At 47.8% G+C, this 132,956-nt stretch overlaps 17 protein-coding genes across 23 annotated transcripts; 8 read left to right on the top strand and 9 right to left on the bottom strand.

The window, feature by feature from the left end:
- The first annotated feature begins 9,192 nt into the window (after positions 1–9,192).
- Positions 9,193–23,516, top strand: slc38a10 (solute carrier family 38 member 10). Of its 2 annotated transcripts, none has more exons than XM_067244899.1 (17): positions 9,193–9,343; positions 9,571–9,860; positions 10,125–10,242; positions 10,447–10,492; positions 10,611–10,704; positions 10,916–11,059; positions 11,709–11,833; positions 15,726–15,828; positions 16,099–16,281; positions 16,479–16,590; positions 17,621–17,727; positions 17,812–17,959; positions 19,076–19,255; positions 19,452–19,922; positions 20,052–20,141; positions 21,037–21,174; positions 21,271–23,516. In XM_067244899.1, exons 2-17 carry the CDS (start codon positions 9,765–9,767, stop codon positions 22,452–22,454), a joined length of 3,339 nt encoding a protein of 1,112 aa, XP_067101000.1. In that variant the 5' UTR covers positions 9,193–9,343; positions 9,571–9,764; the 3' UTR covers positions 22,455–23,516. The 2 variants fall into 2 exon arrangements, with proteins under 2 accessions (XP_067101000.1, XP_067101001.1); XM_067244900.1 differs by lacking the exon at positions 11,709–11,833 and adding an exon at positions 12,602–12,726.
- A 3-nt stretch (positions 23,517–23,519) lies between these two features.
- On the bottom strand, positions 23,520–24,726 carry ndufaf8 (NADH:ubiquinone oxidoreductase complex assembly factor 8). The gene is made up of 3 exons (XM_067244901.1): positions 24,441–24,726; positions 24,069–24,182; positions 23,520–23,978 (listed from the first exon to the last, which is right to left on the bottom strand). Exons 1-3 carry the CDS (start codon positions 24,519–24,521, stop codon positions 23,958–23,960), a joined length of 216 nt encoding a protein of 71 aa, XP_067101002.1. The 5' UTR covers positions 24,522–24,726; the 3' UTR covers positions 23,520–23,957.
- A 217-nt stretch (positions 24,727–24,943) lies between these two features.
- On the top strand, positions 24,944–30,050 carry tepsin (TEPSIN adaptor related protein complex 4 accessory protein). The gene is made up of 13 exons (XM_067244655.1): positions 24,944–25,016; positions 25,385–25,457; positions 25,551–25,642; positions 25,825–25,918; positions 26,007–26,074; positions 26,155–26,236; positions 26,670–26,741; positions 26,862–27,050; positions 27,217–27,403; positions 27,503–27,616; positions 27,902–27,980; positions 28,063–28,197; positions 28,348–30,050. The coding sequence occupies exons 1-13, from the start codon at positions 24,978–24,980 to the stop codon at positions 29,011–29,013; spliced, it is 1,890 nt and encodes a 629-aa protein (XP_067100756.1). The 5' UTR covers positions 24,944–24,977; the 3' UTR covers positions 29,014–30,050.
- Positions 30,051–30,132: 82 nt separating this feature from the next.
- Positions 30,133–32,793, bottom strand: si:dkey-21c1.1 (uncharacterized protein LOC100150256 homolog). The gene is made up of 3 exons (XM_067244662.1): positions 32,188–32,793; positions 31,767–31,893; positions 30,133–31,593 (listed from the first exon to the last, which is right to left on the bottom strand). The coding sequence occupies exons 1-3, from the start codon at positions 32,202–32,204 to the stop codon at positions 31,345–31,347; spliced, it is 393 nt and encodes a 130-aa protein (XP_067100763.1). The 5' UTR covers positions 32,205–32,793; the 3' UTR covers positions 30,133–31,344.
- Positions 32,794–33,089: 296 nt separating this feature from the next.
- On the top strand, positions 33,090–34,965 carry LOC136950360 (archaemetzincin-2). The gene is given in 9 exon segments (XM_067244663.1): positions 33,090–33,124; positions 33,126–33,169; positions 33,172–33,375; positions 33,442–33,606; positions 33,729–33,857; positions 34,146–34,275; positions 34,277–34,286; positions 34,509–34,685; positions 34,758–34,965. Coding segments are annotated over 9 exon segments (1,086 nt in total). The 3' UTR covers positions 34,950–34,965.
- A 326-nt stretch (positions 34,966–35,291) lies between these two features.
- Positions 35,292–39,741, bottom strand: LOC136950353 (monocarboxylate transporter 7-like). Of its 2 annotated transcripts, XM_067244657.1 has the most exons (6): positions 39,683–39,741; positions 38,070–38,300; positions 37,634–37,777; positions 37,427–37,555; positions 36,271–37,308; positions 35,292–36,042 (listed from the first exon to the last, which is right to left on the bottom strand). In XM_067244657.1, the coding sequence occupies exons 2-6, from the start codon at positions 38,272–38,274 to the stop codon at positions 35,768–35,770; spliced, it is 1,791 nt and encodes a 596-aa protein (XP_067100758.1). In that variant the 5' UTR covers positions 38,275–38,300; positions 39,683–39,741; the 3' UTR covers positions 35,292–35,767. The 2 variants fall into 2 exon arrangements, with proteins under 2 accessions (XP_067100758.1, XP_067100757.1); XM_067244656.1 differs by lacking the exon at positions 39,683–39,741 and having other exon boundaries at positions 38,070–38,518.
- Positions 38,494–44,083, top strand: arsg (arylsulfatase G). 2 transcript variants are annotated; one of them, XM_067244658.1, is made up of 11 exons: positions 38,494–38,563; positions 40,177–40,398; positions 40,623–40,858; positions 41,139–41,250; positions 41,807–41,953; positions 42,419–42,615; positions 42,703–42,783; positions 42,873–42,981; positions 43,190–43,310; positions 43,550–43,640; positions 43,752–44,083. In XM_067244658.1, exons 2-11 carry the CDS (start codon positions 40,190–40,192, stop codon positions 44,030–44,032), a joined length of 1,584 nt encoding a protein of 527 aa, XP_067100759.1. In that variant the 5' UTR covers positions 38,494–38,563; positions 40,177–40,189; the 3' UTR covers positions 44,033–44,083. The 2 variants fall into 2 exon arrangements, with proteins under 2 accessions (XP_067100759.1, XP_067100760.1); XM_067244659.1 differs by lacking the exon at positions 41,807–41,953.
- A 391-nt stretch (positions 44,084–44,474) lies between these two features.
- LOC136950355 (WD repeat domain phosphoinositide-interacting protein 1-like) lies at positions 44,475–50,555 on the bottom strand. The gene is made up of 12 exons (XM_067244660.1): positions 50,214–50,555; positions 48,882–48,964; positions 48,122–48,291; positions 47,734–47,830; positions 47,560–47,657; positions 47,284–47,376; positions 47,101–47,171; positions 46,897–47,004; positions 46,595–46,759; positions 46,390–46,497; positions 46,177–46,316; positions 44,475–46,038 (listed from the first exon to the last, which is right to left on the bottom strand). The coding sequence occupies exons 1-12, from the start codon at positions 50,288–50,290 to the stop codon at positions 45,917–45,919; spliced, it is 1,332 nt and encodes a 443-aa protein (XP_067100761.1). The 5' UTR covers positions 50,291–50,555; the 3' UTR covers positions 44,475–45,916.
- Positions 50,556–51,265: 710 nt separating this feature from the next.
- Positions 51,266–58,286, top strand: prkar1ab (protein kinase, cAMP-dependent, regulatory, type I, alpha (tissue specific extinguisher 1) b). The gene is made up of 11 exons (XM_067244661.1): positions 51,266–51,391; positions 52,355–52,560; positions 52,797–52,967; positions 53,138–53,229; positions 53,347–53,408; positions 53,537–53,583; positions 53,972–54,130; positions 54,322–54,382; positions 54,571–54,692; positions 54,936–55,017; positions 55,132–58,286. The coding sequence occupies exons 2-11, from the start codon at positions 52,387–52,389 to the stop codon at positions 55,302–55,304; spliced, it is 1,143 nt and encodes a 380-aa protein (XP_067100762.1). The 5' UTR covers positions 51,266–51,391; positions 52,355–52,386; the 3' UTR covers positions 55,305–58,286.
- Positions 58,287–59,836: 1,550 nt separating this feature from the next.
- On the bottom strand, positions 59,837–67,941 carry fam20a (FAM20A golgi associated secretory pathway pseudokinase). The gene is made up of 12 exons (XM_067244677.1): positions 67,803–67,941; positions 67,259–67,630; positions 65,194–65,432; positions 64,901–64,951; positions 63,423–63,501; positions 63,158–63,250; positions 61,961–62,076; positions 61,683–61,863; positions 61,446–61,555; positions 61,276–61,354; positions 61,129–61,188; positions 59,837–60,836 (listed from the first exon to the last, which is right to left on the bottom strand). The coding sequence occupies exons 2-12, from the start codon at positions 67,624–67,626 to the stop codon at positions 60,542–60,544; spliced, it is 1,671 nt and encodes a 556-aa protein (XP_067100778.1). The 5' UTR covers positions 67,627–67,630; positions 67,803–67,941; the 3' UTR covers positions 59,837–60,541.
- Positions 67,942–72,569: 4,628 nt separating this feature from the next.
- Positions 72,570–81,926, bottom strand: LOC136950742 (cilia- and flagella-associated protein 337). The gene is made up of 16 exons (XM_067245188.1): positions 81,840–81,926; positions 81,495–81,641; positions 81,109–81,231; positions 80,398–80,535; positions 80,056–80,244; positions 78,835–79,026; positions 78,199–78,681; positions 77,908–78,057; positions 77,591–77,775; positions 77,301–77,440; positions 75,996–76,138; positions 75,621–75,835; positions 74,898–75,049; positions 74,164–74,249; positions 73,786–73,932; positions 72,570–72,862 (listed from the first exon to the last, which is right to left on the bottom strand). Exons 1-16 carry the CDS (start codon positions 81,924–81,926, stop codon positions 72,716–72,718), a joined length of 2,724 nt encoding a protein of 907 aa, XP_067101289.1. The 3' UTR covers positions 72,570–72,715.
- Positions 81,927–84,211: 2,285 nt separating this feature from the next.
- Positions 84,212–90,726, top strand: lrrc45 (leucine rich repeat containing 45). Of its 3 annotated transcripts, none has more exons than XM_067244628.1 (18): positions 84,212–84,299; positions 85,176–85,629; positions 85,745–85,806; positions 85,926–85,996; positions 86,103–86,281; positions 86,412–86,540; positions 86,623–86,735; positions 86,811–86,875; positions 87,122–87,199; positions 87,621–87,756; positions 87,847–87,924; positions 88,049–88,160; positions 88,344–88,414; positions 88,534–88,626; positions 88,766–88,858; positions 89,203–89,376; positions 89,541–89,688; positions 89,833–90,726. In XM_067244628.1, exons 2-18 carry the CDS (start codon positions 85,398–85,400, stop codon positions 90,024–90,026), a joined length of 2,028 nt encoding a protein of 675 aa, XP_067100729.1. In that variant the 5' UTR covers positions 84,212–84,299; positions 85,176–85,397; the 3' UTR covers positions 90,027–90,726. The 3 variants fall into 3 exon arrangements, with proteins under 3 accessions (XP_067100729.1, XP_067100731.1, XP_067100730.1); XM_067244630.1 differs by having other exon boundaries at positions 86,811–86,869; XM_067244629.1 differs by having other exon boundaries at positions 84,222–84,299; positions 85,171–85,629.
- A 197-nt stretch (positions 90,727–90,923) lies between these two features.
- Positions 90,924–95,511, top strand: rac3b (Rac family small GTPase 3b). Its single transcript, XM_067244202.1, has 6 exons — positions 90,924–91,050; positions 92,197–92,268; positions 92,436–92,553; positions 92,741–92,803; positions 93,389–93,548; positions 93,713–95,511. Exons 1-6 carry the CDS (start codon positions 91,016–91,018, stop codon positions 93,841–93,843), a joined length of 579 nt encoding a protein of 192 aa, XP_067100303.1. The 5' UTR covers positions 90,924–91,015; the 3' UTR covers positions 93,844–95,511.
- Positions 95,512–95,620: 109 nt separating this feature from the next.
- Positions 95,621–98,667, bottom strand: dcxr (dicarbonyl/L-xylulose reductase). Its single transcript, XM_067245240.1, has 9 exons — positions 98,555–98,667; positions 98,290–98,367; positions 97,876–97,973; positions 97,459–97,613; positions 97,265–97,307; positions 96,985–97,084; positions 96,578–96,642; positions 96,252–96,369; positions 95,621–95,870 (listed from the first exon to the last, which is right to left on the bottom strand). Exons 2-9 carry the CDS (start codon positions 98,339–98,341, stop codon positions 95,767–95,769), a joined length of 735 nt encoding a protein of 244 aa, XP_067101341.1. The 5' UTR covers positions 98,342–98,367; positions 98,555–98,667; the 3' UTR covers positions 95,621–95,766.
- Positions 98,668–98,856: 189 nt separating this feature from the next.
- rfng (RFNG O-fucosylpeptide 3-beta-N-acetylglucosaminyltransferase) lies at positions 98,857–108,619 on the bottom strand. 2 transcript variants are annotated; one of them, XM_067244464.1, is made up of 10 exons: positions 108,259–108,619; positions 107,595–107,720; positions 106,613–107,240; positions 101,782–101,827; positions 101,531–101,633; positions 100,979–101,132; positions 100,684–100,769; positions 100,312–100,477; positions 100,042–100,127; positions 98,857–99,930 (listed from the first exon to the last, which is right to left on the bottom strand). In XM_067244464.1, the coding sequence occupies exons 3-10, from the start codon at positions 107,132–107,134 to the stop codon at positions 99,861–99,863; spliced, it is 1,233 nt and encodes a 410-aa protein (XP_067100565.1). In that variant the 5' UTR covers positions 107,135–107,240; positions 107,595–107,720; positions 108,259–108,619; the 3' UTR covers positions 98,857–99,860. The 2 variants fall into 2 exon arrangements, with proteins under 2 accessions (XP_067100565.1, XP_067100564.1); XM_067244463.1 differs by lacking the exon at positions 107,595–107,720.
- A 546-nt stretch (positions 108,620–109,165) lies between these two features.
- On the top strand, positions 109,166–117,412 carry LOC136950553 (COP9 signalosome complex subunit 1). Its single transcript, XM_067244961.1, has 14 exons — positions 109,166–109,228; positions 109,907–109,999; positions 110,246–110,427; positions 110,557–110,724; positions 110,808–110,943; positions 111,516–111,593; positions 111,699–111,759; positions 112,286–112,371; positions 113,265–113,359; positions 113,615–113,720; positions 113,835–113,915; positions 114,723–114,860; positions 115,079–115,213; positions 116,706–117,412. The coding sequence occupies exons 1-14, from the start codon at positions 109,196–109,198 to the stop codon at positions 116,778–116,780; spliced, it is 1,467 nt and encodes a 488-aa protein (XP_067101062.1). The 5' UTR covers positions 109,166–109,195; the 3' UTR covers positions 116,781–117,412.
- Positions 117,413–120,798: 3,386 nt separating this feature from the next.
- On the bottom strand, positions 120,799–122,387 carry LOC136950744 (galanin receptor 2a). The gene has a single exon (XM_067245189.1). It carries the CDS (start codon positions 122,385–122,387, stop codon positions 121,086–121,088), a length of 1,302 nt encoding a protein of 433 aa, XP_067101290.1. The 3' UTR covers positions 120,799–121,085.
- Positions 122,388–132,956: the final 10,569 nt, after the last annotated feature.

Raw genomic sequence — 132,956 nt, forward strand, 5'->3', positions numbered from 1 at the left:
TCTGTGAGAACCCTATTGTTGACTTAATTTTTATGCACACACACTCTCACCCACATACACTTTCACTGAGGCTGGTACTGTGAAGGTTTGGGTAGGTTGAGGTGGGTGAAAGAACTATAGATTCCTACCTAACCTTGGCAGGAGCTAGCTGGGGTGGAGCTTGCCAGGACAGACGGGCATATATGGCCGGGGGGAAGGGGTGTGTGGGAGCAGGGCAGATGAGGGGGGCAGGTGTGTTGGCTTCCCTAAGGAAGGAAGGAGACAGGGAGGTCACTGGGGGTCAGCAGAGGGAAGGGGAGAGGAAAGGAAAGACAGAGTGAAGGAGAGACGTTGAAAGAGCTGATAAAGGGTAAGGAGAGAGAAGTAAAGAAAGAGAAGGCCTTGGAAAAATGAAGAGAAAGAGTGAAGTGGGAAAGATTGAGAGAGAGACAGGCACAGGGTAGTGGGGAAGGGCGGGGATCTCTCTCCTAACGTGTGTTTCCGGCATGGGATAGCCCATTCATCATTTTCACGTGCTGCGTTTAGCTAGGAAGAGTGGAGACCATAGCAGTACGAGGAGAATTAATGTGTGTGTGTGTGTGCGTGAATGGGGGGAGGGGCACGTCAGTTGAGAGTGGAAAGGATGACCAAACCAGATGTGTGTGTGTGGGGGGTTGGGGGGGTGTTAGAGGTGGGGGTGTCATTGGGGTCAGATCTACCCCTCTTTCACATCCCAGGCTGACATACGTGTCATACACAACACCCCTCCCCCCTGCCTCCCGTCCATACTTATTGATGAAATGGATAAAGAGAATCACTCTCACATACTGAGGGTTTATGAACAGGAACCCTCACCTTCCCCCCCCCCCCCCCCCCCCCCCCCCCCCCATTTATGCACACACTCAAACACACACTTACAGCACAACACCATGACATCATATGGAGGCACTAACAACTAGATCACACAAAAGAGACCCGCCCCAATGCGATAAAAGCTTACAACTAAGTGGACACACACACACACGCACACACACACACACATATCAAAATGACTTCATCCACAAAGATCACTGTCCACCGTGTTTCAGATCGTTGTCTTCTCACTTGTTCTGTTGGCTCAATGGAGTTAAAGGTGGTGCTGTTTGGTATGACGTGAGCCTGAAAGCCTGAGTGTGTGCATGTGTGTGCGTTCAGAGTTCAGAATGGGGGCAGGTGACATAACGGATGATCCCGTCAGGTTCTCAAACAAACCCTGGCCGCCATGGCAACAGGCAGAGAGATGCACGAGGTAGAGAGAAAAGAGAGAAAAGAGATGAGAAGAGAGGACGAAAAGCAGGTTGTGGAAGAGAGAGGAGGGTGAAGACGGAGGAAAGGAGGTGACAAGAGCAGAGAGGACAGTCAAGGAGAAAGGTGAAAGAGACCATCTGAGGGGGAGGTCAGTGGGCAGGACACACATCACTAACCTCAGACTAAACTACAGACTACGATATCTCACACACACACACACATCTCCTTCTCCCTTTGTCTCTCCCTTTCATTTCTACCTTTCTGTCCTGATAGGCATTACCATTGTCTGACCACAGATCTAGGATCATAGCCCACCCCTCCTCCTCCCCATTCAATAACTTTCCAAACATAAATCTGCCCCAGGAACCCCATCTGTGGCTAACTTCCTCCAGGTTGAGGGAAATCACCTTTCAGAACCTGTGACTGGATTGGATGACCCAGGGCACCCCCTACTGGCCACAGCACATACCACATGTTGATGAGAAGACAAAACCTGTCCGCGAGAGCTGTCCACAAGGGCGTTTCATATGCAGGTATTTCCTGTGGAAGAGGGTTTGGATGGGGGACAGGGTACGCATGGCTATGGAAGGTCACATCAGTAAATGCTAACACCTGTGGGGAACGGTATATGGCTCGTCATGACATAGACATGCAAGTCAAACCAAACGGGCAGATTGCAGGAGGCCTGCACACGTGCACGCAGGCTACACATTCTGCACACGGTCATGCACAGGAGGCACACGCAGATACACAGATGCGCCCAGGCACACAGATGCACACACACACACACACACACACAGGCATTCACAGGAGGCGAACATCTGTAAGGGATTTGTACAGTGAGATGATACCCAATAATAAATAATGCGAACATTTGAAACTCATTTGGGTCCCCCTCTGTGTGACCCCAGACAAGGTCAGAGGTGTGTGTTCGTGTGTGTACGTGTGTGTGTGGTTTTAGAATGCTGTGAAACACAGAATTACTGGGGGCTGGGCGTAGGTGGGTGGTTGATTGGTGGGGTGTGTTTACGTGCGTGTGAGAGGTGGAAGTCTCTGAGTGACTTGAAGAGAAATGAAGGATGATCTTTATGTGGCAGCTATTTGTTGGTGAATGCTGGAAGCCGTGCCTCCTTTAGCCATAGAGAGGGGTGGGTGTTGGAGGGGTGAGTGGTGGTGGCGGTGGGGGGAGGAAGAGGGGGTGATGTCTGCTAACCCATACTTTACTTTCATCACCAGGAGGGCAGGAACTGTGCTGTCGGTCACAGAGAACATACACGGGAGCACAGCGGTATAAGTACAGAGGAAAGATATGACCAAACAGAAGTGCTGAAGATAAAGACAAACAGTGAACCACATCAGACCATCCAGGCTAGAGGGCCCAACCAAGGACTGGATCATTCGTGTGATACATTTTTTTACAACATAAATATAGGCCTACAATAAAATGGTACAAAGTACAAAGAATAAAGGTGTCTTGTCAGGTTTTATATTGAACAACAGTTCATTGTTAGGCTCATGTTTCTCAGTTAGAGGTTGATAGTGGTAGCTAAAACAGGCTGGTAGAAGTATCTAGCAGAGGCTGGTAGGGGTATCTAGTAAAGGCTGCAGGGAGTAAATAGTAGAGGCTGGTAGAGGTATCTAGTAGAGGCTAGTGGGGAAAGCTGATAGAGGCTGGTAGGGGTAACTAGTAGAGGCTGGTTGAGGAAGCTAGAAGAGGCTGGTAGAGGTAACTAGTAGAGGCTGGAAGAGGTAACTAGTAGAAGCTGGAAAAGGTAACTAGTAGAGGCTGGAAGAGGTAACTAATAGAGGATAGTAGGGGTAGCTAGTAGAATACGGTTGTGGTAGAAAGTGGAGGCTAGGGGTAGCCAGTAGAGGCTGGTAGTGGTAGTTTGGCCCAGTCAGGTCTCACACGAGTGACCTGGCCTTAGGAAAAGGTTTTGATGGGGTCAGTTTGATCAAGGCCAGTGACAGTTATGACCTTTCAAATCAAGGATGTGTGTGTGTGTGTGTATCCTGGGGAAGGCCAAATGAGTCAGGGTCGCATATAAATGCGTCCACATGTTGGGGGGTATACATATCTCTGTGCCCTATGGGGATATCCCCCTGTGTTGAAGGGGTGGGGGCTTAGTGGTTTGTGTAGTCCGTTTCTTCTTCTCTCTGCATCTCTTACATGCACGCACGCGCGCGCACACACACACACACCCACACAGTACTGGGATGCTGTACTTTGTATAACACAGAGGCTTTCTGCTTTTGGCCCCGAGTAAAGGGAAGCGCGTCCTTGGCAGGGGCTAAATGGATGAAAGTAAATTAAAGTCTCAATTATGTGTGTGTGTGAGAGAGAGAGAGAGAGAGAGAGAGAGAGAGAGAGAGAGAGAGAGAGAGAGCGGGAAAGAGTTTGGTGTGTGGTAAATAAAAGTCACCATTATGTAGCTCTTCAATAAATAGCTGCTCCCTTGTCCCCCACGCTCCAGAAAGAGAGGCGGAAGATAGAATCACAAAGAGCACCCGTGCCTTTTCATCTAGGACTACAGACAGCGCGACCACTTTGCTCTTCCTTTCCCTCTTTCTGCTCTACATCCCTATCTACCCTTCTCCCCCTTGCCCCCCTGATCCATCCTTCCTCCCCTCTCCTCGCTACCCCTTTCCATACCACCTCCCCCTTCTCTCCCCCCTCTGTCCCCTGACTATAGAACCTGCTCTGTGAGAGAGCGAAAGAGAGGGAGAGAACAGAGAAGGGTAGGGGTGCATCCTCAGAGAAAGAAAAGAAAGAAGAAAGAACAGGGAAACAGAAGAAGCAAGTAAGAGAAGAGACGTCTAGTTTGCCAGTGAGAGGTACTTATTGGGTACTACATAAGTTATGTGTGTGTGTGTGTGTGTGTGTGTGTGTGTGTGTGTGTGTGAGTGTGTGAATGATGGCCGGAGGCTTCACACACAGGACACGTGTCTTCTCTCCGAGTTCTGCATGCTCACCAGCCAGACTTGGTCGAGGAAGCTGGACGGCCGTGCGAGGCTGCTTATGGGTCTTAAAGAGTTATTTCCTGTTTATCAGGAAGCTTAATGTGTTTCTTTCTCCCACAACCCATAATCCCCTGCTTCTCAGTCAGCAGCTGCTGTGTGGCCATCCTCGCAGACACATACCTGAGTGACAGGACAGAGGGAGGAGAGGAAGAGAGGCATAGAGGGAGGGTGGTAGAGGAAGAGAAAGAGACAGAGGGAGGGAGGGAGGGGATAGAGACAGACAGAGGGAGGAGATAGAACGAGAAAGAGAGAAGAGAGAGACTCTGGAGAAGGAGCTTCTCAGCAAAGCAGGCAAGGCGGGATCGAGAAGGGAAGGAGTGAAGGGGTGGAAGAAGAGAGGGAGGGAGGGAAAAGTGGAGGGATGGAGATGGATATATACAGCTAGGCTGTTACACCTGACCCCTGTATGGAGTTCTAGGGACGTCAATTAAAGGAGATATACGACTGAGTGAGCTTACGCTACTTCACTGGGTCAGCTCAGTCAGGCTGATAGACTGTGTGACCTCCTCTGGATCTCTGCCTCTCCGCACTTAAGACTCCACGGAGAATGAGACACTAGCGTCTCAGCCAAAGCCTGCAGGAATTCCCTTCCTACTCTGTGCCAAACTAAGCTGACCAGCACACACGTGTGCACATACACGCACACACACACACACACACACATACGTGTATGTTCATACCCCTTTCCCCTCTGGAGCCATATATTAGAAGAAGAGGTAGATGTTTCAGTGTATGCTTACGCTCCCTCTCTCCCTCTCTCCCTCTACCTCTCTCTCTCACACACACACAGAGGCTGTAGATCATGATTGTGGGCAGGGGTGTCAGCACTCATACACACAGTGTTCCTTATAGCAGGGTTTAATAGAGGAGACCCAGCATGAATCCACACAGACACTCTGTTCCATTCAAACACACAGGTAACAGTCTCCACCATTCACACTGTACTCTCTCCCTGGAGGGGAATATACAGACTGTGTGTGTGTGTTAGTGTGGGTGTGCACGCACGTGCATGTATTTGTGTGTTTGTGCTTGAGAATATTCTAACTTGAATCGTGTGCACTCATAATTGTATAAGTGTACTTGTGAGGCTATGTGTTTGTGTGTTTGTGTGTGTTTATGTGTGTGTACGTGTGTGTTGGTGTGTGTGTGTTGGTGTATGTGTCTGTGTGTTGGTGTGTGTGTGTGTACGTGTTGGAGAGTCGAGAGGACGGGAGCCATACTGACCCATCAGTACTACTCTGTCACCTCTCCTCTTTATAGGTCTGGCCTTTTAAAAACACTGACGATTTATGGTCAGTTTAGGCAGTAATTCAGACTGTGTGTGAGTGTGTGTGTGTGTGTGTCAGACTTGGATTGGTTAATGTGTTTATTTCTGCAAAAGGGGGGGGGGGGTCTAATTGAGCCCTACCTTCAAAGTGAGATTAGGTGTGTGTGTGTGTGTGTGTGCTTGGGGCATCATCAGTCCCAGGCTTCTAGGACTACAGCTGCTGAATGGTATTTGATAAGCTCAGAATCTCTCCACCCGTCCTCCCTAAAATGATTTAAGAAAATCTAGCTCAACTACAAGCCAACTTCTGTCTACCTATAAGCCTGACCTTGTCCTGGCTGTGAGCTGGCCCACCCACACAGCCAATCTTTGGAATTTGAGTGGTTGGGAATGTCCATCTATAACCAACATGATTAGGCCACACATCCTTTCTCTTTGTAATCTGCCAACTGAAATCAGATTGAAGTTATCCATAATACGGTCAGATAGGAAGGTAGGGCCTGTAGGCATCACTATCATGAATTATGACTATGTCGTTTATGAATATGACTTCTCTGGATGGTAGGTAAAACGTTCTTAAAGACATTTTCCTAAAACCTTTTGAGGTTGACTGAACAGGTCAGGCTTACTCAAAAAACTAAACTGAATGAAGTTAGATGGTCGTGAAAACATAAAGATCTATAGGGTCCTAAATGTCCTGCTATGAAAACATGGCAACATTCACTTGACAGTTGTGTCGATGTTGAATGAGTTTGGATCTACTGTAGCTTGCCAAAGCCTTTTTTCATGGATCATCAGGCCCACAGCCATGACACAGCCCTCAACTGCAAATTATATTTAATTGGGGCTCAGCCCCAACTGTGCAAAATCCTACCCCTGGTTTGTGTGTGTGTGTGTGTGTGCGTGTGTGCAATCCAGGCCTAAAATAGGTGACTGAGAGAGATACCCCCAGACCGTTCTATGTGAAGGATTGAGTTATCATGATCCCAAGAATGTTATACTGACACTTTCACAATCTGTCAATCACACACACACACCCACACACACGCACATACACACAAACACCCACACACACACACACAATTCTATAGATGGTTGCTAGACCTTGAGCCACTATCCAGTTTGTTAACAGCTTGTTCTGTTCTCTTACACACCCTCAGTCACAGACTAGCAAATGTAAGCGTATCAGCACTATCATTTCAGTAAACACTATGAAAGATACAATCAGACACTATCCTGTCTGTGCTTTCACAAGAAAACGCTGTCTACACACATTTTTAGCACATAATTACCCTTTTTTTATCGTTACATTATTGACAGGTATTGTTGCTACAGTCTTAGGAACAGGAGATGAGTACAACTGGAGGCTTCCCTGTCGTTCTTCACAGACTCTCCACTGATTCTAAAAGAACCATTTACTCCCGCGATGGCCGATGCTGACCATTCAGCCAAGAAAACAGCTTTTGTCCTGTTCTTCTATCTCTAGTATTAGCCCGTGGTCGTTAGCCCAGGGACCCCAGAGTATTGCGGATGGTCAAATGACAAAGTCGGAGTAGAATGCAGTGAAGCCCGGGGACAAAGGTAGGCTATGTTCAGTTAGACACAGCCAGGCTCTCTCTCTCTCTTGCTCTTCTCTTTTAGAGGCGGGTCTGAAAACCCCATTCATGGGCAGCAGCAGCCTAATGCCGCGCTGTAATTAAATGTGATTACTGAAGCTGAGGGGTTTTTATCCTCCTCCTCCTCCTCCAGCAGGCCACACAGGAACATACTGCCGTTCATTAGGGTAACTCAGACAGCAGCACAGAATAACAATGCACTGTCACATCGATTTTGAAGGTGGACACTGTCTCATTCTTTCTTACTTTCTTTTTTTCGGTGGTTCTCTATCTCCTCTTTCACACACGTGCACACATACACACTCATCCCTCCTCTCATTCTCCTTTCTATGGTCCTTCAAACATTCACACACATACCATACATACACATGATCCTTCCAAAACACACATACACACACACATATACACACACAGTCCGGTCCAACACATACAGTTGGTCCCGACACACACACTCCGTCTCCCCTCCAGTTTCCTGGGCAGACTCCGGCCCCTGGTGCTCATGGGAAATAGCGAGCATGCCTGGCCCCACAAAGACGTCCTTTCAGCCGCCCGCATGCTTGACCTCTCCGAGGTCACCGCTCTGCTTTGTGCCCCGCAACCCCTCCCTGACCTGAGGTCACCCAGAGAGGAAAGGGGTCAAATCCAGATGCCTGTGTCTAATTTCACCCCGACTGGGTTATCCTCCAAATCTGCCCTGAAATTTGCCCCTCAAAACCCACTACTGCATAGTAAGGATCAGTGGTGCCCGTGTTCTACTACCCTGCTAGCCCACAGATCTGCCCCCCCCTGCGACCAAGACCCCCAAACCCCTCCCCCCATCCACACACATATGCACACATGCACACTGAAACTGCCCTAATACCACAGCCCTACCTTAAGGGATTAGGTGTGGAGAGACATGTAGCCACACACACACACACACACAAACACACAAAAACACACACCAGCTGTGGGTCTACCTTGAGGGATTAGGTGTGGACAGACAGGACCCTCCAGCCAATCAACCGCTCTGTCACATAGATTTTGAGGGGTCAGTGGAGCACAATGGCCTGGATTTTCTTGTCTTAACCTCTACTATACCTCCCCCTTTACACAACACACAATCACACACAGACACACATGCCTCCTCTACATTACATGTCACACACACATGCATACACCACTGTGCCCTCAACTATCTTGTCTCCTCCCTCCCTTTATTGCTCATCCACCTCCAGAAGCTCCATCACGTGTATTTCAGATCTTCTCTCCCAACAGAGAGCATGCCTGGTTGGTGAGAAGTGGTCCACTATGCCCCCCTTTCTGGTCCACCCTTAGCCAACACATTAGTCATCTCTCGGAGTGGCAGGTCTGGGATCCACTTAGCCTTTCGAGACAAAATAACTTGAGATGTAAAAACTGACTAGATCAGTGTTTCATAATAATAGTAGTAATAATAATATTATATTAATTTAGCAGATACTGTCATCCAACAGATCACACATCAGGGATTCTAACCTCCAACCTTTTGATCAATAGCAATTTGCTCTACCACTGATCTACACCCAGAGTTCTCTTCTAGTCTTGTTCCCAGCTAGGATCCCATTCCAGATTCCATAAAGCCTACCACCATTCCTGCTTCCGTTTCAAGACAAAATCTCAGTGGGGTTTATGAAAACAGAAATCGTGCATGTCTCTCTTATTTTAGTTTTGAGGCTGTTAAATGTTGCAGCCAATTTCGTCTGAGAAGATCTATAATTTGTCAGTGAGTTTTACTTAATGTCGAGCAACTCTGAGGGCTTCACATGGTAAATCTGACAGATGAGTAGTCTAATCTGTATAATATTTCAATTTGAATTAAAAAGCACCATAGCCTCTTGTAATTCGTAGCTCGTGCAAAAGCCTTCAACCGTTGTAGTTCTGCCTAGCCCCTAGAGGGCAGGCAAGTTTTAAATACAAATTGAATCTAGTACCTCTTTTGTCCAATCGAGAGTTCTTGACTTGAATTCTCACTTCCTGGTTACGCGTTAAGGAAGTAGAATGGTAGCAAGCTGAAATTGTAGTTTACTTTATTATTACCATGAAAATAATACAATATCGTATTACATGACCGTAATGTCGAGATAACGGTCACATTTAAACGTACATGAAAGACGTAGAAGAGTCACAAAACCTACTGCCAGCCGTGGATATTGTGAGTTGCCTCAAACAAGTCTGCTACAGTACTGTACTGTAGCGACTAATTTCCTTGAATTAAACAGTTCCATCTGTTGATCGCTAGTAGTGTACTGTACCAAGCAGTCTAATGCCTTCATGTTGTTTTACATTGTAATTACCTACGCGCCGTAAACGGATAGTAGATGGATTGATAAAGCAGTCTACCTGTCTCTCTGATAACAGTACGTTTTATTTTTGTTATAGAGTGCCACGTCATTTACTTGCAAGACTGAGTGGGGCACACCCCTATAAAAGAAAAGCATTGGTTGGATTCGGGGAAAAAAAACTGAACTTCGCAACGTGGACTTTCACAAGTCCGTGGACGTTCCCTTCCTTCGTCATCTTACATCTTCTCAACAGTTTTTCTAATTCGGAGAAAAAAAGACTACCTGTCAAAGATGACAGCGGCGGCTTCAAACTGGGGGCTGATCATGAACGTGGTCAACAGTATTGTGGGAGTTAGCGTGCTCACCATGCCGTTCTGCTTTAAACAGGTAACTAACAGTTTCTGTTATGTTATCTCACACCTGTCACACTTTAAATACGGTCCATGATATGATAATATGTGACCTCTGTGAACCCAAACGTCAGCAGTAGAACATATGACTGTGTAATAATATTTCCCCTGCTCATGGCATGCCTACAAACGTCAATGCTGTGTTTGGCAGACAATATATTTTGATGCCCATAATTGTGAAGATTAAAGTCCCCCCTTTAATATTTCCCTCTTTCTTTTTTGTCTCCCTCCCATCCTCCAGTGTGGAATAGTGCTGGGAACTCTGCTCTTGTTCTTCTGCTCCTGGATGACTCACCAGTCCTGCATGTTCCTGGTCCACACAGCCAGCAACACCAAGCGCAGGACCTATGCTGGACTCGGTCAGTCCACACATCACAGGGCATCTCAATACTGACGCGCTGTCGTTTATCAATTCCACTAATTCCATTGTACAGTGATACATGTGATCCTGTCACTTTTTGGAGAGAGACAAGCACTTTGAGAGGGGCGTTACACTGTCCACCTTGGTGGGATGACTGTAGCCAAATGTCATACTAATATCCCTTTTATGCTTCTATCTGCAGCCTTCCATGCATACGGCAAACCAGGCAAAGCGCTGGTGGAGACCAGGTAAGCCTGACACTGTTCAGGTTGTCTCTTTACCTGAAGCCTCTGGCTAAACTCTGCATTATCGGAACCCAACTAAAGTGTGTGTGTGTATGTAATATGTGTATGTGTTTCTCTCCAGTATGATCGGTCTGATGTTGGGGACCTGTATAGCCTTCTATGTTGTCATCGCAGACCTGGGCTCCAACTTCTTTGCTCAGTTGATGGGCCTGCAGGTCAGACACAGCTGGCAGACTTACCACAGTCTAACCCTGACAACCTCAGCTTAATCATTTCCTCACATAAACCTCATGACAGACTCAAACATCACTTCCTCCTTGTAACCAATAAGCACCCTAGTCACACTCTTAACATTCACTTCCCGGGGGATGTCTCTCAGTTTGGATGTCCGACTTGATTGGTTAGAGCTCTCTTCCTGTCTCCTAGGTGACGTTTGGGTTCCGCGTGCTGCTGCTGGTGGCGGTGTCCCTGTTCATCGTGCTGCCCCTCAGCCTGCAGAGGAACATGATGTCATCCATCCAGTCCTTCTCTGCCATGGCTCTCATCTTCTACACGTTCTTCATGTTCACGGTGAGCCCGGCCTGTACACACACACGCTCTTTCCTGATATTCAAACACAGAGCTGTTTTTTCTGCTTTTGCAATGTTCAGTGCATCAGTTTTGTGTTTCTTGCATCGCTGCTGTAGCGTTAAATACGTGCTACTTTCATGGAGCTTGTAGTTGTGTTAGTCTATGTTAGTGTCCCTGCTCCAGGGTATGTCTGACCTCTGGTCTCATAGCCAGAGCAGGAGAGGGAGCTGTGGGGTGAGTCTGGCTCTAAGCCTGATCCAGTCCTGACCCAGACCAGACCAGTCCACACCACTAACCCTCTAACAGTGATATGTCTGCCTTCCCTCCCTCCCTGTTCTTTTCCTCTCCTCCCCTGTTCATCATGATTCTTTCCCTTGCTCCTCATCCACCTATTACATCCCTCCCTTATTTGTTCCTCCCTCTGTGTCCCTTGGGGCCTCTTTCTGCTCCTCTTTCCACCTTGTTCGGCCTCTCATTTCCTCCTCTGTGTCGTCCTTTCCTCTCATTTCCTCCTCCGTGTCTTCCTTTCCTCTCATTTCCTCCTCCGTGTCTTCCTTTCCTCTCATTTCCTCCTCCATGTCTTCCTTTCCTCTCATTTCCTCCTCCGTGTCGTCCTTTCTTCTTCCTCCTGCTGCTCCTGCTGCTGTAGATAGTCTTGTCTTCTCTACGTTATGGCCTAATCTCAGGCTCCTGGCTGGAGCGTGTACACCTGTGGCGTCTCAAGGGCGTCATTCAGTGCCTGCCAATTATCGCCACCACCTTCTGCTGTCACCCGTAAGTAACCATGGCAACCACAGCGACCTCTCCCAACCTCAAGGAAACTTGGATGCTGAAGGGGAGGGGGGGGGTCTGAAATGTTCACCTCTTGTCGCATATCAGGCCCCTCTGTCCTTCTCTACTCATCTCCACACTAGGATTTCATCCCATTAGTTTATGTTTCCAGGTGTGTGTGTGCGTGCGTGTGTGAGACAGTGGTGGCTAGAGTACTGGGACAGAGGGCTGCTGAAACAAATCTGTACCCTACCCTCATCTGATCTGCTCAACCATTCAACCACCCCCCTTTAACCTACACCCCACATCCAGGATAGGTTATCTGAACCTGGGAAGGAGAGACCTGGAGGGGTAGGGGTGCTGCTGGAGGACTGTGGCTGAGATTCTAGGATTGAGAAACCTAAAGACAGGGAATACCATGCTGACCAAAGAACCGTGATAGTACTGGTAGTTTTCCCCTTGTTCAGTCATCCACGGCCTGAACAGAAAGCGCTCCTATAGATTCATTGACTTCTATGAGGCTTATAGGTGTCTGTCAGCTTGGGATTTCCTGTGTTGTGTTTTTCCTCAACTGTATGGGCACGATTTCTCCTCTTTCCGTATCCCCTCCTCTTATTCTCTCATTCACAACCAGCCCTCGGCATGGGCTCCTCTCTTCCTCCTCCTCCTCCTCCTCCTCCTCTTCCACTCCCCCCCTCCCTACCCCCAACCCTTTTCTTGGTACATGCCGTAACCATTCCCCCTGTCCCTGCTCTTCCCCCCCTCCCCCAGATGGTGCTGTCCTCGTTCAAACACGGGCTGCTGGGCGGCCATTGGCTAGGGCGGGTCAGTTTGGTGCGCTGGGAGGGGGTGTTTCGCTGCCTGCCCATCTGTGGCATGGCCTTCGCCTGTCAGTCGTAAGTACCAACTCCACGGCTACGCCCCCCCCCCCCCCCTCCCCCCTCCCTCTCTGCCCAAGAAGAAACCGCGGAACCACAGTTCTTAGAACCGTACCAACATTCTAAGAACTGTAGGCTGGTAGAATTTAGGGGCAGATTGGGCTTTGCTCTCGGATCCAGGGGTCATGACGGGCCTAGCTGATGTTGCATGAGCAAGTGTGCTGCATGAGGGCTTGACCCTGTAGACTAAACCTGAGTGTCCAGGCTAGTGACTTGTTGTCATTACACCCCTCTCACACCCAGAACCAGTGTTCTACCTACTATATTTGAAGTGGACTGAATTCATGTCCCTTTCATTCTAAATGCAAGTAATGACCATGTTACCTCCGTTTATAGCAAAGACCAGTTTGGAAAACGAGAATTACTGTTCTAACATCGCTAAAAGCCTGACAGCAGAGAAGTTTAGGATCTTGCCAGCTCTCTTTTTCCACATGCTTCTTGTTTGGGCTGTGTAACGGTTATATTACGTCATGAGGAGGAATTGCTATGAGTATTATCCCGGGCTCCTTGTCTTCAGTATTTAGTAATGGAGCAGGGTTTGACACAAGCTTTATTGCATGTTTGACCTGAATACCCCTCCACACCCACTAGTGAACATGTACCCGTTCAGACCAGTAACCAGCCTGTGGTATCTGGGTTGGTACTGTAGGTCACTGAAAGGGGTAGAACAATGTGGAAAGGGAGGAGGAATTTGGAGATGTATTCCTGAAAAGGATGGGGGGATTAAGGTTGGGGTGGGGTTAAGGATAAGCTTCTTGCACTTTCTTGCCTAACCAATCAGCTTTTGCATCCCTGCCTGGTAGTTGACAGATACCTCAGCTGGATTTAACTACTTCCTGTCACCTGACATTTTACAGGCTCAAAGCCAGGTCCAATATCAAGCAATAACAAGTCAAGTTCTCTGTGCTAGTGTTTTGAGTATGGCCTTAGTATTGTTTTAATTTATAATCAGCATATGGACGGATACCTCTGCCCCCTACCCCACCCTCCACCCTAATATTTATGGCCTAATCCCCTCCCCGTCACTCTCTTTCTCCATCCATCCATCCCTCCATCTTCACGTCCATCTGCATGCTCTATTGCTGCTTCCTCTGTCCTCTCATCGCCATGGCGCCTGGGCTGGGGGTGGGTTCTAAAGGATGGAGGTGTTTGGGTGTATGGGTTTATGCTATATTCAAGCATGTAATGGTGTTGGTGGGGGCGGTTTGGGGCCAGATGTTTGGTGGGGGGGGGGGGGGTTTGGGTGTTGGTGGGAGTTTGAGGATGAGGTGCAGACTGGTTGGTTGTGTGTGTTTTGTGTGTGAGGTAGGTGTTGGGTGAGAGTGACTGTGGTGCTGGGCCTGGAACGAGACTTTAATTACTCTTAACTGCTCTGAGGCAACACTATGTAACTGTAGGGGCGTGTGTGTGAGAAACGGTGTGTGTTGTGTGTGTTATGTAAGTGTGTGTGTGTCCCACAAGTGATGAGTGATATTTGGCAGAGTGTGTTGTTGGCCTGTGGTCAGCCAGAGCAGGACTCAACGCTGCTTTAGCCAAACCACCAATCAACCGCCTGGACGGCAGCCATCTTGAGACAGGCTGGTGTATTCACATGCTGATTAAGCAGCTTTCAACACATTCGATTTTTATTACATTTATTAAAAGTGTTTACTTTCAGTTAAAAGGAGACCTAACATCACTATTACGAAAGATGGTGTGGTGGTTTCTCAAGGGGGTGTGGAGAGAAGAGAACGGGAGAGGTGAGGCGAGGCGAGGGGATAGGAAAGAAAGAGTGAGTTGAGAAACGAGAGTAGGGATACAAGAAAATGGGTGATGAGGGGAGGTGGGTAAAGCGGAAGTTAGAGGTGTTACACAGACAGTCCTAAAGAACCAGTCTCACCTCTCTCCTATACTAAATGGCCTTGAAGGACCAATGACATGCAGTTGTCTTTGTGACACACACATTTTTTTTTTAAAGAGCGAACGTGCTCCTGTTGGCTCTTAGTTTGCTATGCTGGAAGTGTGACAAGGACGGTGTGAGTTGCACTGGTCTTTCAAGACCACGTAAACCAGGGGACAGGAAGCAGCAGCAGCGGAGCGGGGCTGCTGAGGGCATGTTGAGTGTTTCAGCTCGCTCCTTGCAGTGTTGTTTTATTTGACCTCAGCTTGAGAGATTTACTGGTGCTCAGGTTTAAACAGCCTTGAAGAAAAGCACTGTGGGACAGGGTTAACTCATGAGAATAGGATAGAGGGAGGAAATGGAGGATGGAGGAAGAGGTGAGTGAGAGAGAATGAGAGAGAATGAGAGAGAGTGAGAGAGAGTGAGAGAGAGTGAGAGAGAGTGAGAGAGAGGGAGAGAGAGGGAGAGAGAGGGAGAGAGAGGGAGAGAGAGAGAGAGAGAGTTCTCTCTTGCTCTTTTTTTTCTTCACTTCATGTGTAAGAGTGCAAAAGCACTGCAGAGAAAGTTTATAATGCTCTAAAAAACCCTGACAATGGCGGTGGCTGTAAATCCACAGTTTAATATGCTACTGGCCTTTCCCTCTGCTCAACAGACAGATACAAATACAAGCATGTAGACACACAAACAGACAGAAAGATGGATAGATAGAAATACAGGCATGTATTTCATGAACACACTCTGTTCCCTCTTGCCAAACACACATACACTCAACCCCAAACCACACACCAACATCCGCTAAGACACTTTCACACCTCCCAAAATAATACCTTAGAATTATTACATGAATTCCTTAAAACTGTTTAGTACCACTGCCTTTTAATGTTAAAATTGATCATCATAGAAAATGAATGTTGATCTGATTCAATGGAATTATCTGTAATGTTAGTTTATTTATTCTCTGAGACTCTTAAATATCTAATTACCAGTTAATTTGTCTTCAATATCTAAACCTTATCTATTTAGTCCTGTCTGATGTGGCATCTGGAGTGTGTGTGTGTGTGTCTTCATGGTCTCACAGGCAGGTACTGCCCACCTACGACCAGCTGGATGAGCCCTCTGTCAAGCGCATGTCCACCATCTTCACCTCCTCTCTGAACGTGGTCACCACCTTCTACATTACGGTGAGCACTGCGCACCGATGACCTCACTTCCTGTAGCTGGCACCAGTCTGACTGTGTTGAGAGTGAGAGTGAGTGAGTGAGTGAGTGAGAGTGAGAGAGAGAGTGAGAGAGAGAGTGAGAGAGAGAGTGAGAGTGAGAGAGAGAGAGAGAGAATATGCATCTGGATTTTAGAGGTTCATCTCTGCGTCCGTCTCTCCTCTCCCTCTCACCACCCTTTCTTCTCTTCCTCCTGCTGCCTCGCACGCCCCCCCCCCCCCCCCTCCTCCGCAGGTGGGCTTCTTTGGCTACGTCAGTTTCACGGAGGACATAGCCGGGAACGTGCTGATGAACTTCCCCTCCAACCTGGTGACGGAGATGATCCGGGTGGGCTTCATGATGTCTGTGGCCGTGGGCTTCCCCATGATGATCCTGCCCTGCCGACAGGCCATCAACACCATGCTCTTCGAACAGCAGGTACACTCCACAGGCACACACACACACACACATTCTCTTTCTCTCCGTTTACCCCATATGCACTCACTCATGCGCACACACACACACCCAAACGCAGAATGTATCCTAAAGCCCTAAGCTCCCCAGAACTGATGCTACTAAATGTAACTGGACCCCCCCCATATCTATCTCTCTGTCTCTCTCTCTCTATGTACTAGCAGAAGGATGGGACGTTTGCTGCTGGGGGCTATATGCCTCCTGTGCGCTTCAAGTTGATCACCCTCTGCATCGTCTTTGGCACCATGCTGGGGGGCATCCTCATCCCCAACGGTTTGTGTGTTTGTTTGTGTGTGTGTGTGTGTGTGTGTGTTTGACTGGTCCTTTACTTTGGCACAGGGAGTGTATCCAATATGCTGTGAAGAGTATGGCCGGCAAGGGAGGGGTGTGTGTGTGTGTGTGTGTGTGTGTGTGTGTGTGTGTGTGTGTGTGTGTGTGTGTGTGTGTGTGTGTGTGTGTGTGTGTGTGTGTGTGTGTGTGTGTGTGTGTGTGTGTGTGTGTGTGTGTGTGTGTGTGTGTGTGTGTGTGTACTAGGTGTTTGTGTGACTAAGGTCTTTGAGGTGCATGTGTTCTTTTATGTGGGCTGCATAGCTGAAGCTCTTTACGACGTGTATGAATATGACTTTACAGCCCAGTGACTGTCACACTCCAACACAGTCCCTAAATCAGAACCCTGGACCCACAGACAGCGAGATGGGGCTATTATTCTCCCAGACACGTCCACACACACTTTTAGACACACACACACACACAGCCTGATGGCTTCTTTACACTTTCTTTTTCTGGATTTTGCACACATACTCACGTGCACACACCTGCTCACCGCGAGTGGGGATGTAGGTGTGAAGGTTAGTGTTAGTTTGTATGTTTTATTCATACCGTAGAGGGAAACACACACACACACTCCTGTGCTGGTGTTTGGCCATGCTGTGTGTGTCTAATCAGCCTAATAGAGCAAGGACAAGGAGGGAGGGACTCAGGGACGACAACAGACACTAAATCCGAGAGACAATATGGTGTCCGTTCTCTGGATGAGGGATGGGCCCGGGCCCTGCGCCCAGCCCAGGGGAGGGGGGTGGAGATGGGGCAGACTGCCCAGGGGAGAGCGGTGGAGATGGGGCAGACTGCCCAGGGGAGAGTGGTGGAGATGGGGCAGACTGCCCAGGGGAGGGAGGGGGTGGGAGGGAGGGAGGGGGTTTGGTAGCTCCAAGGTTGGTACACCCAGGGGACAGGGAGGTTAGGCTGGATTTGGTGTAGGATAGAGTTGGTCGTTTTCATTTGTTCTTCTTCCTCTCCCTCTCAGTTGAGACCATCCTGGGTCTGACTGGAGCCACCATGGGCAGTCTTATCTGCTTCATCTGCCCGGCACTCATCTACAGAAAGATCCAGAAGAACGGCCTCACTGCACAGGTAACACACACACACACACACATCTATACACAGTAATTCAGCCAAACAAACGGGCTCTGACTAATGCACCCCCTCCTCTTCTAGCTGGTGCTGTGGGTGGGCCTAGGGATTCTCCTGATCAGCACCTTCACCACGCTGTCAATCTCATCTGAGCCCGCCCCCCGCCGCATCCAACCTCCGCCTCCACCCGCCCCAAACAGGGATTACCTCCAGCACAACATTAAACTGCCCGGTACAGAAGACACACACACACACAAACAATGCTTAGCACACGCACACATCCTAGACACAGTACGGACAGACCCCATGCATGTTTTGTTTTGGAGAAAGGGGTGGATGGAGAGCATGAGTTAAAAGGTGATAAGAAGATGGAAAACAGGAACGGGGGGGAGGGGGGGGGAAGGAGTGTTCTTTGTTTCTCAGAGGAAACGGAGAGGAAGGAGACAAAGTGAGATGGAGACTGACAGACAGGGGTAGCCTGCTAGATAACCTCTTGATAATATCTAAGAGAAGCACTGTTTGATGGGAAGAGATTGATGCCCTTCAAACTCCACTGGTTTCTCATTTCCCAATAAACCGTTCCTTTCTCCCTACGCTCCTCTCCCCTCTCCCTCCTTCTCTTGTCTTCCCTCGCCTCTCGCTCTCCCTTTTCCCCCGCCTCTCCTCCTTGCCCCTCACACCCTGTACACAACCTGCACCCCAACCTCTTCCCCCCTCCGCTGTGGCAGCTGGGAGATGCTTACTATCTGTCTGCAACTGACAGAGAGATGAGATGGGGGAGACGTAGAGGGAGGGATGGTTCAGGGTTGCAGAGGAGAGGAAGACAGAGATGAGGTGTGTGTGCGTGTTGGGACCGGGGGGGGGGGGGGGGGGGGGGGGGGGGGGGGGGGGCAGACATCTATTTTCCACCTAGTGCATCTCGAGAGCGAGAGTCCCAAAGCAGAACAAGGACCTCGTCCTCTCTCCTAATCTCTCCTCATCCACCCATGCCTTCTCTTTTTCCTCTTCTTTTTTTCCCCCCAGCCTTTCTCTCCTCTGTCTTTGTCCCCCTCCCCCTGTGACTGAAGTCTACCGTGGCCATCCTCCACACCTGTTTCCTTTTCCTGTTTATTGCTGCGGAAGTGTGATTCCGTCTCTCGCTCTCTTATTGTTTCCCCTTTCAGCTGGCTTCTCTTTGTGCCCCCCCACACCCCCCGCTCGCTCACTCTGTCTCTCAACATCTCTATCATCCGTGTCAGAAGCTTGGCTCTCTGCTGCCACCTAGTGTAACTTCCATTCCGGCCCGCTGTTCTCCCAGTCGGTGTGTCTGCAGTTGGACTGGGCTACATTGTGTTTGGTCTCTCTACAGAGAAGCCCCTGGTGAAGAAGCCCGCTGAGGGGGTGGAGCGGCCCAAGCCCCCTGCAGATGGTGGGGCGGGTGTTGTCCGACAGGAGGAGAGGAACAAGCCAGAGCCCCCCCAGATCAAAGGACCGGTAGAACCAGAGCGGAAGAAGGAGGCGGAGGTGCAGCTGGACAGACCTGAAGCTGGTAAGAAACCTTGGAGAACCCTTATGAAACCAGGGGTAGAACCCTCAACGCTGGAGAACTGAGGATACAACCTAGTCCAGGTTGATGGTACCTAGATCTCTACAAACCATCAAGCAAGAGTGGAGTGCAGTTTGGGCTTCATTGAAACGATGCTGAAGGAAATGTGTCCCATAGTGTGTCTTGTCTGTGTGTCTAGGTGTGGCAGTGCCAGAGAAGGAAGCCCACAGACACGAACCGCCCATCCCTCATGATGAGGTTCTGATAGACGAGAGGAAGAACGCAGCCGAGCTGGCGGAGGAGAAGAATCCTGTTCCAGGAGGAGGGAAAGAGGAGGAGGAGGAGGAGGAGTCTCAGGGGGATGTGGAGCCAGGGGCGGGGCTTTCACAGGAAGTCGACGACAAGAAGAAGAAGAAGGAGGAAGAAGAAAAGGAGGAGGAGAAACCGAAGCCTGTGGTGGTAAAGAAGAAGGAAGTGGAGGCGGGCGTGGTGGAGTCCAATGAGGTGCTGGAGAAACCTGAAGCGGGGAAAAAGCAGGAAGTACCCCGAATGAAAGACGAGGATAGAGCTGCCCCTGTGAAAGAGGTGCATGCTGGGAATGATCCTGTGGCCGTTGCTGCTGTGGCGCAGGCTGATGATGCGGACAAGGCCGCAGAGGCTGCTAGGAAAGGTGATCTTAAAGTTCAATCTGAAGTTGAATCAGACATTGTCTTAAAACCACCTCCATCTGTCATCTGTCCTTAACCGTGGTCGTAGTGTTGACATTGTCCCCTGACCCCTCTGACCCTGTGCCATCTAGGTGGTGAAGTGCCACCTGCTGAAGCAGAGCATCGTGGGCCACCAGAGGGGGCAGATGGGAAGGAGGGAGGGGCGGAGGACAAGATGGAAGGTGAGTGAACAGAGGAGGATAGGCAGTGCTATATAACTATAGAGTCGGTCAAAAGAACAGGCCTGGACCTTTTAGACCTGGGAGACGTGGATGTGTGCATGATCTCAACAGCCTCTCTCTGATCTCCCTGTGGCTCTGTATGTCTGGGATGTATGCTCTCCTCTCTGATCTCCCTGTGGCTCTGTATGTCTGGGATGTATGCTCTCCTCTCTCTGATCTCCCTGTGGCTCTGTATGTCTGGGATGTATGCTCTCCTCTCTCTTATCTCCCTGTGGCTCTGTATGGCTGATGTACGCCTGTCTGAGACGGGGTGCTCATTCGGTCAGGGCTCTGCCATCTGAAGATAGTCAACCAAGAAGCTGTGGAGGATAGAATGAAGAAGGGATTGTTCTAGCATGTCCTTTCTCACCCTGGCTTGGCCTCGGCTTGATACACTGAGCAGCACTGTGGTTTCTATTCTTTTAACTTACCTTTTTGCTTTTTTTCTCTTTGTCTATCTGTCCCTTTTCTTCTCTGCCGGGCTACTGTCACAGTGATAAAAAATCTGGTTGCAGGTATGACCTCGTCCTCTCCTTTATTTCCCTCCTTTTTCACCTCCCTCCTTTCAATGTCGCTGTCTCTCTGTTTTCTTGCGCACTGTCAATTCAGCCTCTCCCAGGCGTAGGAGGAAGTAACAAGCATCTTAGCACCCGTGTTGAAATCTTTGTCCCTGCATCTTTTATCTATCTATATAATCTATCTATCTTGTGTCCTGTGAGACTACCCATAGCTAGACCTCTCCCTCCCCTGGCCCTATAGAGTCTGGCCTTATCAAACTAATACTTTAACCAGTTTGACACCACCCCTCTCAATATCGATAATGATATGTTCTAACCCATGTTCTGCTTCACCGTAGAAGGTCAGTTGGACCATGCCATGCTGCTGCAGGTGATCAAGCAACAGCAGGAACAGCAGAAGAGGCTGCTAGACCAGCAGGAGAAACTACTGGCTGTCATACAGGAACAGCACAAGGAGATTCATCAGAAACAACCAGGTACTCACACACACACACACACACACACACTCAGACAAACACCTGTGCATACAGATGACCTCACATACAGTTATTCACTCGTGTGTGTGTTGTCAGATGGTGCAGAGGCAGAGGTGGCAGAAGGAGTAGCAGCCAAGATCAAAGACTCATCCCAGGTTGGGGACCCCGCCGGAGCTGGAGATCCACCTGCTGGAGTGCTCGAGACGAACGTCCTGCCCGAGAATGAAGTACAGCCGGGGGCAGGAAAGGTAGAGGACCCAAAACAGGCTGTGGTGTCAGCAGTGGAGGCCCAGAAGGAGAGAGAGGTGGGTGCCCGGGGGGTGCCACTGGGGGGGCCGAGGGAAGACCCAGTCCAGGCCAAGCCCAAGGACCAGCTAGGCCAGCTTGGAGAGGGAGACACAGCCCTGGATCGGGAGAAGGAGAAGCTGGAGAGGGAGAAGCTGGAGAGGGAGAAGCTGGAGAATGCCATGGCAGAGGGAGAAAGGATCAAGAAGGAAGTGAAAGCCAGGGTGGAGAAGGAGCGTGTGGAGAGAGAGAAAAGAGAGAAGCTGGAAAAGGAGCAGGAGATGGAGAAGATGAGGCTGGAGAAGGAGAGAGCGGAGAAGGAGAGAGCGGAGAAGGAGAGAGCGGAGAAGGAGAGAGCGGAGAAGGAGAGAGCGGAGAAGGAGAGAGCGGAGAAGGAGAGAGAGGAGAAAGAAAATCTGGATAGGGAGAGAGCGAAGAAGGAAAAACTGGAAAGGGAGAGAGAGGAGTTGGAGGAGCAGAAGGCAAAACAGGCTGAGGTGGAAAGGGTTGTTCAGGCCAAGGAGGCTGCTGAGGCTGAGGTCGTGGCTGGGGCTGAGCAGGGAGCAGAACCACCACCTGCCAAGAAGGGGGGTCGTGACCTGAAGGAGAGAGCAGCCCGAGAGAGTGACTCTAGAGGAGTTTCAGAGGAGGGCCCCAAACCTCCCCGCCCCCAGGAAAATGCTAGAGACCAGGCAGACACGGACCTGAGGAGGAGACGCAGGGCGCTGGGAGCTGAAGGAGCTGCTGGGGAGGCTCGGGTGTCCAGAGGAGGGGGGCTGGAGCCCCTGCTAGACTTGGGGGGGTCGGACCTCCATGCAGCCCTGGAGGGGCAGCTCCTGAGGGGAGCTCTGGTACACACACGCCAGATCAAACAGACTTCAGACCCAGAGTATGAAGAGGGTCTGGTGGGGCTGGTCCTGCACACCCTTCCAGCCTCTCTGCCGGTCTCCATGACCCATCCTGAGACACAGTCAGACCAAATGGACCCTCTGTGAGACTGGGCTGAGCTTCTTCTAGGTGACAGGGACTAGGCTGTCCCTTCCTCTTGCGTTCTGTCACTTCCTCTTTTCTGGTATTATTCTTATTCTTCAACCGTGTCTTTCATAGTGCTTTAATTAGAAGATAATGCAAGGTAATCTATGGATATTTCAGGAATTATATAATATTAAAGATTTGGCTATTAATGTATATTATTCTACCTTACATACAAAGTCTATTTGAATATATATTTGAATGTAAATATTAACTTATTAATAAGAGAGAGGGGGGGGTGGAGTTCAAGGCTTGAATGCTGAATTGTTTATTGCTATGCAAAGACCATTTTTGGTTTGTGGATGCTGTGTACCTCCTACAAGCTGACTGACTGTATTGCAGTCACTTTATTTCCCATGGTGTTTCTCAGTTTTCTGCTTTCATGTTTTCATTTTACAAATATTGTAATTATTTTCTATCCTCTAAAGATTGTGTTTTATATCAATTGTATCATGTTTGTAAAATGTGAATTCCTATGTAAAACAGCATATCTTGAGAATTGTACATTGCCTTTCTGTTCATTTAAAATCTAAATGTATTAAGTTCAAGGCAAAAACAAGATACTTTCTCCTGCTGTAGCTGTATATTCTAGCCCCATCTTACGCACACTGCATTGCAATGTCCCTTTAGAAAGTTCTGATTAAGATACTGAGTTCCATACCAAACGTTACTCTCCACTGGTGCCTTACCTTTATGCTGCAGAAGTGATGTTGACAACAGTATTTAAATGTGGTCAAAGTTTGCAAATGTTTGGTCTTTCTGCCTGTGCATAGGCCTCTCCTTGTTAGTAGAGGGATTATTCAATGTCAAAATACTGTGTGTATTGGTTTGCTTGATAAAGTTGCTATACTTTTTGTATAATTTTGGAACACATGCTCTGTTGTAGGATTAGTTTTCTTTGCTTGTGGCTTTTCCCTTGTGTTACAGATGATACTGAAGAAAGGGGAAATTGAACTAAGGGTACTGCTTTGAACTGCTTTATTTCTAAAGACAGTTTTTTTATGTTGGAAATAAAGGTTTACAATGAGTTGAAATTGTAATCTTGATTTGTTTACACTAACACAATAAAAATAGGAATTTATTAAAAACTAGTACATTACAAAAATGCCACATTGGTGAACAAGCGCGCTGCATACTGACTGAAATAAGGGGACAATGTATGCAAGACAATAATGTGTCAGAAGCAGATGGTTGATAAGTCACCACTGTCTCAGTCCTTGCCAAGGTTTGAATGCCCATCTCCCCACTGGACAGACAGTGGTGCACCCAACATGTCACAGCAGAAAGAACCAGGCTTCTCTGCCCTTCCATTGTGAACTTCTGATTTATGAGACTTGACAAGAAACGGAGCAGCCATCTTGGCTCCTGACTGGTGATGATAATTGCGACAACCCCTTCATATGGGACTGGAACACAGTTGCAACTCAATGTTTCTACACAAGATTCAAGGTAGGACACTGGAGCAGCTACTTCACCCCCTTCTTTGCCTGTAAAACAATGAAATAAATGGTGTATGGACGAAAAACTGCAACATTCACATGACAGTTCAAACTGTAACGTAAACCAGTCGTACTTACGGCAGATATGAAACATGTCTTTAGTGCCTCAAACTCCTTCACACACATATCCTTCCTGAGTTCTTGTCTGCCTGCTGTGGTCGTGGAGGATACACACTTCCCATAGACTGCTGCCTGTATAACAAGGTGATGTCAAGGGTCAGTTATTTATGGGGGTCTTAGGTCAATGCTCAAACTAGAAAACTACACAACAGATGTTCACTGTGCAAGAAATAAGAAGCTCATACTCTAGACACTATTCTTTAACACAAGTTGCTAATTGGATTGTTTGCCTAACGTCGACTCGATTAAGGAATGTTCTCCTGCTTCTCAGTGAATCTTACATAAATAAACGTAACGTATCCAACTCGAGCGGTATACTGTCTATCTTACTTCTGCTGCACACTGAGCAAACAGCTCAGGGAACCTTCGCATTCTGTCACGACTCCGGGTCCATACGTTTGTCCCCGACATGACTACAACGAGTATCTCGTTATTCAAAGAGATGTTAGTAAATACGTGACGTTATCAAGAAGTGATATCTATACCGATGTAGCAAGCAATTGGCGAAGACTAGTTAATGAACTGTAAACATGACAAAACTAGCATAAACTTAAAGACAGTTGTTTATGAAAGACCACGGTATGCATCCTCCAGGACAGCGCCATGTTGTTGACCCTGTATCAGGAAGTGCCATGCTTCATGTTTGATTTTAACTAATATAAATGGCTCAACCCTACATCAATCAAGCTACGTATTCAATTGTAAGTCTTTTTATTGGTAGATAATATTATTTACGCATACAGATGGACAAATGAATCCATGTTGGTTTTGACGTATGGCTTCCAATTGGCTAGCTGTCACCGAGGGCTCCGCCTTCTGTCTATCCCGAGGAAGCGATGAGTAGCCTGAAGTCGAGAGTGCAACATCATGGCAACATTTATGGAGCGTCTGGCTTTTCTTCAAAACGTAGGTACCATTTTCTAAGGCGGTTAACTTAAGATACTATTTTGACATAACGTGAAAGTGTCCCAAACTATAAATAGTGTTTTAAATGTCTATACGCGCTGATTACAGTAGGCTGCGATCTAGGCTAGCTAGCTCGCCGCCAGCTTAACACACAGCGCCAGACTGTACACTCCCTATTTGTAAGATCATACGTGACATCCATCTGAGATCTTACAGAACGTTTTTTTTGGATAAATAGACTAAGAATGTAGGCGCCACAGACATGCACCTTTTTGCTGAGGATGGTGATAAGATGATCTCAAGCTAATTTCTAGCCAGATAGCTACCCAGTCCTCCAACTCATCATCACCTTACCTTCCCACTCCCAGGTGCCTACTCTGATGAAGGCCACGGCAGACGATGAGAACCCTTGTCCTGGCTACCTCTTCCAGGAAATAGGAAGTATCCTTCTTCCAGCCTCAGATATATCCATCCATCTATCCATGTATCTACCTATGTTCAGGTGATGTTGCCTTGACCCCATCTGACCTACAGAGATATCCCAGGAGTCACCAGGCTGTGGCCAGTGTCTGCTGGAGTATCTACTAGAGAGGCTGCAGGTGGACTCCTGCCACGTCAAACTGAAGGTGAACACAGTCTGGCTGGCCCCTGAATGCACTCAAATACCGCAGCTCATCTCACATATTAAATACAATTGTCATGTTATGAAGAGCGATATGGATTGTCATGGTCAAGGCAGCTTCATAGTGATATGCTACCGTCACGTCAAACCAAGCCCTCGCTGATTCCCAGCTTCTTTGACTCTCAGGTCCTGAAGCTCTTTGTCCACCTTTGTGGTCATGGATCTCAACCCTTCCTCACAGAGCTCAGACGAAACTCCACCTTCATCCAGCAGGCGGCTGGTGAGAGGACACTTGTTTACTACTCAGACAAAGACCTCCGGAGCTAGTCTTTGATATAGTTGCTTACTCTTTACGTGGTTTTCTTTAGTTTACAGTGGTCCTCCTGATCCTATCCATGGTACTGCTCTGTACCAGAAAGTAAGAACTACAGCACAGGTAAGCTATCGATCCCATCCATCACACACACACATACACACACACACACACACGCTGAGTTTGACTTCATCTGTCTCCAGGAGTTGGCCTCGTTGCTCTTCACAGATACAGGCTCCTCCCAGAACTGCCTTTCTCCATGCACACCAGCTACTCCCACCATGGGTGAGTCACATGATGATAATTATGATGATTAGAGCAATAATGTTGGCGATTGTGGTGATGAGGAAGAGACAAATGAGAGCTATAATGATGATAATGATAAAGGTGAAAGTGCTAAAAGTTATAATGATTCGTTTGGACATGTTAGTTAGGTTAAAAGTACCATATTACATGTGGTTGTCTGATGTAAGGTAGAAAGTTGTTGGCCAGTGCACAGTATCCTGGTGCACTACTGCTAATGACAGGCATCTGGCCACTGAACTATTCAACGTGACTTTAGTTGACTTAGCTCAGCAAGCCTCCTTATTGGTAAAAGGGGAGGAGGGTGACAGGTCTAAGAGGCAGATAGACAGTCAGAAACATGAATCCTTTTGATGACAGGAGGTTTGTGAGGATGAGTGCTTTTAGGAAGTCTGCTTCCTCTCTCTGTGTGAAGGTATGGGGTCAGAGTCGAGCCACAGGTCGGGGATGCAAGGTTTTGGCTACAGTCCCGGTAAGAGGGTGACAGGTGAGCAGCCACAGACACTTCCTGTATTATCTCTTACCTGTGCCATTGCAGTGTAACAACATCAGAATGTCAGATTAGCTGATTGGTCAAGCTTTGTGTGTGTGTGTGTGTTGCTGCCAGGCAGTGACACAATATTGGACAAGATCCAGAAAGCAGCAGAGGTGGTGGCGAGTGCTGTCCTGCCCCCCACCGAGCATCAGGGCATCCGTCTCCATGACAACCACTATCGGGCGGTGGCGGCGCCCGCTGCTCCCATCGAGGTGGCAGTGCCAGCCTGTGCCTACACCATGCCCCCCCATAAACCCAAAGGTATGACATCCTGAAGGTGTTTTGTTATAATCACTATAGTTACTGCCCCCTGTCTTACCTTCTTTGCAATTCTCTTTCGTCTCGATTCTCCTCTACCTTTTCATCTCCTCATTTCATCAATCTTCTCTTTCCCTCTCTCTTCCCCCATGCCCCTTCTTCTCCTCAGCATCCAAACGCTGTCCAGGGCAGGTGGGTGGGGGCTGGGAGGAGATTGACAGTGGCCACAGCTCCTCCCACAACTCTTCCCAGGAGAATGCAGCCAATAGTAGGGTTTCAGGAGGCGGGAGCAGCAAATCAGGTGGCACAGATAGCCAATCAGGAGCCAGTAGGGAGAGCGGGGACCTGTCAGAGCGGTAAGTCACACATTCCAAGTCTCTACAGTACCATGTCCTAATCCCCTTTATTTCAAGACTCTTTCTGACACTCTCCTCTCTCTCCCCTTCCCTCCCCAGGGTGGAGGCTATGCAGCTGGGGGACTGTGGCCAGGAGGTGGCACTGATAAGCAGACTGGTGGAGGGCTCCAGAGTCTTCCTGTCCAGAGAGGAGAGCCAGCACTTCATCAAGGAGTCAGTCTATACACATAATCATACTCTTACTTCAACAGCATTGTTTTATGGAGTCTGTACGTAGACTTTACTGTACTACAGTTACACCAAAAGACTGATGTACAGTAAAACCCTAAACCCACAAGTCCCCTTGATATCTTCCAAACGTGAACTTTGGAGGAAAATACGCTTCTACTGTCATTAGATGGTTGTAGAAGTTTCCAATACAGTGGATGTTAAGTCAGCAATGTTTTTGAGGGACTGCCATTGCTATGCGTTCAACTGTTTCTGTCTGTTTGTCTGCAGGTGCTCCATCCTGAACTGTGAGGTGGTGGTAGAGCTTCTCTCTCGCAGACTGCAAGATCCCTCAAACACAGTCCAGATGGTATGTCCCAGGAAACACTCCTGTACGCCTGTGTGATACACCTGCGTTTGTGTAACAGAACTTTAACCCTCCTCCCCTCCAGAGGGCACTCTGTGCTGTGGCTTGCCTCATGACCTCTGACCTCCTGTCTCTGGAGCAAATCCTCGGTGCGACCCAGCGGAGGTTGGCCCAGCTCAGCGAAGGATCCCCAGGACCAGTGGCCAACAAGGCCACCAAGGTATGGAGAGAGAGCAAATAAATTGTAAACATTGTATGAGAATTGTGAACTGTATTAGAAAAGTGAGAGTTAGATTTAGAGAAAAGAGGGGAGAAGACGCAAGTTACCCAGTCCGTCCCTGATGTTTTTCCTCTTCTCCACCCGCTACAGATCCTGCGGCAGTTTGAGGCGCTGATGGGCGGGGCTAAGTCTGCTGCCAGACGAGATGCAGCACCCGATAGTGTTCCTCCCTCTGCACCCTCATACTCCGCCCCCTTACTGCTAACACACCCTGTTGACTTCACCACCTCCCACCTGGAGAGTGACCCTCAGTCCAAACCTCCACCCCTGTTAACCCCCCCCCCTCCCATGCCTTGCCCTGAGGGGGACTACGGGAGGTCCCTCTACGATGACGAGGAGGACGAGGAGGAGGAAACACTCACTCCTCAGAATGACTATCCCCTGGAGGGGCCGACTGGCTCGAGGACTATGGAGCCACAACTCCCAGGTTTCCAGAATGAGAGGGGCGCTCTCCCGTTCCTCGAGCACCAGCCACAGCAGCCCTGCGTAGGCAGACTCTCTCTGTTCACTGGCATGGAGCTGGTGACCAGGCCCGGGTGTACCTTAGAGAGAGAGGGTGATCTGTGGACCAGAAGAGACAGGGTGGGGGTTGCGCAGAGGGACTCCAGGCAAAATTCAGGCTTTGCCTCAACCAACACAATGAACTCGCCACTCCTCTCTCCGGACGAAACTAGCGATGGCCCTCCCCTGCCCATGTGTGACATCCCACCCAGCAACATCCAATCAGTGTCTGCCTTCTCTTTCCTCAACCTTTGACCTAAGGTCCAGCAGAGGTTAAAGTGAGGATATTATCTTAGATATGTGTTATTGTGACCTCTCGCTCTTTATAGCAATATGGCGGACGGATGCAGAACTGCTTTTGCCTGTCCTGTCTCTTCCACAAGAGAAGGAGAAGTTGTCTGGCTTGATGGCTAGTTGTATGATGTGACAGTTCAGCTCCTGGGTCGGTTTACGTTTTTTGAGCTTCAGGTTACAGATGCTTTGACTCAGGACTCGTTTAAAGCCTGGGTCACACAGCCAATCTGAGAAGACATGGTCTCTTCTCATCCTATCGCTTATCATTTAATCTCAACTGGAATTAGTTGTAGTTTGGGTTCCAGGATTCAAAGGGCCTCTCTGGGCCATGTCAGAGACCTTGCTTGAATCTTCTGTGCTTATCTTGTCACACAAACGCCTCATATCCAGTTGAGATGAGTCCAGATCTTCTCAGATTTACAGCGTGACCCGTAGTTAAACTAACCCACTGTCACTATGCCTAGTCTACTCTACCATACACCCTTAACTTTTGTTTTGTATTTTGCACTACAATTAATATTTTGGCCTTGATTTATATAAATGTGTGTAGTACACGTGATTTATGAAAGACCTCCACTAACAGTGTAAACAGTACATGACATAATGATTTATGACTGTAATGGCTCCTTCTATTGATCCAGTGGCTGGGACTGGATTTAGAGCATGTGTCACAGATAGGTATCGGAGGAATGGATTCAGGTAGAGTTTCCATCTGCCATTACTATAACCATGCTCTCTCTCTGTGTGTGTGTGTGTGTGTGTGTGTGTACATGTGTAAGCATGCTTGTGTGTGTGTGCGTAAACATAACTACAGTTGGTTCAAAAGTAATGTGTCCTGGTATGAGGGGTAGAAAACCTTTCAGTTTATTTTTGTTTGTCTAAAGTTTGACAGAAGCCATGTTGTTGCACTCGTGAACAGCTGTGTGACATTAAAACATGCTGTAGTTCTGTTACAGCAACTGTACCAAAACAAGACTGTCCTGAAGGCATTTGGAATGACTGTATTGTCATGATTGTAAGTGTACTGCAACTTAATCAAGATCACAAATGTTTTGCCAACCCAAATTTTATTGTCAATGTTAAATGAATGCTTACAAAAAATAATCATAACCTTACATTTTGCAATGGTAAATGTGAAATTCCAGAATGTGAAAAAAGGTATTCTCACAGGTCCTGACAATTCTTTCTCTTATCAACAGTGTTATGGTCATACTGCAGTGGCCTTAAACCAGTACGAGGCAGGTACATTCATACAGACACACAATGATTGAGGGGGAGGCTCAGCCTTGACAAACAGGTTTTTTTACAAACAGCCAGCATCCCCTGGGTGTGCTGTTATTGAGGAACGCTGAGATCTTGAACACACCCCTTCCTGCAGCTCCAGTATTCCCTGGGGTCTATACTTAGACCATGGATAATTTGAGGTCTGAGTACTGAAGAGGCCTGTGCCATATATATTCTTACTGTTACTGTGAACTAGCTGTCCCACTCAAACCCGGGCTGAATCACAGCCAAGACTGGCAGTAATGCCAGAGGGCGAGACCTCTAATGCACAGTTGATAACTATGAGGTGTGTCACTACCAAACCCCTCTTCTGTGTAAAGTCACTGCTGAGCCCTCAGAGTGGTCTGTTGTAAACTGCTATCATCACTCTCCTATAACCACTTACATTAGCCAATGGAAACACGTGTTGGCCCTCAAGTAATCACACCACTTAGAGGGAGAGTGGCTTAATTATCTGGCCAGTCTGCAAGCAGTCAGTAAAATCAAGAGGATAACCTAAGAGATAAATCACTCAACAAGCTGAAGGTTGTCAGAACCCTCGCAAAGTTTAGCATGTGTTGGAGCAATGTGTGTGCTGACTTGGTCAGGAACATGGAACAGAGAGAATGTGCTTGGCTTTATTAGGTACAACAAGCACTCTGGATCATTCAACTTCCTTTCAATAGCACCAATGGAAATGTCATACAAGTGTTCCCTCGTATGAGCAACAACAACACAAACCTGATGCTGGAGTGCCGGGGCACACACACACACGCAGGCATACACACATTCCAAAATAAGCACACACACACACACTGATACTGCACATATAACCACAGTGGTCTGGCCATGGAAGGCAGGTGTGCTTATGGTCTTGGCACATTACAGGGTGAGGTGGGGTGAGCCATGCCCAAGATGTTCCTCCCTCCCCGCCTCCATTTTGTCTTGTGTGTATCTCTCCATCCTTACTGGCACATGCCAGTGGTGTTGGGGGGTGGGGGAGTAAGAGGTCAACAGGTTAGTTCATGGTCACGTGGAGCCGGGTCGACCTCTGGTCTGCAGGCTGCTGAAATGCGCCTCCCTCAGAAGTTTGTTGATGTAGTTATAGGATGAGCCGTCGCCATGGAAACCCATCAAGGAGCTGGAGGAGTCATCCGGTATGGGACTGAGGGAACTCTGGGAATTGTAGTTATTCTGGCCATGTGGGCATAGACTGGTGCTGGTGCCAGCTGCCCTTTCTGGACTACTAACACCACCACTACTGTCACTGCTGGATGACTGAGGGAACAGGAAGAGGCACAGGAACAATAGCTTTGCATTACACACAAGCAGAAATACATGTCACTAACACAAAGGCCAAGTAATAGTCAGAACCTGTTTAGACACAATTTCTTAGTCTACTCCAAAAAATCCCTGAACACACATACATCCAAAGCTTAAGGTACACACACCTCAGAGTCCCAGACATCTCGTCCAACGTCAGACACAAGGCCATGACCCTCCTGACCCCCTCCAGACCTCTTAGCTTGGGGGTTAAGCTGCTGTTCCCCCTCAGTGTCACAGCCCCTGCGACGTTTTCTGCACCATAGGGAGAGATAGTGGTGGAGAAGACGAGTGTCAGGACAGAGGGAGTACATAAGATAGGCTATCCAAAAATAGAAAGCATGCATTAAATGACCAGACACGTGCTCTAGTTGTAGAATGAAAACACGACAACTGATTTATTAACCACATTGATTATTGTGAGTAACATTGTGACAGCAGCAGAGAAACCAAAGCCTGCACAAAGGCATTCCTCCTGCTGCAATGGTCAGACATTTAGTCACGAAGCCTACACTTACTTGTCGCCTTGAGTGAGAGATCGTGACTCACCTGTTTTCTGTCAACATTTGTAGATCTTGAATGTCGGAATTGGAAAAAGAAAAATCTTCCTTGCGCTGTATCCGGCCTAAGCTCAAGACACGACCGAAATCTATTCTCGTTGCTGTAGCTTTGACCACGAACTTATCGCAAGAACACAGACAGTGACAGTGGTAGACTACGAGATGATATCACGTCTCAGAGAATCGTTGGCTAGCTACAGTAGTGGAATAATTTTTGCAAACCAAATAAACCCGTCCGAATCACTCACTGTCTGCATGAGTCTCTAGGAACTCTAGCGATTGTCAGGAAGCTACTGTAGATAACTAAGCTAGCAGACAGTAACTCGCTAGTGCTAGCTAGCGCCACAACTGCTGCTTCGCTGCTACTGTACTAAAACTGACACACAGTGTCAGTTTTTCCCCGGACTTTTATTTCTTATTTTAGTTTATCCCAGCGGTCTAACAAAGTTAAAACAAGAGGACACTGTATGATGGACAGTACAACATTTTCAAGGTAGCCTACCCGTGATTCCGATCAAACAAGTAAGTAGCGACCGCTAGCTGCAGTGCTAGCGAGCCGTCCAGCTGATACTGTTTACATGACGTTGGGTGACGTAACACCCCGGTAACGCGGAAACAAACATCCATCTGTCAGGCCAGACTCACAATTGATGGGAACTTTCTATCTACACTTTCTATGGAAAAGCACATTTTACATTTCCATTAGAGACGAGACAACAGGTGAATTACCATATATTTTAAAATATATTTAATCATTTGAATCATATATTTCTCATTGTGTGGGAAGGACTGGCGTTGTGGTGAGTTAGCGTTAATCGAGTTCCACAGCACATTTGTGTTTAGCGTTACTTTACTGTGCTGTCTACCTGTCTGTATGTGTCCGTGATGTAGATGGCAGTGATCCAGCACCCAGTGGAGACTGCGCAGTGAACTGGTCTCCAGCCATCGTGACCTGGCTAAAAGCTACAGCAGACCAGCCAGGAGGAGCGCAGGCTACTGGAGGAAGGTCTCCGCCCAGGGGGAGAAACTGCTTTGTTCCAGCCCATCACTGTGCACTCTGATGCTGACTGGATCCCCTCACACCCAGAGGAGCCCCAGGACTTCCAGAGCTTCTACAGGAACCCATACCGCAACACCCCCATCCAGGGACATAGCACCATCTACATACAGACTATAGGTATGTGTGTGAGTGTATGTGTGTAAGAGAGTGGGTCTGACCAGTGTGTGTGTGCTTTCCTCCCAGGCTCTTTCGGAGAGGCCGAAGGCCAGTATGTGGAGTGGCTGAGAGAGTACTGCCAGGCCTTCTTTTATGGGCTGGTGGTGAAACTGTTGCCCTCGCTTACCGTGGTTGCCACAGGATGTGCTTTCAGGGTCAACAGCAGCACTCAAAACATCCAGATCCTCTCAGGTAAACAAGTAGGGGCTTTTCTTACGCCATCCTTGTCTGGGTAACACTGCAAATTACCGTACCAATATAGAGAATGGAAATGACCTAATATTTGTTATCTTCTGTGTTGTTTCCAACCTCAGGGGACTTGCTGTGTTTCTTGAAGAAAAGGAAGCCTAAAGATGCCTTCTGTGTGGTAGGGATCAGAATGATCGACCTCTACCCCAGAGACTCCTGGAACTTTGTGTTTGGCCTGGCTTCAGTCACTGAAGGTAGGCTATGTTGCAGGTAGTAATCAATGCACAACCAGTTACCTACAGGAAAAGTGATGTGTATGAAAACTGTATTTAATTTACTACCTTGTAGGGAGTCCATTGTACCACTAGATGGTGTAATCACTTAAACAGGAGAATCATAGCTATACTAAATTCATATTCCTCTCAAATATTCAGTTTTGTTCATCTGATACTGTTCATCTACAACTGTTAGACACAGTTCATTGTGGACACTTAACAATCCGCAACTGTTAGATGTTTCATTTGTCGTTCTCTTCCCTCCAGGAATGAGAGGGTTCAGCTTTGCCCGGTATGATGATCACTTCTACAGCAGAAGCTATGCGGGGCCCAAGCATGGGGACTACTCTGTGTTCAAGGACTACTACACGGCCCCCATCTCCAGCATGGTGTTACTCCTCCTGCAAGGTGGGCTCCTGCTCACATGCATATCTGAATCACTGGTAGATAGAGGTAAACCGTGTTCTCATTGGAGGCCTTGACACTTAAGACAGACATTATTTAATCGTATATTTGAACTTGAATCGTAGTAAAACTTAAGACCCTCCTTTAAAACAATGTGGATGGTACAGAACAGTGGGCTTCATGCAGTAACACAAAATAAGACAACGCCCTGTGCCTGTTTTTCAGACCATGAGCCATGAGCTGGGCCACATTTTTGGGATCAAGCACTGCAAGTGGATGGAGTGTGTGATGCAGGACTCTAGCCATCTGGAGGAGTCTGACAGACGGCCCCTCCACCTCTGCCCCATCTGTCCACGCACGCTGCAGGCTGCCATCGGCTTCAAGATGGCCGACAGGTATAAGGTAAGAACATGCTGTATCAATGCCATTGGGTGTTGTTATGGTATAATGTTGTTCATGCTTTCTACTTGCTAGGCCCTGCTGCTGTGGATAGAAGAGGAGGAGGGAGTTCAACCCACATCCTTCAAGCTTGAATCATCCCAAACTAAACCCAACCAGACAGCCCCCCAATCTGGGGCCCCGGCCCCTAGACCCACCCAGGCCTTCAACTCCTCCAGACTTTGGCTCTGCAGGTGCCTGGACATCCTAGAAGGTAAGATCTTATAGAAGAGAGATCTTCCAGGTCTACTGCCTAGTTATGTTTATTCTAGCTCGAACACACTGTTAGTGGCTTATCATAAATCTAACTTTTTCTTGTTTTTGAGTAATATGACAGACATACCCAGTATGCACTGAGGTGAAAACTGCATGCTTGTACTGTCAAATTGTAGGACTTTACAGCATCAATCTGTGGTGCTGTAAAAAATATTACAATAATGAAAGTCCGGTAAGGAATGTCCAGAAACATCATTACAAATTAATCTACTGTGAATGTAGAATCATTCTCAGACTCTTGTGTATTGTATTATTGGGTTTATTATGATAGAAAACTATAATTAACTTAGATAACAACAACAATTTGATTAAAAACAATATATTTAATCAGTCATGATTTCCTGAGTGTAATTTCCTGACTTTTTTTTACCTTGTTGATTTTCATAAAATAATGGAATGTGAACTTACATATCTATTCTTGCTCCAGGCTAATTCACAGTGTTGGGTTGCCTAGCTACACTATTGTCATCACTATCATCACCTTGATCATATCACAGTATCAACTCCATATGACTCGACTGACAAAACATTAGCACCCTCTCTGATTCTGGAGTCATTTGTTACAATACGTTACATTAAGATTTACAACAATGCCTGCTGATTGCATTCAACTGGAATTTCTGTCCAGACTGTTGCTGCAGTCCCTGTCTTATTGTGAGGAAGGGTTCGGTCTCAGCTTGATTATTGTAATTTTTTCAGTGCGAATCACTAGGATTGAAACCAATTCAAGAATTGGCTTCAATCTCCAGGTAGATATTGGCAATGCAAACTCAAGCAGAGCTTGTAATTGGCTGGCCTTTACAATGAATCACTTCCTGGTTTTGGTTTAGGTCCACCTCCAGGTAGTCTTGTGGACTGTCTCTTCCATGGTTGTCTGCAGGGTTACTCAGCCCCTGATGCAGAGGCTGAGGGCCCCTACAGCAATTACAGGACAGGCCTCTCTTGGCAGGTAAGACCAGACCTAGGAACACGGCCCCCAGGCCCATCCCCATCGCACAGGAGTAGAAGGCAGAACCGTAGTCCTGAGTCAAATCCACCAGAAGTCCTGAGGAAACAAGAGAAACATGCAACTCAACAAATGTGTTCATGTCTAAGTTCTTACAGCACTATTAACAATGTTTTAATAGTTTTAGCTCATAATTACTAGCACATATACATCTGTTCTGTTTGGAGCGTATTGTCAATAAATCTAAACATGATTAGAATAGATTATATGGGGTATTTTGCCAATGAGAGAAAGTGGCCTGTAAGTGCCTTGTGTAGTCTGTCTCACCTCCTAGAGGGGGACCAGCCAGTCCAGCAAAACTCTGAATGAAAACATAGACGCCAGCAGCTGATGCCATCCTCTCGATGCCCACCACTTCCTCCTCTGCCAGCATGGGGATGTGTGTAGACGCCACTGTGCCCATGAAGAACCCATACAGGCCACAGCACAATGCCAGGCCCCAGAACTCCCACACCAGGCCGAAGGCCCCCAGCACCAGTGTCAGGGAAATGACACATCCCAGCAGCACCTGGGGCTTCCTGTGGCACACCAGCTTCCTGCTCATGACCCAGCCGACAGACAGGCGTCCCAGCATCTCGGCCACAGCCATGGTGGACAGCATGTACATGGCGTGCTCGCGCTCCACGCCCCGGTTCACGCTCAGCTGGATGATGTAGAGCTGCGGGGCGAAGAAGCCCAGCGTGGCGAAGAGCCCAAAGAGAGAGTAGCAGATAAAACGACCCTCCCTTAGCACAGAGAAGTCCAGAAGTCTGACCTGCTCGGACGTCTGGTCCACTGACGTCATTTCTTCCTCCTCCTTCTCATCCCCCTGTCCTTTTGTCTCTATGCCCCCTTTCCCCATCTCCACTTGAAGCTTATAGTCCTCCATTACCTTCTCTACTTTCACTTGATTCTTAAGGTTCTCCATCTCCTCTTCTCCGTGCAGGGGTATCCCCTCCTCCCCAGACCCACCGCCCGCTGCTGTCCCTGGCAGGCACTGCCCCCCAGAGACCCCAAATCTCAGGGAGTCTCCACGTGTCAGCTCGTTTTCCTGATTGTTTACGTTTTCCGCCATATAGGAATGCTTTCTGGTCAAGGAGCCTGAGTCCTCCAGTCTGCTGTGTGAGTCCAGTTTTGAGTTGATCTGCACGCTCTGGTTCCCCTGCTCTGTTGGGGCCAGCACATGGGTCTCTGTCCCCCAGACAGGCTGGTGTGTGATGATGATGGGCCGCAGCAAGGCCCCACAGACAATGATGGTGCCTTGCAGGGCTCCTATCACCACCATGGTGTAACGCCAGCCAATACTGTCCCTCAGAGCAGAGAATGCTGTGGAGAGGAGCACACACGGATGAAGAGAGAGAGAATCGAGTCAGAATATAAGCGAATAAACTGATGAGAAAAACAAACCCTTTGGGGTCCGAATAACTTACAAACACACACTCACCAGGGGCGAGAGCAAACATGGTGAAGGACTCTCCAGTGGACGCCACTGCTGTTACCAGGGAGCGTTTGCGTGTGAAGTACTGAGAGAGGATGGTCACTGTGGGCAGGAAGGTCAGGCAGTACCCAAGACCTGGTAGGAGAGAGTAACATTGGTAAGGTGTATGTGTTTGTGTGTGTGTGCCTGTGTGTGTTTGCCCTAAATACACACCTGCAATGATTCCCGTTGTGATGTACATTTGGTTGACAGAGGTCGTAAAGCCAGTAGTGATGGTTCCCACAGCAAGGAGGAATCCACCAATCATGACGACTGGCTGGAACCCAAACCGATTGGTTAAGATTGAGGACAGAGGTGCTGAAAGACAACATAGCAATAGCTAAGAGAACATTGTACCAATGATATTTCTCTCTCCTGCTCCCCCTTGCTCACATTTGAGAAGCTGCTCAGCGAGTCGTCCTCCAACTAATTTCTGACCAGTGAATATTCTGTCTTCGCTGTGACAGTCCCATCTCAGGTTTCTATCTCACCTTCTAGTTCTATTTCACCTCTGAATGTTCCATCTCACTTCTGAGAGGCCCTCTGCCCTGGATGGTGACCCCCCCCCCCCCCCCCCCCTTCCCAGGCCCCTACTTGGTGTCTATCTCACCTGCGAAAGACATGACAAACACGCAGATGGAGATGATCCAGGACACACGGCTGTTGCTCTCCTCAAACTCCTCCATCAGGTCCTGGAGGAAGATACCGAAGCTCTTGATGACTCCGTAGGTGAAGACCTCCACCAGGAAGAAAGCCCCTGCCACCACCCAGCCCCAGCCCCCATCAGGGGCTTTCTGGTACACCAGGGGCCTCATCAAATACCTGGCACCCAACACTACAGCTGTCCAGGGCCAGGCAAGGAGAGGGTAAGAGAGGGAAGGGGAACAAAGGAAATACATCTTACACGCTTGATTTGATTAATACAGGGATTGAGAGAAGGAGTTGAGTTGGAGGATATTGAAGAAACATTTTTCAAGATGTTGGTGATTGAAAAAAGGTTTACACGTGAACGCGCGACTTATGAGAACGCGCACGTTGCGTGCGTTAACGCTTATACCTGCAGGGAACTCAGAAGCAACTTGATTCTTCTGTGAACTGAAAACGGTAAACTACGATTTATTACGACCTAATAAGGCCTTGCAGTTATTTATGTAACAAGCGGGATTTTGGCGATGTGAACGACTTTACACATACGATTGAGTATGTTATTGTTGAAAATGATGCTAGAATCGAAGATGTTGGTGTGAATCACAACCGCAGTGAATGCTAGGCTATTAACATGATCAACTCAATACTGAAAATCTCTATCATTATTTTCCGACGTAGGCTACTAATACTTACCATAGTTGTACTCACCACATTTGTTTTCGCAACTCATAATCCAACTCTCTGATGCCCACTGAATGCGCAGCTGCAAGTGACAATATAACCTAAATCTAAATGCCACAGTAACTGGCCCCTGTCTTTTATCCTCTTGTATTATTTTGATGCGTGTGCTTGAACAGAGTAGACCCATCTGCAAACATGTTGTTCCGACTGGATTCAAAGTTGGCCAAGTTTAGTGGTGGAAAAATCTATCGCCAGTTAAAGTTAAGCCCACCACGGGATGCCTCTGTCTACTAATGAATGCATGTCACAATTAAACCTAGATAATCTGATTTATTTATGTTTTGTCAAAGAACATTTGGTATAGAACATTCCTTTTAAGTGTTCCAAACAAACATATTGGGCAATATAGTCAACATCCGAGAGGCGAGATTTCACAATATCCAATAGCGTTCAGGATTCATGTCCTAGCACTATAAACAGCCCTGTTATGCCAGTTTGCCCACCGATAAATCTAATGACAAAATGTTGATTGTGAGTTAGCTGAGCAGGCAAAGAGAGAGAGAGAGAGAGAGAGAGAGAGAGAGAGAGAGAGAGAGAGAGAGAGAGAGAGAGAGAGAGAGAGAGAGAAAGAGAGAGAGAGAGAAAGTTACAGTTGAATGCTAGTCTGCCTTCTTCAGTGTGGTTCACAGGCAGAGCTCTGTCTGTGGCCATGGGTCAACGTGATTTAACTAGTCTATATAAATATTGCCATTTCTAAATATTTTACTACAGTTTAATACTGGAATATTGGTTGGGAGATTGATACAATTTCCAATGATTTACCTCTCAGTCATTTGTTTCAGTTAGTTGTGCTCCAAAGCATGACGTTAAAAGGAGAATAGTCCTCCCACCTACCGTATGTGCTTAGATTGAGGGGAATTATATCCTTGCTTCTTCTTATGTGGTGGACTATAATACTGTGTGCTGCTGCGTAGTCATGTGAAACCAGTGGCTCAACAGAACTGCTTCTGCAAAGACCCCCCCCTTTCCCTCTCTCTCGTTCTCTCACACACACACACACACACACACACAAACACACACACACACACATACACACACATATAACACATATGAGGAAGGTAATGGGTCAGATCAAGTTGCAGCAGTCACCACAGTCCTAAATCAGTCTACTGGTATCTAACCTCTACTACGGTGGGCGGTAGTCTGTACTGTATATGCTTACTCACTCTCTGTTTGTGACTGTTTACAGTGTGTGTACATGCATTATGTACGTTTGGAACCGCAGTGCCCAACCAAACACTATGCAGTCATCATACATTATAAACCACAGTCTACTCCTGGATAGTTATGTAATGCCAGCAGCCAATCGGCTGTGTGTCTCACTCCAGGCCTGGATTCAGCATGCTGCTGCTGTCTGGGACCATACTCTCTCTGCTACTGCTGCTCACAGGGAGCCAACATGGAGGCCAGGCAGGACCCAGGGAGAGGAAGCCCAACTTTATCATCATTCTGGCAGACGACATAGGCTGGGGGGACCTGGGGGCTAACTTGGAGGGTGTGAGGAAGACCCAAACCCCGAATCTGGACCTGATGGCAGAGCAGGGGATGAGGTAGAGGTCAGCTTTAGCATGCTAACCTGCTAGCAAGCTAAATAACCTAAACTGACATTTTACCAATCAACTAACCCTGCGTCAGCTGACCAACTTATGTTGTGTGCACTGTAACCTAGACTGATTTGAACTGTGGTCAGGAGGGACAAAGATGTCTGCCAAATACCATTCAAACCTCTTACACAACCAGTACTTTCCTGTCTTCAATCCTTACTGTATTCCAGGCTGACAGACTTTCACTCTCCAGCCTCCACCTGCTCCCCATCCCGGGCCTCCCTGCTCACCGGCCGGCTGGGCCTGCGGAATGGGGTGACACACAACTTTGCTGTGGGGTCTGTGTCGGGCCTGCCCCTCTCTGAGACCACGCTGGCACAGTTGCTACAGCAGGCAGGCTATCACACTGCCATGGTGGGGAAGTGGCACCTGGGGCACCGAGGACCCTACCATCCCACCAACAGAGGTCCAGGACTTTTCCCTACTCATCTATTCATTTAGGTTTCTGTACTTCCAGTGCCAGTCTGGAATGTTCTCTTGCAAGAGCTCAGTGAGGCTCAGTTAATTAAAACAGTGGGGTTTCCAAATATGTTTTTGGTGAGTATTGCAATTAGGAACTGGTTCAAACTGGAGTCGCTGGCTTAAACCAGAGTTCCAAGAACTTTCAGAGAAGGAAAACAGTACAGTTGGTGGTAGAAAGAGATGTAGAAAAGAGTGAATGACTGTCTGTGTGTGTCTTCTTGCAGGCTTTGATTATTACTTAGGTATACCCTACAGTAATGACATGGGCTGTACAGACCAGCCTGGATTTGACCTGCCCCCCTGCCCTCCCTGTGACCCTGGGCCCCAAGTACACAGGTGTGTGTTCACACCCCCCCAAACACAAACATGCAGTACACATTAAGGATGTTATACATATATATTACACCCACTCCAACTGTATGTCCATCAGGAGACACCAGTGAATAAAGTAAAGATTGTCGTTTATTGAAGAAATGTTGCGATGATTAACTTGACAAAGAAGCTGATGAATCTGTGAAGACTGGGCGGTGATGGGGAGGTGGAGGGACAAGCACAACAGCAGCATGAATGAACTAGAGCAGAGGGAAATATTTAACAAGACAGCAGCACGATGATAGGCTAACGATGAAGGTGTGTTACTATGCTATTGGATAGATGTAAGCAGCTGATCAGAACGGCTGATATCACGATTTACGGCTCCATACATTGACAACAAGGACATTACGAGTGAGAATGCGTGAGAGGAGTAAATACCAGGATAGTATGGGACATATACAGGCCTAAGCATGCATAAGTAAGGTCCTCCTGACTGAACTTTCACTCGAGCTTCCTTTATACACACGTACGTACACAAGTGAGGGTTTTTCCTCCTTGTGGTCTCTCCCTCGCCCAGACAGACGAGGGCAGCTGCTGGAGGTTGTTACTCCCAGGTGGCCCTGCCTCTGTATGAGAACAGCACCATCATAGAGCAGCCTCTGGACCTGTGGAGGCTGACACAGAGCTACACCCAGGCAGCTCTCAGGGTCATACACACCGCAAGGTAACACACACCTGACCACAGCACACTACACTAAGACGACAAAACACATAGTAGCACAACACTGTGCTACAGTACACTACACAACGCTATAGAACAGTACAGTGCACTACGCAACACTGTACTACACATCGCAATACCACATACACTACTCGACACAGAGCTCGGCGCACATGCCCTTACACAGCACAGCCCAACTCAATACTCAGCCGTGTTGTGGTTTTCCACAGACTAATGTAGGCCACAGATGTTTACAGAGGGAACTACCCTGAACCTCAACGCAAACATATTTTAGTTGTAGCATGTGCACGTTGTCTTTCAGAACATTACCTACCCGGCGTCAACTTGAGCCAACATTATCATTCCAGAAGATAGTGCTCTATTTAAAGAACATATATGGCACTTTCTGTGGAACAATTGTGTTTGTGTCCGAACCTAAAACGTAATGATGATGTCATACCTTCCAAGGCAACAAGGACATCCTTATCTGCTGTATGTGGCTCTTGCTCACATGCACGTCCCCCTGGCCCCCTCCCCCTCGGTCTCCAATGGGACCGAGGGGGGGGCTTATGCTGCCAGCCTAAGGGAGATGGACAGCCTGGTGGGAGCGATAAAGAACGCGTCCGACTGGACAGACCAAAACAACACACTCATCTGGTTCACGGGTGAGCAAACAGAGTGAGCATACAAAACTTGCTGTCTACACCAGAGGTATTTTACCTGAGTGCCTGTGTGTGCCTGTGCCTGTGCAGGTGATAATGGCCCCTGGGAACAGAAGTGCCAGTATGCAGGAAGTGCAGGGCCTTTCCAGGGGAAATGGCAGACCAGCAGAGGTGAGTGCTTCCTGGATAGGCAGCCCTGGTTGCAGGGGGCGATGACTATATTCTGGATTTCGTGACCCACCCCCTTATCTACCCCTCAGGCGGGGGTTCTGCCAAGCGGACCACTTGGGAGGGGGGTCACAGGGTACCCACCGTGGCCTACTGGCCTGGCAGCATAGCAGTGAACAGCATCAGCTCTGCCCTGCTCAGGTAAACACTGCATGCACACACTGTGCAAATTCTGTGATGCTCAGGTACACCCACCCACACAAACATGTACCTAACCCACCTTAGCAATTTACTATATTTTATGTATGGGCAGTGTGGGCTGAGAGTGATAAACTCAAAACAGTTATTATATTATTGAGAGTCATATTACAGTTGCTGACCAACTAACCCCCACCCCCCCACCCCTCAGTGGTCTGGATGTGTTCCCCACCCTCCTGTCCCTGGCGGGGGTGGAGCCTCCGTCTGATAGACACTACGATGGTGTGGACGCCTCAGAAGTCCTGCTGCATGGCGCCCAGACTGGACATGAGGTAATGACACAACCATTCACCGAATGAGACTGGACACAGGGTACTACCGGTTATACACTCTCTTCATGAAACTGAACGTGAGCTGGAGATCATTCAACACCCTGTGGTCATCTGAAATGACTTTTTACAGTTATACACTATACACAAGAACTCATACATTCATGTAGACACTAGAAGTATTTCATTTGGTGTTGGCTGGAGTGTAGCTGTCTCTGTTGTGTCCCTCCCCCTGCTTGCAGTTCCTCTTTCACCCCAACAGCGGTGCTGCAGGGACGTTTGGGGACCTGCAGGCCGTCAGAGTGGAGAACTACAAAGCCTTCTATCTCACAGGTGGGAGTTAACTGTTACACCGAGCAGCAGATCAGCAGTTGTTTAAAGCTAGTTGGAATGAACTGAGGTGGTGTTGATCGACCCCCTCAACCGCCACCCTTCTCCCCCCAGGTGCTGCGGAGGCATGTGGAGGGAGCACAGGGAAGGCAGAGCTCCACGACCCCCCTCTAATCTTTGACCTGTTCCGGGACAAAGGGGAGGAGTCACCTTTAGACGAGAGCACAGAGGAGTATCAGCATACGCTGGAACGGGTCAGGAAGGGGCGGGATGACTTGCTGTGGGACATCGCCACTGACCAATCCGTATCCACGGCTGATTATACAACGAGCCAGTCAGCAGCTCCCTGTTGTGACCCCAGACACACTGCCTGTCGCTGTCATACAACTGGCTGAGGAGAGAGGGGGGGAGATGAGGAAAATAAATAATACATCAAATAAGGGAGAAAAGAAAGAGAGGACAGGACAGAAAATAGGGGTTCAGAGATGTTCTTCTTCTTGCTGATAGTCATTGACATCCACTGATATCCACCCATGCTGTAATTTGGGAAGAATATTTACCTTGTCTTAACGGTGTGTTTAAGACTGATAACAAACATCCGCAGATACCTGATGACAAACTGTTGTTGTTAGCATACAGTGGATTCTCTATCACGTTTTTCTGAAGGTGTGTGGTGAGCTCAACATGTGAATGACCCATGTCACTGTGGTCCAGGGAAACAGGAGAACTGGAAAGCAACAGCTCCCTCTGGTGGCCAAGCAGCAGTACTGACGATCACGTGGACAGGATATAGCTTCCCCCACAGATATTCAACTAGGCTTCATAGAATGAGAGGAGTTTGTTTCACATTTGTTTTTATTGCATGGGTCTGGCTCAAATTATCAGAAATTACAACAACTAGCTGAAGAGTTTGTCTAGTGTCACCATTATTTGGCAAATCCATCAAATGAACAAATAGGCAAACTGTTTTACATACTATATATAAATGTATATATACACATTTTACACACAGTAAAACTCATTCCACCATATATTCTCTTAACTTACTATAGGTCTATGCATCAAAGTATAATACTTGAATAATTCCAAAAACATTTAGTACATAGTCATCTTTGTAGTACAAAGTTCTAGTCCTCCTTGACCATGTTAACAAATCCACAGATGATGTTAGGATGATATCATTGAAATAAGAGGATGTGTTGGACTTGACTTAAAAGTGAATTGTCTTGTATTTTACGTTCCAGCTTTTGATTTTGCTGAACCGCTCTCCTCCTTCCCTCACTTCTCTACTCTTTTTTTCTTCTCAGTTTTTTTCCCTTTTTCTTCTTGACTCCTTTTCCACAGTTTCTCCACCTTTCCTCTTTAGTTCAGTCCATCAACTAACAAGTCCGAGAGGTAGCACTTGGTGCTGGCGCGTTTGGTGCATCACAATCGTAACAACTGCATGGACATCCCAGCTAGCATTGACCCAGGATATCTCTGTCTCTCTGTCTCCCACTATCTCTGGGTGTGACACAGCTAATGCCAGTTGATAAGTTCCCTTCTCTTCCACGTGCCCACCCTCTACTTGTCTGTCCCCCAAACACTCCCCTCACACCCCTCTGAAGTCCCGTCAATAAAGGACTTCACATGGTCCGAGAGGAAGAACGTTGCACTATAGCCAAACATTATACATAATGTTAGATCCAATACATGTAGACGTTTCAGGTGCTGAAGAGCACCCCTGCTCCTCCGGCCAGGCGGTGGGTTTCTCCAGCTGGATTGTTGACCCCGGGCCAGCCTGTCAGTCTATCAGCCGGCCTGCTGTGGAGGATGGAAAACAGATTACAGCTGCTGTGATGAGTCAGCAGATCCCTGCCACCCGGCTACTATCAGCCATCTTAGGCAAGCTGCATTCAGGGAAACATGCTGGCTGGTGGACTGCTGCCATGGAAACAGCGGGCTAGGGGATAATATACTGATAAGAGAGATGATTGACAGAGACAGGCTTTACACTGCTGTCAAGAAATGATTTCTGGATCTGGGAGCAGGTAGGCAGGTTGGTCTTGGAGCAAGTGAGTAGGTCTGGGAGTAGGTAAGTAGGTGGGTCTGGGAGCAGGTCTGGGAGAGGGCTCTGTTGGTTCTCACACATCTCTTCGAATACGCTTGTATTGGTAGTCTGGCTTTCTCTTGCATCTGACTGGCTCACAGGGGTCCTAGGGGTGGGACCTGGGATGTTTTAACACTTCTCTCCTGCCTGGAGACGGTCTGATTGGTTTCAGGGGGTGGGGAGGCGGGGGTCAGTTGCTCTGGTTGCTGACTGGTGGAAACTCGTTCTCGTCGTCCAGACAGACAGGTGCTTCAGCAAACTCATGCTCTGGGATGACATCACCCTTCTGGCCCCCCCCATCTTCCGAGTAGCCTTGGGGGGAGGGAGGAGAGGAAGAGAAGGAGAAAAAAAGGAAAGAAAGGCTAAATCGAGTAAAAAAACACCTCTTAGTTTCACAATAGAAGACAACCCGTGTGTGTGTGTGTGTGTATATATACCAGAGATGTTTACCTGTGAGAGCAGAGGAGGAGGGCGGAGTTGAGGAGAGGGCGACAGTGGCAGCATACGATTGGTTGGGTGGCTGGGGCAGTCCTTCCTCTGACTCCGCCTCTTCTTCAGGCTCGACTGGCTCCTCACCGGTCTCAAACAGTCTGAGGGAAGACAGCGATTGTTAGTAACACACACACACTCATACACACACAGCTGTGTCACACACCCACACACCTGTGTTTCCTGACCAGCACACACTCCCCTCCGTCCTGAGGGTCCACGTTGTAGATGTACAGGTGTCCGTCGGAGGAGGCCACCAGCAGCCGAGGCAGCTTCTGGACCCTGGACACACACACACACACACACACAACAGAAGAACCCCTTTCAGTGGAGGTTCACAAAAACAAGATGTGTCAAATCTCGGTCTTTTTTCTCTTACGTGGCGAGGGCACAGACGTTCTTCAGACCGAACATGTTGAGCCTGACGGTGGCGAAGGCCCGGTCCTGATGCATCATGTCTGACACCTGGGTTGGCAGGTAGGTGCTGGCAGCAGAGAACATCTTGCCCACGTATGCAGACCATGTGGGAGACTCCTCTTCCCGGCTGGCCCACAGCAGGCAGGGGGGAAGCACAGGTGAGCACAGAGAGAGAGAGGGTCACAAACACTGTCCATGCACAGAGACTCTCGGAGCACTTTACTTCCCACCGCACACACACGCACACATATTGAATGAGGGTACCTAGGGCTGTGTACTTCCAGTTTGAAGATGTGAACGGTCTCTGTGTTGCTTGAGGCACAGAGGAACTGGGCGTCAGCACTGAAGGACAATGAGCTGATGCTCACATACCTGAGACACACAAACACAGCACAGACACACTAAGGTTAGACGGAGAGGTCACTGGGTCACGGTGTGGAGTTGACGTGTGTGTGTGTGTGTGCTGACCTCTTCATGCCTCTGCGGAACTCAAACAGTCTCTGTCCCTCTGGGATAGTGAACACTCGGATGACTGTTCCCTGGAGAGGAGGAAGAAGAAGAGGAGAGGGTTAGAAACCACAAAAGAGGGAGCCTTCTGGTGCAAGAGAGAGAAGGGGAGGTGGAAAGGAGAGAGACAAGAGTACAGCAGACCCTCTCAGATGCACTGGCCAGTTTGGTTCCTGAGGCGTTGAAGGTGAGGGCTGCCAGCGGGCTGTCATGGGCGGGGATCATCGTCATCGTGCTCTGAGGGAAACGCATGGCGCACACATGACATCATCAGCCAGCGACCACCTCAACAGCTGCATCACATTTGATCACATCCATGTACAGCACCATTTAGGGAAAAATGTTAGGGGTTGGTCAACACTTCCATTTCAATTCAAGAATCGCTAATACAGTGGGCAGAGTGATTTACACCAGCCTTACCAGATTGTTGGCATCGTACACAATGATCTCTCCTACGGTGGCACTGCCAGGGTATGCCAGGTAGGAGTTACCATGGTTGACTGACAGGGCGCACAGACCTGGGAGGAGAGGTAGGGGGGTTAGAGAAGTAGAGAGTGTGTCTGTGTGTGTGTGTGTGTGTGCATGTGTCAGTACCTGTTGGGTTGGAAGGGGTGTTGAGCAGTGTTTTGAGCAGCTTCATGTCTTTGATGTTGTGGATGTAAACAGACTCCTCAAGACACACCACCAACCTCTGTGACACAAACTAAGCCATTAGTACCTAGTTTGGCAACAGTACATACAACATGTATACTCGCTCGTATTCAGTTCATCCCCCCAAAAAGTAGTTGTAAACTCAAATTACCAGGGACAATCAATAATAGGCTTGATCATTATAAGAATATAGAATAATTGTTCTAAATTTCTGTGTACCTGCCAGCCTGACTTCCTGTTTGCCTGCCTGTCTGTGTACCTGCCTGCCTTCCTGCCTGTCTGCCTGCCTGTCTGTACCTGCCTGCCTTACTGCCTGCCTGGTGGCCTGTACCTGTCTGTTGAGGCGGACTGAGAGGATGTTGTTGGAGTAGCTGTAGTTGCAGATCTCCGTCCCCTTCTTGAAGTGGTAGACGTTCATCCTGCGGGGCATGGAGAGACTGACCACCACCACCAGACTGCTGGAGAACAGGCGCTCCACGATGTACACGTCTGGACACTCCGCTGGGACAGAACCACAACACATCCATCACCACTTAACCCATGAATCAGGCTTGGGGAAAACAGCATCACACAGGATCACACACATACATGCCGACACTGATACAGTCATAATAAACATTCAGTTGTCTACCTGTGTCACCTAATTCTAAATGATGATGAAATACTTACAGGGAGAATGACCGTGTTTGTCTTACACTTACTTTAAGTCATCAGTGTTATCACTGTGGTGTTAGCTAACCATTGTTTGTCTATGTGGGAGGTGGCAGGGTAAACATGAGGGCTTCTGGGACAGCTTGTTCCCAGCTACCTGCTGTGTAGCACAGTACTGTGTAACCTGGGTGAACATGACCACCGCTTAGCCCTGTCATATCAGCAGGACCTGGAACAACATCACACACGTTCTGACAGATGCAGACACACACGCATACATGCACAAATACACACAGGCATTCATGCACAAATACACACTCACACACACACGCGCGCGGCCGTGACAGGTTTGTTGAGTCTTGGTGGAGTATGGTTTTCTGATTTGACATACAGCCAATGTTGTTCAGTGAAGGAAGACGGGACAGGTCATGTCTGCTTACCTCCCTCGTGGATGCAGTCCATCTTCTCCACAGAAGTGACAGAGAAGAGCCTATAGCCAGCTTTGGTGCCCACAGACAAGGACCTGAGACAGACAGACAGGACAGGACAGGACAAGAAGACAGACAGACGAGGAAAAAAAACAGAGGCAGACAGATACAATTGTTTTGTAAACAAAGTTGTCGAAACAATGATCACTGATGTAGATTAAGCCCATATAACTCTTTATAGATCACTGTTTACACCAAATTGAGGTGTCTTCCATTTGACGGAATGACCTCCACATTCAAACACAACCAACCATGAGTGTACCACTACCACATCGCGGACCAGGAAGATGGTGTCCATGTGGCCTACCACTGCCTTTAGCCCTCGCTATAAATATCCCCCTAGGGGAAATTAAGGATCGAGTGAGCTGAATGGTCAGTGCAGTAGCGTGTTGGCTGAGGTCAGGTGACTTCCTCCCAGCCTACAGCTGCAGAGACAACCTGCAGCCCTATCTATGGGCAGAGCTGTCTCTGGGCTGAGGTAAAGCACAGCGCAGCTTGCAGGACAGGCAGCAGGTGCGACCAGATAGCACCTGTACCTTATCTGATGTGATATTAGTCTTGGGTTAGCTTATCATGGCCAAAGATGACTGAAATAGGGCAGAGTGCTCATCTGTCTGTGAAGACACCTGTTTGGGGTCTGGCCCATGCCAAACAGGTGTGAGTGCCCAGCAGACACCTGTAGACAATTATCTGTAGCTGGATGCATACTGGCTGATTTATCACGGACATCATCGGTTTACTTAATACATGAGCTTCTAGGGTACTATTTAAAACGTACAGTAGCCTAACAAGTGTTTAGTATTTAAAATGAAGTCTTTCCGGTTCGTTTAGCACAGTAACGCATGTTCCCTTAGGGCTCAGTCTACCACACACAATGGATTAACATTTAAGGAAATATATGTCTTTGTGTCGTCACACTACAGACTTGCACGGGCTTGTCCACTGACTGATTAACGAGCTCTGCAGTTGGGTAAAGAGCTGAAGACTGTCTCTATAGCATGTAATCTTGGGTGAATATTAGGGTCACCGACAGTACACCAACTACTCTGGCCTACTTTCTAAGTGAGCAGTCTTAGGCTGACTGGTAAACTTTTAATGATACGTTTACAAATTAATTTGACCAGTGCACAAATATGGGTACGGTCAGGTGCCCTGCAGTTAATTATACAATATAGCCTTGGATACCACCAGCATATGGAATTATTTTGCGGCCTTATTATGCAACAGTCCAGCAGTTCAACAAAGAGAAGCCGATCGAACGGTCTGGGTTGACGGAGTGCTTACGTGGTGTCCTGGTTAAACGAGGCACAGATCAAGCCTTGAGGCCCTTCCGGACCGTCTGATGTCTCTCTTGTCTCCATATCGTCCACCAGTTTTCTTAACTTCGCGCTTCCCTTGTTAAGAGACTTGGGTCCGAATCGATTATCCCAGAAGACCCGCTCCTCTCCCCAGAAGCGAAAGCGCCACGCGCAATGACTTCAGAGAGGGGAAAGCTAAAGATATATCAACTGTCATTAATAAGACAAACTGCCACGCAGCGTGGAACTCTAATGGGGCTCACAGTATCGCCGGTATCCTTTCACTTTCGTAGGACGACGTTGTTATTATAGTGTTATTAACTTCACCACACAGACAACAGTAGGCTACATAACAAAAACAGCTGAGGGTTTTATGCGTCACTTCAACTCCGTTTTCTATTGGTTCGCAGTAGTGCTAACGGTTTACCTCTTCACTTGTCAGATAAATTAAATAGTTAAAATGCTTGATCTGATTGGCCAATTTGGCAGTCACTAAAAAGAGGCCTACCCACTTGAAGATAACCGTTCATCGATTGGTCTATTGCACCTTCATTCTTTACACGAGGAATTGTTTTGATAATTCCTATTGGATGAACTGAGAGGTGAGGCAAGTGGCTTAATGGCTTGCAGACTCTCCTGATAAATGTGTTTAGGTGGAATTCAGTATAAATACTAGTGTAGAATTGCTCAGGCATTTCATATCACACATTTGCACCATGTTTGGTATATTTTTTGTCAAATCGAAGCCCTACTACTTGTCGGTCTACCAACATTGTGTAATAACTCAATGCAATGGGATTGTGCACGCGGACGACAAACAGTGTAATACATAAATTATACTTTAATTTGTATAAACACGCTGCTCATGTATGATGCTGACTGGATATTTAGAAAGAATTCACTGCCAGTGTCACTTTATTGATTTCTATCTCTTGACGTCATGATTTCCGTAGTTCTTCTTTAAGGTTGCCAGGGGTTACTGCTCACATGTCAGAACGAGGCGAATTGACGTCAATGACAGCTCGCGATTGGTCCTTAGCCGTATCCGGTGGGGCAGCGGTCCAGGGTTTGGGAAAAATCGAAGCTAGTATTTGATACGCTTGGAGAAATACCATCTACACCAGGACAGTACCATTGGGCTCGGTTAGAAGTTGCAGATTTTTTGTAAGTTCCTACGTGTTTCTGTGCTTGAATTGGATGATCCAACGATTGCGGAATATGTAGCCTCCGCCTCGCATTTGTTTATGATAGAGCTCAAGATGGCGTCATTGGTCGAGGGCTTTGCAGGCCAAATGCTAACTAGCTAGCTAGCAAATGCTACCCATATATACCATTATAACTAGTAATCAAAAGCTCGTTACTTGCAATGTTGTATATTTATTGAAATATATTCCAGAATACGGTTTGTTAGTACTTCTGTCGTGTTGACTTGCTTATTTGATCGCTAGCAAGGCTGCATCCTTCCAATCAGATTAACGAAACGTCAACTACCGATACTACATTTTCCCCCTGTCAAAACACCCTGTATCACCTCAGCATTAAACTGTTTTAGTAGTATACTGAATGTCTTTCTGGAGAGGCCTATCCATTTCGTGTCTACTTGGTGCAGTGCATCTGTTAGTGCCTGGTTAAGCAAGGTCATTTTGTGTGTTTTATGAAATACGATGATTGACAGCAGTCATAGCTCAACTGTCAGGTGATGTGAGCCCAAGAGCACTGAGACCGGGTATATGCTTCACGGACGTCCAAGGTTGATCTGTGTGTACTAGTAGAATATACTGTAGGATTTCCGACCCCGAGATAGATAGTATTTTATACCAGTTGACTTTGATTAGATGATAATCTCCAATAACAGATTAGAAATAATCTGAATCCTATTATATGAAGTCTCCATGCAGTAAAGGACAGCTGCTGTATGTAGCCTATTTGATTTGTTTTGAAACACAGGCATAGCTTCACGAGATTATTCAGAAAATAACCCTTTTCTCGTTTTCCTTGTGTGGTTTCCAGCAATGATCAGCACATGATCTCTTATTGAAATAGCCAAACAACTGTTCATAACTGCAACTTAAGTTTTTTCTTTCTTGAACACACTCCATAACATGCCCTTCCCCCCCCTCCCCTCAGCTCTGAGGTTGTAGGTCGTGGAGCAGGTCACGATGGCGTCAGGCAGCACGAGCAGTGAGGAGGAGAGGAGCCTGAGGGAGTGTGAGCTCTATGTGCAGAAACACAACATCCAGCAGCTTCTCAAAGACTGCATTGTCCAGCTGTGCACCTCCAGGCCAGACAGACCCATGGCCTTCCTTAGAGAGTACTTTGAGAGGCTGGAGAAGGTAGGCCATGTATTTATGTGTTCTAGCCTGCATGTGTGTTTTTCTGTATCTTTACTGTGTCGGTGGGTCTGCATGCAGGTATTTGTCACATCACAACAGAATCTGTCTGCATCTTTGAACTATCATGGGATCGATTAATGCACAAGAGTTTTCAAGTCATCATCAACACAACTGAAAGGGTTCCATTGTAAAGTATCCCCCATGGCAGCCTGTTGACCTCTGACCTCCACCCCCAGGAGGAAGCAAAGCAGATCCAGAGCCAGCAGAAGGCCAGCAGCTCGCGCTCTGACTCGCGCGACGAGGAAGTGTCCCCGCCCATGAACCCCGTGGTGAAGGGGCGCCGGCGGAGAGGAGCGTTCAGCGCAGAGGTCTACACGGAGGAGGACGCCGCGTCATACGTCCGCAAGGTTAGGGTCACCGCACACACTCATGCATACCAGCTCCACCTGCAGCCAGACTCCTCCTCTTATGTATAGAAGCTGAGGTTCCTATTGTAGATACACACATAGTGGTCCATGACTGTGAGGCCTTTGTTATCATGTTAAATGTTCCAACTCTGGTTGGTTTTGCTTTCAAGGTCATTCCCAAAGACTACAAAACAATGGCCGCCCTGGCCAAAGCCATCGAAAAGAACGTGCTTTTCTCACACCTGGATGACAACGAGAGGAGGTACGCAAGTTCTCATCATTTAGAAATTGTTGACTTTTAAGTAAAGGTGTCGGTTTTAACAAGAAAGTTTGGTCAACTCATGGAACCGATCAAATAACCGCAAAACTGTGTTTCCAGCGACATCTTTGATGCCATGTTTCCAGTGACCTACATTGCCGGGGAGACAGTCATTCTGCAGGGTGGGTTTCTTGTTCTTGTTCATCTTTTCATGTTCATTTTCATGTGTTTGTGTTCTTTGCTAGAGGTTTACAGTTTTTTTGTAGAGATAAGAGCACCACTAAAGATATCTGTTTGTCCTCTCTCTCAGGCGATGAAGGTGATAACTTCTACGTTATCGACCAAGGGGAAATGGACGTGAGTATCTGTTGCAGTTGCAAGTATTTTTAGAAACCAGTGTCAAAATTGTGAAACCCAAATACACAAGAACAAACTTTCAGTCTTGTTAAAAATAGACCCATCTCACAAGGGAAAAACATTGTTTTTTTTAATGTCTGAAATATGACAGGCTTGCTTTATCTTCTCTCTTTGTGGGACAAGTGATCTAATGTTATAATTGCTTGGTTTCCAAAGAGTCGTCCCGACAGTCTGTTCTGGACGTTTCTTCTCCTGTCCTTGTTCTCTTCTCAAAGTTCTACCCTAGCAGCTGAAACCCAGTGTATAGATTATACATCAGTTCATGTCCATCCTGAGTGCTGATGCCCCCAGTGCTGTTTCACCGAGTGCCCCCCCTACCCCCTCACAGGTGTATGTGAATAATGAGTGGGTGACCAGCATTGGGGAGGGGGGCAGCTTCGGAGAGCTGGCCCTGATCTATGGGACGCCCAGGGCAGCTACGGTCCGAGCCAAGACCAACGTCAAGCTGTGGGGCATCGACAGAGACAGCTACAGGAGAATACTCATGGTGAGCAGGAGAACAGATGGGGACATATTGGGGAGGTCTCCAAAACACGGATTAAGTGTGGCACTGGGAAGCTTGTTGAGAATCAACTGGAATCTAGATTTGGCTCGCTGCAACTGTTTGACAGAGACAGGCTGGCAACAATCTGGAAACAATGGTCTCATCCTCTCTCTCTCCTGTGTTTTGGTCTGCAGGGCAGCACCTTGAGGAAGAGGAAGATGTATGAAGAGTTCCTCAGGAAGGTCTCCATTCTAGGTGAGTCTCCTCCTCCTCCCTTCCTCCTCCTCCTCCTCTTCCTCTCCTTGTGCACGTCTGGGAAATTATTCAATGGAAATTATCCAGATATACCATACAGCCCAAGTCTAAGCAGCCAATCTTAGTAGGAAACCTTGCAGTGTATGCATGGTGGTGATGTCATGTCCTCTTGCGGCCCCGCCCCTCAGAGTCTCTGGACAAATGGGAGCGCCTGACAGTGGCCGACGCCCTGGAGCCTGTGCAGTTTGAGGATGGCCAGAAGATCGTGGTGCAGGGAGAGCCAGGGGATGAGTTCTTCATCATCCTGGAGGTATTGACACACACACGTGTACTCACCACGCACACAGGTGCACACACACACACGCATAAATATCTCACACAGGTGCATATGCGAACACATATATATATATATATATATATATATACACTAACAAAAACAAAAACAGTTCACACAGATATGCAAACACATGTTTATGCACACACACCTAGGCAAGGCGGGCACAAGCACAGCTCACAGGAAGTGCACTTGCTCACTGTGTTCCGTGTTCTTTAGGGTTCTGCGGCCGTGTTGCAGCGCCGGTCAGAGAACGAGGAGTTTGTGGAGGTGGGGAGGCTAGGACCCTCCGACTACTTTGGTAAGACCATCCTTAGTCTCCCTGTACTGGGGTTCCACCTCTCAGACAACAACACACTCTCACACTCGTGTTGTAGTGTCATTCACCATGTTCATGCATGTGTGTGTCCTCCAGGCGAGATCGCGCTGCTGATGAACCGCCCCCGTGCGGCCACTGTGGTGGCCCGCGGCCCTCTGAAGTGTGTGAAGCTGGACCGGCCGCGGTTCGAGCGCGTCCTAGGCCCCTGCTCCGACATCCTCAAACGCAACATCCAGCAGTACAACAGCTTCGTCTCGCTCTCCGTCTGAGGAAGATTCCTGTCCTGTCCTCCCTCCGCCTCCTCTCCTCCTCTCCTCACCTCCTCATCCACCTCCCTTACTCCTGCTTCCCTGGTGCCTCCCCTAAACCCTCCCTCTTCCTTCCCTAAATCCACTTTTTAGACCCAGGGTCCACCAATGCAATTAGCTTTTTCTTTTCGGTCACTTACTCTGTTAGCTTCTTTTTTGTTGACTACTGTTATTATTCTTTGTTTGTCGTCGTCATTTTTACATGCATTTTACTTGCTGCTCCCAGTGGCCCTAGCTCACCCCCTCCAAGCCCCACGGGTCTTTCCCAGAGCACCTATTATAAAGAGCCTCTCTCTGCACTCACAGGTCTATCTATCTATCTATTTTTGGCACCTCTAGTTTGAACTCTGGACTGGGTTGTTAGGGGTTCATGTCCCACCAGTCCCAGTGATGATATTTGACAATCAGTCTTTACTGAATCCCCCCCCACCCTGTGTACTTTAATTAGTTGGCTAGAGGTGAAACAAAAGCGTAAAAGTATAATTCATCTTAACAATGTCCCTGTGTAGAGTATGTTGGGTAGATACGGTGGATATCTAATGTAGACCAGAATCTTGCTAAGTCTTAGCTGGCCACACATGATCCTATGTCTTTGTTTGGCCATATTTGGTTCTTGGCACTGCTAATCGATGGCTTTCTTTTCTGGCCACTGACAATGTTGTCACATTTTCCTTCCATTATTGAAAAGGTTTGGCTTGTCAACTTGGTTCTTTGTTATTTTCCCTAGTTTGAGTGAGTTTGTACAACCTGAGCTTTGATTCGTTGTACAACTATCAAGCTAGTGCCAAATGTTGACTGCTGTTACACTGCTTAGACACAAAGCTGTGGAAACTGACTTGGTTCACCCCTGAAACATGTACCCAGAGCTGAACCGGGAAGTAATGGTTAGACATTCACTTCTGATTGGATAAATGACCATAGACAAATCGTCTTGGCTACGATAAGTCAAAAAACATGGAGTATTAAGTGTAACCTCAGTATTCAACATTTCTCAGTATATACTAAACAACACCATCACTTTTACTGCTATGCTTTTAAATCAAATGATTATGATATTATAACAATTATTAGAGTTATTGTTACTATCCTTATTTTCTCTGAAAGAACTACGTTTTTGGCTATTGTTTGGATTGATGGTAAACTTCAAGTATATTGAAATGTTTTGGTAAATGCTTATTTTTCCATAAATTCTATTTTAGGTGTCCAGTGCCACAACATAAAAAAATGCTTCTTCTTGTCAACCGACAAAACAGTATGTTGTTGTATCGTGTAAAACATGGGTTCAACTTTTAAAAGTAGGTGAAAGGTTAATTGAAGTAAAACTTTCAGTTTAAAAGTCTCCAATATGTGTAGATTGTTTGACGGATTCAGGACTTTTGAGTATCTCTGTATTGAAGCAATGTGAAGGTTAGCAGGGGTGGCAGAGTAGTCTAGACGCCCAGGGACCTGGCTGTGGGGAGCTTGCTTCCCTACAGGGACCTGGCTGTGGGGAGCTTGCTTCCCTACAGGGACCTGGCTGTGGGGAGCTTGCTTCCCTACAGGGACCTGGCTGTGGGGAGCTTGCTTCCCTACAGGGACCTGGCTGTGGGGAGCTTGCTTCCCTACAGGGACCTGGCTGTGGGGAGCTTGCTTCCCTACAGGGACCTGGCTGTGGGGAGCTTGCTTCCCTACAGGGACCTGGCTGTGGGGAGCTTGCTTCCCTACAGGGACCTGGCTGTGGGGAGCTTGCTTCCCTACAGGGACCTGGCTGTGGGGAGTTCGCTTCCCTACAGGGACCTGGCTGTGGGGAGTTCGCTTCCCTAGTCCAGATGGACGGCTGTTCGGCCTGTTGGTTTGAACCAGCCACTGCTGAAGCAGAGAGAGAGAGAGGGGGAATGTCAGAGTGCTGATGGATGTATCAGTAGTAGGTTGCTGTCGTACCCCCTTGACCCCTCTCTGTGTAGACTGGGCGTGTGCCAGACCAAAATGTTGGTGAGGAGGCCTGTTCTGCTGCCCTCTGGTCAGAGCAGTCACTCTAAAACCTCTTTTATTTACTCCTTGCTTAACTGCTTGACTTTGATTACCTCTATCTAAACGGCATATTTAACTGACTTTCCCCCCGGCTCCTCCAGACACAGTCTTCACTAGGTTATCTGTCTGCTCTAGGTGCCATGTTACACTGTCACCCCCCCCCCCCCCCACCTCCCCCCTAACACATATTACCTATAAAGGAATGCTCGCCCTCTCTGAGGTTTACTGCCCATGTTTTCAGTCTTCTGTTTTCGTCGACCGTTTTTTGAACTTGTGTATAAACCAGTTGGTGTGTGTGAGTGGATGGGTTGTGTGCTTGTGCGGCTGATGCATGTTGACATGAAAGGAGGCCGACTGCAGTAAAGGCTGCCAAGCTTGAGGATGCTCAGTGACTTCATAGGATGCTGCAACCGTTACATTTTCATAAACTAGCGAGCCAGATTGAGCAACTTCCGAGAGATCATCAAGCGTTGCCACTGGGTAGGGATTAGGATTTCGTTAGGATTTTTGATTTGACCTTCCAGTTTTACCCCCCCCCCCCCCCCCCCCCAAGATTAACAAGTTAAACTTGTAATTCAAAAGTATTAGTAAGTGAAGTCAGATGCTCTCTGTACCAGAAGAGAGGGTAACCCCATGTCTGCCGGTCTGAATGCAGTGGTCCCGGTTTGCCTTAGCTTACCCTCCTGGGGGTGCACTATAGGCCCCCCCCCCCTCCGCGCCACCCTCCTCCGCGCCCCCCCCCCCCTCCCCAGCAGTGTGTGTGCTCAGGGCTCTGAGAGCCCTGGGCCCCCAATGAGGACCATTCTTTTTCTATTCCACCCTGATGACTGTGTTCCGTTTGACCTCCTGTACGTGCAAAGATGTTAAAGATGTTTATCCTTTTGGTATAGATTGTTCCAGATGGCAGTTTAAGCAATAAAAAAGTCAAAATTATACATTTTGTGTCTACCTTCTTCCTAGGTTGTGTCTGTGTGCATGTTCAACGATATTTATGAAACTATGTGAAGGTGAAGTCCCACATCTCACATGACCACAATGTAACTTTTAATTTAAAGTAAACAATTTGGATTTGAACCCAGGCTGTTGCAGTACTGCCCAAGCATGTCTGAAAGAGCATGCACACTAACCCAGTGAGCTAACAGGGGAGCCCTGCTTTCTTCTGGTTTTCTGACACCCCAACTGCAGGTTGTTACAACTTTTATGTTGAGTGGAGATTATGATCCCTGATAGCTCAATGGGTACTGTGTGGGCTACTTTGTGAGGTGTTGTGTTCAAATCTGGCTGTAGGATCTTGTAGCTCAGTTTTTCAGCTCAGACATATAAATAAAACTCGACTTTTAAATAAAACTGATAAAAGGTACATTTATTTTTAGACTCTTGGTTGAGCCTTTCCTGGTGGAACAGATGGGTACCTGTACAGACAGTTGGGAGGGGGGGTCTGGACAGTCGATGAGTGCGCTGCGGTTACAGGGATCTGGGCCCACGGATGTGTTTGGCACTACGCGCTGTGCTGGTTTTGAACCCAGGTCATTGTGGTGTAGGCCCTTGTTCTCAACCCACTACACCACGGGGTAGTAGGTTCATTTTTTTGGTAATGCGTTGGTCTTAAATTTAATCTTTATGGTCTTAAAATGTCTTAACCCTTGTGTTATCTTCGGGTCATTCTGACCCATCAGTCATTGTGACCCACCGTCGTATTGCGACAACTTTACCGCATACAAAAACAAAGTGAAGCATTTTCTTTTAGCCGTTGGGCTGTCTCAGACCCCCCACATTGAAATTGAATTGAATTGAAAATTATTTTTATTTGTTTTTGTATTGGGTAAAATTGGGTAAACACAACGATGGTTCGTTATGAACCTTTGGGTCATGTGACCCGAAGGCAGCACAAGGGTTAAATGTGACTTACTGAAACCTGCAGGAACCCTGGTTCAAGCAACTGTTGATTCATTATCTTAGTCCACTAGATGGCAGTGTTGTTGCTTATCTGCAATCCTGGCTGCTGATATATTCAAGGAGTAGCTGAAGTTTATCTTCAAATCACTGTTTGCCTTTCCCTATCTTCTTAAGTATTGGATCGCATATGATGTAGATGAGGGATTCATAAAACATATGTTTTAAGGTCAATTACAAGTTCTGTTGCTATTGAAACGTTTTTTTGAGCTACAAAGTCATTCCAATGAGTCTAGATGTGTTACTGGAGGATTGTGGCAATGTAGCTGTTTGAATATTTCCCCATCAGCTTCATATTTCTAGCTGAGATCTGGCCCTTGCATCCACTTGTGTCAAATCAGACACTGCAGAAACCTCAGTGTTGTGTTTTGGGGGCAGAGGGTTGTTTTGCTCTCTGACACCTAGTAAACCTAACCCCCTGGTGCTGCCCTCTAGCCTGACTGCCCACGAGACAGACACAGACACAGTCTGGTACAAGATGCAAGACCTATAAAAAAATAATAGTTTGACATGACTATCCAAAACAAGATGCATAAGTCAGCACAACAGTGAGAAAGACCCAAATAGACCACGGTGTGCTCTGAAATACAAAAGAACATTGTTTGAAGACAAAACCATGGTTTCAGACAAGTTCAAACAAAGCCTTTGGGTAATGTGTGCATGATATTCTGCACCCAGAGTGTGCAGTAGTTACGTGACGTCTTAGAGAATTGTGTTATGAAACCCAGCTTTGAAGGCTTAGGCCTAAAGACGCCTGCCTGCTGCCAGGCAGAAACAGAGGCTCAGTGCGCGGCTGATTAATGGGAGAAACAGGCGGTAAGGCCTCGTCCTCTCATACGGTGTAGGCGACGGGCAGACCCCAGGCACTTTTCATGTTCATAGTCGATAGAGTAAAGCTGGCTCTTGACTATTCATTCATGATCACACAAACCACACCTTTATAGAATGTGTAAAACATCATTTATGTCAAACATATTTCAGAGGTTCTTTAGGACAGTCCCCCTTCAAAGCTTCTGAAGATGGTCCAACACAGCATCTCATTCTCTTTAGTCTGCCTCCTGCTTTTCTTCCTTTTCATTTCTTCACTGTCCACCCGCCATCTTTGACATGCCGCTGTGGTAAACCCTCTTCACAAGGTGGAATCCTCCGTGTCCTCCACATCCTTCAATGTGTCCATCATCAGGAACATCAGTCTCCCAGGATCTCAGGTAGTTGGAACTCCCTGGCATCTTAGGTTAGCTGCCCTTGGTGGCATGTCTGGCTGGCTGTCTGTGCGCCATCGCCCAAGTGTCTGTGGAGGAAGAGCCAGCGGTGAGGTCATCGACGACCACCGGCCCCTCCCCCAGCCTGCGGACACATCTGTGGACGGCCCTGAGGACGTGCTGCAGCCGGCGGTCCAACGCCAGGAGGTGTGGCTCCGTCAGGACGGGGCTGACGGGGTCTCCCTGCAGGGACTCTCTCATGACGTCACTCAGCCTGTAGCGCTCCCGGGAGAGCAGCTGGAGCCGCAGCGCCGTGGAACGCTTTATACTGGCGGGGAGAGGGGGGCGAGGGAGAGGACGAGCGGGGGTTGGAGCCACAGAGAGGCGAGGAAGGCGTTGGAAGGAGAGGGGGGGGGGGTTGGCGAGAGGTTGGTGAGGGTGGCAGACAGTGGAGGGAGAAGGCAGAGATGGGAGGAGGTTGGGGAGGAAGAGGGAAGAGACGTAGGGAGAGATGAGGAAGAGAGATAAAACAAGACATGAACCAAGACGAGTCATGTTTGACTGACAAGGCTGAGTGCGTCGCCGGATCAAAGTCAGCTGGTATATCCTCTGGTACTCACATGCAGCACTGAGACAGTGGGGCCAGGATGGTCATCTCATCATGGGAGTGCTTCCCAAACCTGAAACCCAGGATGGGATGTCATCACGAGGAAAACAAACACATCATCATTTAACGGCAATACAAGTTGCACAGGACCATCACCCACCCCCTGGCGTTGTCCAGGTGGAGAAGAAATCCGTCTCCAAACCCAGTGAAGATCTCGTAGTGATGCCTGTCCATGTTACCTGTAGAGAGCATGATTACAGAAGAGTAACCATGGCCATAGGTTAACGTTACATTGGAAAACTGGATTGTGATTGGTGGAGCAGTGGGTACCTGTGAGGAAGTCAAAGATGGCCATGTCTATGATGTTGAGGAGTCTGCTGCCTGAGTTGTAGGGAGGAATCTTCTTGATTGAATCACAGTACAACGTGTTTACCTCCCACCTGGTAGATAGACACACACACATTTGAGTTACAATGTTGCAGCTACTGGAGTTCTGGAGTCTGACTTCTCTTCTCCTTTGAAGGTATAGGGTAAGATGTGTGAGTGTGTGCGCGCGCGGATTCTCACTCCTGATGGCCAGTGAAGGTGTAGGAGCGTGACCAGGGGTTGGAGATGGAGACCCGGGGGGCCAGACTAAGACTGGGGAGGTAGGCAGACATGGAGCCCTCCAGCAGGTCCGGACCCCCACACACAGCATACTCTGTCTTACACATGTACAGACACTTGGCGAAGAAACAAGTGTTGTTCGCTGTTGGAAAGCAGAACACAGATATATATATATAAATAAATGAGTGAAACCTTTCAATAACAATTTCAGGGTTGTCAAGGTGGCGGATGAAGTTTACCTGGCGATGTGAAGAACACGTTGCGCAGGTCCTCATTGTGTGTGGTGAGCAGAACCTCCCCCGTCAAGTTCACCAGCCGGCCCACCACCGGCGGAACACGCCGGAAGTCAAGGATTCTACAAGACAGGATGAATCACAAAACATAAATAGACAAGTTATAAATTCCCATTTTATCTGGAACCACTGCAACACTCGGAGCCAAGAGAAGATCAAATCCCAGATAATAGCATGTAACAAGCCCCATGTGAAACAAGTCTGTTTCCTCAGTCATGCTGCTTGAACATGGTTCCCAGACATTTAGCTCCAACTTTGGGATAAAAAACAAACTCGCATGAACTCAACTTCAACAATCGGGACACTCAAATCTCCCACCTCAGCACTTACACAAACAGGCAATTAAATCAAGTTAGCTGAGTCTTATCTATGAAGAACATCTAACTCTCTGCTCTGTGTAATTTGCCAGGTGCTGATGTGAAAGTATTTATCTCCCTGTGGGTCTTATCTCAGCCCCAGAACCACTGTCATCTGTAAGCAGAATGAGTGTTATTGAAGTCCTGGAAAATCCCACCTGCTGATGCGCACACGCACACACACACACACACACACACACACACACACACACACACACACACACACACACGCCCAAAACAGACTAGAAACTACTTCCAAAGGTAGTGGAAGGTAGGTTGTTTGTGTCACCTAAAGTGGTTAGCAGCTATTCTGACTCATGCTTGTGTGTGATTCTGAAGTTGAACACTGGAACTATAATGAGGCCGCAAACTGATGACTCACTTAAGCTAACGTGCCACAAACAGGAGACAGGGTGTGTATGTGTATGTACATGTATGTGTATAAGTCTGCTTTATAGACAGTAAAGAACAGTAATTATAATGGCCTGTTTGGAGGTGCTTGAGAAACGTGTTGGGGGAGGCTCAGTTTGTAAATGTGTTTATCACTGACTGACGTCTCCTGTTCCCCACTGCAGAGAATACCTATTACAGGCTTTCAGCTCTGCTAAAGGGTAACTAGATACAACAGGGAATCATTTCAGGTATGAGTATAAAATGCATATCGTCTTACTTGAAGTCTATACTTCAATAGGCTTTTGTCAGATTCTTTCATATATGCAAACTTTTCTCACTTGGTGGCTTTCTTGTAAAGCTGTGTTACAAGGTGTGTGTGTGTGTCCATATGTACCTGTCAAGGTGGAAGGCTGCAATCTCTGCGTTGTGTCTCTGGAGATCGACAAAGTAGAAGACATCCTCAGGAGTCTCCTGGTTCCTCTGCTGCCTGCATGGAGACACACACATGCAGACATACATGCAGACAGACAGACAGAGACAGAATGATTAGACTGAGTGAGTAGAGCAAGTATTAAAGACCGAATATGAAGACAGCTGTGGATTAGTTCCACTCAGAAAAGAGGAATTCTTCATCAACACCAATAGCTGGAAGAGCTCACCTCATGGGTTTGTACATGGCTTTGCCAAAGTTCTGCATCTTAAGGGTCAGCTTGAGGTGGTGACCACTGGGCTTGACCACTGAGAGACAACAGAAAAGTAAACAAATGAGCGACATGAACGAGTTAAACCCTTCCTTAAAGCTCCTTCTGAATAAACATTCCACCTGCACCCTCAGGGACAGAACCAGAGCAAAATCTAGATGCTGTGTAATCTGACCAACATACAGTATATTGCCTTTTAAATCTCTGATGTTTGTTGTGGATAGGGTGATATTTTCTCCTGTCGCCTCAGGACCTGTCCCAGATAAGATAATAAAAGGTTCTGAGCTGGAACCAACCAGAGACCCAGGGAACACCAAGCTAAGACAAGTGATTCCTCAACCTCAGCCTGGCTGTCATGCATGTGCGCACACACACACACACACACACAGACCACCATTCCTCCCCTGCCAATCAATCTCCTTTGACTCTTCAAGTTCTTTGAGTCGTTGTCATCTTTCAGTTCACTGCTGTGTTTTATTGGAGAGTTTGGAGCACATTTGTGGCTTTTGGGTCTTTCATGAAGCAAAAAGAAAAGAGAACTATAAAAAGAAAAGTATAAAATAGTTTTTCTGTTTTGTCGTTCCTGTTGGCAGAGTGTGGCTGCTGTGGTCGCAGTGTGTGTGGAGAGAGTGTGGTGAGAGAGCTAGAACCCCTGGAATGCAGGCTTTGACCAGATTGCTGCCTTTGAGTGATGGTGCGCCTGTGTGTGTTTGTGTATGTGTATTTACGTGTCCGTGTGCGTTTGAGTGTGTGCCTGGTATGATTGTGCCGTGTGTGTTTGGGCGTGTGGGCGTCCAAGTGTCTGTGGAATCACACACCAGAAGTGTGAAGATATTTGTGTAGCCTGGAGATCTGAGTGGGAAGGTTGCTCTGCTGGGTTTTAGTTCTGGGATCTACCTCCACTGTCTTCTCTGTTCTGGTGGAGGAGATAAAACATTGAGAGAGGAGAGGCTGCCTTTGAACCTACATCCATCTGCTCTCCTGTCTGGCTCCAGCTGACATGGAGACTCAGACTGAGAAATTGCAATCATGGTAATTTGTGTGATTTGGTGCCAGATGAGCAACGCTGTGTTTGTCTTTGACAATACCTCCAGAGAGGAGGAGGAGGAGGGGGAGGAAAGGTGGAGAGAGGAGGGGGAGAAAAAGACAAAGACACAGGAAGGAGAGAAACAAAAGGGAGAGAGACAAAACTAAATGGTGGTGGGGCTGGAGGGGGGCAGACAAAAGCAGCAGCTATGGAGAAGTGTCAGCAGTGTTAACTGACTCTCTGGCACTCTCGCTCCTGTCCCCCGTCGCAACAATCCCTGACACAGATAACATGAGCTAGCACCCCAGCTGCCCCGGCCAGCAGGACACACAACACCCCCGAGGACAACACGGCAGGGAAGCGGGCCAGGTATGCAGGCACACACAGGACTGCTCTGAATGAGCCTCACCTTGGGAACAGTCACACGCTCCTTTGAGGGCCTTTTCGTCTTGAGTGTAGTCTGTGGAAGAAAAAAACCCCACCCCAAAAATGATAAGAGGGACAACGGCGTTTTGTTCATCAACTTCAATGACTGGACAATGATGAGGCTTTGAATTATGAGGCTTTGGTTGATGTGCTTATGGTAAATGTGTGTGTGTAGTAGGTGGTGGGTGGATACACCAGTCATGTGAAGGTACAGAGCACTCACAGCTGATCTGAGGTCCAGATGTAAGTGATTATAACAACGTGAAGTGTTTGTACCTGCGTTGATGATGGTGTGGGCTTGCATGTCCTGTAGCAGACGGGAAACAGTGGGGTCATGGCTAGGATCCGCGGGGTCGCGGCTGGGGTTGTGCAAGGGGTCGTGCCGGCGGTACAGGGCATGGCGACTGATGCCCAGGTGGAACTTCAACCAGCTGGCCTTGGGGTCAAAGGTCACCTTTTGTTCGAGAATGGTGAAGTTGGCAGCTGCTGCCACCTCGCTGTAGAACTTCATGTGACTGATGTGGAGGGAGACAAGGAAGGGAATGAGAAAAAAAACAGAGTCAACATTCAGGATTGGTGAGTTAAGGCGTAAAGTGCCTTGTGTCCTGGAGGTTGTATGGTGATGTCATCTCTCCTCCTCTCAGATATTCATCAGATGATTTCACAACAGAAATGTCAGAAGGAGGAATAGAGAAAGGGCTTCTTATTTTCTGGTTTATTATTTGAAGTGGCAGTGATCCAGACATATACCACATACCCCTTTCCTACCTTGCAAAGTGTAATACTTTACTGGCATCTCCTCTCTTTTCTGTTCTCCTCTACTCTATTGACCAAGGTATATTTAAACACACACATCCGCTCTCCAATCCTACATTTAAAACGTTATCAGGATTCACACAGGAAACTCAAACAAACAATCCCACCCCAATGGTGCTGACAGGGATGCAGTGCTGCTGGAGCACCTTGGAGCCCTGACCACAGAGGGAAGCTCTTCCCCTCACGTCCCCTCAAGCCTGATTACAGTGGTCAGGTACTGTAGAAGCAGTGGTCTGATTACAGTGGTCAGGTACTGTATGAGGAGCACGGTAGTTTGGGGCTGGTTGCTGGATACAGAGTCTTCCTGGCATTGTGTGAGACAGCTGGCTGATGAGATGGACCAATCACCTCGCCACAGACCAGACCACAGAGAGAAGAGAACACAGACCTGAGAGGCGGACGAGGAGAGATGTGGAGCTGGCCGGCGGGCCTTCAAGAGAGGGGGTGGGGCCAGGCTACTCATATCCTGCGTTACGCCTTAATCCGTCTTGTGAAACGGGACGTCTTACTAAGCCCCTCGTCTAAACTTGCGCAGCCTACGCAGACACAACTACTACAGTAGACAGTACTGCATCTAGTACACACAAACACACACAGTGCACACCCTGACAGACAACTATTTAGAAAAAGACAGACCCACAGAGAAAAACAGATACACGACACATACACACTTCTTGTTAAGAGTGTGACTGGGGAGTTAACAGGCCGTAGCCTGAATCTCTGAGGCCCTGGGGCAGCCATTGTTCTGTGTCAGTAAAGAGCCCAGCCAGGGGAGAGATCTCCTCTTCATATTTCTTCTGTTTTTCCAACACCGGAGCCCAACCTGTGTGTGTGTGTGGGGGGGGGGGAATGTGTGTGTGTGTATGTGCATGTCTAATTCTCTCTATCTCTTGGTTGGAACTGCTTTGGATGGATAGAGAGACGTGAGGTCACACACATCAGAACAGCTCCAGACAGTCTGAGGAGGATCAGTCTGAATGTCTTGATTGCCTTATAAAGACAGCGTTCCAGACATTGAGCTGTGATGTGTTTGGGAGGTTTCAGCTCCAGCCACTCTATGAACTTTAATGACTAAAGAACGTTTACAAGCTTCATGTTCAAATGACATCCCGCCCCTAGAGCAAATGTTTTACATTGTTTACATGTGCTTATGTTTGAGGGGTGTGTGCGAGGCAGGGATCCACAGCCGTAATGTCAGCGACCCTGCCTCTCCACCACAGCACACTGCAACACGTGTCATCTCCTCATCCAAACCAACAAACACACCCCTCCTTGGCACATGTCGTATTCTGGCTTAAATGCGAGTTCTGATCCAAGTCCTTTCCTGCATCTTATTTTATATTTTTTTATTTTTTTAACACTTTACAAAAACCATCCCTCGTGAGCTTTGATTAAAAAAAAAGTTGTGATCATTCATGAAAATTGTTTGCAAAGGGTAAATGATCTACAGTAGTTTGTGTTTTTCCAAAACACAAATGAAAGATGAGAAGGGCCGTGAAAGCAGTGTGGTTGTGGAGCAGCTCACCGTTCCCAGCGTGACACCTTCCTCCTGTAGTACTCCAGCAGCTCCTCCTGCTGAAGCAGCCGCTCCTCTGGCCCCAGCACCCCCGGGCCCTGGGGCTCATACAGGGGGTGAGCAAACAGCCTACCCAACTTAGAGCTTCTCTCACTGGGCTCCTCGTCCAGGGGCGATGTGGAAGTCCAGTTGGAAAGCCAGGGAGCAATGATGCCGGCGTGCCCAGGGAGGGAGACGTTTCCTGGGCTGCAGAAGCAGCTGGGGTCCCCCGGGTGGGGTTGTCTGTGTCGAAGCTTGGGGAGGAGGATGAAGTAGAGGTCAGCAATGAATATGGTGCTGAGGGCCGCAGCCAGGAGCAGACGGTCTCTCCTCATCATAGCACTAGAAGAGGAGTGTATGAGAGAGAGAGAGATTAAGAGAGAGAGAGATTAAGAGAGAGAGACTATACAGCGCTGTGTGTTGTGCATGGCATCCCAGGCAGCCTTGGTTGGGTCTCAGAGCCAGAGGTCAGGGGTGGCATGTTAGATGTGTCAGCTCAGCTGTCAGTTCTCACTCCTTTTTTTATCCGCTTCGAGGTTTCTCTCTTCTCGCTTCGCCTACCGCCGTCTCCACCAATCAGATCCTCTCACCGTTCTCTTGTTCTTGACCGGCAGGATGGAGATATTGATTCAGAAAGTATCACAAAGACTCTGGTCTCGGTTCAGGCTCCGCTCCCTCAGATATTCCAGCCCGGAGCCTGTGTCTGTCACACGGGGCGCGTGTGTCACAGGGAGTGATCCGTCTGGAGGTCTATCCAAAGGTTCTTGGCAGTGTAGAAAAAAAAAGGAGATCAGCCCTTTACGAAATGTGCCGTGTATTCCAGCTGGCCGCCCCTCTCCTGTTCTTGCTTTGACAAAATACGAGTATGCGTGTGCGTGTGTCTGTCTGGATGTAAGCTGTAAGTAGGTGTGGGTTTGAGTCCAGAGTGCGAGTGCGTTTTTCTGTTTGTGAGTGTGTGTACCCTGGCTGCTTGGCGTCCTCCTGAAAGCGCTTGTTTTCATCTGGATCTGATTCTGGCAAGCTCTCTTCTCAGAGAAGAGAGAAGCTCTGTGTGTCTGTGTGTGTGTTAAAGAGAGGGATATAAAGAGAGGGATATAGAGAGAAAGAAAAAAAAAGGAGTGTGAGAGAGAGAGAGAGAGAGAGAGAGAGAGAGAGAGAGAGAGAGAGAGAGAGAGGGAGAGAGAGAGGAAGAGCGAGTGTGCGGTAGGGAGGGAGAGAGACAGAGAGTTTATGAGTGTTTGCTGGTCCCTTTGAATGCACTGCATGAGCATGTGTATTGGTGTAGAATGAGAGAGTGTGCGTGCGTCTGTGTGAGCGTGTCAGAAATGTGAGATTGCCTCGTCTTATGTCATCTGTCGCTTGCCGCTTTCTCTGCTCCTCTCAGGGTGACTCAGCGATGTGGACGCAAAGTCCTCTTCTCCTCTCCTCTCCCTTCTCTCCTCCATTCTCACTTTCTTCTTCTCTCCACCCCGGTCTTCTCAGAACTCCTCCTCCTCCTCCTCTCTGTGCACCCTCCCCCTGTCATCTCAGCTCCACTCACCTGTTTGTCAGCTCCTCCCTTTCTCCTCCCTCTTTCTTTTCTCTTCATTTAAATCTTGTGCCTCTTCTCTCCTATCCTCTTCTCCCTTCTCTCCACTCTGTCTGATTTCTGCTGCAGGCTGGGTTCTATCCAGCACCTTCCTTCACGCTGTGTTTCCCCGGCATAAACACACCCTCCCACACATCCTCCCACGCTCACAAAAACACACACGTACACAGTCTGTAATCACTAAAACCTTGTGTGATTTCTGTTGATGCGACAGACGGGCTTCCATATTCGTCGAACCTTCCTAAAGAGAGCTGGAAGCTGCTGTCCAGCCTGCTGTGAAGGTTAGCCTGGGCTCTGCATACGGCACTAAGTCTCTTCACACTCACCAAGTGGCTCCTAGCCTACATCTGGGTTGTTTTTTATGTGGTATTTGGTATTTCGGAACATCTGTCGGGTGTAGTTGCGCGTGCGTTTGTGTGTGTGTGTCAGCGTGCGTTGCTTGGGTGGAATCAGGTGCCAGCCTTTCTCCAGGGTGTTTTCACTTACACCAGGGAGAACATGTCCCCTTAAGATCCTCTGATTGATGCTGGACATTAGCAAAAGGCAATCCAAGCCTGTCACTCAGCTGGTGTGAGGGGAGCCAGCTCCCAGGCAGGGGCAGTGAGGAGGAGGTTCTGGATGGGAGGTGGAGGACCACAGCTATAAAAAGCTAGCTATTGTGGCCGCTATTGTTGTTCTTTCAGCCTGAATGCTTGATGTAAAAATAAGAGGTTTCCAACCGGCGACAACCACGGTTTTGCCTACAACTGAGGGAGCTTTCCATCTCATTTAACATCCGTTTGTGTATGGAGATGCTTAAAATCCCTTGGTTGCCGCATCCAAACTGCCCCAGTCCAATGTCCCTATAACTAATAGAGAATTATGCCTCCCTGCCCATAAACCAGAGATGATTATACTGTATCATAAATGAATGTGCTGTATATCATAGATCTGGGGTACTCAATAGGCCGGGGGTACTCAATAGGCAGACTCCGGTCCGCATCCGGACCCAGACAAGATACAATTTGGACCGAAGCCAAAATCAACCATCTAATTTAGTCATGATCCAAGCGAGTTTTCGTTGGTGCGTGATTTTGCGCCTATATATTTTTCCTACTAGATGTGGTTTCTATCTTTCGTGTCCAATCCAAAGGTCCAATCAATCAGGAGCTTTTAATAACTGTAACCACCATGACAAGTCACTCACGCAACGTTGGCCGAAACCTCTGTGGGTCACGCCGCTTGTGTGTGTCATATCATTCGCAACAACGCAGGCTAATCGTTTTGCTAACGGTACCCGTTTCTTCCTTAGCGAAAATCATGGCGTACTCCAAACCCGACAAAAAGCGAAAAATTGATTCCGAAAATCTCAAATTTAAGAGAGTGGACTGACAAGTGTGCATGTGTGCTGCCGGGGGGAGCACAAAACCGATGTGTTTAATCAGGGGCAATGAGACGGTTGCCCTTGTCAAAGTGGTAACGTGAATATGGAAGCAAATCAGTGACATGTTTTGAATGTTAAGGCATTGAATACTTGATATTGAAATTTAAACACCGAATTCACATATGAATATATATTTCAATTAAAAAAAAAAGATTCAAAAATTCAAGGCTCGGAAATTCAAAATTCCACAAAATGTTGATCTTCAAAATTTCGAGCACAAAAAAATCGAGTCAAAAAAGATCGAGCCTATCAAATTCGAGCCGAAAAATGCAAGATTTGATCACATCGGACTCACCGAAGCATGGTTGTTATCCCTGGTAGTCACCATGTGTTTTCTCTTCTCGATTGCTCGAGAAGGGCTCGATTGCTCTACCCAGAGCCATTTAAAAAGACTGAGAAAGATACCATTTGGACCAAAGCCAAAATCAACATTCTAATTTATCATGATCCAAGCGAGCTTTCATTGGTGCGTGATTTCCCTGTCTCTACCTATCCTTGGTATCCCGGATGATGCAATCGGATTTTTTTTAACTGGAAATTTTGGGATCAGAATTTTTTTAAACATTTAAATATATATTCATATGTGAATTCGCTTTTGTTTAAATTTCAATATTAAGTATTCAATGCCTTTTAAAATTCAAAACATTATGTCACTTCCATAGAAACGTCACTATGACACAAAGCATAGACAATTTGAACACAATTACCCCCAGAACTCTGAGGTAAGGGCCAGAAAAATAAACCATCACTGTTCCTGACCCTGGACTGAATGAAAATTTGGTGAGTGGACCCTTTGGGTTTCTAATTGAGTACCCCTGTCATAGATGAATGTCCTGTATATCACACTTTATTGAGAATGAAGAACAGTCTAAACTATCACAGCTAGCCATCACAGAGCATGACTCAGAAATCGAGAATCACCGATCAACATCATCCAAATTTCGAACCTGACTATGAAACAACCCCAACTGCTTTCGCAGACGTATTTGAATGTGCGTCATTACTTCAGGCAGAGATCTATGCACAGGGCTTGAAGGCTGCCGTTTCTGTGCAGCTCCAGCTGTGTGTCAGTTACGGTTCATCCCTGTGAAACACCCACAGCTCCACGCTGCTCTGCTTCTCCTCCGCTCCTCCTCCGCTCCTCCTCCGCTCCTCCTCCGCTCCTCCAGGGAGACAGTTTTGTCCCTCTTCCCCCACAAAAGCCCAAACTAATCTGAACATAACCCCCGGCTTTGAGCACAGGGCATCGTGAGGACAAACACACACCACCAACCCGGAGAAACTGAATAAGACAGAACAACAGAGCCGTTAAGAGTGTGGAACCAGCTTTGTCTTACGAGAACAACAAGATTAGAGAAACAGCGTCGAGTGGTGATAAGGACATGCTTGCAGAGTGACAGGGACGAAGATGACTCGGGAATGAAAAGGTCATGGGTGACATGCATCAGACCAGAGAGCAGCAATGCCATGCAGTGACACAGGGATGGACGGGGGACAAATGTCATCAGATGCCGTCGTTCTGTTTCACTGCCTCTGACTGCTGTCAGTCGGATAACCTGACCCCTGGCAGATACCTGCCTCGCTGTGTTGTCATGTGACACATCGATGTCATGATAATCAGAACGAGTCAGGCAAGGTGTGAATTACAGACTGGAGAGGAGGGGGGTGGGAGAGAGAAAGAATAGGTGAGAGAGAGAAAAGGGAGACAGCTTGACTGACAAAGACAGCTTGAGTGAGAGAGAAAGAGAATCAGAGAAAGAGAGAGATTAAAGAAGACAAAAAAAGAGAGGAAGAGAAAGATGGACAGAGGGAATAAGAGATAGAAGAGACTAAGCAACACACATTTGTCCTGGGATGATCTGAGAAGGAAGAGAAGCTGCTGCCAACAGTTCAGACCAGTATAGCATTACCACCTGTCACCATGCCAACGCCACAATGGGCCAGGCTGTATCCACCCCCACCCTGGCGTCATAGCAATCGTTTACTGTAGAAAAAAAGCATGCCATTCAGACATCAAAAGTCACACTCCAACACACACACACTCATATACTTACACACGCATGCACGCACTTACGAACATACAGAAACACATCCACATACACACATTCACAATACAAATCGTGTATCCACAGAAAACTTGAGCTATCACTCAAACTGGACATAAGATTTCAAAAAATTACAAACACATCATCTTTATTAAATACCATGGCTGTACAGTTTACAGCACCTACATTTCTAGGCACCTTGGCATGGTGAGCTGTGTGGTAGAGACTAGGGAAATTCCTGCAACATTCCTTCCAAAGCTAGGGACCAGAGAGGAGCAGACATCTAAAAACAGACCTCACAACTGCAAGTGCACACACACACTCCCATACTGCACGCAGAGTCCTCTGTTACGCCCACCCCTACTGGCTGGTCAGGTTGCTGTTTCGGGTTCTTGGTCTGAACTGGTGATTGACAGCTGCAGGGAGCTAAGCCCCGCCTCACTGGGAGACCTGGGACTGTGACACTGCATCCAGGGACTTATGGGTAGATCCTCTGTCAAGGGGACTTCCTGGTAGTCCTGGATAGGGGGGGGAGGATGAAGGAGAGGGAGGAGGGTAAAGGAAGAGGAGAAGGCCAGACAGAGAACCAGAGACAGCAACATGAGGTGCAGCAGCTGAAGAATTTCTACCTGACATTTTGACAGACATTTCTGAAATTCTTTCTTCAAATAACTGCCTGAAGACTTTTTCAGTCTCGCCATCCCTCTAATAACTTTCAGGTGCTGTTCACTGTCAAGGTTAGACCCCAAGCCATCAAGACATATCTGAGCAACACATACACACTCGCAGAAACAGAGAAAGAGAGGAAATAAAGGAGAAGAAAGATAAACAGCAAATAGTCTGAAAAAAGATTGTTCTCTGATCAAAGCTGCCTGTACGAGAACAGCTAGACTTCTCCTACTTTCCTCCTCTCTTTCATTATCCCTCCATCCATCCCGCTTCCTGGAGGGCCACGGCCTGGCTATGGAATGGAGCTGCTGCCACATTTCCCTGAGAGCCAGTGGAGCCGTGCTGTTCACCTCCTTCAGTGTGGATCCTGTCTTAGTGAGCCATGTTTCTGACTGTTAACGTGTTCAAATGAAAGGGCTGTAGACGGTCCTCAGAACATGACATGAGCATGGCCACAACCCATAACATATATTGGTCAGAATGTGACCGATATTCTCCTCCATGGGTGACATTCTAACTATTTTGAATACACTTACACTATCTTTAACATGCTATGTGTGTGCTGGAGAATATCTACAGCTCTTTTAATGGTGGCTGTGCCGACACATCACCAGGTCTCTCCTATCAGACAGTTGAGGAACTGCAGGGCAGTTTGTTCCTTTGACAGGATATGGATTGCTGCTAGACAGGAAGCAGTCCCCTCTACAATGGTGTGTCAGTCTGGTTTTGAAAGGCAGGGTGAGGTACACACACACACACAGTATGACCTCACCTGCAGCACAAGAGCTTGGTAGGGGGTGCACACCCCTCCCACCAGGTTGAGTTTGTTGACGTCAATGTCACCAAACACCCGTCTCCTCTCCCAGCGCATGGCCGCCTTCCTCCTGAGGTCCTCATACACACCCCGACACACACACCCCTGGAGAGGGATGGAGGGAGCGATGAAAGAGTGGAGGGAGAGAGCTAGGGAAGGCTGACCTTTCAGGTCATGTTAGCCACTGCATGTTCCACACTGAACAAACGTTTGTGCTCTTGCGGTCCGTGTTGACACATTTGGGACAGTGTAAATCAGAGCGAGAGAGAGCGAGAGAGAGAGACAGACAGACATACATACAGACAGTGAGTGTCTCTGTTTTGGAGAGAGCCTCACATTGGTTTGTTGAGTCTGAGCAAGGTTCTCTGAAGTGCTGACAACTCCAGTTAGGTTCCTCTGGTCCAAATCCTCAGGGCTGGAGGCTGGAGGTGGGGAGAGAATGTGTGTTTGTGTTCTTCTGGGTGCGGCTGGAGAAAGAGCATAGCTAATCGCTTATTTTGGAAGGTTCAGAGCATAAGACAGACAGCGAGAGAGGAGAGTAGGAAATGTTCTAAAACACACACACTCACACACACAGACACCCACACACACACACACACTCCTCCACTCTAAGCCTGGCCCATGTATCCTCAGCGGAACATTGCCTGAAGGTTCCAAACCTCTGCTCCAGAGTTCTAGAATGTCAGGAATGTCCAGTCTCCTCTGCATAAAGCTGGGAAATTGAATGATTCAATGGTATTGTATTTAATTAGGTTGGAAGGGTTTGGCCTCTATAGGTTGAACATATCCTCTTCCTTTCTAAATGACCTGCCATTTCCAATTCTCACCAAGACACAGACACACACACACAAACCAGCAGACTCACCTGTCAATGTGTGCGTGTGTGTATTTGTGTGTTTTTAAGAGAGTGAGAAGAAGAGAGAGAGAGAGAGAGAGAGAGAGAGAGAGAGAGAGAGAGAGAGAGAGAGAGAGAGCAAGAAAGTGAGGTCGAGAGAGAGAGAGGGATAGAGAGAGAAAGGGAGAGAAAGAATGTACCAGAACACCTGTTTGTAGCAGTGTACTGTACTAACCTTCCCCTTGATCCTCCTCTTGTGATGTTTGGCCTTGACTGACCAGGTCACCGAGCTGACCTCTGACCTCATTGCTTCCTGATTGGTCCTTTTCACTCTGCACCTCCCCCTCATCCCCCTTCTCCGTCACAGTGGTCTCCTGGTGCCAACTCCTGTGGAGAGGGAGATCTCTAACAACTGTGGACACACAGATGCTCACATTTACCCATTTCACAATTTAAGGCTAGAAAGGGCACACACCCACGTAAGCCACTGTTGGTGGAGTTGGCTAACATGGTAGAGTTCCTTGCCCAGCTTGAGTGGTCACTGTGTCCTCACAATATTGATCATCCTCTCATGGTTGTAAGGCATGGGTCACTGTGTGTGTGTGTGTGTCTTGGGTTTTGACATCATGGGAGAAGGAATGAAACAATCTTTACCACATCCTCATCCCCAGGACAACAATTAGTCGCCATGGGTGATAGCATATACACACACACACATACACACACACACACACTGTCTACACCAACTGACAAACTCTTCATACTTTCCAAACCCAACCCATGTGGTTTAACTTAGCTGTGCTTACCGTAAAACCTATCAACAACCGTTCGCCTGAGCAACAATTAAGGTTGATGAATGTTTATAGAGGTGCAGGATATCTTTGTCAATGCTATTTACCAAGTCTAAAAAGCACACACATACATTCTTAAGATGATAGTTTCTACTTCATTTTCTAACCCATGGTAGGTGTCTGGATGCTGGAGGTCCCAATGTGCATCCAATCCAAACGTCCCCAGACACACCCCCTCCCCGGTCCACAGTCGGGCAGAGCCGTCTCCTGATGCCGTCAGCAGAAATAGGGCGCCTGGGTCCTCCTGCAGCAGCTCCAGGCTCACCAGCGCCCCCTGGTGGGCTCTCCAAGACCGCAACAGAGGGGGGCAGGCCGAGGTGGGCTGCAGAGACAGGCGTAACAGCAGGTATTCCCACACAGTCTATTCACAGCTAGCACATGATATAGAAACTAAGATGACCTTTCATCGTCTCACATCACAGGAGACACCCATGCGTGCCTCCTGAACATTACCGCCAGCACGTGGACACATGCTAACACACCTGGAGGGTGATGTCCAGAGCATACTGAGAGATGTCCCACAGCTTCACATAGCCACTCCTGTCTCCAGACACCAGCAGGCTGCTGTCCTGGTCTGACGTCAGACACAACACCTCCCCTGCTGGGGCTGAGGGACGAAACTCCCCTGCAGGGAGAGAGAGGGAGAGGGAGAGAGAGAGAGAGAGAGAGAGAGAGAGAGAGAGAGAGAGAGAGAGAGAGAGAGAGAGGAGAGAGAGAGAGGGGGGGGGGGCAGAGAGAGAGAGAGAGGGAGAGGGAGAGAGAGAGAGAGAGAGAGAGAGAGAGAGAGAGAGAGAGAGAGAGAGAGAGAGAGAGAGAGAGAGAGAGAGAGAGAGAGAGAGAGAGAGAGAGGGAGAGGGAGAGGGAGAGGGAGAGGGAGAGGGAGAGGGAGAGGGAGAGGGAGAGAGAGAGAGAGAGAGAGAGAGGTGTGAGAATGACAGATCGACAGATCGACAGACAGACCGGAGGCAAACATTGACAGGTAGAATAAGAGAGAAAGATAGATGGTGGCTAGCAGTGAATAGCACAAAATAGTAAGAGAGATTATACAAAATGTTCCACATAGGCTGAAGGTTTCATATACACTGAGCAGTGTAGCTTGATGTTATTCCAGCAGGTAAGAACAGACATCATGAATCAGAGATGCAAATAAACATCTCCCCAGGGGTGTCTGTGAAGCAGTTCCCTAATCTCAGTTTGCTGCCTCGCAGCTGTCATCGTTAGGTCTCAATCAGTACCCACACCACTAATCACACACTCACAGTCAGACACATACGGGCGAGTCACTGACACACACTCCTTCACACACACAAACATGAACACTTTCGCACACTCACACACACACACACACAGATATGGCCTCAGTGCATGCATCCTCCACCACTAAACACAGATGGGGAAGCAGGAGAAATAACTGTGGTTTGTCAGGAATGATGCAGCTGCACATCAGCCAGAACCAGGGCTCCAGCTGCCTCTGGCTCTTCAGGCTGCCGTCTCAGAACGTTGCTCTCTGATCCTTGTCAAACATACAGGTGCTGAAAATGTCTGGCTTCTATCCTTACCAGCGTTGGTCTCTATATTAACCTATTTCTCCATGCTTTGCATCTTTACCTCACTGTTTTTATCTTCTAGATCTCATCTAGATGTTTTTGTCATCCAACTTCCTGTATTCTTCTACTTTACTTTGTCTCTCTATTCTCCCCGTTTTCTTACCCTGTGGGCATGTGATCTTACCTTGTGTTTGTGTGTGTGTATGTGATCGCACTTTGTGTGCGTGTGTGTGATCTCACCCTGTGTGTGAGTGTGTCCTGCAATGCTCCAGAAGCAGATCCAGGCATCCTGAGAGGAAACCAGGACAGCTGTGCTCCTCCACTGTCTGGCTCCAGCCCTGGCCTGCAGGAACAGCAGATTCTCCACAGGGGGCACCACCCTGGACACATAAACACACACACACAATGTACACACATTCCATTATATTGGCACTTCGTTAATCCCTGTACATGGTCAGCATACACCTTAGAGTTAACATTCACAGAGCATTTTTATTTGATTCACTCACACACACACACACTCTTCTCACCCAGACTGAGGGTCCCTTCGCAGGCGCACCAGGGGCCTTTGGGTGTCCATCGCCCAGACGATGATCTCTCCATCATGGCTTGCCGTGGCAACAACCCCCAAGGCAGGACAGTGGGCCAAAGCTTGGATGTCTGCTTTGTGGATACGTCCAGACTTCCATGACATGTCTGCCTTCACGCACACATCCTACACATACATACACACACACACACACACACACACAGACACACACACACATTCATTTATGCTTGGAGATATACACACACATTTAAAATGCCTGTGCAATGTTTTCATCCATGTCTGAAACTTTGACCTTACCTTTGCTCCTGTGATGTCATACTGAACTATTTGCTGGCTCCACCCCACAGCGAGTAGCTGGTTGTCATAGAGACAGATGATCCCAGTGACCTCAGAGCTTGTGACAGGCTCCAGTTTATGTAAGTTGTGCCCATTTAGAAGATTCCACACCTGTACAGGAGAGACATTGGTATATCTTACATTTCCTGAGATTACTTAAAAGTCACATGAATGTTTATTTTTAGCCACTATCTGGTTGCCAGTGGAAACCTGAAATCTCTGAGAAAAAGGTGTGAGGGGGCGTGTCTGTACCTTGATGGTGCCGTTGGTTGATGCAGTGATGAGTCGTCTGTGGGAGGAGTCCAACGCCATGCAAGTGACCTCCTCCTCTCCATGGGCGTTGGAAATAGTCATAAGCCACGCCCCAGTTGCCACATCCCACACCAAAACTGTTGAGTCATTGCTCCCGGTTACCACCTGTCTCAGGGTGGGGTTATAGAGGGCGCAGGAAAAGGGGGTGTGCTGGAGTTGTCTCACCCCTCCTGCTTCTCTCCATCCCCCTCCTGCAATTCTCTCCATGTAGCCTCCTTTCCCTCTCTCTCCCAGCCTCAGCAGAGCCAGGAAGTCCTTACAGCTCACCAGCAAATGGGGCGGAGTCAGTGAAGGAAGGGGAGGAGTCACTAAGAGGAAGGGGAAGTTTCCATACTCTGGAGAGTGGCCTGGCTGCAAACAAGGGAACTGCAGGTGCAGGGTCCTGAGACAGCGATGAGAGGAAATGTCCCACACCCTCACCTCCTTCAGAGGAGAGATGGGGGGGGGGTGAGGGAGGGAATCAAACAGACCGTACGAGTGTCTCATTACAGCGGACCAGCAGGTACAGTAATTCCACTGGAGCAGCTACAGTAATAACAGGCCATGAATCGATGTGTTGACACTGAAGGAGCCTACCGCATCTTTGGAGTAGCTGAGGATCTGAGCCAGCGGCTGGTAGAAGGCCAGGTCCACCACCGTGGTGCCGTGACCCTCCAGCGTGGCAACGGGCCAAGACGGCACGAAGCGGTTCCACAAACGCACCGCCGGGTCCAGCCCACCGGTCACCAACAGACCCAGAGGCCGGCTGTAGTCGAAACACTGCACACCCTGTGGGAGAGGGGAGAGAGAGAGAAAGAGACAGGACAAGGTAGAGGGCAAGGTAGAGTGAAATAATGAAAAGGTTGAGTATGAGTGAGCGAGAGTGAGAAAGACAAGAGGATAAGTGGGGAGAGAATAGAGAGAAGCCCTTAGGAAGAACCAGCTGTCATCCCAGGCCTCTGGTGCCCTTGGTGGATGACAATTGTTTAGCACACAGAGGCCTGACTAACACTCTAAAGATACCCCTACTTTCACTCTGATTATATTAGTCAGCACTGAGGAATTGTGAAGGCCACTATTAAGGTTAAACTGAACAAAAACACAGTTTATTAGAGCACAAAATGTGCCCTTTCTTAAAGCATAACAGCAGCTCCAAAACACCCCCACCCAGTTTAATCACTGTTTCTGCCTGACTAGACGAATGACACACACTCTCCACATTCATGGTTCTTCTGAGTGAGCTTTCATTATATTGGTTGCAGGTTGGGCCATCCATTGAATATGTGGCTTCATTTATTAAGGAATACAATGGTTATGACTGAGATGACTGGCTCCATTGACGTTTTGTTTTGTCTATAACTGAATCTGTTCACTTGACCTCTTCATGTAAACTTAAATTACAGACATCTTTTTAGACTACATCTGTGTGGACAATCCTGACCACCTGACTGATTGAGAAATACAAGTTTGACCCAAGAGCTCATTGGCTAAAAGCTGACAGGTCAAACCAACCTGGGTCACTGTCAGCTTGATTGTTCCAGAGCAGCCTTGAACCTTGACCTCACTGATTGTCACATAATCTCACAGGACACATAAACTGTGGTCAGTCTCTGCTGTGTGTCCCGAGGGAAGTGATGCACGTCAGTGTACCTCACACCGCATTATTATGGGACAGCAGCAAATACAGCTCTTGACACCAGCTGTCGTCCGCTAATCTTTGCTTTGGTGTTTTGTTTTTAACATCCCATCCACCTTAACGATCTGATTCTGTAGTCTTGATGTGTGTGTGCTTACTTTAGTGTGTGTGTGTGTGTGTACCTTCGTAATGTTCCAAATGTAGGGATTCCTTTTGAGGCTTGCATCCATGATGACCACAGACGACTCGTCACTTCCGGATGATGTCATGATGAGATCTGTGTGGGGATCAAAAAGGACTCTGTTGATTGGTTCCTGGTGGATGGACGGGAGGTGCTGATAAGACACCAGATGGCTGTGGTCACCCAGGTCCTGGTAAAAGGAGAAGGTTGCAATGTGTCAAATGGTATAAACTACAGAGAAATAATTATTGTTGTAACTGCAGGAGTCTATAATGTATAATATAGTGATGGCAGGGGCATGTGGTGCCGTTTTACTGCTTCAGGTGATGGAGATGAGACCAACCTGCATGTAGATCTTCTGTGGTCCGTTCGCCTCGCTGAAGGGGCTTTCAAACAACCCTGAGAGAGGCAGCAGGAACCACAGCAGGTGGACCCCACCCCTCTCATCCCCCCACAGGAGCAGAGAGCGCCGCCCTGGAGCCTGGGAGGGTAACAGCAGGGAGGGGAGACGTTAGATGGACAGCATCAGAGGTTTCAGTCACCCATCACTAAACTCCTGATCACAAGTGATTTGGATTACCTTTTCTCATTATTATTCATGTATTAGCTGTAGAAAATAAGATTGTTGGAAGCAGACAGGGGCATGTGGAAAGTGGTCAAAGTTCCTACCTTGATGTCACACGAGTAGCACAAAGCAGTTGGAACATTCCTGAAACCTGTTGTGATTGGAATGGAGAAATTAGTGGATGATTTAAAGGGACAACAAACTAAAATAAAAATAGCTGTGAGCCATCAAACCTCATCCTTACCAAACAGGTGGACCTCCTCAAAGCAGCTCGCTGTGGAAACGTCAACAAAGTGAATGTCCCTGCTGCTAGTTGCTATGGCGACCTTATGTACATTGGGCATGTGTACGGCGTCGGTGGTCCATCCTCTGAATCGCCTCCTGTTAGCTCCCTCCTCTGTGGGGTCCCCCACAAGCTAGATAGAACAGGTCATTAGTGGGTGGGTGTGTGTGTGTATGTGTGTGCATGTATCCTTGTTTGACACTCACTTCCAGCGTCTTGAGGATGTTTAGGCGGCTGTTCCACACAGTAAGCAGCCCACCCTTGCTGACACTGATGTAGCGGAGGGGGGGTGGATGGGGGACAGCCACCACACGGGTAGTGGGCTCCTGCTGCAGGAGGAAAACAGAGAGGGGAAGGCGTGAGAAGCAGGCAGACAGACAGACCAGGACACACAGACAGACAGACAGACAGACAGACAGACAGACAGACAGACAGACAGACAGACAGACACCAAATTATAGAACAGATAGAAAAAGAGAGCTCCAGGGAAGAAATAGAAGGAAAGAGCTCAAATGAAACAGAGACCGAAACAGAGACATCTACTGAGACTGAGAAGGAGACATAGCCAGAGTTAGAGAGCCAGTCGACTCACCTTGTTGTGAGAGCAGTGTGTGATGAGGGGTTCAGTGTCCAACAGGGCCCCTCTGGGGATGGAGGACAGGTCTCTCTCTCTGGCCTGCTGCAGCAGGTAGCCACACAGATCCCCCCAGGCAACACTGCCCACACAGGTGATGTCCACCTGGAGCAAACACACACACACATGCACCGCAGCTCACAGGATGGGAATCAGGCTAACATATTCTACACAGTAGTTAGGGTTTGATGAAGGGCATATTGAGCCCTTGAAAGCAGTTACTACCTGTGAGTGGTCTGTATTGTGGGGTGATGTACCACACTATAGAGCTGTGACTGAAGTCAGAACGAGGACTCTCCTTACCTCCTTGTAGAACTGTTCTATCCATCCTGCCTGACTGTCTGAACCGATCACAGGGCTCAAAACATCCCGGAACTCCTTCAGAGTCATCCCCTCGTCTCCTTCTGCTCTTCTTCCTCCTCTTCCTTCTCTTCCTCCTCCTCCTCCTCCTTCCTCTCTCTGTACAGTTCTGCTGTGCCCTCCATCCCCTGGCTTCCTGTCTGAGGGTGTGCAGCAGGTAAATGCTTCCTTCAGCACCAGCAGATGGTCCAGACTCAGTTGCTCCTCAGGACTGATGCTCCAGCCTGGGTCACTGTGGAGAGGAGATGGAGGAGCGTGTAGAGATGAACCAATAACATGACAATGAGATAGATGCAACTGTGAGACACAGATGAACACATATTCTAATGCTCAAAAGCTTTTTCTCATGCATGGATTTACTTTATGTAAAATGTGTACATGAACTGTGGTTGAGCATGGGTTGCAGTTTAAAAATATGAATACACAGCACTCTCTAGTGACAAGAGAGAAGCAGTGCAACAAGCCTAACACTGTTTCCAGCATCACACCGTCCTAAGTTTATTGTGGTAACTGATTACGATTACATGGAAAATCAAACACCAACTCACTGTAAAAGTTTGACAAAGCCTTTTGTTTAGATTTAAAGGCAAGTTATGCAGATTTGGGGGAAGGGCCCAGGGGTGAGGTTCGGGTCAAGGCATGTTTCTGGGGTGACACAATGTCCCCCACTTTGTCCCTCCACACTTGATGAGAACCAGTCCTTGTGTGGCCACGTTGCCAAGGGCAACCAGTAAGTAGAACAATCAGTCACATGACTAGAGATTGTAAGCTGTCTTCTTGTTGAGTCAGAGCGTGCCTGAGCGACTCTTTTACATCTGGCTGGTTCTCGCCATCATCTCCCTCACTAATCATTGATACGGAGCAGCCACTGAGACAATAAGTCTGGGTACACAGGGAAGAGGGTTCACAATGGATTGTGTCTCAAAATATGTTATTGTTGCTCTCCCAGGATAGTCTTTGTCTATGAAGAAACACTTCCATTCACTGTCAGGGAAAACTGTTCCAAATACAACCATATTCAGGTTAGGTTCAGGTCCCACCACCCAAAATGTGCAGTTTGGAATACAAAACTTGTTTTTCAGGAGAAGGGAAAACTTTTTTTGAGAGAATTCCTTTGCAATGGAACAAAAGTTATACTTGGCACTATTTTCTGAGATGCTTTCTGTGAAATAACTTATTGCATAACCTCATTGGTTAATGCATTACACAAACAACTAACTGAGTGATGATGTGGATTATGAAATTTCAAACAGACAAAAAACTCATTTTAACATACCTTAAAGTATTCTTCTCATGAATCATTGAACATTATTGAAATGCGACTGGTGTTTCTATTGAACATGTGGATAATCCATAACAAAGTATATCTCGATGAAACTAGTAGAGCAGTTGTAAACTCACCAACAACTGCTGCTTGGCAGCTCTGTCTCATACACCTCCCATGGACCCCTGTTGTCTCCCAGGACATCCATACAGACACAGTGGTCTTATCACCAGCCTACAGAGAGCCTACAGCCTTTCCCCACAGCCAGCCACTCTGACCCCTCTGGAGTCTTCTCCAGCATCCTCTGGGTTTAAACAGCAAAAGGGTTTGTTCGTCTCCCCTCCTTCCTCCCTCTCTCACTCAGCCGAGACCATCCCAATCTCCTGAAAGCTCTTTGTGGAATGCTTGTGTCCGCAAACCAAGGCCTCATCAGTCACAGGGGTTTGAGCAGACGTACAGAGGGAGAGGGAGAGAGTCAACATGTCTCTGCTGGAGGACCAGAGATAGCAGACCATCCATCATATCAGCTGCTCTGGAAGTCACGCTAGCACAAACACCTGGCATTTTGCTTAGGTTAATGATTTCAAAGTGGGTCCGTGTTGTAGAGACCTAGTATAACAACTGTTCCAAAGTGACCCACAAGGAGCAATGCCTTCTCTAGGGTATTCAATTTTTCCATAATACACCCTGGATCTCTGGGCAGGTTCAAATGCTAGACCTAAACCATTGTTCTAAGCAACTTTAATATAAGCCTCATATACATTATATGATTTTTACTTTGACTGTGAGAGAACACAAACACAGAAATGTTCACAAAATCATTAAGAAAAATTATTTTGGATACATCAAAATCGGAATCTTAACTATTTTAATTTGATATATATTAGCAAACGACCCGTTTTTGATTGTATAGCTTACAATGCCAGTTGATTAGTTAAATCTACAGTTACACTCAATTGACCTAATCTTGATAAACTACACTAACCGGCATGCCATAGTGGTATGCTTTACGTAGACATCTCACTTCCTGGTTACGTTTGTGCAAACTGTCAGGGACCAACAGCTGTCATGTCAACAACAACGAAACAACGTTTGATAGTTGTAAAAAAGAAGAATGCTATCGAAATGTGATCTTCACGGTGAGGTTTGCTCTTCATTATATTCCCTAACTTGCAAACATGCTGTGCCAGTTTTAAGCGTATTCAGAATAGAATAGAATACTATTCTAACAAAGTAGTGCAAGGATAGCAACTTGGTAGCTCGGTACACGACTGTAGTGCTAACAAATCCTACTGTTTACAAACAAGTCTATAATTAGTTACACCAAGCTACTCTCCATGTGGACGGTACGTTATAACGTATTGGACAATACCAGTTTATCCAGTCCATTGTAGCGTGTGTGGCAGGGAAGTAGCTTAGACAGTCGCTGTTAAATGTAAAATAACCAGTTTGTACAAGAAGTTGGCTACTGCTGATGAATCTGAATAGCTACTTGCTTCTTGGGCTACTGTGTTTATGTTTAACGCAACGATTTTGACGATACATTGCAATATGTACAGGGATATGTACAGGGACTCGGACTGAAGTCCAATCAGCGATATCACTGGCAGTTGCTCAAGGACCATCGTCACTGATTGAAATGTGTGTGAATGAGCATCTGCGTGTGTCTCTTTCTAATGATGTATTGTATGCCTAATCAGTCCATTCACTGATGATGAGGAAAATCAGACGTTTGGTTGCAATTAGGCTACTCACTGTTGATTACTATTCTGAATCAACAATGGTGGGACTCTCACAGTTACCATATTATTGTGCAGGTTGTAAACTGGGCAAGACAGCAGAAGGACATTTGACATTTGATTGAATTACTATATTTTATACCATATTTTTGAGGCTGTTGTCGGCTGCCTGTCATGCAAAGCTACTTATCATCCATACTGAAATCAAGTCCTTTGCTGTTGAGAGGACATCAAGGTCACCAATCAGCCATTGTATCTCTTCACTCCCCAGCGCAGTTGGAGGCAGGAGGAGGAGCAGCGTCTGAGAGGAGCGAGGGGGCCAACACGGACGACCCGTGGAGGGAGAGAGTGAGTTAGAGGAGGGACAGGCGGAAGGACGGAAGAAAACACAGAGGAAATAGAAAAAAGGGGGAAGCATATTAAAGGGTATAAGTCCCCCCCACCACCACCACCACCACGACTACCATCCACAGCAGAGGTGCCAGCTACTGAACTGGAATGGAAGACTTCAGGAGGACCTACCTGCGGGTGTGTAAGGAGGGAGGTGTGGAGCCCCAGGAGTCCATCCTGGCCCAGCTGCAGGGGTCCAGGGGGGCCTTGGAGAGCTCCAGGCTGGACCTGAGGGGACACAGCCTCTCAGCAGACACCTGTAGTGTCCTGGGCAGAGTCCTCCAGAAGGACACACTCTTTATCGAGCTAGCCCTCAGCGATTGCATGCTCAGCGAGGAAGGTACGTGTTGATAAGCAGTGTGTCACTATCCTTTTTAAGAGTAATTTTTCTATCTCTATCACTAACACTTTAAATACCTTCTTATCTCACTGCCACTTGTCTCTGTCATGCCCAGGTGCCAAGCTACTTCTACATGGGCTGTGTGCCAACACCACAGTTAAGGTCCTCGATCTGAAGGTACTGATAAAGACATCACAGACCATTCTGGCACCACCAGTCACTTTCAAGGTCAGGGTGTAGGTAGCTACACACAACAGCTAAAGTCTGTTGATGCAGAATGATGTGTGTGTTGCCAGGGTAACAACTTGAGATCAACCGGTGCCGAGGCTTTGGGGAAGCTTCTGGCGAGAAACAAGACGCTGCGCAGGTCAGGCGCTGGCTTGGTGCCAGAACACACACCTTGTTGACTGAGCAGTCCACAAAAGATGCCATATGACTATGTTAACTGTGTGTGTGTGTGTGTCTTGGTGCAGGCTGGTTCTGGAGTGGAATGCATTGGGGATGTGGGATGAGGCCTTCTCCATTTTCTGCGAGGGCCTTGCCTCCAACACCAATCTGTCACAGCTGGACCTGCGCAATAACCAGATAAACCACCAGGGAGCCTCAGAGCTCTCACTGGCTCTGAAGAGGAACAGCACTCTGCAGGAGCTAGGTGAGACTGGAGGACATGAGGCCTCCTCCACCCTCAAACCCCGTAGCAGGAGAAGGTCTTCACTGTGTTCTCCGGAGGGTTGGGTTGTGATGGTTCTCTCTGGTGGGTTCTGTTCTCCGCCTGGTTCTAGATCTGCGCTGGAACAACATCGGTCTACTGGGTGGTCGCTCGGTTCTGGAGGCTCTGCAGCACAACCGGACCCTGGTCCAGCTGGAGATGGCTGGGAACAACATCCCCAGCGACACACTCAAAGCCCTCGGTAAGAGCTGTATCCCTCCCCCCTCCATGCCTTATTTCTCTCCCTGTCCAGGGTCTGATTCCCCCCTGTCTCCGCCCTCCAGAACAGGCCATGGAGCACAACTCAGACAGACAGTCCACTCTGAGAGAGAGCCGTAGCAGAACCCAGGTCCTCAGCAAGGAAATCCAGATCCTGAAGGAGGAGAAGGGCCGACAGGTAAACTCGTTTACAAACCACTCTGGTCTCCCAGTTGCTGTTTGAAATACTAACTGAGCGCTGATGTCACTGTAGTTCCTGAGTCTAATGGAGACCATCGACAAGCAGAGGGATGAGATGGGCCGCAGCAGCAGGTCAGCGTGAGTGGATGTCTAACTGGGTCTGGGTCGTGGCTTGGAGGACTGGATGTCTAACTGGGTCTGGGTGGGGGGCTTGGAGGACTGGATGTCTAACTGGGTCTGGGTCGTGGCTTGGAGGACTGGATGTCTAACTGGGTCTGGGTGGGGGGCTTGGAGGACTGGATGTCTAAGAGGGTTGGGGGAGAGACAGGCAGTCTGTCTCTGTAACTTTCGCCATGTGCCCTCCTCCATCCTGCCCTCCTACAGGTCCACCTCCATCCATGTGGGCCAGCTACAGGAAGCCCTGAATGACAGGAAGTCGGTCGTTAACTCCCTCACCGCCAAGTAAGCAGCCAGCTCGTCTGTGTCAGACCCCACCACCCTCACCCACCACCTCCACCCCCACCCCTTCAGCCTCCCAAGGCTGCTCTGCATTCTGTTCTACACACCTCCCAACACTCAACGTTTATTTTTTTTATATTATAAGAATATTAGGTATCTCATTTCTATCCTGTCCCGGGTCTGCCACTATTATTAACTCAGTTCTCAGGTAGAGCAGCAGAGAGGAGGGGACTCTATGGACCCCGGGTGACCCACTTATGGTGGGCTCAATGTTACAGAGGACACTTACACATTTAGTATTACAATTGTAATAGGAAGTGGACCTGCCTATAAAATTCATTTTAGGAGTCCTCCTCACTAACTCACGCACAGACTGAATAACCATTGTGTGTGTGTGTGTGTGTGTGCGTGTGTGTGTGTGCAGGCTGCAGATGACGGAGGCGGCGTTGACTCTGTCGGAGCAGAAGAACCACAACCTGCAGGAGCTGCTGGGGCGTCTGAAGAGTGAGAAGGACGACCAGAGGGAACGACAGAGCAGGGAGAGAAAGAAGGAGCAGGAGGTAGGGAGAGAGGGAGAGAGAGGACCACAGAGAGAGAAGAGGGAATGGAAGTTATTGACTGGTGTATAACAGTGTGTGTGTGTGTCATAGGACAGCGTGCTGCGGGAGGGGAAGCTACTCAGAGAGATGAAAAACATGTCAGAGACCAGCCTGCAGCTCAAGAACAAGGTGGGATTTGTGTATCAAAGTGGGAATCTTAAATGTGTGTGACAAATGTCAGTATAAGCCTTATAAAAATGAAGTTCTGAAGTGTGTGTGCGTGTGTGTGTGGGTGCGCGTGTGTGTGTGCCAGGTGGATGAGATGGAGCGGAGGTGTAAGACACAGCAGGATGTGATCTTTGAGCTGAAGCAGGAGCTCACCAACAGCACAGCAGAGCTGAAGCTGAGGCTCGCGCAGGCAGAAGGTAACGCCCCCTCTCTCACACACACACACACACACACTCAGATACAACCTCCTCGCCTCTCTCTAACTCTCTCTCTAACTCTCTCTCTCTCTAACTCTCTCTCTCTAACTCTCTCTCTCTCTTTCTAACTCTCTCTCTCTAACTCTCTCTCTCTAACTCACTTGCCGTCTGTCCCTCCCCCAGAGCGTCTGGACCTAGAGAGAAAGAGGTCCAAGCAGGCTGTGGAGGACATAGACGGCCTACGGCAGAAAGAGGTAGAGAGATGGACCGACCACAGGTCTGCTGATAGTGTCCTCTTAATGATGAGTGGTTAAGTGATAAGTGGTAAGTCTCACTACTCGTGGGATTGTGTCCGCATGCGTGTGTGACCCAGGTGGACCATGTGAATCGTCATCTGGAGGAGAGTGAGAGAGGCCTGCAGGAGAGGATCCTCAAGCTGGAGGGACAGCGCATTCACCTGGAGGAGGTTCATAAGCACACACGCATGCATGCACACGCAAACATCCCTAATGTTAGCGGTACAGCTTGTACTTACATTAACTTTGTGTGTGTGTGTGTGTGTGCGCACGTGTGTTTATATGTGTTTGTGTATTGCTCCCGTACAGGAGCTGAGCAGGGCCAAGGCAGCGTGTGTGACTGAGAGGGCCCAAGCAGAGGAGGAAATGGGGAAGTTGCGCTCCCAAATCCGCCTGGAGGAGGTAGGCCATACACACCTGGAAGTGAACATATTCTGTGTGTGTGTGAGAGACAGGGATATACAAATGAAAATAGTCTATTTTCCAATATACTACACCAGTCATTCAACACAATACTATCTCACCCTTCACTCTCTCTCTCTCTTCTCTCTCTCTCTCTCTCTCTCTCTCTCTCTCTCTCTCTCTCTCTCTCTCTCTCTCTCTCTCTCTCTCTCTCTCTCTCTCTCTCTCTCTCTCTCTCTCTCTCTCTCTCTCTCTCTCTCTCTCTCTCTCTCTCTCTCTCTCTCTCTCTCTCTCTCTCTCTCTCTCTCTCTCTCTCTCTCTCTCTCTCTCTTCCCCCTGAGCAGCAGCAGAATGTGAGTGCTCTGGAGGACAAGTTGCGAGCGTTGCATCAGTCCAGGGATGAGTCCCAGTCCCACTGCACCCAGCAGAAGCAGAGCATCGCTGAGCTGCAGGCGCGCAACAGCCAGCAGAGCCTGGAGATGGACGGCCTGCGCCGCCGGATAGACGAGCTGCAGCAGGTCACACACACACACACACTTTCTTAAGAAGGATGTCCTAGCTGGCAGTTTGTTCTCAGTAATGATGTTACCTGTCCTCCTGTATATATGATACACACACAAGACCAGTCACAGAGCGAGCAGGGTTTAACTTCAATGTGTGTGTGTGTGCGTGTGTGTTGCAGGAGCTGTCGGGTAAGGACCAGGAGCGCGTGGCGGAGGTGAACAGGGTGAGGGTGGAGCTTCAGGAGCACATGGGTCACCTGCAGGCCGAGAGGACAGCTCAGGGCGGACTGAAGGAGAAGATCGCCGCCCTGGAGAGAGAGATGAAAGGTACGCGTCAGCGACCTCTCTGTCAGCCTCTCTCCTTTCCCTCCCCCTTTCATGTTCTGTCCAGTAAAGGTTTGCCTTTTCGTGAAATATCCGGAGTGGATTCAATTTATGACGTCGTTTCCTGTCCTCTCTCCTGCGCCGCAGGTCTGTCCAGTAGCCACCGGGAGGCGCTGCTCGACAGGGAGAGTGAGATTGCGTCGCTGTGTGAGAAGCTGCGCCTGAGAGACGCTGAGATCCAGAGGATGAGGGAGGACGAGGCCCAGAGGGCCAGCTTCCTCCAGAGCGCCATCCTCACCTACGTACAGGGCTCCCCACTGCACTACAGTCCCAAGAAATGAACCCTGGCCCTTGAACTATGACCTACACACCATACCTGTATCTCTATGCTTGTTTACAAACATCTCAGGTCTGCACTCACTGGGGTCACTGATATCCATAACTGGCTCAAAATACTATTTGAAATATTTTCGGAAATACTGAGGTGTTATTGATTCTGCCTGGTGTTTCAGGTGGATGATGCTCATTTGTTTACATTTTGCCAGACAAAAAAGCACAGATAAATCATTTCAAAGTATTCCTAATAGTATTTTGACAGCAGTCTGCTGATGTATTGGCAATGCTGGCCTACATTTTACCCATCTGTTTAGGTCACACCTCAACATCTTTACAAGCAAATTTTTATTTAGTTCATCCACTTGCCTTCATCTGTTTCGGGTGCTCAGCCTGTGTACGTACGGACACCTCATAATTAGGCGCTTCACCACTCTGAATCATCCCTGAGGATCCACAGCACTGGAACATTCTCTCAGACTCTGACTGAGCTCAGTCTGTCTGTAAGTTTCAAAACAGCCTGTTTACCAAGAGCCCACAGTCTGTTTGTGTTTTAACATGAAGCCACTGTTACACATATCAGTGACTGGTGTGAGTTGTGTGTTTTCAATTCGATTTTATATTAAGTATAATGAACGTTGTTTTCTATTGTGTTTTTACTATTTTCTATTGTTACGATTGGATCAGTTTTTTCTATCAATAAAACGTGTTGAATAAAAAAATATGCAGTTTGTTTATTTGGTTATAAAAAAGTGAAGCAAACCATAGGAGTAAGTTCGGATGAGGGCATTGGGCCATACAAGGTATATGCCTTTGTACTGTCCCTTTAAATATGCTCGTGTTTTTCCGTTTACTTCCGAACAATCTCGTCATCGACCCCTTTCACTGCGGCTGGAACGCTGAGCGGACTGGCCCGCTTCTCTCATCCGAATCTCGGCGCTCATTGTGAGACATAACCACTACTATTGGCTTTTAGTTACCACCGGATCTTTTGCAAATGCAGGCGATTAAATGCGTGGTGGTCGGCGACGGGTAAGACCCTAATTCTGAAATGCACGGTTATTTTCCCTTGTGTGATTCACTGATGCGTCCGTAGATGGGAGGATGCTGGCAGAAAAGGGGCTGGGGCGCTCCTATTTGACGGGTGGTCTTCCTTCTCTACTCGTTTGTAGACATCCAGCAATGTGTTGTTTCATATTATTTGTTAACGAAATGTCCGTTATTTCACTGGGGTTTTTGACTTATTTGGATTGAATTGGTGTTTTATTTGGTGGCGAGCGAACGCTTAGGGATGATATGAGGAAACACCTATGCTGCTCATAGGCCATCAGGCGGGGGTGCTGAGGCACGAGAAATCTAAGCATTACGTCTTCTTCTCCTCCCGTTTACTGAAGAGACACAGTGCATGTTTGGTGTTATGGCCATTTGGCGAACTGTCTGTATGGCCATTTCCGTCCGTGATTTAAACCGATTTCTCTTAAATGCTTGGAGGCCAATTTTGATTTATTCTTTTGTGCCAAATTCATTGGCATATTACCGATAAATATGTGTATTTATATGGCCGTCTGTGACTGGGGTCATTAATCAATGAACGCCAGTGAGGACATTAGCATAATGTATTAAAGTTGCATTGGCTCATCTGTCTCTCCTGTGGAGAATGATAGCGGGTACAAACCCACCCAGTACAAACCCAGTAACCCCAAATCACTCTCATGCTCACCCTGGCACTGTCTCAACCCTCTCTCTCCATCGACACACACATACACAAGCACACACACACACACAACATACAGCCAATAGTATACCCTCTCACATTCTGCTTTCCATCCCTGTGGCAAACATCCTGCATGCTACCCTTCATGTTGTACTGTATCATTTGTGTCAATACCAGTTGAGATGGGGGGTTTTACTAGTGGGGCAGTCAGTAGTTGGGTACAAGGGAGGGGGTGAAAATGACCCCCGGGCAAAGTAAATGTAGGCCATTTTACAGTGTATGACACAGAGAGAGAAAAGGAGGGAGGATAGTTTGTCACACACACGCACCACACACACGTAAGTACACACACTCATGCAGTACTGAGCTCATGTTCAGCAGTTTGGGGTGTTGTTTCATGTCTCATAGTGACACACAATGTTTCATACTGTAGTGTGTGAAGATGTTTCTTTGTCCCTCCCCAGGGCCGTGGGTAAGACCTGTCTGCTGATCAGCTACACCACCAATGCCTTCCCTGGAGAGTACATCCCCACTGTGTGAGTCCCCACACACACTCACTCACACACACACGCACACACTCGCACACGCACACACCTCACATGTATTCAAAGTGAAATTGGCTTCAGGGTTTTTGACTATCAGATCATTCTACTTGATAAAGTATCTTTTCTCTCTCCCTTGTTCTCTCTACCTCTCCTCCCAGCTTTGACAACTATTCTGCCAATGTGATGGTGGATGGTAAACCAGTGAACCTGGGTCTCTGGGATACAGCAGGACAAGAAGACTACGACAGGCTCAGACCACTGTCTTACCCACAGACGGTATCTACACACACACACATGCACACACACACCACTGTCATAATCACAGATGGTGTACACACGCGCACATGCCTCAAACTAGCGTCATATTCACACATACACACACACACACGTAGAAAACGCACTCTCTCCCTCATCCGTTAACTGAGTGCTCTGGTCTCAAAGCGCTCTCTCTGGTTCTCCCCAGGATGTGTTCTTGATATGCTTCTCCCTGGTCAGCCCGGCTTCCTTTGAGAACGTCCGAGCTAAGGTCAGTGGCCACGCCCACACTTCCTCCCCCCAGAGGAAGGGCCCAGTCTGACCTAAGGAGGCACATCTATCTCCGCCTGGAAGCAAAAACACACACGACGCCACACACACTCTGTACACAGAGAGCCTGCTCGCGGCGGTGTCAGCCCAAAAGCACGCCTGCGCTTTTTGATGACATCGCACCTGTTTCTGAAGTAAACTCTCTTTGTATAAAGTATGATGCTGGTTCAAGGATGACGCCCCTGGTCAACGTAGATCCTATAAACTGGATTTAGTGGTTTTCATCTTCAGCCTTTCACATCGTTGCGTCGCTCTGGTCTGTTCTGCACTACATGGTAGCACAGTACAGATCAAGTTGGCACAATTGTATGAAAGCAATTTTTGCCAGTTGATTTCTGCAGCCATGCCACTGTTATCTATCTAACTTTATTTCTTCTTTTGCTGACTTTGTTTTGCCTCCCCTGGGTGCTTTGTGTACATGTGTACACGCTGGACGTGTACTTGTGTACACGCTGGACGTGTACTTGTGTACACGCTGGACGTGTACATGTGTACACGCTGGACGTGTACTTGTGTGGTGCGCCAGTGGTACCCTGAGGTGCGTCACCACTGCCCCAACACGCCCATCATCCTGGTGGGCACCAAGCTGGACCTGAGGGACGACAAGGACACCATCGAGAGGCTGAGGGACAAGAAGCTGTCCCCCATCACCTACCCCCAGGGCCTGGCCATGGCCAGGGAGATAGGTTGGTTGGACAAGGTTGCTAGATGTTTGTGTGTGTGGGTGGTTGGTTGGCAGTCTGTGGGCAGGCATGTGTGGGAAGGTGAAGGTGTGTTAGATGGTGCGTACCTCCTGTGTGTTTTTGTTGTATCTGTGCGTGTTCGAATCCTTGTTCCCTGTGCGGGTCAGGTGCTGTGAAGTACCTGGAGTGCTCTGCGCTGACTCAGCGAGGGCTGAAGACGGTGTTTGACGAGGCCATCCGTGCCGTGCTCTGCCCCCCGCCCGTCAAGAAGAGGGGAAAGCGATGCACCGTCTTCTGAACAGCCCCTGCCGTCCCAAGACCTCCAGACCCCTCCCCCCCCCCCCGCCCCCCCCCCCCCCCCCAGCCGTAAGGAGCTTCGAACGGTCAGCCGATAGTTAGTATTACAAAACATAACCATGACAACAACCACTACTTCTCTGAGAGATGAAAGAAGAGAGATGTGAGAGATAGAAAGCGAGTGACACAGAGAGAGAGATACTGCACTGCTGAGCTTTTTTGTAAGTTAAATCTTTGTTTCTTCTAAGATGTTGCTACAGTACAGATATAACAAAGATAACTGGACAGTTTTTCTTTCTTTATTTTTTACAGTTTTGAATATGTAACATTTTTCACCTTGAGAAATTGATCAAATCACTTTTGAGTCATCATTCAGTTTTTATATGAGGGGGAAACTCAAATGAACAACCGCACCTGTGGACTGTAGCACAGTCCATCCTCATCCACCTCCCTCCCCACCCCACCACCCTCAACCTCACCCTGCCAACCTCATCCCACCCCTGCCTCTACCCCCACCCTAACCCCACCACAGCCTCACCCCCACCTCCCAACAGTCCTGCTACTCTGAGCTAATGCTGAGTTTAAACACCGTGTTTCAAACAGCCTGGAAAGTCAACTGTGAATACGGCTCCTGGTACAAGTTGTCCCGAGCCACATATCTGGGGTCAGTTTACAGGCTCCAGGCCTGAACCAAGGCTGTCAGACTCATCAAGACCAATCTGACCCCAGATCTGTGTGTAGGGGCAACTACTAGGTCTTAGTGTGACAGACTTGCATGCCCAACAAGGAGCTGTCTAACATGGCCTGCCTGAGGAGCCTGCATGGGTATGACTGATCTTAGTCTTAAAGTACCCCATCGTTTATGTTTGTGTGCGTGGAAGAGTGCGTGTGTGTGAGTGTGTGTGCTTGCAGGCGTGAGTGAGCATGGATATGTGTGTGAAGGACAGTATTGTTTCAAGCAAGTTTTTTAGTGTCAAGTTTTTGGTACTATTTCATATTGTATTGTAGTTCTACACCAGCCTTTTCAATGAGCTGTCCACATAGATGGGATGGGTTTTAAGTCTAGTGATGTACAGGTTAACCTTAGAGAGGGAATGCATTATGGATATATCTATATGTACCTGAATATTTAGCTCTTTAATCCTAAAAAAGTTAAACTAAAAGGATAATAATAGTCACTCACGCTGAATTTAGAGATGTTGCTAAACAGTAAGTAAGTAAATAAAGGGGCAATCCATGGAACATTTGTCCCTCGTGGCGAATAAGTGGATTGCACTTTTTACAAATGCATTTCTGTGTGGTCATAGATCTGAAGTGTTTTGTCTCCCTCTTCTGGTGTGACAGAGCACGACAGTCTTCTGTCATGCTGTCATTGGTTGGCATAGCAACTGTGTGGTTGAATTATGTGTCTGGTCCTGCCTAAGGTGTCAGTTATATGGTAGCTCAAAAATGCTACAGAGTACAATCTACTATTGCATGGATATGAACAGGTGAAATTGACCCATTGTAACTTTTAGGACGGTTATATGAGATGCATTGGCGATGTATGTACTGTAAGATGACTTGTAAACTTGTTTAACTGTTTTGTCTTATTTTTTATGACTTCACATGTCAGTGTTGTGAAATATTTCAATTTTGTATAATAAATACAAATGTATATGTAAGGGGATTAATTTGTGAATGGATTCAATTTTCATCAAAAAGTACCAAAGTAAGATAAGAGAACACACAACAAGATAACTGAAAGAATCTGGAAATGTATTTTTCATTAGGTATATATTTAATCAGTAACATAAGAAACTCAGGTTACAGAATGATTTAGGTATGTTGTACATGCGAGGTGAGACTAGCCAATCACATGCAAGAATAAGGAGGTCAGAGGAAAGATTCAGCTAATAGGGATCCAGAGTAAGGAGGTCAGGGGTCAACAGGCCAGGAAGCCGCCATCCACTGGCAGCGTGACCCCATTAGTCATGGAGCTCTTATCACTCAGCAGGAACAGAACGGAGTTCACCACATCCTCTACCTCTGCAGAGACACACACACCACATCCAACACACACACACACAACCACCAACACACACATAACCACATGCAAGCGCACAAACACCACACCACCCACACCAAACGCAATCAAGGACATGAAAGCCACCAGAGCACATACACACAAACAACACAACCAAACACAGTACTCATGACAGAAATACACACAGTTAGTCCTGTAAATTGAGAGTCAGCACCAAGTCAGACCTTGGTGCATTTCTCCTCAACGTTGCTGACCTGCTAATCTGCAGTATCATACCTGGGTTCCGTATATACCAACATGGCTGATTGTGTCATACCTGGGTTCCGTTAGTACCAACATGGCTGACCTGACACTGCCCACAAACCCTCCAGATGAGGACTGACCTGCGAAGCGGCCCAGTGGAATGCGTGAGGTCATGGCTCTGGCCTTTTCAGCGTCGCTCCAGCCCAGCCGGCCCATCTCGGTCATCACCACGGTGGGGTTCACGCTGTTCACCCGGATCTGAGCCGAGACACAGAGAGGCACGGCTCCACACTCACACTCTACACACTTGTTTCCTGTCCTCATCGAATGGCTACTACTCCAAACACTGTGTATCCTGATTGGTATGGATGAAACATGAGGGGAGAGGATGGGAGCCTATTGAGACCCCCTCACCCCTCAGGACAGAAGATGCAACACTACTGGGAGTCAGGTGAGGATGAGCTACCTGGTGAGGCCCCAGCTCCAGGGCCATCACCTTGGTCAGCATGTCCAGAGCTCCCTTTGTGGCACCTGTAGAGACAGAGAGACGAGAGAGAGAGAGACAGAGAGAGAGACAGAGAGAGAGAGAGAGAGAGAGAGAGAGAGAGAGAGAGAGAGAGAGAGAGAGAGAGAGAGAGAGAGAGAAAGAGAGATAGAGAGGGTGGTATATTAATGAGGGTTTTCCCAATACTCTAAATCTACCGTGCAAATACTGAAGTCTGCAGTTAATGTTGTACTAATACAGTACTTTGTCGGTTTTACCAGTCTACAATGTGACTGCATCTTATGAGTAGCCCTGTTAGTTTTACACTATAGATAGTGTGGTCCCTCATATGCTGAATGAAAGGGAGGGCATGTGTGTGTGTGTCTCACAATAGACAGCATGGTCCCTGAGGGCACACTGGGACGCCTGACTGGAGATGTTGACGATGGAGCCTCCTGTCCCTCTGGCCTTCATACCCCGAGACACCAGCTAAAAACACACACACACACACACACACACACACACACACACACACAGGAGGGAGATAGTGTGGTGAGTAGGATCACAAAACACTGTTGTTCGACCTTACGAAAGAGAAGTTAACCCTGATTGTGGATATTTGTTATGGTTACCAGATGTAGTCAACCACTAATGCAGAATCTCAGTTACCTGGGAAATGTGGAGCACAGCTTTCACATTGATGTTGAAGGACCTGAAATACAAACGCCATCATCATCATCTCTGAACTTCTGACTACAGAAATGTCGAGACTAAGATGTGAATTAAACATCATGTCACAGGTTTTATTATTTAAACTACATTAAATATCTACTTTGGAGATGAAACACGAGGCTCTCCTTTACTTGTCAAATTGCTCCGGAGTGACGTCCAAAAAGGGCTGCAGTATGGCGCAGGCGGCATTGTTTACCAGGAGATCCACGGGACCTGCCCCAGCCAGAGCGGCCTCTGTGGCCTCCCAGTCCGCCAGGTCCACGCACACCGGCCTGATGGACGGACACTGCAGGAGCAAGCCACACCAGACACCAGAACCAATCACTGGGTGGGTCTGTGCCATCGTCTCCCGTCACGGTGGGGAGAAGAGACAATGAGGAGAGAGATGAAAGGAACAGGGAGGGGGGTGACTGGGAGAGTGGTGGAGGACTGGGATTGGAACAAAGGCGTCACTGACAGGAGTGGGGTGGGGGGCAGAGGTCGAGGCACTGGGATGGGGCATGGGAGTGCTCAGGAGGGGGGATGAGAAGGGTGTTGGGGGTGGGTACCTCCAGCTGGAGGCTGTCCAGGTCGGCGCTCGTGCGTGTGACTGCCGTGACCTCCGCCCCGCAGCGCACCAGAGCCAGGGCAGTGGCCCTCCCGATCCCTGAGAGGGGGAAGAAAGGAATTCATGAACACAAAAGCTATTATGCACTTGAGTCATCAGTGTGACACCAGGGCTGACACTCACATTCCGATCATGTTTCAGGCTTTACGACACATAATGACAGGCTGCAAGTCTCTCAGGACCCATCTAGTGGAATTTAGTTAGGGTTCAGGACAGGAATATGAAACTTGTTTTACTTTTCACTTGAGCACTTTGAATGCACCTTTATATAAAAACCTGGTGGTGTCACTGTGTGCCTTAAAACGTACCCATATCTGACGTAGGGTTAGCCTACGTAGTTTTTTTTTATATTTACCTTTTCCTGCTCCAGTAACCATGGCCCGTTTGCCAGCGAAAGAAATCTCCATGACTGTTTGAAAACTAGTTTTTCAGGCTAAACAATAAGGGAACAACAGATATGGATTTGAAAAACACTCGAACTGTACACCCTCGGTTAAAGGCCCACACACGCCACTAGAAATCCCAGTCACGCTGTTTTGTTTCCAATTATCTGTGAAGAAATTGCAGTCGTCATTCGATTGTGTGAAATAAATGCGATCGAATAAACTCTAGCTACCTACCAGTAAGACTCTTTATGCCAACACGTTATCTCCCTAAATTATGCAGAAATAACTACGTTTAGATACGTTTGCTACCGCTGAGCTCGCGTGAAGGGGGCAAAGTTGCAACTAAAGTTAATGGACAAAAATGTCAACCCTCCTCGTTGACCGTAGGTCAACGAGGAGGGTTGGTCAAAAACTGTCAAAAACTGTCGAGGTCAAAAACTGTTCCAACCCTGTTGGAACAGTTTTTGACCTCGACAGTTTTCTGTTCGTAGGTGGAACAGGAATCAAACAGAAAACAAATGTAATGCTGACTCTGCACATTCTTTTTTATTTGTTAATCAAATGTTGAAAATAGGAGCATTCAGTTTATTTTATGATTTCTTACATATTTTTTTCAGATACAGAAGTTCAGATAAAGCCTGTAATAGAACAATTGTAAAAAATACTTTAAGAAACCAGTTATTTGGTAATGCAACACACATGCTTTATTCAGATAACAACAAACAACAGAAGAAGTTAAGGAAAACAAATCCTGACAGGCAAGAGTAGGTGTTGCTCTGTCTGCCTCCCCCACTGGCCTGCAGTAGGGGCAGATGGAGGGATGGACACACACAGGCTATGTTTTTGGATTCTAGTGTTTTTGTGCAAAAGATTGAGCGGGAGATCAAAGTACTATTCCCAACTCACAAAACAATACTGGAAGGGCCACAGAACAGAGCAGGCAGGAAGTAAGATGATCTGAGGGAACAGTTCTCGAACAGTGCAAACGTCATAGGAAGGCCAATCGTATTTCAGAAAAGAATACAACAGTTGTGTTAAAGGGCATTATTCCGTACACAATTATGATGGCTTTGTTGACACACATACACACAAATAGATCCTGGTTGGAGAATTACAAAAAATAATCTTACATTGTTTAAAGGCATGCGACTTGACCCACATTCTCTCATCGTTAACACTGTCTGGTCAAATTTGGTAAACTAAACCAGCCCTTAAATGAAAGAAAACTCAGATATTAATAAATAAACACTTCACCCTGTTCCATAACTATAAGCTTTTATATCAGTTCTGTACCTCAGCACTCATTCAAACACACACGTACAGTTTACCAGTTGGAATTCAGACATGGAAGAGAAAAAAAAAATACAACAGGAAGTGGTGAGAAGGATCGCTGTGGCGACGGTTGACGGGAGCATTATGCATAGGGGTGCATAAATGTTGGCAAAAAACAGCAAGTCACTTTGGATAGAGGCTCCTGCAGAGTGACTATTAAGGCGGGAGAGTAATCAGACTGGTGGATGTTGGGGTAGAGTGGTGGTCTTTAGTGGTGTTGATTCTTACTGGGGCACCAGTCCGTGTCTGGGTACAGGAGGCAGTGGACTGTCTTAAACCTGGAGAGAAAGATGAGAGAGGGAAGAGATAAAGGGGAGGGAATAATTTTCACACTGCACAAAGACCAACTCAATAAATTCTCTGTGTCTGAGCTGTGCATGGCTGGGTACCGTGAAGGGTCTTCAACCAGAGGGAAGGCGCCTCCAATGCTGACCACGTTCCTGCGGTTTTCAAAGCCTCCATAGCTCAGAGTGACCTGGGACACACACGGACACACACGGACACACACGGACACACACGGACACACGATTCGTTTGATTTCCCAGAACAATTAGTGGCTATTGTATGCTACGCAGACAGTAAGACAAAGAGAGGTTGTTTCTCTCTCCCCGTCCGTCTAACCCCTCCCCCCTTCTCTTCCTCCCCCTCTCCTTCCCTACCTGCTGCAGCAGGGTGTTGGAGGGTAGGCGGGTCAGGTTCTCCAGGTGGGAGTGGAACAGGCGCGTGTGGGTCAGCGACACCTCCAGCAAAGCCTCGATGATGTAGCCCACCGTGCAGTCGTCAGGGAGACGGATCCTCTCCGCCGTGCTGATGAAGTTCCCCAGACTGGAGGAGGAAGTACCCCCATGGAAGAGAACAGACGCACCGAGGAAGGACGGGAGAGAAGAAAGTAGTAGAGAAGGCCACTTTAATGTTGCTGAATGATGAAGCTACGGACCTCAAATGACATACAGACTCCAGGACCGAGACCAGAACCAGGATCATGGGGCCGTGACCAGCACTATGCATGACCAGGACCGGGTCTGACTGACCTGGCCCACGGACTCATCTTCAGTGCCAGGCCCCGGCTGATGCAGAACCCAGCTCCCCCGGTGGCAAACCAGAACTTCACCGACGCCTGTGGTACACAACACACACATACACCCACAAACTCAGAGGCCAACATCTACTTAGTCCAGGAACCAGTCCACATTGAGACAACAAGCTACTAAATGAGTGACAGAGTAGGACGTAGACGGGTAGCAGTGAGAGAGAGAGAAGGGGGGAGAAGAAAAAGGAGAGAAAAACAACAGCGAGTGGGCGCGGCAGAGGAAACGAGGAACATACAGATCCATCAGCCTTGACCCTCTCTGCAGCCTCTATAGGGTGGTCCAGACTGGGCCGGCCCAGGTACACGTCCTGGCTGTGGTGATAGGACGACAGCAGGACCAGCAGGCTGGGGAGGACTACGTAGTTATCGTCATCCAAGTGACAGAACCACCTGGAGGGAGGGGAGGAGAGGTTACGAAGCCCATCAATCAACAAACCCATCAGTCATTTATGTTCTAGTCGGTTTCTGACAGACTGGTGTGAGATATGCAACTATATCGATACAGTGTCAAAAAACACACGCACACACGTGGGACCTCCAGAACCCATATGGGCATATATAGTCTATTACTGGCAGAGACCTGAGAGACCACAACACTGTTCTGACCATCTGCTGACCTCCATAGTCAAACACAGCAAGCACAGCTCTTCAGACTGTAGTGGGAGCCTGCTTTCTCTACTCTACTCCTACCAGTTTGAACTATCAGAGCCGTTAGTACAATGTTAGCAACTTCTTAGGCTGGGACTAAGTTAGATTTAGGTTCGGGATAAGGAGATTAGCAGACATACTTTTTCTGTGACTCAATGAACTTGTCGTACTCCACCGACATCTTACAGCAGAGCGCCTGGCGTGTGTGAGCTGCTGAACAGTTGGTGTTGATGATGTTTGCTCCTGGGGGGGGGGGGGGGAGATGATAGAGGGGGAAATGGCACATTACAGTCTTCATGAACCATTTAACAATTTAAAATCATGTATATCTATAAAGGCTCTCATATTTGAACCTCTATTTGTGTGAGTGTGTGTGCATATATATATGTACCTGTTTTCCTTAGCTCCTTGTCCTCCCCATCAGTGAATATAAAGGTCTGCAAGAGACAAAGACACAGTGTTACCAGAGCACTCACACACTCACACACACACACACACACACACACACACACACACACACACACACACACACACACACACAGCAGCCCAAGTTACAATAAAGCAGTCCATTGTTCAAAAGGTCCAGGCGTGAGGTTGTGATGAACAAATGTACTGACCGAAAGGTGGAGGGAAAAAGAGAGAGAGAGAGACAGAGTAAGAGAGAATTTTTGTTTGCGCAAACTAGTCCATCAAGTCTATGGACAGGATTCAGGAAAGTTGGCAGAGGAACGATAAGTAGAATCTTTCAGATGATCAGAGAGCAGTCAGGCTTGACTCCCTGCTGCTCACTCCTCCTCTCCTCTCTCCACACACTGCTAGTCCTCTCCTCCCCTCTCTCCACACACTGCTAATCCTCTCCTCCCCTCTCTCCACACACTGCTAGTCATGTCCTCCCCTCTCTCCACACACTGCTATTCCTCTCCTGCCCTCTCTCCACACACTGCTAGTCCTCTCCTCTCTCCACACACTGCCAGTCCTCTTCTCTCCTCTCTCCACACACTGCTAGACCTCTCCTCCCCTCTCTCCACACACTGCTAGTCATCTCCTCCCCTCTCTCCACACACTGCTAGTCCTCTCCTCTCTCCACACACTGCTAGTCATCTCATCCCCTCTCTCCACACACTGCTAGTCATCTCATCCCCTCTCTCCACACACTGCTAGTCCTCTCCTCTCTCCACACACTGCTAGTCCTCTCCTCTCACCACACACTGCTAGTCCTCTCCTCTCTCCACACACTGCCAGTCCTCTTCTCTCCTCTCTCCACACACTGCTAGACCTCTCCTCCCCTCTCTCCACACACTGCTATTCCTCTCCTCTCCTCTCTCCACACACTGCTAGTCCTCTCCTCCCCTCTCTCCACACACTGCTAATCCTCTCCTCCCCTCTCTCCACACACTGCTAGTCATGTCCTCCCCTCTCTCCACACACTGCTATTCCTCTCCTGCCCTCTCTCCACACACTGCTAGTCCTCTCCTCTCTCCACACACTGCCAGTCCTCTTCTCTCCTCTCTCCACACACTGCTAGACCTCTCCTCCCCTCTCTCCACACACTGCTAGTCATCTCCTCCCCTCTCTCCACACACTGCTAGTCCTCTCCTCTCTCCACACACTGCTAGTCATCTCATCCCCTCTCTCCACACACTGCTAGTCATCTCATCCCCTCTCTCCACACACTGCTAGTCCTCTCCTCTCTCCACACACTGCTAGTCCTCTCCTCTCACCACACACTGCTAGTCCTCTCCTCTCTCCACACACTGCCAGTCCTCTTCTCTCCTCTCTCCACACACTGCTAGACCTCTCCTCCCCTCTCTCCACACACTGCTATTCCTCTCCTCCCCTCTCTCCACACACTGCTAGTCCTCTCCTCCCCTCTCTCCACACACTGCCAGTCCTCTTCTCTCCTCTCTCCACACACTGCTAGTCCTCTCCTCCCCTCTCTCCACACACTGCTAGTCATCTCCTCCCCTCTCTCCACACACTGCTAGTCCTCTCCTCCCCTCTCCCCCCCAATCTCTACCTAATCTCTCCCTCTCCTCTTTTCCATATAACAGGCCAAATGCAGCCCCCCTCCTCGCTCCCCCCCGCCCGCCCGCCGGCCTCGTGCGCAGTGGCGTGCCCTCTTTTTTTTCCTCCATATCCTTCCATTGCTTTTCCTTCCTCTCCGTCTGCCTCACGCCTGGTGGTGTGTCGTGTTTTTCATCTATATTATTTCCTCCCTCCATTCCTCTCCCTTTCGCTTACCCATGCCCGGTGGCATGCCCTCTTTCCTGTGGGCAGAGAGAGACGCCTGGCTGTCTTTGCTTGGCTTGGCAAAGGACACCACGAGCATGAGTTGCAAACACACACACACGTGCCCAGCCCAGTTAACAGAGCAAATAGCAACTTGGACCCCTTCGTTGTCCAAACACCTCAGGAAGGGATACCTTGAAGAGCCAGGAAGAGGGCAGAGATGCCAGCGCTGGTAGACCTGGGCCCTCAAAGGCCCCCGCCCTAGAACGAGGCCCAGTCATTCTTACTGTGCTGCGTCAGCCTGGGGCTACTCTGGCATAGCAGAGTGGGAGGACTTAGCTGTTTGCTGCAAAGCTATGGTGTTTTGTTTTGACAGTCTGATACTAAAACACAGATTACACAAGAAACTGAACTATGATAAGCCTGCTATTAACCTTCCCAAAGCGACAGTATTTTAGACCAAGTTGCATGTTAGGTATGCTGGGTTTGGAGCGTTTCTCCAATACTTGTATGTGTACTGCTGGATTCCAAGAATAGTTTACACACTGGGAAGATAGGGGGGTTAATATATGACTCATTGGTTCCATTATTTAGAGAAACCTCCCTTCTATGAGTGGCTGGAGTAGAAGAGTAGAACATGGTAGAGTAGAGTCTGCCTAGAGCTAAGTCCTTGGTAAAGATAGACAGATGTTTGGGGATTTAAGAGGGCTGTATAACACCAAGAGGTCTGCTGTTAACCACTCAGAGCACAGAGAGGTCTAAAGACCTGGAACCCATATTGCACATCTCAATACCTGTCATCAATGATCCTGTCCACTCCATCTGGAGATGAACAACTGATGAGACAGCTTCTATTAAGATCTGTGAAAATACTCTCTCTTTTTGTTGATAGATGCTTCTGGAAGATGGCCGCCGACCCAGCTGGACCTGGTTGACCTCGTGCCACCACTGAGAGGTTAGAGCTCAACCAGGTTTAGTGGTCACACCCTCCTCTAGGCTGAGGCACCATGTGTGTGTTCTGACTGTCTAGTACAGCATACCTCACACAGTGTACAGGATATCTCAGGTGTTACAGTGTTAACTTTGCTCTTCCTTCGCCTGGGGGATCTCGTAGAATCGTACTAAATAAACACAAATGGAGTTGGTTAGAGGTACGACGGTGGACCACAGTGTGTGATGTCACCACAGGAGCACAGACGCTGCAGCAGGGGCTGACTAGTGGTTGTTCCAAAGGCATCATGGCATGTAGGGTAACTTTGTCACATACTGCGTGTCGATGTCATCGCATGGAGAACAGTCACCCTGATTACCTCAAATGGTTGGTTATTTGTGTAGCTGTACATACACTCAGTCTTCTCCTTTCCTCATCTTGTATTAGCCGCTGTTCTAGGACTGTGAGCAAGCCGGGTTAACAAAACACACCGATTTAGGCTTATACCCTGGAACACAATATTCCACAAAGGCGACATGATTTATCCAGACTATTGACCATTGGGCCCAACACCCTCTCCTCCTCTCCTTTGTGCTTGCCCTAGCTCCAGTCTGTACTCTTGTGGCTCCCAGCCACCCCTAGTCCCCCAGCGAGCCTCTCTGTTTGCCTGTCGGCTCCCCCACCCATTTCCCTCTGGCTCCCACCCTGTCTTGCATCCACCCCCCTTTCCTTCCATCCAGCCTCCTCCCATTCTGCACCCCCCGGGCCCATCCCATCCCTCTAATAGTAAACCCCTTTCTCTCCCCTGTTAGGCTCTACCCTTCCCATTCCTCTGCTCTCCCCCACCTCCCAGATTCTTGGTATATTCATCTAAAAGCCATCTACAGGGTGGGGGTTCGGGGTGGAGGGTACACGGCAGTGTGGGGGGGGGGGTGGAGATTCCAGAATCTGGCAGCGAGGGAGAGCAAACACCCCAGTGTTCCAGCACACATGTGTCTCAGTCTCAGGTTGCTGAGGAACTTCCTCCAGGGGCCTGCTTGCTCACACACACGTGCGCACTTCCCCACCAACCACATACCCGGGAACATGTAGAGCAGCTGCCATGACTTTCCCCCTGGCTCTCTCTCGCTCCCTATTAAACACAGTCATGTAGCAATCTCTCATGTCCCTGAGCACAGAGGACCCAGCACCAACCACACACTAACGCACGCACACTCACACGCACACACACAACCTGCAAGTCTGTCCAATACTCAGGCTGTAGTCCTATCTATCTAAGCACAAGAGAGGACATAATGTTCTCCAGCATGGCAAAGCACACAACCGGGTACCACGCATTAATCAACCTGGTAATCAGCCCCATGGACTGATTAGATTTACATTTAGTCATTTAGCAGACGCTCTTATCCAGAGCGACTTACAGTAAGTACAGGGACATTCCCCCCGAGGCAAGTAGGGTGAAGTGCCTTGCCCAAGGACACAACGTCATTTTGGCATGGCCGGGAATCAAACCAGCGACCTTCTGATTACTAGCCCGAATCCCTAACCACTCAGCCACCTGACTCGATGAGGGGGAGATGTGCATGAGCACACTGGGCTAGGGTTAATGAGCACACTGGGCTAGGGTTAATGAGGACACTGGGCTAGGGTTAATGAGGACACTGGGCTAGGGTTAATGAGGACACTGGGCTAGGGTTAATGAGGAGACGGGAGAGTGGGAGTGGAGCTGGAGGGGTAGACAGGGAGAGAGAAGTAGAGATAAATCTATAAATCAGTCATATAAGATGAGTTTCTGGTTACATATTAACGTTGGAATTTCAGAGTGGAGAAGAGCCTGGGAAACACCCAGCTCTGGTACACAAACAACACAGCAACAAACAGAGATTGTGAGTTAGTATTTTAACAGGCCTGATTTGATTGTTGTGTTGGTTCCTTACTGTGTGTTTTCGAGCACTGAACTGTGTTGGATTTGACAGGAGTTAGTTCAATCACACAAACATGGACTACACCAGCTATGGGAACTACTACTACTACCTGCTCTCACAAGGCCTTGTGCTCTTACCTGTTCTCTGGCCCTGGACACCCAGGTCTGCAGCAGCAGCTCCAGGCGGGATTTGTGGTACTTCCTGGTGGTCTTCACTGCCAGGAAGATGTCCTTCGGCTCCAGAGGTTCCCTAGACCTGAAACCTACTCCCCTCACCCCAGGTAGGGAGCCCTCCGCTGGGCCTCTATGTGAGTCTGTCCTCCTTCTTGTGTTCGGGAGATCCCTTTGCCCTGCTATAGGTGCACGGCCACCCTCCCTGTTGGTTTGGGTGTCTCTGGGTCTTCCCTGCCCCACAGAGCTCACATTATGCCCAAGGGTCAGCCCTTTTTCCTGGAGAGGGACTACCAGACCTCCAGGATTGCGGGGGGTGTTGGCAGGCCGTTTGCCCACACGGGCAGGCCTGGGGTGGGGACGAGGCAGGGGCAGGTCAGCCTGGTGTGGGGTGGGCTGAAAGGCTGGGATGAGGAGCAGCAGGAGGCCGCAGAATGCCAGTGACAACAGAAAGCACAACTTGCTGGAGCCCACTGAAGCAAGGTGCATCCTGATTGGCCAGTGGAGGGCCTATCAGCCGCCGGCGCCGGCTTCGCTCTCCGCACTGCAGCGTCCCATCTTCATGACATCAGACAGAAAGTGGAAATGACACAACCTGAAAGACATAATATATTATTAACATGTCCACATTGTAACAGTACTAAAGCACTGGGTATGCCTCTAGTTTAGGCCCTAAACACAACCTTTACAGCACATCTTCAGTTTGTGATTAGCCATCTGGATATCACCCACCACCCCCTTTTATTTGCAAGTGAGCTGCAGAGCAAGGGTTCCACAACGCTCAAAGTAGGTCTAGTCCTCTGCAAGTGGAAGGCACTTCAGCGTTCTTTCTTGTGTTGAATGCATAAAAGCTGGAACGATATTGAGGCTCTAAAATCTTGGCCCTTTATCACTTACAGCTCACAATTTGCCAGTGAGTTTATGAGTCACATTTAATATCCAGACTTACCTTCAGAGTGTTAGAAATGTCCTGTTTGTTGCTATTTTCAGAGGGGCATGACACCTCAGCCAGAAACAGATGTCAGTGTAGGAAGCAGAGACGGATGAAATGAATCCTCTTCTTTACTAAAATTAGCTACTGATTAAAAAAATACTTCTCAGCATAATAGGCTACATATAGAAGATATGCTAAAATATGTGTTGAGTTACTTCTTTTTGGAAGGTAAACATCCATACCAGGCAATAGTTTATATATTAATGATAGGAAGATAGTATGTTATCTAATCCAAAGAGGTTATTGTGTTTCAAAGTTGAAACATAAAAGTTGAGGTCCTGCCAATAGAAACAGGTCAGACCGTTTGTGCATACAATTACATAGACTCGTGACTATTTGAATTAGGCATTTCTACAACATCAATGCAACGTTTAAATGCCGTTTAAAGTTCCGCCGTGCCCGAGTGAAAGTATCGTGCACATGCCGGACGACCCCCATTGTAAACAAAAGAGGGGCGCAAGATGCTTGTCTTCAGTCAAATTCTTTTGAATCAAATAAACATAAATAACTTGTTTTGAAAACAATACACAGCAGATCATATCGACAATGTCAGTGATTGTGCAATAGTAATGTACACAACGTTCCTGCTATAATAAAGGAATTAAATGATCATTCTTACCATAAAACACAAAACACACATGGTTGTGGATGCTTCACATCTTGTCCTCAGATCTCCCCGAAATTGTGAATCAGCAGACACAAACAACTCAAAACTTTTGAGCCAAAAACGTAAGTTTCTATTGCCCGGACCTTGATCTATATCTAATATAATAAAGATATAGTTTGATAACTTGATCCCTCTAAAACGTCCCTTTTAGTTCCTTGCGTCTTGACTTTGATACAGCCTCGAACTTTGATCATCCCAGTCTCCCTTCTAGCCCCTTCTCTCTCCCTTGCCTCTCTCAATGGCGAGAAAGATTATAAACTGGCTAGCTGACTAGACGCTCGCCAGGAAAGTGCATTGGAGTCAAACATCGTTTGTTTCCAATGAGATTACAAACGAGCTCTTGTTCCACGGATTCTTCTCAAACCTCCACTGTATTAACCCCGTGATTGTTTCCCTAATGTGAAGGCGCCCTGCCCTCGCACTCTGGAACTTAGCGCCCTCTGTCTGATGAAACTGTCGACTGTGGCAAACAAGTAAAACTCCTCAATCATGTGCGGTGATCATTCGTTTTGAAATGTTCTGATTGTGCTACGGTATTATTTGTCAGGGAGTTTATAAAGTTGTTGAATAAATATATACAGAATAAATTGAATATAGACAAACCTCATCCTAATCTTATTATCAGCCTGGCCTGTTTGCAGCCGCAGCGAACCACATTCTGATTGATTCACTAGCACTCTGTGGATTTGAGTTGTCGTAGAAACTAAGAAGATAATTGTTTTGATAAAGTAATTTCTCTGACAGAAAAATATTTTTGAAGTACTAAATCAAAGAAACCACGATCACATCTGGAGCAAGGGAAGTCAGGAAATGCTGTTTGTCAGTCGGTGAACCGGAAGTAATCGAACGTCGCTGTTTGTTGCTGCAGCGCGCGTCAGAAACGGGAAAGATGCCTTTGCCCGTGCAAGTCTTCAACTTTCAGGTAATAATTAGTCATTTATTAAGCATATTCGTGCTGCAAAATGTGTAGCAGAGGAAAATCTAACAACTGGATTTGTTCGCGCTTTATTGGTAGTGGGTTCATAGATCAGTTTAAGATCCCCCTGGCAGAAAGCGCTAGGGCCGTCGCCGCTTGGCTTGCAGTGCTGTTAAAGCTAAGTAGCTTGCTAGGCTAACTTTTACAAGTTAGCTTGGCCTATCAGATAACTAGAATATAAATGTAGCATCATAAGTATACGTACTTGCTAGTTTGAACCAGTGTGATATGTTGCCACAATTATTGCTGACAAAGACATTCAGGCTGTTGTTTTATTTGAAAATTGTCTTGTGAAATTCAAGTTGCTAATGTTAGCTAGTTGGCTACTGCCTTGCGTGCCTAGCTGTGACTGACTTTGACAGTCATGCATGGTATTATATTGTTAGCCAGCTAGCTTGTCTGTCATTTTTAGCATCTTAAATTTAAAGTTCCGATGTTGTAATGTTGACTTAGCCTTTCACATGCCAGCACGTAATCTATGCCTAATTAGGTAGGCATGTAAACACTGTCTCTGCCAGTGACAAATATTCGCCAGCCCTTACAGCTAAACTAGCTATCATTGTCTATTAGCTAACTTTGCTAGCTGCGGTCACTAACCAGATGAGCGGGTGTGGTCTCTCCCAGGGGGCCGTTGAGCCCATGCAGATAGATGCAGACCCGCAGGAAGACCAGCAGAACGCCCCAGACGCCAACTACGTGGTGGAGAATCCAACATTGGTATGAACTCTGATACTAGTAACTCAGGAAAACTCAATAAGTTTCATGGTGTGCTGGTCACACTGCTGTCTGTTTTAAAGCCTACCAAGCACACCTTGTACCAATACACCATTAAAGTTTTGATTTGTGTAATCCCAAAATAAGATGAAAATTTTGAACACTTTACGACTACTGACACAAGTTAACACAATCAGGATGAAAGCTATCTGTGTGGGAAATGAACATGCAGTGTGTATGTGCATGTAGGACCTGGAGCAGTATGCATCCAGCTACAGCGGCCTGATGAGGATCGAGAGGCTGCAGTTCATCGCGGAGCACTGTCCCCAGCTGAGGGCCGAGGCCCTGAAGATGGCACTGTCCTTTGTCCAGAGGACCTTCAACGTGGACGTGTACGAGGAGATCCACCGCAAGCTCTCCGAGGCCACACGGTACGGACGCGTGTCAGAGACGCCTAGGAAACCTCACCCGCTGGAGCCGAAGAGAGAGCTAAAAGTCAGTGCTTGAAGGTGCCTGTAATAATGTGTCTTTGATGAAAAGGTGTTTGTGTGTCCACCCAGAGAGGTCCCGGGGCCCCCGGATGCTGTGGCAGAGGCAGGGGGGGCAGACCCCCCTCCCTTGGACACCGCATGGGCAGAGTCTACGAGGAAAAAGGCCCTGCTCAAACTTGAGAAGCTTGACACAGACCTCAAGAACTACAAAGGCAACTCCATCAAAGAGAGCATCAGGTAGGAGAGGCTGGGTTAGTTTGTTATTGGCTGGGCCGGTGGAGTTGAGGCACACTTCCTGACCTTTGCCCTCCATTCCCCAGACGGGGTCATGATGACCTGGGAGACCACTACCTAGACTGTGGTGACCTCAGCAACGCCCTCAAGTGCTACTCCCGTGCCCGAGACTACTGTACCAGCGCCAAGCATGTCATCAACATGTGTCTTAATGTCATCAAGGTAGGAGCGTCTAGGCAGTTGGTCTAGCTCTTCTCTTAAGCATCATTAAAAGCTCAAAGTCTGATGGAAGTCTGATTATGGTCTGATTTTCGGCCAGGTGACTTCAGGTTGAACCGTCAAATCTGATGGTTATTGGTCCTGTTAGTTTATCACTCCCAATGTGACACTGTCATTGCATTGGCACATTCCTGTCAGTTAAGGACTATAGTCTGAATGCATAGAAATAACATTGAAACATAAATCAGCTGGCAGTATTACAAAACAGCTTGAGCATTAAGGCAACGTGAGTAGGTAGTGGACCTGATCTACATATACTCCTCTATTATTAGAACCTGACGTTAATGTATTGCTCTAGTGTATGTGCCCCCTCCCCGCGCTCCCTGTTGTTCCCTCATCTCCTCTTGGCTCTCGCGTCAGATTATTCCCAACCATTGACACTAGAGGGCAGTGTTTGTTAACATTGCTGTGCCTGCACCTCTTCCAGTCTCAAAGCCCCATTCTGTCTCCCTGGCGTTCTCCTACTGAGCCTGTGTGTGTGTGTGTGTCTCCTCTGCACACCTGTGTGCCTGCAGGTCAGTGTCTACCTCCAGAACTGGTCCCATGTCCTCAGTTACGTCAGTAAAGCAGAGTCCACTCCAGAGATAGCAGAGGTATGTGTGAGAGTGCACTGTTGGAGAACGTTCTGTCATCTATCTGAACCCCCCCCCCCCCCCCCCTGTGTTCTGTGGTATGAATGACCGTCTCTTGTGTTGCAGCAACGAGGGGAGAGGGATTGTCAGAGTCAAGCCGTCCTCACTAAATTAAAATGTGCAGCAGGTAACACGCTTCTCATCTTCTATACACCAGCGGAACAAAGCGTATGCACCTGGTTTTGTTTGTCAAAAGGTCTGAAGTATCCGGTCCTTTGGTCTGCCTGATTGTTCAGGCTGATCAGGGTTGCTGGAGGCAGTGAACAGATGCGTGCATTTATTATAATTAGCGCTTTGAATAGAGCTCCATTTTTGTTCTGTTTTGATTGTGTGCAATCGCTACTGAAATGTAAAAATGTGTTGAATCACTTGAATATAGTTAACCTCACTCCCGCGCCGCTCACCCCTCTCTTTCCTGCAACCCTCCCTCTCCAAACCCCTGGATTTATCTCTCCTTCCCTGAACACCTCTCACCACTCATCCTCTCCCTCCCCAACATATCTATTTCCCCTCACTCATCCTGCTCTCTCTCCACAAAATGTATTCTTCTCTGGTCACTCATCCCTCCCCTACCTTTTATCCTTCTTCCCTCACATTCCTCCTTCCCTCCCCATTTTCCTCACTGCTTCCTGAACCCCCCCTCCCCCCTTCAGGTCTAGCTGAACTGGCCTCCAGGAAGTATAAACAAGCAGCCAAGTGTTTCCTGCTGGCGTCCTTCGACCACTGTGACTTCCCAGAGGTGAGAAACACCACACCCAGGGTAGGGCAGAAACACCACACCCAGGGTAGGGCAGAAACACCACACCCAGGGTAGGGCAGAAACACCACACCCAGGGTAGAGCAGAAACACCACACCCAGGGTAAGGCAGAAACACCACACCCAGGGTAGGGCAGAAACGACACACCCAGGGTAGGGCAGAAACGACGCACCCAGGGTAGGGCAGAAACGACACACCCAGGGTAGGGCAGAAACGGCACACCCAGGGGCGGGCAGAAACGACACACCCAGGGTAGGGCAGAAACGACGCACCCAGGGTAGGGCAGAAACGACGCACCCAGGGTAGGGCAGAAACGACACACCCAGGGTAGGGCAGAAACGACACACCCAGGGTAGGGCAGAAACGACACACCCAGGGTAGGGCAGAAACGACACACCCAGGGTAGGGCAGAAACACCACACCCAGGGTAGGGCAGGTAAACTAGTAAGTCACAATAGTCTCTATTACCAGGTATAACAATATACTATACTACTACTATTGGAATTCATCCTGTTTCACTAGTGAGACATGATCTACTTGGGTCAGACTAGTTGGGAGTAGCCCAGTTAGGGTCAGACTAGTTAGGAGTAGCCCAGTTAGGGTCAGACTAGTTAGGAATAGCCCAGTTAGGGTCAGACTAGTTAGAAGTAGCCCAGTTAGGGTCAGACTAGTTAGGAGTAGCCCAGTTAGGGTCAGACTAGTTAGGGTCAGACTAGTTGGTTGTCTAGTCATCCTAATCAGGTTCCAGGCTGGTGGTGATGTGTGCGCCGTCTAGTCATACCAGTCAGGTTCCAGGCTGGTGGTGATGATGTGTGTGCCGTCTAGTCATACCAGTCAGGTTCCAGGCTGGTTGTGATGATGTGTGCGTCTCCAGCTCTTGTCCCCCAGTAACGTAGCTGTGTATGGAGGGATGTGTGCCCTAGCCACCTTCGACAGGCAGGAGCTACAGAAGAATGTCATCTCCAGCAGGTAGGTGTGTGTGTGTGTGTGTGTATGTAACTCTGCCTATTTGTATTATAGCGATAGGAATAGACTGTGTGTGTTTGTGTGTAACTGTGTGCCAGTTTAGTGAAAGACAAATTTGAATGTGTGCATGCGATAGAATTGATTGAGTTGTCTGTACGTGATTGGATGCATGGGTGGGCTTCTGCATACTTCCAGTAATTATATTATTGTTATGAAATGCAATTTAAACTCTCTCCTCTCTGGACGCTCTCCTCTCAGCTCCTTCAAACTCTTCCTAGAGTTGGAACCCCAGGTTAGGGACATCATCTTCAAGTTCTATGAGTCTAAGTACGCTTCCTGTCTCAAAATGCTGGACGAAATCAAAGTAAGATACTCCAACAATCACTGATTAGAATGCACTCTATCAGTAGATTGATTTTGGTGTTCATCACAGACATGGGTCTTGACGTGGTGTGTGTGTGTGTGTGTCCGTCACCAGGACAACCTGCTGTTGGATATGTACTTGGCCCCTCATGTACGGACCCTCTACACACAGATTAGAAACAGAGCCCTCATACAGGTGAGTCATTCTCAGTCACTCTCTCACACACAGGCCACATCCAGTCCTCAAACAGAGACTGGGGAGGGTTGTGCGTGGGCTGGTGTCAAACAGGGGAACATGTGCTAATCACACGTATGTTCCTTAAGCTCCATTAGCGGCTGTCAAACCGTGCGGAACACCGCCTGGCTGATCGACCGACTCGGTAACGACATTAGGATTGCCAGGCCGGTGGAAATGGGATTGTTTTTTACATCAATCTCCCGGGAGCATTTAAACAGCCGCCAGGGCCCAGTTCCCTATCGATTCCCCAGGCCCTCCTCTCCTAGTGGAGACAGTCAGAGCAGAAGAGCTTGCTTATTTTACAAATACAAGTCCCCTGGTGTTGACTTGGATAGACCCAGCGGCCTGTAATTAGAACTGCTCTACAACTACGACTTCATCAATATGCTGTTAGAGCTTGTCAACAGCAACCAGCCCTTTCATTCATTCGTGTAAACAAATCCATTTCCAGCCATCAATATGGAATATTGGAGTGGAGATGTGTGGTTAACTACAGGTTGGTTCTTCAGAACTGACCTTGTTAGGAATATTTCTGCCACTTTGATGGACAGTGTCCCTCTGGTCGACCCTGGCTTAAATAGCATGTTTACTGCAGCAAAAGCTGTGTCGTTGTAAAGGTGTTGGATACACTGGCATTTGACGTATACGAGGTTGTATGAGACTGTCATCCAGCAGAAGTCCATCCAGTCCATCTTTCTGTAATAAATCCAAGCTTGATGGGATGTGTGGTGTAACCCGGTGTGTGTGTGTGTGTGTGTGTGTCAGTATTTCAGCCCGTACGTGTCAGCAGACATGACCAAGATGGCCCAGGCGTTCAACACCAGCGTGGCAGCCCTGGAGGACGAGCTCACCCAGCTCATACTGGAGGGGCTCATCAACGCACGCATCGACTCCCACAGCAAGGTAGGACACACACACACACACATCTGTCTCAGCAGCAGGTCCTACATTAAGGTGCTAAACAACAACAACAAACATCTGTGCTGCAGCTCCTACAGCAAGTCAACCTTCTCTTGGCCCCCTCTGCGTCTTATCAGAAGGGTTTTACCCAGTCTCTGTCACAGGCAGGGGCAGCTGTGTTGGGTATTATGCCTCACAGCCTTCCCTCGTCTCCCTGTCAGATCCTGTATGCGCGTGATGTGGACCAGAGGAGCACCACGTTTGAGAAGTCCATCCACATGGGCAAGGAGTTCCAGAGACGAGCCAAAGCCATGATCCTGCGTGCCGCCGTGCTGAGAAACCAGATACACGTCAAGGTAGCCTGAGGGGTCGCCCAGGGACAGGCGCAGGGGTGGTGGTGGGGGCCGCACTGAGATTAGACTGGGGTTTGTTTTTCTTCTTGCTTATCTTTCCAGCTACCGTCTCGAGGGTGCTATATCTCAAAGCGGATCCTTCATTTGTGGTCTCCCCGCCTGCCCCTGTGCATCCTACTGGAGCCCGCTGGACACTCACGTTTCCTCTCTTCCTCACCTCGCTACCTGCCTCTTCTTCTCTCCTCTCTCTGTCTGTCATCCTGTCATTCTTGATATCTGGCTCCATCAGAGGGTTGTCAGTCTTTTCCCTAGAACTCTCCTCCTAATTTCCCTCTCTCTGTTCCAGCTTGATCTCTCACTCCTTAGACCTTCCCAGTTTTGACCTTGTGAAATGAGTCACAGTGGAATGCCTAAGTAGTTTCCTAACGCCAGTCCTCTACTGATCTAACATCCCATAATGAGCCTGGAGACGGGCAGATCCTCCTTCCACAAATGCTAATTCAGCTTCTTCTGTCCTTGTGCTGATCTGTCTCGCACGTAGCATGACGTTTGTACCACTCTAATTATGCCAGAATTGTGAGTTTGAACTAAGGGTGCTCCGATCGATCGGTCGCCGATCGTTATCGGCCGATAATCATTTTAAATACTCAGATCGGTACTCACTATAAAGGCCGATCAAAAGAGCCGATTTTTTTTGGCTGTACACTTTATTGCCCATGGTCCTTTATCTCCTACCTAAAGAAAAAAATGTGAAACAATATTTTGGCTATGGCCTTTTATGTTGCAGATGTCATAGTCTAAAGTTAAAATGTATAAAGACTGTTTATTCCGTTTTTGTAATTTATTATTCGGCAGGATAGTTACATTTGTTTATTTATAAGTGATTATCAATATCCCAGCATAGGCTGGTTTATGTTGCGTCTCCAAGAAAGAGAGAATATGGTAAACATGTTTCCTGCCACTAAATAAACAGCTGTTGTTAATTCATGATATTTTATCATCTCTTCATTGTATTACTTGATATACATTGTTGTTAAGAATAGTTAAATAGATAATGCTACATGATAAATAGAAGGCTTCAAATAGACCCATTAATCAGAATCAGAAAGGGGTTTAATCGCCATGAAAGTTTGCACAGAAAAGGAATTTACTTTAGCAGGAAGGTGCATACATTCAACAGGGATCTTGAATAGTGGTGCACAAGTCTAACTATACTAACTACTAACGGTACAAGGTCTAACTAATATTAAGAGGCTGTAAGAATTTAAGATTAAAAAAATTAAATAAAAAGATTGTTACTCTGTATCGGACGATACTGCTTCTAGCGATCGGTCCCAAAACTCCTGATCGGAGCACCCCTAGTTTGAACTGATATTCCACACAGTTCCCAAGTTGCTTGTTTGAAACGAGTTATTTGAATTTAAAGGGATGCTTTTCAGTGGAAGTGTCGTTAAACTAACTCTCTCTCTCTCACTGTTCTGCCGCACCTCTCCAGTCACCCCCCAGAGAGGGCAGCCAAGGGGAGCTCAACTCAGCCAACAGCCAATCACGAATGAGCACCAACATGTGAACCCATCATGCCTCAGCCAGGAAGTGACACGTCTGCTCGACAGTCCCAAGGGGACAGAATACCCCCCCCCACACACACACACACACACACACACCTTCTCTAACCAATCCAACCATCAAGGAGGATCACCTTCCGCCGCATAAACTACCCCCACCCCTACCCTTCCCTGCTGAAAATGTCATGAAGAGAGGAGAAGAAAGCAGAGGCATTCACACCATTAGGACCTATAGGGAAGACATGGTGGCAGTCTGTGTGTAGACTAAAGACTCTTCGTTTAAAGATCTGATTGTGTTGCTGTAATTGGGGAGTGTGTTGTTTGTTTGTTTTGTGTGTGTGCGTGGGTGTGTGGTTGTGCATGTGTAAAGATCAGCGCTCGGGTTGTGTTGCTGTAATCGGGGAATGATGTGTGAGTGTGCGCGCGTGTGTGTGTATAAAGAGCAGCGCTCAGGCGCTTCACAGTACTGTCCTCTTTGTATAAGATGCACTTTTCTTTCTCTTACCGTGTCTCACTCTCTCGCTCGCCCTCTCCTTCTCTTGATGACAGACTTTGAATGCACCCATTGAGGAGTCTGCTGAGCCTCAGTACCGATGTCCACAAGATCTGATTTTAAAATAAATGTGTATGAAAATCAGACTTGTTCAGGACCATATTCCTTTGTTAATCCTCTGCAGTTTCTGCATCACTGATGCTGTATACAAAAACTGTAGAACAGAATAAAACTTGTGGTATTGGTCAAAGCACAGGATGACATTAAGAAGGATACGTCTTTTTCACATTCGTTGAATCAACAAATAGATTATTGCCTGTTTTCTGTTATTCTTCCTGACTTATTAAAGTGTACTGATCAGTGACGACAGCAAGTGAAGACTGGATCTGAATTTCTTTGGTCGTGGGGAAAACAACACGGTTTAGAGATCAAATTATTTTTCTTTAATCGCAGCCAGTGAACCGCTCTCATCTGCAGATGTGGGAGTGTATGAGGTGTGAAAGTAGATTCTGAGGGTGGAGCAGCGATGTTCAGTTTCTGAGCTGCCATCCATGGTGAAAATCTGGTCATACGTTCTAAACCCTTTCAAATACTAGGCTATTTCATTGGAGATTGAGGTTAGTGCGAGTGAACTCGTCTACAAAGTTGTGTAACGTAATCGGCCCTGGGTTCCAAATTTATGATGAGGTTGCGGTGGTAGAGTTGATACATGTTCAGTTTCAATTTAGCGTACAGCATACAAAAGCGTTGTTTGCGGTACGCCCTACGCCTATATAGGTTTAGGCTAGGATTATTTATCTTGCGGATAACAGATTTGGGTTATTATTTTATTCAGTAGCAGCTGTGTTAAACCCAAACTGGGTTTATCTTGATTACACAAGGCTACTCGGTGCGAAGGCTGTGTGTGCGAGCCTGGGATGGTACAGGCCTAGCTAAATGCGATGCAGCATCGTCACAGGATTAAGTTGTTTAAACACGTTATGTAATTTCATGCAGTTCTGCTTCTAGTCTCCAGTCCGCTTGTTTTCTTTCTAGTTTAAAAATGTGAGCTCTATGTCTGGATGATGGATCATTGACACTTCGTCTGGTTAAATTAGTAACCTATATTGCCAGGCCTAGTGTAGCCTAGTGTTTTTTCCTCATTTTATTTATTTAGTGTTTATTACAATTAAGTTAGTACATCTACCAGTTCTAAGGTGTGTTATGTTTAAATGTAGGTACAGTACCTATAAAAGCCTAACTTCGCCTACCTGTTGTGAATTGCTCTAATCATCAGGCCTGTACGGTTTCTGCCCTGTCCTTCTCTTGTCCCTATGGACAAGAGAAACGCCTCGTGTCTTGATTTATGTTATGATCGTTTACCCGGTATGAGCAGGTAACTGTTGATTAATGGAGACAAATAGAGCACGTAGAGGACCTGAAGAGGAAGACAGAGAAATTGGAGGACAGGTGAAATCCCTTAAACTTAATTTGGCACAACGTTGGCCAAGCCGGGCGCTACATTTCAGTGTATGAATATCTGGGTGGGATGCATATCTGGGAGGAAGCCTGGAAAATAGTTGTGAATATTCTGGGTTGTGCGGACATTTTACAGATTGTTTGTAGGTTTTCAGACCACTGTTGCATGCGTGTTGCTTACAGAAGGTTTGGCTGTTTAGTCCACTGTCTATCAAAGAGACTGCTGCATGGAGCCCTCTAGAGCCATAGCCAGACTGTGGATTTTAATTTGTAATGTGTCATTGTGATCAAAGTTCACATGCATTGCGGGTTTGTGACTATGAGAGTATGGTCTGCATAAATAGCTTTTGTGATACCAGATATCTTCGGCCTCTTCTGCCGACTGGTCAGGTCTGAGTGGATAGAGTGTGAGAGGAATGTAGACACCAAGGTAATGAGGCGAGTCCTGTTTGTCAGGCTTCACACACACACAGACACTGACCAATATCAAATCCAAATAAATCATCTACCGATTGAAATAATTTCCTTGTGGGCTATTGTGGGGTAGCCTACATCTGATGAATGTTTATGCATTTCCTTGTTTTGTGGCTTAGTGGTTTTGTGGCTTAGTGGTTTAGATGGTTGGCCTGACCAGATGATGAACAACATCCAGTATTACACCAACTGAACCAGGGAGTCTTTTGAGCTGTGGTCAAGTCACTACGGATGTCTGATCTAAAGAAACCTAGACACTTTGAGTTTTAAGAAGAGCTTGATCAGTCTCTGTCCCTCGCTCTAGTTCCCCCTCTCTCTTCAATCTCCCTGTCACAGTCTATTACTGCCAATTAACAATAATTATACCAGCAAAGCTATGAGAGTGAGAGAGGAGAGGGAAGAGAGATAACAGAGCCATAGCAACAAGACAGACAGATGAACACGCCTCTTCAATATGCACCCTCTTCCTTCTTCCTCCCATCAACTCTCCTAAACCTCCCTCTCTTCTATAAATAGTTATCTATCTTTTATCCCTCTCTGACTCTCTCGTCTCTTTTCTCTCTGACTCTCTTTACTCTCTGACTCTCTCGTCTCTCTTGCTCTCGCTCTATCTCAATTTCTCTCTGCCAAGACCATGACACGCGCAGTCGTTTTAAACATTAAGAACCAGCTCAGGGTCTTGCCTCTGGGACTGTGACCTTTGCAGTATTTAATGAGTAGCTACATCGAGGGCAGCCCCTTTTGCCAGCAATTGGTTTGGTCAGTCTAGCGCCTTGTCTGTAATTATGTTGTCTCAAGGCACTGTGGAAGGCTGTAGTAGGTATGTCATGCATGTCAATGGGTTTGCCCCCTCTCTGATGGTACCACTCCATAGCATGAGATATACACTAGCAGAGGTAAATGAAGTTTTTCTTAATGTTTGGAGTGGCTATAAACGTTTGCTCCTCTCCATCTCATATTATGTCCTCCCTTCCCAGTGTTGATCAATTCCCTTTCAGTGCAGATGGCAGGATTTAGATTTTGGTGCCAGCCGACGATTATGCGCCAGCGTTGGATCGGTGCACCGCAGCAAGCAGACACTGATCATGGACCAGGCCGCATCAGCAGTAATACTTAATCAGGATATCAAGTTTCCTGTCCCAGCTGCAGCTGCCAGTGGGCCCCGTTCTCACCGACAGTGTTAATCACTTCGGATCGTAGGCTACCAAAGAAGCGGTATGCCAAGACACATCCTGCACGGTGATGGTTTCCCGCAAAATGCATCTACACTAACTGCCATAAATGTGGAAAATAAGACTGAAAAGTACAGGGTTAGTACATTTACTCAATTACACGGGTACTGATATTTTCAATATTTAAATAAATTAACCCAAATCTCACAGGTTTTTACGACACATTTCCAATTACGTTTTACTTTTATGAGGATTTAAATTCGGTCTTGGGTGGTCTGTATATCGAATACAATTTGATTTGATTTTAATGATTCAATTTAATAGGCTAGTTGTAAATGGTTGCGCCACAGAATCCTAGACCTAGGCTACTTAATTGATTGATAAATCATGTGATGTAAAATAGAACAGCATGTCCACAACGTTTAATAAAATGCACAGTACTCACTTTTGTACATTTTAAGAGATATGAACTACAAGTAGCTAGCCCAGAACGTGTAAGCTTTTATGACCACCAAACCCTAAGGTTAGCGGCCCCATGCTAAATCTTTACATTTGTTTACCAGCACAATCTGCCACCAAAACCTTTTTTTCTGAAGCGCACATAAAAAAGGGGACACCAAATACTGAAAGATGACAGGTCTCAGACGGATCTGGGCCAGTGAGTAGGTTTGTTTTCGACATTCATTGTGTCACGACATGATACTTTAAACACGTCAATCGAAAACTGTCTCATAAACTGTGACAGTAGACAAACTTTGACTCTTAGTCAACCTGTCATCAAGATTGTCGCAATCTTTCGACGCGCGCTTCTCGGTGGCGCGCTTGTTTGATGGAGGGCGGCTGTGGGAGAGGGAGATATTACGCACGGAGTCGCCCATGGTAGACTGCTGTAACGACAGACTGAACACTGACGACAGTTTCTGTCTGTAGCTCTCCCGGAACCTCTTGGCTGACCGGTACAGGTTTCCCACGAAGCAGTAACACAGTGGGTTGAGAGCAGAGTTGGTCAGACCAAGCCACTGTGCAAAGGGTCTGCTCTGCATGATCCACTCGTGTTCGAAATGATTTCCCTCTTCTCCGCCTATGGTCTCCGGCATGTTGAAATCTATCCAGATGTCCACCACGTATAGGGGTAACCAGGACAATGTGAAAAGCAGTACCAAAGACAACACCATCTTGGCGATCCTTTGACGAACTTTTAGACGAGAGACTGATTGCGCAATACCATATTTGCTTGGTTCTTGGAGTTTGTCGTCCGTTCCCCATAGCTTCCATCCCGTAAGCAGGCAGATGACCAAGTTGAACAGCACGGGGAATCCGTAGAGCGAACAGAAGAGGAGGAAGTTGTAGCCCTGTCGCAGCTTAACTTTGCCCCAGCTCTCCACGCACACGGTGACGGTGTGCGCCCCGTCCAGGAGAGACAGGGTCCGAGTGGTGTTCATGAACACTAGCGGGAGGCAGAGAACTGACGACACAGCCCACACCACCAAGATCATGCAGAGTATCCGCCGCCCTGTAAAGAAGGACCTTGCGTGGAGTGGGTTATGTACACTGTAGTACCGGTTCAGGCTGATCACGGCCAGGCTCAGAACGCTGGCGGACACCGACACCGCCTGAACGAACGGCACCGCGCGGCACATGAAGTCTCCAAACACCCAGGCGTTATAAACCTTGTGTCCCAGGTTCACGGGCATACACACGCACACGACCATCATGTCACATACTGCCAGGTTTACCAGGAGCCGGCGCGTAGCCGATGCCCCCGCCAAACGGTTCCTCTTGCGCGTGAGCACCAGGAGAGCCATGATGTTCCCACCGAGTCCGGTAATAAAAGAAAGCGTGTACATAACCACCAGAACGATGGTGCCTGGCTCGTGTCCCGAAAATAAAACGTCCACCGCGAAGGGATTGGTATTTGCGAAAGTCCAGTTATCCGCTTCATGTTGAGGTCCACCAAGTGACACATTCGCTGACAGCAATTGTCCGAATTTAGTGTAGAGGTTAGTTAGATTCATTTCCTGCAGCTTCTCACATCGTGGCAATGTGAGAAGTGTCCGTGTCTGACGCAGACAGGTGAGAACTCAAACCCCAAGGAGTGGGCTGTGGGGACGGCGCGCCCCACCGGCAGACACTGCGAGCATAACAAATAGTACATAGAATTTGTGTAAGATCTTACTATCAGAATTGTATGAGAAAGCATATATCTGTCTAACAGAGACCTCAATACCTATGCCTGTCGCACTCGCAATAGTCTTCCACACTGCCCAATGGAAGGGGCGTGCTGGACCAATCACATCTTCTCTTTAGCCAAAAGGATGGGCTCTCTTTCTGCCCACGTTCGTGCACTAACTTTCTTGTTCTTTTTCAGCCCAGCAAAGCACGCTTGTGAGGCCTGGTGGGAGGTGACACCGTTTTGGAATGGAAGACAGTGAAAGGGCAACATCAGTACCACCACCCCCCTCCCCCCACCCCACATACACACACACACACACACACACACACACACCAATGGACCTATTAGATCATCTCTGAAATTACCTGGCAATGTCCTCATGCATCAAAAGGTGCTCACTAACCCAAAAGTTGCTTTTGTGATTTTAAAGACAAACAGAATTGTTTTGTGATAAAATATAAATCACTTATGCTGTACAAGTTGTCATTATACCAATTAATCTCTTAGTTGCTATGATGCCAGTCTAGGTGTTTAGCAGTATAGTTGTGTAGACCTACACAACATAGTCCACCACTTTAAACAATAATATGTATACAGGTGTAGGTACTAATGTATGTCACTGAAATTACTGAGAGATGTGTCTATGATTTTAGAGAGAAACTAGGAAATCTGTTCATTTCTGCTGATATGATTCAGTCCCTTAATTCCCATTCTCCTTGACAATTATAAACCATTAGCCTTTAAATAAAAAGATGGTATCTATATCTGTAAGGAGCACCTTTAGTCTAGAAAGGTTTTCTGTTTCCTCAAATTATTTCAGTATTCTTTGAATACAACGAAAGAACCTTAGGGTCAGCTGTAGAGCTAGACCACAATTACACTATTTATAAACCACCCAGACCGTATCAGTGTACGTGTGTGTGTACGAGTGTATAAGCGAGAGAGTGTGCGTGGGAGGGAACCAGAATAGGAGATGTAGGGGTCACTCCCCTAGATGTTACTGCTCTCAGCACCCCCTCACCCCCCCCTCCTTTCTGTTTCACCTGCCGATACCTTTTACATTTACATTGAGTCATTTAGCAGACGCTCTTATCCAGAGCGACTTACAGTAAGTACAGGGACATTCACCCTTTTCTTCCTCCACATATCTTCCTCCACACATAAACATCCTCTTCACATCCCCCCTCCCCCCATACACACACACACACACACACAACTCCAACCTGAGGCAGAAGAGTGCAGATTGCATAACTAGGTGGCCGCTGGTCATTTGAACCGTTGTGACTTTGGTGAAGGAGAGAGGGAGAGACCAGTGGAGACTGCTCTAGGCTGATCACTATTTACAGTAGATGGTCCTTCTTGGAAAACTACAGCTGTGATCATATTTTGCAATGGTGACTCATGTTGGGTCCATGTAGACCAGGTTAGGAGTAACTGTTTACTTTTTGGTGCAAAACAAATCTGGACCATACTCAAATGCATACAGTACAGACATTAATGGGACACACACACGCAATAACATGTACACAACCTCCAACGCCACGCCTTTTCTTTCACCGAACACACGTGATCTCAGATAGCCGGTAGGATAATTACCCCCTCCAACTTTGTGATCTCACCCCCAATTAAAGCCTTTCTACCCTATCAAGCTAATACCCACTGTAGCACAGAGAGGATGGAGAGTGGAGCTGGCAGGCCAGGGAGGACAGGGCTGGGGGGGTTGTACAGGGTGAGCTGAGGGAAAGGGGTGTGTGGAAGGGCTGGGGGCTGGGGGCTGGGGGCTGGGGCTGGGGCTGGGGCTGAGGAAGCCAGAATGGGGGGCAGGAGTTGAAGGAGGTCTGTACAGGGTGAGCTGAGGAAGGGAGGGTTTGGAAGGGCTGGGGCTGGGGAGGCCAGGATGGAGGGGCAGGGAGGTTTGTTTGGTGGAATGCAGATGGACGCCGGGGAGAGGTCCCAAGGCAGCACCATCTGGTGCAGCAGCACATCAAAGCCAAGGATGACTCTGGAGCAGGAGCCATCTGCAGGGTCCTGCAGGGTACTGCTGCTGTACAACACAGCTCAAACCTCCTCTCCACCTTCTAATTCTATAGCGCCGTTTCTGTTGAATTGTGAAATAACACTGTTGTTACAGTCAGAATGCCAACAGCCCCCCACCCATACACACACACACACACACACACACACACACACACACACACACACACAATGAGTTGTGTTTCTGGCATAGTCTACATACACATAGGAAGACACTCATTTCCCAGAGTTCATTTTCATCAACAGGTTAATCTGCACCTCAAGGCTTCCTGACATCTTAATTAAATCAATCCTACATTTCATTTCAGATTTGATTAGATTCAACACCACTGGCCATTTCCTGGTCGCCACTGACTTGGTTCACACATCCAGTGACCTGCCCAGGTGGCATTCATCTGCTGCCAACTCCTGGTCAACACCCTCCATGAAATAATAGCCCTAGCAAACAGAGATTTTCAGTTTGGCAAATTCTGTCAGTGTGCCAACATTTATCTAAAGCTAAATGAACACCGTTGTTATGGAGCTGAACACATTTGTCTTCTTGGACTGTTTCCATATCAACAGTGTCACAAAGTGCCACAGTGGCATCACCCAGATTCCTGTCTCTCTGGTGAGGATGCAGAACGGAGTGCAGTGTGTCTGGAGAGGGGAGGTAATGGACACAATGTCAACTAGGATGACTAACACGTCTGGCCTTTCTAAGTCATCTCATCACCATGGTGGCGCGCACCTTCAGAAGGCACAGCTTGGCTAATACATCAGGATTGTTTGATGATGCAATATTACTCATCCCTACACTTTGTCACCGAGCAAGTGCTGATCCCGAGAGAGAGAGAGACATAGAGGAGGGAGGAAGACAGTGAGAGGGGCAGAGGGAGAGCAACGGAGTGCGAGAGAGGAAAAGAGAGATCAGGAGAGGGGAGGGGCTAGACACCCCAGGAAGTCTTGGCCTTGTCCGACCTCTCAGGGGAGGTGTACAGCCTGGCGCTGTGACATCATCCGCTCTGTCTGACGAGGTGTGAGTAACAACACATCACATGACTTAATCCTCTGGTCACCCAAGCCCACCCACATCAGGAACGAGTAGATGACAGGATTTACACACTGATCCACACACACACAAACTTTTCATCAAAAATCTACTATATCTTTTTTCAAACCTTTTTTTATTTATTTTGCCAGAGAAAACAGCTGGATACTGTGTGAATGAAATAATTCCCTCCATAACAGCCACTGTGGTCTTGGATTCCAAGTGCAAGTTAGGGGTCAGATGGCTGAGCAGTTAGGGAATTGGGCAATTACTGTAACTGAGATTCCAGTCTTCAGAAACCTCTGCAACCCAGTCTCTGACAGGGTTGTGAACTAAGAACCTGGGTCTTTGTGAAAAACTCCTTCGACACTTTGTGAGGAACAAATAAGTAACTTTCACACAAGAGAGTGAGCCTGGCCTAACTTAACCTTGTCCACAGACGCTCCAACCCCTGACTGTGACAGAAATAAGAAAACCACAAGAAGTCTGCTGGTGAATTGTAAATGAATCTCTGTCCTGGAGAAGGCTGTCTGGGACCATTGCCTCCTTGCACGGCAGCATGGTAGGAGGAGAAGGGGGAGGAAAGGAGGAGAAGGAAAATAAGGAGGAGGAAGAAGATGAACAGGAAGACTAGGAGGAGAGATAGGAGAGTATGGAAATGCTATTTGTAAACAGACAGTTTTTGACAGTTCAATAGGTTTAATAACTGCAATTTTAAAATTATAATAAAATGTTTTCAAAAAATTAAAGCAGCACTTGCAAACATGCAGGAGCAAATGAAATATCACAGTAGTCCAGATAGAAAAATTAGAGCGATAGAAAGCTACAGCGAAACAAAAACAGCAGGCGGCTGTGAGAGGGAAGAGAGAGAGATGAGAAAATGAGGTGAGAGATAGGGAGGGAGGGAGGGAGGGAGGGAGAGAGGGAGAGAGGGAGGGAGGGAGGGAGAGAGAGATGGAGGGAGAGAGAAAGAGAGAGAGAGGGAGGGAGGGAGGGAGGGAGGGAGGGAGGGAGGGAGGGAGGGAGGGAGGGAGGGAGAGAGGGAGAGAGGGAGAGAGGGAGAGAGGGAGAGAGGGAGAGAGGGAGGGAAATAGGGAGGGAGGGAGGGAGAGATTGGGGAAAGCAGAGAGTGGCAACATAATTACTGTGTGGCAGCATCATAAACAGTCCCCCACTATGTTCAATGAATCCCTCACTCTTTCATCCTTCACTTCCTCATCCTGCTCCCTCCTCTGCACCTCCACCACCTCACCCCCCACATTCATCCACCCCTCCCCTCCATCTTCCATCCAGTTCCACCACAGAAAGAGCTCACAGGGAACACCTCTCATGAAGACTGTCTCCATACGGTCCATGGTCGTTCACACACTCTGAGATCTTTACATCTTTACACCACGTTCGTTTTTAAAATATTTTGTATATCTGTACCCCTTGATTGGTCTGGGCTCATCTAATAGGGAGCAGATGGAGATGGATGTGTGTGGTGATTGGTTCATTGCAGGGAAGCAGAACATGTTGTGCTAAGGCTGGAGCTATCATCATGGGGTAGGGGAGGGAGATTGATCAGATGTGTTCTGACTGTGTAGTCACTGACTGGCACACAGGACTCAGGGATTTTGAAGCCAAAGCAATATCTAGCTCCTTTGTGTAATGTATGGTCTATGGTGTGTGTGTATGTGTGTGTGTGTGTGTGTGTGTGTGTGTGAGTGAGTGTATGTGTGTCTCAGTTTGCTTTCGGAGTTGACAAGATAAATATAATCTTGTACCTGTCAGGAAACAGGTGTTGCATTCAGTCCCTTAATAACAGAATGACGTGTGTGGGCCTGTATGTGTTAGCTGATATTATTCCCAGTCCTTCCTGCCTGTCCTACTTTTCAGTAGGACCCCCCCCCCCCCCCCCCCCGAGTTAAGTGTGACTCATTAGTCTCATTAGTGAGACTCAGACCTGGAGGTGTTCCTCAGGGCTGCATTGGCCCTGCTGCGTGTTCATCTGATTACAGGACCCACTCCTAAAGAAGTGTATGAGTGGATAAAAGCCCCAAGCAACACAAGAAAAAGATCAGAGAGGGTAAGGGTTAGGTGTAGGGTTAGGTTAGGGTTAGGTTCCTCTGCTGATGGAAAGCAACCTCTCATGTCCACGTGAACACATACTTACACACCAAGCTCTGTGACACTGATGCACCGTCAACACAACACGTGCACGCCCTCTTCCACAGTTCTTGGGAAACCACTCCAACCTAACACAGCAGATGGTCTAATGTGTGTTCCCATCTCTCTGAGGATGGTTCTCCCCTCCCCTCTCCATTTCTACCCCTTCTCTTTCCCCTCCTCTTTCTTTTCCTCTTTCCATATTGAAGGACATCACGTGTTTACATCCAAGGTAGATAAGCAGGCAGGCGATAAAGCCTAACCCACTGACAAAGGAAAAGAGATAAGGAGAGAGAGAGTGCGGATGAAAGAGACGGAGAGAGGGAGGGAGAACGAAACATCTACAGAGTTGACAGGAACATTGTGTGAAAGAGAGAAAGGGAGTAAATGGAAAGAGAGAAAGGAACAGTTTTCACACATTCCCCCAGACGGCTGTGTGTGGATGCTGGAGTGTGTTTTCTCCGGGTGACTATTTGACACCTCATAAACAGTGACACAAGGCTGGTGATTAGAGTTGGGATCGTCTGTACACCAGTCACTTAATCACACCTACACAAATACTGTCCGTATTCTTACTTCCACATCCACCTGATCAATTTGAAAGTGGTTGAAAGACTTCAGATGAGTCACATGTGCGCTCCACGCACATCTCTGCTCCCACACCAACACCAACAGAACCTCTTGGAAACAAAAAGAACAACCATCTCACATCGTGCGTGATGGCAGATGGAAGATCGGTTGCCAGGTCAGACATGATAGCTCTGGACGCCGCTGAGACGAAAATTCATCAGACACGGTGGCCTTAATCTCTCTACTGATCACAGAAGCAATCAGCAAGGACCGACACGATGCACCTGGGTCTCAGCACGCCTCAAGTCTTCAGCCCTCCTCCTCAATCTCACCCCATTTAGGAGAGAGGAGAGGAAGGGAGAGAAGCAGGGAAGGAAGCGCAAAATGACAATTTTCATAAAAAATAGACTCGCCAATATCTACTGAATTGGCAGAGTGTGATTATGCTTGTGTTTGTATGTGCGTGTGTGTGTGTGTGTGTGTGTGGAAACGAGAGCAATAGAGAGAGAGAAGTAGGGATTGCAGAAAATAAATGACATTCAGAGGAGCATCTGGAGTGGTCCTTCAGAAAGAAAGTTATGATCAGATCAAGGCTGAAGAACACCATGTTCCAAAATGTTTCCAGAAAACCAATACACCTACTAGGCATAATGTATTCCACCAAATTCAGATCGGAGACAGTCAACTTCTTCATGAGGTTATCTGACACACCAGCGTTTCCTTGAAGCTGGCATGAGATGGCATTGACTTGAGTTTGAAACAGTGCCCAGTATACACTCCCACAAAATCCCGCAGAATCTGATCTCTAATGTATCCATCTTAGGGGATTTGGAGGGGGGAGTGTGTGCGGAACCAGTGTGGAGTGTATTATTAACTGTCTGACAGGGGATTACTATGAAGGGTCCGGCTGCTTCCAAAAACTCTGCTGCTTTCTACATTTCCTACCTCATAAATCTTAACTGCTCCCTTATGAAATATGGACACAGCAGTACAGTGACACGCTGACACACACACGCACATGCACACACACTGTGCAAGTATTTAGTGATACCCCCTCAAACCCCTGAGCAGCAGTGCCACTCTGCTGCTGATGCCAGTCTCTCACCCCATTGGCTGCTGATGCCAGTCTCTCACCCCATTGGCCCATGGCCAGAGACCAGAGAGACTTGTGCTCTGCCCAAGTACCACACACATCCCTGATCCCCCACTATGTCTCTATCTCTGGCCCTCTATTTTCCTCCCTCTCTCTCTCTCCCTCTCAAACCCAGAACCCCTCAATTCTGACAGGGCTCTGAGTTATAACCATTCCCAGGGAGGGGGGCTCTAAGTCATTTTCCATTGGCTCCAAACACACACTTCCAAAGGCAATCTACCTGACATGACAACCAGTTCCTTTGGGAGGAGAGTAAAGAATGAGAGGACAGGAGGCGAGATTCAAGGAGAGAAGGAGAATGGAGGAGAGAGGGGAGATGAGTAACCAAGAGAGAAAAGTGGAGGGCAGGCAAGGAGAGGGAGAGAGACAGGGGGAAAAAGTTGTGATTGTTGTTTACCCCAGCTAATCAGACTCTGTCGGTATTCCCATGTGGATAATGATGATTGAAAGATCGCCAGACTGGACACAAGACCCTCTGCACCAATCACTGCACTTGGATTGATTTGTTGATTTCTCTCCCCCTATCAGAGCCATTCTCTCTACCCGACAGTGAGCTGCTCTAACTACCATCTTAAAGAAGTCAAATTTGAGTATAAGAACTTCAGAACCTTCACCTTCTGAACTTCCGATTTTTAGGAAATACCTGTCTGCATCTGAACTACATTCACATGCAAGTATGTGATGTTGTGACAGTGAGAAGGTACATAGACCCGTAGATTAGAAGTTGCATGGTTGTCCTGGAAACAGCTGCCTGTCTGATAGGTAATGGCAACAGACCCTGACCTGCTGTTAGACACTGTCTCTATGGTGACAGTGACAGGCCAGGATGTGCTTACACTTCTATAGAGACTTCTGTAACATAAACACACATCTGTATGAAGAACCTGCGTACACGCTCGCGCGCACACACACACACACACACACACACACACACACACACACACTTACACACACTTACACACACTTCAGCACCTTATAGCACCATTCCCCATTGTAAAATGTGACAAGCATAATTCATAACCATTTTTGTAATATGAAAACAAAGCTTATTGTCTGCTGGAGAAACAATCTCTGAATAAATTAGTTCTCTATAACTGTGTTGGAGAAAGAGAGAGAGTAAGAGAAGAGTGTAAATGAGAGAGGAGGGCAGTAATTATTCCAACTGCTTCATTAGGGCTTGTATTTATGACGCCTGAGGCAAAGTACTTATTGAGAGAGAATGAATGTAAAAATGAATAAAGGAAATAAAGAGAGTGACGCATGCAACCCATGCTAGAAGTCCCAGTAAAAGCATGTAAAAGCATGTCCATTCATATCATGTCAAATAACTGCCATTCTATTCCCTGGCATTCTATTCCCTGGCATTCTATTCCATCACAGGAAAGTGGGTGAAAAACCTTCAACTAACAAGTCAAAAATGTTTCTCTCAACCTGTACTTTCCTCCCTTTCAGAATCATTTTGTTTGTCTCTTATAATCTCCACATATTTCACCTCTTCTTTCTCTGTCCTTCTCTGCTCTTCCTCTCGTTCTCCATCGACTTCTTTCATTCCGTTTCCTCAGTTCTCTCTCTTCTGGTCTCTTTAACTATCTCCATCCACCCCTTCAACCAGGACTGTAATGGTTTCACATTTGTATTCCATCCATCCATGTCTTTGGCTGATGAGGCTGTTTTCTCTCATTGTAACCTGTTGATCCATCAGATCGTCTCCATCCACCTGAGCACTGAGCTCTGACCGGAGGAGACCACTGTACCATGACATCCCAGACCTGTCTCTGAGGAGATACCCCCTCCCCAGCCCCCAAACACACACACACACACACACACACACTCACACACACACTCACTCACTCACTCACTCACACACACTTTCATGGCACAACGAGGGATGAAATTGACACCACCGTTGAGTGATCAATACGTTACATTCATCATCACGGATCAGTATGGGTGCAAACACATTTGCACGCGTGCACAGACGTGCGTACACACGTGCGCACACACACACGTCAACATGCACATGTGAACGCACACACACACAGAGACAGAAAACATAGATTGTTATGGAGCTGTATCAAGACACCAGAGAGACAGAATAATTAAAGGTTTCAAATGTATAGCCTGCAGAGAGAACAGAAGATAAAAAATCACATCCATACCCCTCAAATGGAGGGATGGTAATGGGCTAGATGGAGGGATGATACAGAAGGATGTGCACGCCATCTCTCATTTCATCTCTCCATCTTGGCTCTCTGACCAGTCCTATCAGTCCTGGAGATAAACTCTGGGCACTGATTTGCATTATGTTTAATGCCCTGAAATATAACTATTATGCCCCATTTTTAGCTTTCAAATGCTTTTTTTGTAACTACAAAGCTTTTAGATTCCCCAAATCCTCTTACATTTATAAACATTTCATATGGGATGACAATAATCTTTTTTCCATAGAATCACGCTCACACACTAAGGGTGTCACGAGCCACAGAGACAAGTTCTTCTTTGATGAAAACACATCGAACTCCTCTACTGGACTTGATCACAACAGCCTTCTCCATGTTTGTTATGTGACCTGCAGGAGAGAGAGAGAGAGACATTGAGGAAGGACGGAGAGGGAGGAGTGAACGAGAGAACGGGAAGGACAGAGACAGGGAATTGAGGGATTGAGGGAGGTCATGAGAAGAGTGAATGAGGTCCGCAGTAAGTAGTCTGTGCTGTTTCAACCCAGCTACTCATCTCCGTCTGACTGACTGGATGACCCCAGCCCAAACTCACTAATGGGGAGAGAGAGATTCATAGGGTACGGCTGAGATAGGAGAAACAGAGAGAAAGAGATAGATAGAGAGAGGAAGGGAAGGAGGGAGGGAGGGAGGGAGGAAAGAGATGGGAAGAAAAGAAAAGTTACGAAGATGAGGAGGGGGAAGAAGATTGAAATTGAGAGGGAGTTGAGAAGGGAGAAAGAAAGAGGGATAGAAGAAAGAGAGAATACAAAGAGATTGAGAGGTGAAGGGAGAGTGGAGATGGGTTTTCAAGGAGGGGTGGATGAGAGAGTGGCCTGCAGGGGAGGGCTGATGCTGCTGTCTGTTATAATCGCCCACTTTCAAGCCGATAACATCGTAGCGCACAATCCTTACTATTCATCTTGCTTCAGAGAAATCAATAGCAATGCAACCTATGTAATGTAACAGTCTCGCTATTGTGTCCTTTCCTTTCCTGATTCCACCACCCACCATGTACAGTTGCTTCAGGAATAAGATGAAGTAACACGAAATGTGGTTTATTTGATTTCTCTGAACACCCCTTTTCCTACCTCTAAATCATGCCTGTCAAAGTCAGGATTACAGACTATTCATTGTGCCTGGCTAAGCAGACAGGAGCATGTGCATTTCGTTGCCTCTCACGCAGTCAGCCATGCGGTCTTTTATCATCAAAGCTATTGATCTGGGCCATCAGCTGCCTCTGAGGCTTATCTATAAGAA

The sequence above is a fragment of the Osmerus mordax genome, chromosome 10, assembly GCF_038355195.1.
Source record: "Osmerus mordax isolate fOsmMor3 chromosome 10, fOsmMor3.pri, whole genome shotgun sequence".
Taxonomy (NCBI): domain Eukaryota; kingdom Metazoa; phylum Chordata; class Actinopteri; order Osmeriformes; family Osmeridae; genus Osmerus; species Osmerus mordax.

Bases quoted from the DNA above. Each gene is read 5' to 3' on its own strand.
- slc38a10 (XM_067244899.1), top strand. From the start codon at position 9,765: ATGACAGCGGCGGCTTCAAACTGGGGGCTGATCATGAACGTGGTCAAC. The intron at 10,243-10,446 runs GTCAGTCCACAC...TTCTATCTGCAG, and splicing joins CAGGACCTATGCTGGACTCG to CCTTCCATGCATACGGCAAA. The intron at 10,705-10,915 runs GTCAGACACAGC...CCTGTCTCCTAG, and splicing joins CTCAGTTGATGGGCCTGCAG to GTGACGTTTGGGTTCCGCGT.
- prkar1ab (XM_067244661.1), top strand. From the start codon at position 52,387: ATGGCGTCAGGCAGCACGAGCAGTGAGGAGGAGAGGAGCCTGAGGGAG. The intron at 54,693-54,935 runs GTATTGACACAC...CGTGTTCTTTAG, and splicing joins AGTTCTTCATCATCCTGGAG to GGTTCTGCGGCCGTGTTGCA. The intron at 55,018-55,131 runs GTAAGACCATCC...TGTGTCCTCCAG, and splicing joins AGGACCCTCCGACTACTTTG to GCGAGATCGCGCTGCTGATG.
- LOC136950744 (XM_067245189.1), bottom strand. From the start codon at position 122,387: ATGAATCTAACTAACCTCTACACTAAATTCGGACAATTGCTGTCAGCG.
- tepsin (XM_067244655.1), top strand. From the start codon at position 24,978: ATGGCAACATTTATGGAGCGTCTGGCTTTTCTTCAAAAC. The intron at 25,643-25,824 runs GTGAACACAGTC...TTTGACTCTCAG, and splicing joins CCTGCCACGTCAAACTGAAG to GTCCTGAAGCTCTTTGTCCA. The intron at 27,404-27,502 runs GTAAGTCACACA...TTCCCTCCCCAG, and splicing joins AGCGGGGACCTGTCAGAGCG to GGTGGAGGCTATGCAGCTGG.
- arsg (XM_067244658.1), top strand. From the start codon at position 40,190: ATGCTGCTGCTGTCTGGGACCATACTCTCTCTGCTACTGCTGCTCACA. The intron at 40,859-41,138 runs GTCCAGGACTTT...GTCTTCTTGCAG, and splicing joins CTACCATCCCACCAACAGAG to GCTTTGATTATTACTTAGGT. The intron at 43,311-43,549 runs GTAATGACACAA...CCCTGCTTGCAG, and splicing joins GCGCCCAGACTGGACATGAG to TTCCTCTTTCACCCCAACAG.
- ndufaf8 (XM_067244901.1), bottom strand. From the start codon at position 24,521: ATGTCGGGGACAAACGTATGGACCCGGAGTCGTGACAGAATGCGAAGG. The intron at 24,183-24,440 runs GTAAGATAGACA...CTTGTTATACAG, and splicing joins TTGCTCAGTGTGCAGCAGAA to GCAGCAGTCTATGGGAAGTG. The intron at 23,979-24,068 runs GTAAGTACGACT...ATTGTTTTACAG, and splicing joins AGACATGTTTCATATCTGCC to GCAAAGAAGGGGGTGAAGTA.
- lrrc45 (XM_067244628.1), top strand. From the start codon at position 85,398: ATGGAAGACTTCAGGAGGACCTACCTGCGGGTGTGTAAGGAGGGAGGT. The intron at 85,997-86,102 runs GTCAGGCGCTGG...GTCTTGGTGCAG, and splicing joins AGAAACAAGACGCTGCGCAG to GCTGGTTCTGGAGTGGAATG. The intron at 87,757-87,846 runs GTAGGGAGAGAG...TGTGTGTCATAG, and splicing joins AGAGAAAGAAGGAGCAGGAG to GACAGCGTGCTGCGGGAGGG.
- LOC136950353 (XM_067244656.1), bottom strand. From the start codon at position 38,358: ATGTATTTCCTTTGTTCCCCTTCCCTCTCTTACCCTCTCCTTGCCTGG. The intron at 37,778-38,069 runs GTGAGATAGACA...GTTGTCTTTCAG, and splicing joins GTTTGTCATGTCTTTCGCAG to CACCTCTGTCCTCAATCTTA. The intron at 36,043-36,270 runs GTGAGACAGACT...TTGTTTCCTCAG, and splicing joins GGCTGGTCCCCCTCTAGGAG to GACTTCTGGTGGATTTGACT.
- LOC136950355 (XM_067244660.1), bottom strand. From the start codon at position 50,290: ATGGAGACAAGAGAGACATCAGACGGTCCGGAAGGGCCTCAAGGCTTG. The intron at 47,377-47,559 runs GTAAGGCTGGTG...CGTTTCCCTCAG, and splicing joins TGTACGATGCCAACAATCTG to AGCACGATGACGATGATCCC. The intron at 46,039-46,176 runs GTAAACATCTCT...CCTCCCCCCAAG, and splicing joins CTCCTCCTCTGCTCTCACAG to GCTACTCGGAAGATGGGGGG.
- LOC136950553 (XM_067244961.1), top strand. From the start codon at position 109,196: ATGCCTTTGCCCGTGCAAGTCTTCAACTTTCAG. The intron at 110,428-110,556 runs GTACGGACGCGT...GTGTCCACCCAG, and splicing joins AAGCTCTCCGAGGCCACACG to AGAGGTCCCGGGGCCCCCGG. The intron at 110,944-111,515 runs GTAGGAGCGTCT...GTGTGCCTGCAG, and splicing joins TGTGTCTTAATGTCATCAAG to GTCAGTGTCTACCTCCAGAA.
- dcxr (XM_067245240.1), bottom strand. From the start codon at position 98,341: ATGGAGATTTCTTTCGCTGGCAAACGGGCCATGGTTACTGGAGCAGGA. The intron at 96,370-96,577 runs GTAGCTCATCCT...GTCTCGGCTCAG, and splicing joins TGGAGCTGGGGCCTCACCAG to ATCCGGGTGAACAGCGTGAA. The intron at 95,871-96,251 runs GTCAGTCCTCAT...GTGTCTCTGCAG, and splicing joins TCCACTGGGCCGCTTCGCAG to AGGTAGAGGATGTGGTGAAC.
- rfng (XM_067244463.1), bottom strand. From the start codon at position 107,134: ATGCACCTTGCTTCAGTGGGCTCCAGCAAGTTGTGCTTTCTGTTGTCA. The intron at 101,828-106,612 runs GTAAGAGCACAA...TGTCTCTTGCAG, and splicing joins TGTCCAGGGCCAGAGAACAG to ACCTTTATATTCACTGATGG. The intron at 101,634-101,781 runs GTACATATATAT...CCCCCCCCCCAG, and splicing joins CAAGGAGCTAAGGAAAACAG to GAGCAAACATCATCAACACC.
- si:dkey-21c1.1 (XM_067244662.1), bottom strand. The intron at 31,594-31,766 runs GTGTGTGTACCT...CTGTTCCCTCAG, and splicing joins GAGATGTCTGGGACTCTGAG to TCATCCAGCAGTGACAGTAG.
- fam20a (XM_067244677.1), bottom strand. From the start codon at position 67,626: ATGATGAGGAGAGACCGTCTGCTCCTGGCTGCGGCCCTCAGCACCATA. The intron at 63,502-64,900 runs GTGAGGCTCATT...GTTGTCTCTCAG, and splicing joins AGCGTGTGACTGTTCCCAAG to TGGTCAAGCCCAGTGGTCAC. The intron at 61,864-61,960 runs GTAAACTTCATC...GCTTTCCAACAG, and splicing joins CGTGTTCTTCACATCGCCAG to CGAACAACACTTGTTTCTTC.
- rac3b (XM_067244202.1), top strand. From the start codon at position 91,016: ATGCAGGCGATTAAATGCGTGGTGGTCGGCGACGG. The intron at 91,051-92,196 runs GTAAGACCCTAA...GTCCCTCCCCAG, and splicing joins TGCGTGGTGGTCGGCGACGG to GGCCGTGGGTAAGACCTGTC. The intron at 93,549-93,712 runs GTTGGTTGGACA...TGTGCGGGTCAG, and splicing joins GGCCATGGCCAGGGAGATAG to GTGCTGTGAAGTACCTGGAG.
- LOC136950742 (XM_067245188.1), bottom strand. From the start codon at position 81,926: ATGACTCTGAAGGAGTTCCGGGATGTTTTGAGCCCTGTGATCGGTTCA. The intron at 80,245-80,397 runs GTTGGTCTCATC...TCCTTTTACCAG, and splicing joins CACAGAAGATCTACATGCAG to GACCTGGGTGACCACAGCCA. The intron at 75,836-75,995 runs GTGTGTTAGCAT...CTGTCTCTGCAG, and splicing joins CTCTGGACATCACCCTCCAG to CCCACCTCGGCCTGCCCCCC.